The 144,179-nt window shown below is 38.7% G+C and overlaps 1 protein-coding gene and 1 pseudogene across 1 annotated transcript; one reads left to right on the plus strand and one right to left on the minus strand.

Moving 5' to 3' along the window:
- Positions 1–8,656: 8,656 nt before the first annotated feature.
- On the plus strand, positions 8,657–61,742 carry LOC149237563 (asterix-like protein). The gene is made up of 3 exons (XM_089372699.1): positions 8,657–8,945; positions 9,985–10,085; positions 61,310–61,742. Exons 1-3 carry the CDS (start codon positions 8,808–8,810, stop codon positions 61,374–61,376), a joined length of 306 nt encoding a protein of 101 aa, XP_089228825.1. The 5' UTR covers positions 8,657–8,807; the 3' UTR covers positions 61,377–61,742.
- Positions 12,334–19,729, minus strand: LOC149237564 (casein kinase 1-like protein HD16; annotated as a pseudogene).
- Positions 61,743–144,179: the final 82,437 nt, after the last annotated feature.

The raw sequence follows: 144,179 nt of genomic DNA on the forward strand, positions 1-144,179 counted from the left end.
TACCTAACCTGAATCAGTATGATGCATATGTCATCAAAGTCTCTAACTGTTATTGCCTCTGTCACTTTGATCTATGACTGCATCAATCCCACTAATTCCTCCCGCTATTATGTACTTTGGGCTCCCATAGCAAGGTATGATCCATGAGATAAAACCTCTCAATGGACCCTACCCAATTTCAGCCTTCTTGGGACTATCACTTCACATCGCTCCACCTCACACCTGGAGGTATGGCTGCATGTGATCCCTTTGTCCATTTCTCCAATTGTGGCTCCTCCATAATTGTTTGAGACTTCTTCTGGGGCTGCATATTGAGAGGTAAGTTACTCTTCCTCTCAACCACCAAGTCTCTAACATTTGCCTTGCTCCTTAAGGCTTTGCATGCATCATGAACCTCAAGAGCATACAGGTTCTTAACTCGTGAACCAATCTGTTTCACCTGTCTCGTGGTGATGTGTCTAAGGAAAACCTTTCCCTTACTGAAGACAACATCGTAGCCTTTGTCCTGCAACATTACGATCGATACCAAATTCTTCTTCAGTCCAAGCACATACTTCACATCAATCAAGGTGACAAGAGCTCCATGCTCCCTCTGAAAAGCAACTGTTCCCACTCCTGAAACACTATACCTTTCATCGTCACCCATCTCTATGTGCATCTTGAGGTATTTCTCCTCCAAGGTACTAAATAAACTTTTATCGCCGGTCTTGTGGAATGAGGCTCCACTGTCAAGAAACCAACCACAACCCATCATCGATGACACCATGCATGCGATGAGGGTGAACTCCATTTCGAATTGAGAGGCTAATGCCTAAGCTTCCGATCCTTCCGAGGATCCCTTCTTGGACTTCTTCGATGGGCAATTAGTCACATAATGACCCATCTCCTGACAATTAAAGCATCTCACTTGGATTTTTCAACCTTCTTCCCTCCATGAGAAGAATTCGATTTGGAATGAGAATACTTCTCCTTCCCTTTCCTTGCCTTACTTGCTAAGGCCAAATTTTCTTCATCCTCCTTAGATGAAAAACCATCTCGTGTGCTCCTCCTAATCTCTTCCTGCATGAGATCTGACCACAGTCGTTCCCAATCCAACAGCTTCTCCCTTCCATTCACAGAGTCTTGGTAGCTATGCCAGCTCTTTGGAAGGCCAAGGAGAGCGAGGCTTACCATATCATCGTCGGCAATAGTTATTCCCACACTTCCAAGCTCATCTCTACAGGTAGTGAGCTTTTTTAGATATGTGGGAATAGTATCGTCGTTCTCCATCTTGATTCTTCGAAGCTTATCCTTGAGCGCCAATTTCCTCTGGTCGCTATTGTTCTAGTAGAGGTCCTTCAATGTCTTCCACATTAAATATGGAGTATCCTTCCCATGGAGACTCGAGACAATATGGTCTTAAACTCCCTCCAGGATGATCCGTCTCACCCTTGTGACACACTTCTTCCATTCAGCCAATTCTTGTGCATTAGCTGCAGCTGGCTTGGGGATTTATTGATCAATGAAATCCTTCAAACCATTGTCTTCTAATACAACTTCCATGTGATCTTTCCATGCTATGTAATTCGAGCTACCATCCAGAGCATACTCGAGTCTCAAGCCATTGAATGCCATTGGTGAACTTTGAAGTATGATAAGAATTCGATTTTGAACCTACAACCAAGAACTTCAAACTTCGAATTTCCCTTCTCAGTATACTTCTCACAGCTTCGATCACCTTTGCTCTCATACCATGTAGAAATTCTGACTGTAGATTAACCTGATAATGCAATATAACTAAAGCAAAATACTTTAATCTACTTCTACAATCAATTTTGCGGAAGCTTAACATATTTGAGCAAGATCAAACTAAACACATAAACTAGAAGAAGAATCAGTGCACATGAAACACAGAAGAATACTTAGGGCAAAGCCATAGCTAAAAACCCCACTATCTGTATTATCATACAAGGTGGAAATATCTCAGAATTACACAAAGCTTTAGCTCTCACAGCTAGCTAGCTCTCAGTACAATTCTCCTGGATGCTCATAGGCAAACAAAGCTTCTCATAAACCTTCTCCTCTGCCATCCAAGCCTCCTATTTCCTTGCGCTGTTTCTCCTGGGTGATCATACTGTTACCGAGTGTAACACTGATCACTCACACTGATCTCACACCTTGTAAAACTGCGCAATCCTCAAGGAACCCTATTCCTTCTGCATGGATGAGTTTCCTTTATAGGAAAACTCATGCAACTGATAGTACAATGTCCCTGTCTTTAATCTCAACTGGTCTTTCTCTTAATAGACATGCATGAGTTATCGATGAGAGAATCTTCAGTTATCTGGAGTACACTAGTTTGATGCATGCATGCATTAACTGACTGAACTCACAATTAGTTCCTCAAACTGTTTGGAACTAATTTAATTGGACTTAACTCAGTTAACTGAGCTAACTAATTACAACTCAAATACAACTCGTCCTTATCTCCTTAATTAAGGGATAATCTTCTTAACTTAAGGGATAACTGTTGCTTGACTTCACAAAGACTTATAGCTTGAATTTCTCCAACTAATTAACTCAAGAAGAATTAATTATTTTCCAAGCAGCTGGTGAGAAGAATTTTAATTCAAGGACAAATTAAAATTAGAATATTCTGAATGTTATTTTTAGCATTTCTTGTTGCTATTCTCAACATTGATGGCATATATACCTTGTTATTCCATGAGATACTGAACACCAGGTAAGTTTCTCTTACAAATTTTGGTATCCTCATAGTAATTTTATCACAGTTGTAGATACCAATCACCCGACTGGTGAGACATATATTAATTAACAAATAATGTTGTGCAATAACAAGTTTATAACTCTCTGACAAATTGCTCTGAGGGTTTTGACAAGATGTTGAATCTTCACGACATTAATTCCTCCCTATAAGATTTCAGTTTTTTACCACCAAGTTAGTTAATAGTTGTATCTTTTTGTCCTATTTTGCTAAATGTGAGCAATAGTTTGTCTAGCTCTGTAATTACTTAAACTAATATTTGCTTCATATATTTTGTTCCCAGTTGACTTTCGTCCATATTTATAGTGCTTAGCTTGGGGATAATTTCTATTGATTACCTACGAGCTGCAACACTGGGGTAAGATTTATCGTTCTAATACTTCAATATTTGACGTTTCGACGTTTCCTTGACCTCCACTAACGCCTATCCGTCCATGTTAGGAGCTATGGAAAAGTTTTTTCAATACCCATATTTAGGTTAGAATATTTTCGTTGTTTATTTAACACCCACCCCACCTTTTTTTTTTATTGCTATCAATCTTGGCCACTGAGGGTAACTCTTTTTCTAGTAATTGCTATTGGCACTTAACCGTACAAGAGCAAGTTTTACTATCTGTGGAAGATTTCCAGGTTTTACTAAGTTCCCATTTGTTTTCGTGCGACAAGTGGCTTATGACCATGAGGGTTCTTATGAAAAATCGATATCCAGTAGCTAACACAATTGTATTATGGTTATGATCGTCGACTAGATACTTAATGAATTCATTCTTCTGTTAATTACAGTGATTCAACTTTTCTTAGAAGATTGTTCGGACCAAGGTTTCATGGTGTACTTGTATTAAGGTTTGTACTGATAATTTAACTAATAGCACCAATTTTATAGATCATTTATTGACTGGAATTTACTGACATGTTGTCGTACTTCTACTATTGTACCCTTTCCTTTATATAGGAGCAAGTTGAGACAAATATTTTGTTTAATATCACTCATTCACACTCATTACTGTGTATATTATTTGGTTGCCTTTTCAGTACTAAATTTTGTGCTCCATAATAGGTTCTATTTAATTTACTTATATGCACGCCCTTTAACAATTTTGGTCCTTTCTTCAAGTCTTGATTAATATTGATGTTTTAGTTCCCCTTGTTATAGTGAAGTAACTAGAGCACCTACATAATTTCATTTATGTAAATATGTATATATTATCAATTCCTTGCTTATTTGCAATTACAATTATGTAAACTTAAATTTATCAATTTTTTTTTTCCAAATCTAGAAGTTTTTATGGGATCCTACCTAGAACCCTGTCATTTACTTTTCCAAATATTACTTGTAGGGCTCCCGAGCCCTGCAATGTTTCATGCAACATAAAACAATTATAATGGTAACCTAGCGAAGCATTTAATTGTGAGGCATGCGGTCAACATTTGTAATGAATGCAACAAAAAATTAGCATAATTCCTCTTGTGTCACCTTCTTATGCCATGCTCCACCATTTATTATATGGCTCTCAATTAAACATTGCATCTCCTAATGGATAATCTCCTAAGCAATGGTTCCTTCCATGTAAGAAACTAATACTTTTTCGAAAACCTAGTTGCCTTGGTTCAACGCCTTCCCTATGTTCAATGTGCTCATTCTCTCTCGACTTCTCCATGTTCATCTCCTTTGATAAGTGGTTTAATCTTCATTAGAAATATTGCGAAATCCAAGGAGTTGGTAGTTAAAATGATTTCCTTTATTAATGACATTAACTTGTGATGTTTTCATTATTAGTATTAGATCTCTTAATTATCTTTTCTTATCCTCAAGATTAATCCCAAGCAACAAATAGGACACAAGATATAGGCACGTTGCCAAGGAAAAACCCCCCTCAAGGGGAAACCCAATCACAAATTCTTCTTTCATTAGATTCAAGATAAGACAACCAAGACCCTTACAATCTAGACTAGAGACTCCTTCCATCAAGTCATCCTTGTCACTGTAAATCCATTGAGAGATCATCATTGTAATACCTAGACCCCCTCACTGTAGTTACAACGAACTCTTCTCACTAAGGTTACACAGAGACAGAGTTTGCGCTGGGACTGTGTTATGTAGCAACACCGAAACTGTGATAACACCGAGTGATAGCTCCTTACTGTTATAACAACTTCACTGTAATATACAAAAGGTATTCACTATAATGTCGAGCTTGTCTTTCATAATTCAATCAAGACATGTCCATCACTTATCCAAGTTCCTTCTAGCAATGATCTCAAAATCATACTCTTTGAGATAGTACCGAACTCACTCACTGTTGAAACATCCTTTCTGAGCTCCTGTAGAGACACTGAGACCTCCTATATGTAGTCCAAAATCCCGTGGTTGCACCAAGAACCTTCTTGTGACATCATCGAAGTATAGCCTCTATAATTCCCGAAAATATATCTTTGAAATCTTAATCCGATTTGTTATGTGGTCACTGAAAAGGATCCTATGAATTCCAAGTTCTGTTCCATGAGAAATGCGAGATTCTAGGCTTGTATTTATAGTCATTTGTCCATAAGAAATGAGCCGACATTACTCCATGAACAATTGCGTCAATATTTATGTTGAGGCCAACTTGAATTCAGTTAGATGTAACCGACTTGATGATGGTTTGAAGCAAATAGAAGGAGACTTAATGGAGGATGCTTTGACCAATAAACAAATTGTCTTTGACCCATATAAATAATCCTAAAGCCTACAATGGAGGCTTGACCTATACATTTGACCCAAGCATGGAACCCATGCTTTAATAAATAAAATAAAATAAAATTATGTTCGCTTTCTTTTGACAAATATATTACATTTTGACTTCAAGTACAATAATGAAGACCGAACCTAGTTACATTTTCCAACAAGAAACCTCGTTCTCTTGGTTTAATGCCTTCCTCAGTTCAATGTGCTTGTTTTCTCTCAACTTCTGCATGTTCACCTCCTTTGGTAGGTGGTTTATTCTTCGTTAATTTTCCAATGATCAATCAAGAAATTCAGGAGATGAGGATGGTCCTTTGATGGCATAAGGCAATGATTGATGACATACAAGATTTGACTAAACGAACTCAAGTTTGGGGTGTCAATTTAATAGCTTAGGTGGAAGCAATCATTGGGATATTTAGTCTATGGAGGTAAATTTGGAAGAGGATAGAAGATGAATTTGTGGTGCTTCAAGGAAAATTTGAACTTATGATTCCCAAGGAGGAAACACATATAAAATTTATTGCACATATTACATTCAATGAGAAAATACATGTAAAAAGTATTATTTTCTCTATATTTGATTTAGTTAATATTCATATGATTCATAAGTGTAGGAGGCTTGGATCTTCTCCTGTCAATCATAATGAGTTTAGTGTGCAAAACGAGACTAGGTATACAACCTAATATGGTAGAGATATTATCATGTACGTGGGTAAACTTACATCATCATGTGTCGGCTTCAAAAAAATATAATACTTATAACAAATAATAATATTATTATAAGTTTTCACTAAGCTTAGAGGAACATTGGAGTTTATCAATGCTTGGAGCCTAGTACATGCTTCTAATAATAAGGTTGAAGCTCATGCTCTCCTACATGGAATAAATATAGCTAGCACATTAAATATTAAAAAATCAATTATTGTGGGAGACTTGAACAACATAATCAGACACTTGCACGTAGGCACTTCTCCTCTTGATTCAAAACTAGGCTCAATCTTTGATAGAATTTGAAGTGTCATGTGTTTTATCCCCACACTCAAATTCTACCATGTATTAAGGGGCAACAATATTTAGGCGGATTTATTTTTTTCAATAAGGTAGCTCAAGGAAAAGAGGGTGAAATTATTATCAATATAAAGACATATTATCAAATGTTACCATAATGTTTCATGCTAACTCAGTGAAGCATTTAATTGTGAAGCATGTGGTCAATGTTTATGATGAATGGAGAAGTAGATTGACATAACTCCTCTTGTGTCACCTTCTTATGGCATGCTCCACCATTTATTAGATGGTGCTCAATTAAACCTCGTATACTCCTAATGGATAATCTCCCACACAATGGGTCAGAAACTCATAATTTTTGAAGTGGGTTGTGATCGTGGATGTTTATGACGCAATTGGGATATTGGGATGGTGTTTGTGATGGGGATTTGATATGGGAAGGAAGCCTTCTTGGTCATGTGGAAGGAGTGCGAGAAACCTCGTTCCCTTGGTTCAATGCATTCTCTCTGTTCAATGTGCATGTTCTCTCTCAACTTCTCTGTGTTCACCTCCTTTTGCTGGTGGTATACTCTTTGTTAATTTTCCGACGATCAATCAGGAAATTCAGGAGATGAGGATGGTCCTTTGATGGCATTAGGAGATGATTGATGTCATACATGATTTCACTCTACAAACTCAAGTTAAGGGTGTTAATTTAACAACTTAGATGGAAGCAATCATGGGGATCTTTATTCTATGGAGGTAAATTTTGAAGAGGATAGAAGATGAATTTGAGGTGCTTTAAGGCAAATTTAATAGCCAAAAATGTTATCATGAGATTCATAATTCTATTTCAAGGTCAAATTAAAAAATGGGAAAAAAAGAACATAAACTCTTTCAACTCCCAAACTTAAACGTGCAGGGGCTAGAGACTGACTAGGCAACATTTGAGACAATTGGTAATTAAATTGACCTAAGTTGATTGAAATGTATTTGAAAATTTGTACAATCCTTATATATTGCACGATCTACATTGTGTGATACTTTTTGGATTACCATTATTCTATTTATTTGTACTAGATATCTATCATGCATGTCTTCATGTTTTAATAAACTAGCATTTTTTTTGCAACACTTCTTCTTTGTTGTAACTTTGTTGCATGCATTTGCTGTAATTTTATATTAATATAATATCTACTAGTTATTATTAAAAAAATATTATTATATGTTAACCCCTGCCTCTCCCTCCAACACATATATATAACTATTGTTTTAAAGTTATATAAACAAAAGATACCAAATTCAAATTTAAAAAAAGGGCTTTTTTTTCATGACATTTTTTTGGTCATTTTTGCTAAAATTTGGTAGAGGTTTTTAAAAATCTCAAGTATAAGATATTTAATTTGCAAAGTTCAAGTGCTTTTAGTTTTTCAAGGTGCAAAATCCATTTATGCATTCAAAAACACATTTTAAACAACAAGAAATCACAATCTTACATTGTATTGTTGGATTGGTCTATTAGTTAGATTACACCAATAAATTATGAAAATATAAAATTTAAAATGAGTTGACACATGCTATTCATTATGTCAAGTTTGTATATTTTGGAATTTAAAGGCATCTTCTAGATTGAATGATAGGGAGCATTCAATCATCCATTGGAGCATAGTTTGTTCTCCCATCCACTTGTATTCAATTCCAAGGGACATGTTTGGTATTGTGATAAGGCTTGAATAAGAAACCCTTGGGATAAATTCCACTCTTCTAGTGAGGGTCACAATGTCTTAACTCTTGTTAAATCATAAAGTATTAGTGGGGGTCGAGACGTCTGTAAGGGTTGAGACATCTCAACTCTTACTAAATCATAAATTATTGATACATGTAATTTGTGGATTGTTGTATATACTCTTTTATATGATAGTGACAAAGAGACTTTTTTATTATAATGACAAAGAGAAGAGAAACAATCATAAATTATTACTAAATTATTAATAAAGGTATGTAAAGGTTAAGACATCTCAACTTTTGCTAAATCATAAATTAACAATATATGTGATTTATTTGTTGTTAAAAATACTCTCCCCCATTATAATAACAAGGACAAAGAAAAAGTTTAATTGTGTACCTTGCAAATTACTTTCTATTAAAGGAAAAAAACCAACGAATCATATAGAAGTAAAATTCTCGCTATAAACATTGCGAGCGTGTAGCATTTTCGTTTTTTCGAGAAACAGCAGTCGACCCCCAAATTCTGTGCTTCCCCGCGAACGGAGCAATCTGTAAGCGTGTTATCCAGAGAAAACAGATCACAGTCGATTGAATCGAAGAACGATGTCGACTACTCATTCAGATCCGAGACAGCCTTCAATGGCCAAGCCCTACACGCCGCCTGCCATTTCACAGGATCTACCGGCTGATTACTCCAGTTTCCTCGCCATCATGTGCGGAGTTGCAGGGGTGATGCTTCGGGTGAGTCCAATTCTCTGTCTATACATTTTTCCATTTTTGGGCATATGTATATATATGGGATTGCAGAAAATAAAACAAGGTACGGCTAGGATAGTAGCACTATTACACGGAGTGGGTATGTGGTCAATATGGATGCATGGAAGAACCCTTACAGGCGAGAGGCATAGCGACAAGGAGATTTACTAACATAAATCTAGCAGAAGATGGGGTTGAATAATTATGAAGACTTTAGGATAGAGTAGAGAATGCTGAATGGTGGGAAGAACACCCACTACAAAAGGGGCTAGGCAATTTGCATATACTCATTCAGTACACCTTTCATCTGAAAGGAATTGTAAAGGGGGAGGGTAATGGACACCGGGGTGGTTGCTGACATGATGGGGACACAACAAAGCTGTTTATAAAAAGCAGGTCTATTTCAGAACAACAGGTTCATTAAAGTACACTGTTTTTGGTGGTATATACAAAATAGGAATTCTTGAAGTAGATCAACGCGCCTTAAAAAGCCATAGGGTTTATGCCAGTTGATGATAGTCTTGCCTCCATTTAAATATAGGCAGCTAGAATGCTTAACGAAGACCTATACAGAGCACTTTTATACGTAAAAGAACAGATTGGAGCTATTATTCCAGTTCTGCCTTCCAAACCTTTAGAAAAATTTCAGGTGGCCTTTTATAAAGTACTTACTGACATTTGTGCATCTGAGCTTTTGAATTGGATGCTTAGCTTTCTTGTTAAAGCAGGGAATACTATACTCATTGCTGGGTTTTGAATGTGTATAAGTTCACTTGAAAATAACTGCTTCTTTGAGAAAATTTATTCTACCTGTCAAAAGTATTAAACGTGAAAGTTTGATGCAAAAGGATTATTTTATAATTGTTTTACCTTATAATTCCACTATGAAATTTTGTTCTTTTCCTTTAGAAAAGATGGCGTTATTCATCCTAAGTTATATTTTACTGGGGTTTGTTGGATTACATTTCATAGGGGGAGGTATTATATGCTAATGAGAAGATGATGTTTTTCTGATCTTGTGCAGTACAAGCTTGGATCGTGGTTGGCAATAATTTTCTGTGCACAGTCACTAGCAAATATGAGAAATATGGAAAATGATCTAAAGCAAATTATGATGGCTATGACGTAAGTCGTGGTTGATTTCATTTATTAAGCAGTATTAGTTTGCCATCTTATACTGCTTTCTATGTTTAATTTATTAATATATAATTTTCATATATTTTTACAAGCAGTTTTTACAGTTCTGATTATGCAGTAACACGGGGTTTCAGATTTCTAATGAATTCTATATTTAATTGTTTCCAATCAAGATTTGGATGGAAAAGTTAAAACATCAGTATAATAAATGTCTAGTTGAATTTTACCAGATCACCTTGAGCTGTTTTTTGCAGTATTAGTCCATATGCTTGGTTGATATTAAATACTGGGTTAATCATGACCTTGAGCATGTTGTCTATTGAAAAGGCTGGCCACCGATTACTAGTCTAGTGACGTTTTCCAATTCTATTGGATTGGTCCATGTCAAACAAATTTTACCTCTTCTTTTGTGGCTTATGTACTCTACAAGCTTTAACTTTATGTAACATTGCATCTTAGTGGTACTTGAATCTTTTTATGGTCTAAAAGAAACTAGTTTCTACTGTTAGTGATGATTAAGAGTCAAGGATAGAATGAGAAAAGCTTTCTCAAATTCAGGAATTCGGTTATGTGAAAGACAATGTCTGGGAGTGTGCAACATTTCGTTTCTGTCACCGATGCTCGGACCTAAAAATAAAGTTGAGAAAGGCCAAGAATGCTATCGGGCATGGCACCCAACCCCTTTGAAGTGAAGAATAGGGTTTATTATTTGATGATCCACCTGAAAGATATTGTTGTTAATCCGAGTTCCATGGGGATGCATCTCTTACATATGGCCCTAGGGGTGAGGGATGCATCCTTTGTGAACCCTATGTGAAGGTGATGGGGGTACGGTTTAGCTATGTTCCTTGCTATACCTGATTTGTAGCTGATAGCCTGATTCTGTAGGGATATCCCCCATGGCAGGGGTATATTGGGGACCTGCCCTTGCAAATGGGGATGATGGGCATCCCTCTTAGTGCCGAACAATAAATGGGCCATATAAAACTTCATAGCTTTTTTCCAAGCATTATATTGTCACCAGCTTCCTTAAAATGTTCCCACCCACTTATGTAATCCTCACAAATTATTTTGGAATTGAGAAAAACAAGGGCAGCAGCAACTGAGTGTGTGAGGAGCAGCACCAGTTTTGAGCTCGGAGGAGGATTGTTCAGCTTGAAATTGAAACAGCAGAATTTAGGATTGGAGCTAGATGGGAGTTTAGGCTGTTCTTGACCATTTCCCTTGAAAATTTTGCGCTTTCTCATCAAGTTTCTGTTTCTTACTTTTATGTTCTCTTCTAGGTTTCATCTTTTTATCCAAGCCCTTTATTCAAGTTAAAACCAAAGGCAAAATGGGCTACTGTTAAATAACCCGTAGCAAGAACTTAAAGAAGAGGAGACAACCTTATTGACCTTTGGTAAACAGCGTGCACCTTACTAAATTCTATAGAGAATAAGAAATTGACTGCTTTTCTGACTTTGGCCCAAAGCCAAGCCACTTCAACATATGTATGTAAGTGTGTTCACATGGTCAGCTGTTTGGGACCATGATAGGTGGGTTTCGTTTTCTTGCAGGGATCTTTCTAGAATTTTTTGCTTCATAATTTTTTTTTTCACAATAATGGTTATTTATATTAGAAAATGTTTCCAAGCTGGGCGGCTGTGTAATATATAGGGAAGGCTGAGGCCAAATGTCCATAAACAGGCCATTCTATACAAAAAGTCACGAAGTCTATCTTCTCTATTCCAGCTTCTTAGGGCTTTGCAACTATGTTGCCTTACATATTGTAGTGTCCTAGTGTATTTTTTCTGCCGTTGGAGTTTCAAACATGGAAAAAATATTGCACTAATATCACAGTAGTCCTTTTAACTTTCCACAAAGATCATTAAAATGCAGCAGCAGTGAGTACCATCAACATAATGCATCAGTTGTAGCCATGCTATAGATAAACTAAACAGAATTAAAACTTCAGTAACTTATACTGGTTCCACAATAGTTTACTAGCGCTGTTACACCTGGACAGTATTGGTCCCTTTAGTACTGATAATGTAGCCACAAGTTAATCCTGACCAATTCAGCAGTTGCTACTATTACCCTACAGTATCCTAAATGATCAACTTCAATTAATGACTGATCCCATACATTTTTTATCAATTCACAGAATAATTGGCTACAAATTCTGTTATACTGATGTTGCCCTAACTGGGCTGGGTATCTAGCTTCCCTGACAGACTTCCTTTCCAGACCCGCTTGCTTATTGTTCACTGCTCTGATCAGACTCCTCTGCTCTGATTGACTTGCTGTTCCAAATCTGAAACTGAGGTATGATGCTGGGTAAAGAAGAGTCACTGCCAGAATCGGGACCTGAAGCTCTTGGACCTGCGGCCGTTCTGCGGCCTGCGGTCCCACAGTGCTGTCTCACTGTTTTTTTCACTGCTCTGCTGTCCTTTTGCCCTTCAACAGGCCACAGATTGAATCCTTGTTTGCTGGCTGCACAGACAACAAAAAGTGAAAGTTCTGCTCCTGGAATAGGGGCCTTGCTGCACTCAATTTCCCCTCAGTATTTCCCAAAATATTACTAAAAACTGGCTGCACAGGAGACTCTGTGATTGGAGCCCTAGGAAGACTTCCGCTGCTCTAAAATAGACCACATTGTAGAATTTCTTTGCTAATCAGACAGATCTGAGCTGCTTAGGGCTTCTCTCCCTTAATCAAATGTGAGGGGTTCATGTGCAACACCCAATTTGGGCTTTTAAGATTTTGCCCCAGAAAACACAAAATTTACCCAATGTTGCCCCAAACATTGGATAATTGGGTTTTCCACTTTATCAAAAACTATAGCTTACGGGGTTGGATAGGCTACTTCGTCCTCCTGTGGCATTTAATCAATTGGGGACATTACAATCGCCCCTTCCCGACATTGCTTGTCCTCAAGCAATGACAAGTTTGGGTGCTGCAAAATCTGCCCTCCTATCTTCAAGGATGAGGCCCTCTCTTGGTTGGACATCCTTGTCTTGTGAGTTGTCTGGAGAATATTATGACCGGGCGTTACCTGCAAACCAGTATACCAGCAGATTCCTTGAGCAGGGAAAATCCCAAGAATTTGCAATTCCACTCTTCTTTCTCCTTGCTAATATCTTCCCTTTCTCTCAGATCCCGCAGCCCTTCATCCTTATCTGCTTTCTCCCAACATGAATGCCTTCATTTGGATAGAGAAAATCAAGTTCAACAACCTGATCTGAGAAAACTGCATTCCGAGACATGGCCACACCCCATTGACTCTCAGTAGTTGTCATCGATTTGACATAAAATCCTTCCTTCCACTTTTTACTGATTCATTTGAAAGGAAAAAAATAGCCGACTTTATAAGGTTGCTGAGTATAAGACGTTCCCTTGGACATAACAACCAAAGAATGTTGAAATTGTTGTTTGGGAGGTACTCCCATAACCCTTGGGGTACTAGGTTGTGTGGAGAAAACGCATGAAAATGAGGTTTTATGGGTGATGTACCCAAGCGGTAGGCTTTAGATCCAATGTTTTAAAACTTGGAGTTAGACTCAGAACTGATCGATGGTCAACTCTGACTCGGACTCCGACTCGGTATCGACTTAGACTAGTTGATTCCAATGACTCAGTCTTTGTAAAAAGTACATTAAATATTTGATTTTTAATGAAAATCATATTTTTGACAATTTTCATTCATGTTTCCAAACTCAAAGCATTAGAATAATAGAGAGAAGACAACACCTAATCAAAGTATACTCATGAATATATCTATTATATCAAAATGGCACCCAGTGCATTGTCCAATATATGTAATATATAGAGATCAGAACAAAAACATATAATCAATGCTGCTCCAAAAACCAACTCCTCAATGTTGCTCCAAAGATCACCCAAGAACCTCCTCAATGCTACTCTAAGAACCAACTCCTCAATGTTGCTCCAAAGATCACCCAAGAACCTCCTCAATGCTACTCTAAGAACCAACTCCTCAATGTTGCTCCAAAAACCAACTCCAACTGCTCACAAACTCCTCACAAATGCTCACACAAATGCAATGAGATAGTTGTGAGGAAATATGAGGGGGTTGGGTCACCTTTATAGGCGTGGGAGAGGGGTAGAGGGGCTAGGAAATAGTTTAAACAAAAAAATGATTTCAAGTCTGCCCAGCCCGACCCAGCCTGCCTTTTTTTCCCGTCATTAAGACCGGTCAGTGTAAGTCGGTGAGGCTGGTCTGTTACCAAACCAGCCGAGTCGTTGACCAACTCGGCTGGTTCGGTAACGGACCGGCCGCTGAACTAGATAATTGACCTAGTCAATCCGGGCAGGGTTATGGCTCGGTCAACCAGGGCGAGTCCGAGTCAGACCTACATAATTTTAAAAATATGTTTAGACCCAATGTTGTGGGTTAAAGACCCAAAGGAAAATTATTGTTTATTTTAATTATTGAAAGAGCACACCTTGAATGGAGTTAAGGGCTCCTAAGTTGATAATTGGAGAGGTATAAATAAAGGAGGCCTAGTAAGGTCTGAACACACACATAGCAATTGATCTCAAGAAGCATACTGAGCGTAGAAAGAAGTGAACCTCAGAAGGAGCTGCAGGGAAGAAAAGAAGCAATTTTATGGTCTGTCTTGTGCTTGTAGGTAGGCTGAGTTTGCCAAGAAGAAGGACAAAATTCTGTTGTGGTTCTGTGCCCTAGCTAGGGCTCTGTTCAGGCCGAGTGTAGGAGGAACAAGCCACCGAACGTCTATCTGGCATTCGAGTTCTGTCCTGTGTTAAAGGAGGGTCGAGATCCTGAAAGAGCCATAATAAGCCTTGGTTTTGTCTGCTGTGGAGGATCAAAGTTCCTCAGGAAATTGTGGATGGCTTCTGTGGTCCAGGCCTGCCCTGAAAGAGGCCGAACTAGCCTCAGACTTGGGACAGAGACAACGGACATCTACAGGCAAAAAGATAAGGTCAGGTGGACAGTGGTTGGGCTGTTATGTTATTGGAGATCAGTTGCTGAGGTGGACTGTTGAAGTCTGTTCAACTAAGGATTGTTTGGACAGCTGTTTGAGGGTTAAATATACAGTGAATTGTAGGGGTAATTCACTGTGAGTAGCGGACCTCTTTTGTAGCTAAAACATGCATGTATTTGAAGGAGCAAGTACACTGTGACCAACTGGTGGACAGAGGTTAATTTTAGTTAACAATGGTATGTTCTAGGCCTAGCACAATTTCTTCAATGTTCCTTTACCAGCCCAATGACAATTTCCAATTTAGATTTCCAATAGCAATCACATTAACCATTAATCACATTGACAGTAAAAGTAGATAGAACATGAAACAAAATGCAGAAGACAAGCCAAGACAAGAGGACACCAGATTTGGCGGATGCCAAGGAAAAACCCCAATGTGGGGAAAACCCTTTGATCAATTCTTCTTATTATTATATCAAAATGTTCAGCACAGAGAGAGAGTACTTGCCAAATTGTCAAAACAGCCCTGTCAAAATCTGCAGTCAAATCAGCGCTAACCAGAAAGTCAAAGATGGTCAATGCAGCTGTCAAACTTGCCTCCTTGAGCTCGGTCAATCACAGTCAATCTTGGCCTTCCTTGTTGGTCAAAATCAACCCAAAACAGTCCAGTCAAATTTGGTCAAATGAGAGAGAAAAACCGCTGTAATTTTCTGTGGTCAAAATTGCAGTCGACTCTGAGAGTCTGAAGTCAGCGCTGGTCAAACTGCCCAAATTCTTTTGATTTCTGTGGCCAGGAATGCGGCCTAAAAAGACAGAAACAATCCTCCAAAAATTTCAGTCAAAGCTGGTCAAAGAACCCCTGGTCAACGTTGGTCAAACTTGGTCTGCTTCCTGAAATTTTCGGTCCTGCAACTCAGCCCTGGTGCCACGTGTGAGAGAGAGAATGCCCAATGTTGTACGAACCAATGAGAGAAGGAGAGAGAAAAATGTGAGTGATGATGATGCCAAATGAGGTGAAAGGTCACTTGTATTTATACAAGTCCTTGTGGGTGAAGAGTCATGTCCAATGGGCTTTATGAACCTACATGATGATGTGGCCGACCTGAACAATTTGCACATGTGTGGGCATAAATTCAAAATCACACTTCTGCTTGTCCAAATGAGATGATCTTTATATCAATTTTGGTCCTCTCGAAAAGAGGAATTTGATGCAATCATCTTCATCAAATGAGTTGTCCCAAGGTGGAATCTGGCCCTAGTTGCCAATTTTAACAACAAAAGAGTACAAGAAGGTATTTCTTTCATTCTTTGTAGTCAAAGGAGGCAAAGGACTTGCCAGGTGTCAAGACAAAGTGGACTGAAAGGACTGTGGTCAAGGTTATCTTCAGCAAGTAAGTCAAGTTTTGTTCTTATTTTTGGGCAGATTTACAATCAAAAGTAGTTGACTTCGAGCCCTAGTTTCCTTGTATCAGGGCTGTGTAAGGGCCATGATCTCTGGTACGAGAGCCCTATGTTTGTTTTATTGAAGGAATAATAAAAACAAGTTTTGGGTCAAATATTTGTCTTGTGTAATTTGTTGATTCACTGCTGTTACATTTCCGTTGTGCAAAGAGCTTTAAGTTGTGTGTATTTCTGTGTGTTTATGATCATGATTAGACATAGACCTGATCTGAAGTACTAGGAAAACCCAACAAGGAACTGCCATTCATAGCGCCAACAATGGCACTGATATAGTATTTCTTTTCCCACTGTTCCATAATCCAATCCTTTTGCAGGAAGATAGCAGAAAGGTCATATACTTAAGAGGTGAACTCTGAGCCTGTATCCATAATGATAGCCCAACGATTTGTGCAAGAAGCCACACAACTAATATACAACCCATCTCCATTCCCTTTCTCAACATGTTGATGAAGCCGCACATCAGGAATATTATAATGGTATCTGTGTTTTATAGGTCCTTGAGCATTGTAAACAGTTATCCATTGAGTTGCTGGAGTTCCAAGTCAAACCTTTCTTATTGGGATGCTCACCATCATTGACATCAACTGGCATCCTTGCTCGTTTTTTACTAGCCTGCTGAGCTCCACCTGTATTTATTGGCCTTATTGAAACATTTGCTCCAAGAATGCCTCAAAAAAGGGAAATAAGCTTCAAATAATTTGGTTTTTCATTGAATTTCATATTTGTGATTGCTTCAAGAAATTGCCGGAAAGGAACTGGACAGAAACAACACAACATTTTGATAGAAGTCGCCATCTTCTTTTTACAAGCAAGAAAACCCTTGTTGTTACCCTGGTAACTTTGCCAAGGCACCCGCCCCTAAGAAGGAATATTAATGTGTATGCTAGAGACTCTACAACACATCGTTTATTTCCCATTCTCCCCAAATGTGCATGTACACTGACATACCTAACAGTACCTCTGAAGACATCAGTTCATTGATTATAGTCAAGATGCTGACCTGCTGATGAATCTTCCACCTAGAGGCCTAACCAAGATCTACCAGAGAGAGCTTTTTCACATCAGAAGTTCCAGGCTGGCAAAGTAATTTTTTTTCAGGCTTTACGTTTCCATGAACAAATCCTTTTAAATGCAGTTTCTCAGGAATTGATATTGCCTGCACAATAGTGCATGCAACCATCTCTGTAGACATTGCTTGGCCAGACAAGTTCCATTGTGATTTTCTCACTAGGAAGAATAATGGTGAATATCAAAACATATGCTAGGCTATGGCAATAACATTTCAACCAAGCATGTCTTCAAGTAATTTAGTGCACAATGACAACTCCTTCAATTCAAATGTTTCCAAAAGTATTCAAAATACTTCTTTGACACCTTTTTACGAACAGTTTAATGACAAACCCAAAAATTTCACTTCAATAGGAAATATGGAGATTTCATCAAACAATTCATATGCAATCTGGAATAAGAACAACTTCTGAGGAAAATGTTGCTCTATATTGAGAGCACATTTGTCAAATTTACAAGGCAATTGAAGAGATTACACCTGGACAAACATCTGCCAACCAAACTTGTCTTGGAGAATCCTTTTCAAATCAATTCGGCTTTCCCAAATAGGCTGCTACAGGCACATTGCAAAATTCGTCTCCTTATAATGAGCTGCTACAGGCATGCAGTTTGAATTATTAGATGTGGAACAGTGATTCCTTGTCTCAGTATTTTTATCTCCTCTGACTGGTGCTAATATCTCCAAGCAAACTACTCGGCCTCTCCTAAAATAACTGGACTGTTCAATGAATCTGTCCCCTTTTCCTTGATAGGCAGAGATAGAACGATGAGGGACAGTCTGATTTACCTCCTGAAATTATAGTTCTATGGCAACAATAGTTCTGTCCATAGATGCATTAATTTCTAAGGCTGATTTGTCAGTCTTACACAAGTGCTTAGCCCTCCTATGATGAGCAACAATTCAGCTCTTGAAACCACTGCTGGTGCACACAACAATACGGCCTTGAGACCCCTGCTCATGCACAAAAATAATTCGGCTCCTCTCCTTATATGTAACTCGGCTTCTTATTGCTGGAGTTCTGAAAACTCATGGAGCTTGGCACTGAGACCCTTGGCACAACTGAAGGGATAACATGGTCTCAAAGTCTGCTAATCGATCTCTCCAAATGGTTTCTAAATTCGGCCCTTAAGACCATGAGGGATATGAGTATTCAATCGCTCCTCCTTTGGCACTAATGAAAAACACTCGGCCTCCTAAGTTACATGTAACTCGACCAACTCCTGCAAACAATTACGGCCTAGGAGATTGAGGCTTTGTCCCTGAATTTAATGGATAAACCACTTCAGATTCTGCTTCACAATTTTGTACTCATCCTCCTTGGAATGTAGAATTGAACTTGGTCCTGGAAGTGGAAGGAATAAACCCTACAATACTGAATTCACAATGCTAATAATCTCCTGCAATAAAATCTAGTTCACAATATGGGAGCTGCCTGCAATAATGCTAATTAGATCTGAAGATTCTTGACATTAAGCACAATGGAATATCTGAAATAATCTTCCCCAAATAGCTAACTAGGGTGGCACTCGAAGTCCACCGAAATTAGCTTGAGTTTCGCTTGAAACTCTTGAACTCGCTTGAGCTCCTTTCAATTGTCAATGAGATGGATAGATTAGAATGATTTGCAATTGAGTTCCTCCTTTTATAATTCTTCATGGAGCCTCCCTGTAGCTTCTAGATTCTCCTTTTTCCGTTATTATTTTATTGGTGGGGCCATTTTTCACTTTTTGCCGCTATTTAAATAAAATAATAATTTGCTGCCATTCCAATAAAATAATAATTTGCCTCACTTTTCCAATACAATATTATTTTGCCACCATTCCATTAAAATAATGAGTTGCCTTCCTCCAATAAAATATTACTTTGCCTCCATTCCATTAAAATAATAATTTCTCCCTCTTTCACAAAATAATATTTTCCCCTTTTTAATATTATCCAAAAGTTGGCAAAACTCCTAAGTGATTTTTGCATGCATAAAATTGGGAACATTACATCCATACATCCCAAAGGTTGGGCCCCAACATACTCCTTACAGGAATATAGTAATCTCCCTGACGCCTGCTGTCTCTCTCATTATTGTGTCTACTGTTCCACAAGTACTCTCGATAGGGGTAAAATTCCTTCTTTGACTGGAGCTTGTTTCCTACCTTTTCCATCCTTTTTGAAGGTCTCTATTGTGATATCTCTTCCTCACCATTTCCATGACCTTTGGAGTAGTCCTTGCTATTACCTTGGTCCTTAGAACAACCCCTACCATTTCCAGATTTTGTTTTAATGTTTCCACTCGTTGATACCTTGAAAGGATGAGAATAGCCTGTTGCTATTGCAAGTGACTTATTTTGTGAACTTAACTTTTGCCTTTTCACATAATGGTCTGAGCCATGGTCGTCAATGTTATCCTCATTAGCTTCCACTTATGAATTTGGTTTGCTTTGGCCATCCGATCTTGAATTGATTTGTACTTCGTTCATGCCATGTTGCTCAACATTTGTGCACTTTACATCTGGAGTGGGCTCTCTCTTAGTGTCAACCATTGTGCATCCTATTTCTAGTATCTCTGTTCTTTCCACCCCTTACCCTATTATTTCTCTTTGATAGCTGTCAACTCTACCACCTTTGGCATTTTGATTTGCAACACTCCCATTGCTACATGTATTTTCCTATTTTAGGAATTTTCCCTGTCTTGTCAGGAGCAATATGCCCTAATTTTTTATTTTTTATTTTCATTGGTAATGCCATGCTCTTGCTGCATAACTTTAGATACTGTTGGTTCTTTAGGATTTTCCTCCTCCTAGAGGTGTTGCAGCACTTTTATTTAACTCTTCCTCTTATTTTAGTAGCTTCTTTATACATTGTGCCACAATTTCGATTATCCTTGCACAATTGGTCTCATAATCCATGTCTCCTTTAGTATCTCGTACTTCACATGCTGGATGATTAAATCCGTGGTTAAGTAAATGAATGTTATCTCTCACCTTAAGAGTTTTATATGGGGCATTTATTGATCTTGTTGGTGATGATGTCATAAATGCTTGTGACCTTGGGGTTAACAGAGACATTGTCCTTACTTGAGTAGGGTTTTCTTTAATGGGAAAAATAGGTGTTTTATTTTGAACAAGAGGACCAATATGTTTTCCATTCACCACTCCAATTTCAATTTCTGTTGAGACAACATTGTTTACATTAGCAACTAAGTTCTTATCATCGTCACTGCTAATTTCCATATTGTCCATCTTTGCTGGAAATAGGGTCTGAGTTACCTTAGCGGTCTGTTTCTTTACCTTCGATTCAACAACAATACTATCTGGTCTATCTTTCCTGCAACTAGCCCATAATTCATTACAGTTCCTTATGATTGCTTTCCGCTGTGAGCCCTTATCTTCCAATTTAGGTGCTTGATCAATTTTGGGAGTCATGGGTGTTTGGTCCTCGTAATCTTTCTCTTTTGCTTGATTTTTGTGACCACTCTTCTGGTTCTTGTATAGCCATGACCAATCATTTGGGTGTGCCTTCGCCCATGCTTCAAATTGTCCTAGTTCTTTTGATATTCTTCATATTTCTGCCAAGACTTTGCATACACTTGTTGAAATTTGTCAGCTCAGGGAGAAATTCCCTTCATTGGGAAGCCTTCCTCATCTGGAGAAGACCCTACTAGCCCTTGGAAGAATTTAATTTGGTTAAGGCAAAATATTGTTTTTAATATGAAACCCACATGTGCACAAAAGTACAAGTCGCACTGGGCAAGGAAATTCGACCCCCCTAAGACACATAAATACACATCATGTCACATCACTTGGAGGTCATCATCACACATCACATATTCTCTCTCTTGATTTGATTGGTTTGTACAGGTTTGAAATAGGAGGTCCAAGCTCACACGTGCGAAGGGAAGGAGGAGATTTCTAGTTTGTGCATTGACTTTTTGTTGGGACAACTTTGACCAGCCTTTGACTTGGTTTGAATTAGATCATTTTGACTTGGAAATTCAGAATTTATCTCTGTTTTGGAAGGCTGAATTGATTGGGCAAGAGACTGAATTTTTTTGGGCAAGTTGACCTGCTTTGACCACAGACTTTTATTGAGTTTGATCACAAATCTGTGGAGGTTTGACCGTAGGCTTTATCTTTCCTTTGACCGAGTTTTTGGAGGCTGCTTTGTCAGGGTTTGAATAAGGAAAGAAGGCCGAGTTTTTTGACTGTTGGACCAAGCGGCCTTTTGAAGGTTGATTTGACTGTTGATCATGACTGGTTAGGGCATCCTGTGCTGTTGTTGATTTTGAGAGAATTTGTAGATTTTACTTGTTGACCAGAGTTGACTATTTGGCTCATTTTGGATTGGATATTGGATAGTTGACTTGGTTAGTCAAGGGCTTGACCCTTTGACTCATTGTGGATGTCCTTGAACAGTGTATCTCTCTGCTGAACATTTGATGACAATCTAATAGAAGAAGAATTTGGAAAGGGTTTTCCCCTAAGCTTTGACCAAATACTGTGTCTCTATTGTTCTTGGCTGTCTTCTATTGTGCATCTTGGTTTAGTGTTTTATGTACATTTGCTTATTGTTGCTGGAAGATTGAATTTATTGAATAAAGTGATTGCTAACTAAAGAAGAATTGTAATAAGTGATTGTGTTAAGCATAGAATGCTGGAAAATTAACACTCTTTCCCAAAAATTGGTTCCAGTTGCTCCATTTTAAACAACCCTCCAGGCTTGTAGGAGAGCTAGCTCTGATACTACTTTAGTGTCCTAGGGTATTTTTTCTGCCCTTAGGGTTTCAAACAGGGAAAAAATATTGCAATAATATCACAGTAGTCCTTATAACTTTCCACAAAGATCATTAAAATGAAGCAACGATGAGTATCATCAACATAATGTCTCAATTATAACCATGCTATAGATAACAAAATTAAAACTTCACTAACCTATATTGTTTCCACAACAATTACTAGGGTTGTTACACCTTGATAGTATTGATCCCTTTGGTACTGATAATGTAGCCACAAGTTATCCTAACCAATTCAACAGTTGCTATTATTACCCAACAATATCATAAATCATCAGCTTCAATTAATGACTGATCCCATACAACTTCTGTCAACTCACATAATAATTGGCTAAGAATTCTGTTATACTGGTGTTGACCTAACTAGGCTGGGTGTCTTGCTTCCCTGCCAGATTTCCTATCCAGATTCACTTGCTTATTGTTCACTGCTCTGATCAGACTCCTCTGCCCTGACTGGCTTGCTGTTCCAAATCCGAAACTGAGGTATGATGATGACCTTGTTTAAGAGTCGTTGCTAGAATCAAGACCTGAAGCTCTTGGCCCTGTGGCCTGCGGTTGCCTGGGACTTGCGATCCCATAGTGCTGCCTCGTTGTTTTTTTCACCGCTCTGCTGTCCTTCTGCCCTTCAATAGGCTGCAAATTGAATCCTTGTTCATTGGCTATGTTGATTTTTCAAGTGCAATAGATACTAGCACAATATTTCTGAAAACTGATAATTACTTCTGATGATGTTAATCTTCTTTTAATTTTTCCAATATATCATTAAGCAATTATACTTCAGAAATTCAACCATACAAGAATAGAACAATAGAGATCACAAAGCACAAAGAGAGTAGAAGATTTACCTTGGAAAACCCACTAAAGGGAAGAACCCAACGACCTTCAATAGAGATTTTTTGTTCAACAAGAGACACACCTAAACCTTTTAAGCATCAACTCGGTCAAACTGACCTTCAACTAATCTATGGTTAAACCTGATAAAACCCTCCAAGTCAAGCCTTCCAATCTGATCCAGTGCTTCACTCTACTGATAAACCCCATAATTTTGGTCCTCTTGCAATTGCCAAAATCCCAGAATGTTGGCCCCTTGCAATTGCCTAAAAATTTCGGCCCTGCAATAGAAACTGCTCAGAAAAGTGTGAACTGAAGAGAGAGAGAGAGAGAGAGAGAGAGAGAAATTTCGTCCTCCTTTTCGTCTTCCTTGTCCTTCTTGTCCTTCGCTAGGATGCCTAGAAATTGTTTTGTTTGAGAGACTGCGAATTGATGCCTCAAGGAGGAGGTCGAGCTGCCTTTATATTATGAACTAGGTGGGTCGAATGGGTGTGACTTTGTCTGGGCTGACTTGACAAACTAGGAGCCAAAAATTTCAAATTTAAAAATTCAAATTTTCTTGTTTTAAAATTACAAATGGGACTTGACACAAATAAATTTTTCTTTTGACTCTAGCAATTCAAATAAGCTTTACAATAATCAATGTAAATACATCAAGGGCCAAATATACATTATGAAGACTGACCATAGTTACAAAAATTCAACAGGTTGTACAGACAACAAAAAGGGGAAGTTTTACTCCCGGAATAAGGGCCTTGCTGTACTCAATTTCCCCTTAGTATTTCCCAAAATATTACCAAAATTCCACTTCACAGGAGACTCTATGCTTGGAGCCCTAGGAAGACTTTCGCTGCCCTAAAACAGATCACAATGTAGAATTTCTTTGCTAATCAAACAAATCCAAGCTACTTAGGAGAGAATGTTGTGCTAGAATAGTAAAAAGAGGTGTCTAGGTAGGGTGAGATTAGCTCCACCAAAACTAGACGAAGTATTATCTAGGTTGGGATCACCTCCTTCAAAACTAATCAAGAAGAGGGGGTCTTAAAACCCTCAAAGCATCAGGGTCAAGAAAATTAGAGATATTCCAATCCAAATTGATGATGATCAAATGATGCCAACTCTCCTTTATTTATAGATTTCCCCATGGGTCTTCTCTCCCTGAACCTAATGTGAGGGGTTCATGTGCAACCCCGCATTTGGGATTTTTGCCCCAACTACTTGAAAATTTACCTAATGTTGCCCCAAAATTGGATAATTGAGTTTTCCCCTTTATCAAAGACTATAGCCTACGGAGTTGGATAGGCTACTTTGTCCTCCCGTGGGAAACTAATCAATTGAGGACATTACACATATTAGTCAAGAAGAAAAACTATATAGGAAAACATCAATTAAAGCAAGAAAAAAGGTTACTGGTTTCCATACCCATGGTAGGTGTCAGGGTGCACAATGTTTTGAGACATGAATCCAACATATAATCACTGTTCCCTCTTAGGGTTAGTTGCGTTGAAAGCATTTGTGCCATAATCCATTTCCAAGTTTGGAAGTGTTGTGTCATGATTTCCCTCCGAGGGCATTGCTAGGACAAAGGGAGGGTTCTTTTGATGAGCAAGAATCCTCAACAAGAGGGGAGGGACCACTTTTTGGGGGAAGGCTAAGGTGGGTCACAATCCTTACAGCTAGTGATTGTAGGGTGTGGTCTTATGCTTTGAGTTCAAATTGTTTCCCTTTGTGTATCACCATGAAAGCAAACACTGTTTTCCCCATTATGCAAAGTTCCAAGATGTACTGGGCTGTGTCAATTGCACAGACATCCTTGGTAGAGTTTCCTTTCTGTATTTGTTGAGTGAACTCGTCCCTTCAACTATTCCATCAAATAGTCCAGTTCATATCACTACATTGGTTTTCAATGGGTTCTTTCTCACAATGTTTCACCCCTTCCTTCAAGTAAGTGAGATCACACAAGTTACAACACACAACAACCTTGCCTACAATGTCAATGGGCCATTGAAACTCTTTTGATTATCAACAACTAGTGTGTTGATTTCAACTCCTTGATCAAGGAAGTTTGAGGAGGAAACTTGGCATGATGATGATGAGATGTAGTGTGTTAAATTTCCATAAAACTCTGCAACTACTTAGATGAATAACTTAAAACCAAAAACTAGTTTAATTTCACCAAGATATAGAGTCTCTTAGCAATTCGTAAGCAGCGGAATAAAAACACAGAGATAAGGACATATCACACAAATTGACACTTATTTTTTTTCAGGAAACCCAACAGGGAAAACCTGCTTCCTTGATGTGGTATTTTATTGGTTGTCTTGGAGCAATTGAATCTATTACAAAGCAATTTGGCTCTCTTGAGAAAGCGTTCTGCTTCTCTCACAAATCTCAGTTGATCACTACTTGATCTTGACCTCTAGCTCGCAACCAATCCTTTGCTGCCTCCTTGATTTGCTCTACGAACCCTGCTCTCTTGCTTCAATCCTGCGCCTCCTTCCTTGTGCACTTGGCAACCCTAAATCCTTGCACACGTCTCCTATTTACTTCCTCACTTCAGGTCCTATTTTCTAATGCACTTGTGCCCTATTTCTTAGTGCACTTTCTACCTCCTATTCTTTAGGACCCAGTTCATATTCTCTGCGCACAACCAACCTTCTAGATTCTAGCGCACTTGTGCTTCCTATATCTTAGGACAATCTCTGTGCTCTCCACAATCAAGGCCCCTCTCACAAACTCGTGAGTTGTCTTGTCACACAAACCTTTATGCACAAAACTTATCAATTTTCCTATGCCTTTGTCCTCCTCTTTATAGACCTAATTCTAACATGGGAGAGACCCAATTCAAATTTAGAACTGATTGCTAAGTTAACTGAGTGACAGTGTTTCTATCTCCAATAACACTGGAGTTCTTAACTCGTCCTTCAATTAAGATTGAAGACTAACTCGCTCTAACTAAACTTATAATTGCCACCTCGTTCTGTAGCCAAATTGATGAAGACTTCACTTAACTAAAGCTCCAACTCTACACATGCTAGTTTGATGATTATTCTAGTAAACTGGAAATAGCTCATCCTAACTGAAGTCTAACTCATGAGCTCACACTCATATAGTGGGAGGATAATTTGAGTTCTTCATTAGCTAAGGCACAAGCCAGAAGACCTTGCTCGCTACATTTTCAATACCCGCTCTTAGCGAGGAAGGTACTTCTGGATGAACCTCGTCCACCTGGATCTGTCTTCAACACCATCGCGTTATCCGCTGTTGTAGTTGCATCAGGCCTGGAACATAGAAGACATCTCTAAGATGGAAAGAGATACTCGACTCGCTCTCAAAATTGACAGTACCAACTCCCCTAGTTTAGTTCTTGCCATCATCTCCTAGCTCAATCTGAAACTGCATATCCTTCTCCTTTAGGTGGCTAAAATACTCCTTGTTCTCGGTCATGTGGAAGGATGCTCCTAAATCAATATGCAACTAGGGCTAAACTCCATGTGGATCACCTTATTTATGGCTTTTGATATTTTTCCTAGATTCCTCTCATCGAGAGTTGTAGGATTGATCTAAAGATCATCCGGTTCCGATAAGTATTTATGGAGATATGAATTTATTTTGATTATGGACAAACTGTTAAGGTCGACCAACAAACTTATGTAGGCTCAAAAGCCCAACAATCATGTCTATTCAACCTCAACGTTTGCATATAAATACAAGGTGCATTCTCCTCATTTGGACAATTCAATTCACTCATCTTCTCTCTCTCTCTCCTATGCATAAAAGGAGCCTCTCTCTCTCTCACATGTGTGGCTGAAAGGAAGACGTCCTAAGGCAAGGAAGACGCAGAAAGAAGGATGCTAGGGCAGCAGGTCATCTCTTTGACCAACGTTGACCAAGCGTTGACCTTCCAGAAGTGCGGATTGGTGTGGTTGCCTCTCTTAGGCAGGCCACAATTTTAGGCACGAAAATCGAGTTGATTTGACCTCTGGTTTGACTGGTGTTGATTGCCCTAGTTTAGGGCTGCAAGTTGATTTCAGAAATCTGCAAATTGATTGAACTTTTGGGGTTGTTCAAGGGCTATTTCTTCAGGCTGTTCGAGGACAAGTTGACCGGAAATTGACCAAGTATTTTAGAGGTCAATTTCAGTTAGTTTGACCAAGTTTGACTTTGCTGATCTAGGGTTTGCTGCTGTTGATATAAAATTACGGAATTAAGATTTTGTACTATTTCTCTTTGCTGAACTATTGAAGATAAAAGAAGATTTGATCAAAGGGTTTCCTCGCATTGGGGTTTGTCCCTGGCTATCCGCCACATCTTGTGTCTCTTGTCTTGGCTTGTTTTTTGTTGATAATTTAATGTTCTATCTGCACTTTACTTAATGTATATGTGATTGCTAATCTGTGGCTAGTAAGAAAAAAAATAAGTAAATTGCTCTAAGCATAGAACATACCATAATTTAACACATACGTTGTTGTCTGTTGAGCTTGCCATGCAAGCTATCAAAGAGAAATCTTTCTTGAATTGAGCAAAAAACATATCTACCTCAGCTAGTGAAGCTATGCGATCCTTACTAGACACCTTCTGATTAGGACACTTAGTGGCATAGTGTCTGAACTAGCACTTGATCTTCTTTAAATCCTTCTACTTCTTCTCACCCTTCTGACTGGACTCGACCTCTCCTTGGCCCTTCTTGCCCTTGGCTTTGCTACCTTTGCCTGCCAGGCTAAGTCACTGGATTCGTCCTAAACCCCCTACGAATCCCGAATCTAGCGAATCCAACACGATTCGGTCTGGATTCGTGTCCAAATCATATGACACATCGTGTCCTTTTCCGACACGTCGAATCCGAGGTCGTGTCACGATTTTCAAAAGCGTGTTGCGATTTTGGGAAACGTGTCCTGTTCATGGTAATGTTAAATTCTTAAAGTAAAAGTGACATTCTCCTTAATATTAATTTTCATCCTTTTACTTCAATTTTTAACATTACCGTGAAATGACTCAGGATGTTTGAGAGTGGTTCTGGCCTCATTGGATTTCATATGGAGAAAGTAGAATTTTAAATTTCATTCAAAATCCAGCAGACTTATCAGTTTTTCAGGATTTTAGGATTGGGGGATTGCAATGTTTCCATTGAATTTTGTCATGTATTGGGGTATGGAACTCGTATTTAATCAAGAGCACCAATCCCTCTATGTACCTTGATGTTAGTGACATTGGTTGTCGAACTCCTGTATCATGACCCTCCTAAAAATGTATGCATCACTCAAACAAAATCTTGACTTGACATGTTATGCTTGTTCTATCGTATGTTAATGCTTAAAGGGTGATATTAATGATAAAGATCCCTATACAGATACAGAGGTAGTGACAAAGATACCTCTAGATATTAATGCTTAGAGGGTGATATTAATGACAAAGATCCTGATTTTCCAAGAAGACTAAAAAATTAGACATTTCTTGTGGTGGCAAGAGGGCCAAGCATAAGAAATAGATAATAGATTGACATGTATTTGAATTTTGTATGTACTATGCATGCTAATAGCTATAGATGAAGATCTATGTTTGAAATCAATAAATTTGTATCATTAGTTAAAATTTGTGTAAGAAATATGATAATATCTAATTTTTATATATATATATATATTTAATAAAATAATATATAACGTGTCCTAACGTGTCCTGTTCGAGGGGGTCAGCGTGTCCGAATCCGACACCACGAATCTCGAATCCTACGTGTCCCGAATCCTCGTGTCGGTGACTTAGCTGCCATGGCAAAGTTCGCCTCGTTCTCTTTCGACGCTGATCTCCCAAATCTTGTCCCTCTCCGAATCTCTTCTTGAACGCAATCACTCCATAGTCTTTCCCAACTGGGAATATTCTCTCTACCACTTACTGCATCCTGGAAATTCTCCCAAGACTTATGAAGTCCCAAAAGTGCAAGACTCACAAGGTCACTGTTTGCTACAGTCACACCCACACCACCTAGCTCATCCCAAACCTGAGTGAACTTTGAAAGATACGTGATGATGGGTTCTCCTTTGCACATTTGGATACTCCTTAGCTTCTCCTTGAGAGCAAGCTTCTTGACATCATTGAAACCCTAATACAAATCTATGATGGCTTTAAACATCTCATACACTGTCTTCTTCTCATGGAGATGAGGGATAATATGATCTCTGATCCCCTCAGGAATGATCCTCCTCACCTTGGTGTCATTCTTGTTATGTGGATCAACTATTGGGCATCTTGAGGTGGAGTTATTACTTGCTTCACATACTCGAGCACTCCATTGTCTTCCAACACTATTGAGATCTGCTCCTTCCATGAGCAGAAGTTCGAGGTTCCCTCTAAACTGTGATTCGATCTTAGTCCTTGGAACGCCATACTGCTATCCAAAGAACTGCTATGCTCTTCAAACTCTAGCGCAAGTGTTCTGCTTGATCTACATTGTTCACTAATTGGTCAATCTGGTGCTAGTCTTTATATTGATCTTTGCTCTGATACCATGTTAAATTTCCATGAAACTCTGCAACTACTTAGATGAATAACTAAAAACTGAAAACTAGTTTACTTTCACCAAGATACAGAGTCTCTTAACAATTCATAAGCAGTGGAATAAAACACAAAGATAAAAACACATCACACAAATTGACACACTTATTTTTCTCAGGAAACCCAATAGGGAAAACCTGCTTCCTTGATGTGGTATTTTATTGATTGTCTTGGAGCAATTGAATCTATTACAAAGCAATCTGTCTCTCTTGAGAAAGCGTTTTGCTTCTGTCACAAATCTCAGCTGATATGGTTGATCTCGGTTGGCCTTCATCACTGCTTGATCTCAACCCTCTAGCTTGCAACCAATCCTTCGCCGCCTCCTTGACTTGCTCTGCAAACCTTGCTCTCTTGCTTCAATCCCGCTCCTACTTCCTTGCTCACTTGGAAACCCTAAATCCTTGCGCACTTCAGGTCCTATTTTCTAATGCACTTGTGCCCTATTTCTTAGCCCACTTTTTGCATCTTATTCTTTAGGACCCAACTCCTATTCTCTGCGCACAACCGACCTCCTAGATTCTATTGCACTTGTGCTTCTTATTTCTTAGGGCACAATCTCTGTGCTCTCCACAATGAAGGATCTTCTCACAAACTCGTGCATTGTCTTGTCACACAAACCTTTGTGCACAAAACTTATCAATTTTCCTGTGCTTTCGTCCTCCTCTTTATAGACCCAATTCGAACATGTAAGGAGACCTAACTCAAATTTAGAACTCGAGTTCTCATTGACAAGTTAATTGGGAGTGACACTCTCTCTCTCTCTCGAATCAACACTGGAGTTCTTAACTCGTCCTTCCTTCAATCAAGACTGAAGGCTAACTCGCTCTAATTGAACCTGCAACTGCTACCTCGTTCTTTAGTTAAACTGATGAAGACTTCACTTCATTGAAGCTCCAAATCTATGCATGCTAACTTGATGATTACTCTATTAAATTGGAAATAACTTATCGTAATTGAAGTCTAACTCATGAGCTCGCACTCATGATGGGAGAAGGACAATTCGAGGTCTTCACTAGCTAAGGCACAAACCAGAAGACCTTGCTTGCTACATTTTGAACAAAGTGTGGCTGTGCCTAAATCAACCAAGTTGGATTGCTAGAGATCACAAGCGAGATTATCAGAGACTAATTCCAAAGCATACATTAGACACCATTCACAATAAATCGCTAGCCCCAGGTAGTATGTATTATGTCGCAACTATGTATATTATGGATAGATCTCCTCTTATAGGCTATTGAAGGGCAAAATGTTGGAGGAGGCATTCACTGGTGTTAAACTAGATGTGTCACATTTTTGTGTATTTGGTTGTCCAATTTATAGTGCCTAAGGAGAAGATAATGAAGCTTGGAACCCTTGAGTATTAAGGGTATTTTTGTTGGATACAATGAGACTTAGTAGGATTTATGTTCCAGCATAGCATAAGATTGTGGTGAGAAAAGATGAAGTTTGATGAGCATGCGAGATCTTCTAGTTCATAGGACTTTCCTTCAGAGATTGAAAGAAGTGAGGAAGTCATTGTTCTAGAGATTAATTTAGAGTTTGCAGTGGAGTCAAGTTTAGTTGTGGATGTGGTGAGCCTTCCAATTGTTTTGAGGAGGTGAGGTGTGATGCCTTCATGGAGGATAACATTTGAGTTGATTCCAAGGCTTCAATAGGTTCATAGTTGCTAATGGCAGGATTGGTTAAGTTGCAAAGGGGGGAGACAAGTGTTTTTGAAAACACTTAACTTGTGAGGTGGATTGCTACATGGTGTATGCATGACCCAACACGATTTGGATGTCCCTTGTTTGTTCCCTAATGGACAAACATGATGAGGCTGACTTGTTTATTGCTAGACCTTGTATGGATGCTTATGTGCCATTCTTCCTTGTAGCGTTGGAGACCTAAATAGTTTAGTGAGTTCTTCATGTGGTGTGCACATGGAGGTTGGTTGGTTGCTTAGGAAGATGATCTGCCTTAGAAGAGTAGTGTTGGGCATTTTGGAGGAGGGTGTTGAGCATTGACCCCTACATGGAATGAGTACCTTGGTTGCTTGCATGGAGGCTTGTACTTTACTTGAGGATGCTTCATTTGAGTGAGTGGTCATGTGAATGTGGTAAACCTAGAGGAGCACATGGCTTTGGTGGAACATTGGAGGTCTGAAGATTTGTGGAGGAGGATTATTGGACACATCTCATGGAGTGCTCATTCCTTTGAGACTTGCTTTTGTATGTCTTCACCTTGGAGCTTGACATGTGTCACTTGGAAGGAGAGTGCTCGACTTGTGAGTTTACTTATGTAGAGTTAGGTTGCTTGTAGAGGTTTAGCCCCATTTTATATTGTATGCCTCCCTTACCTCTCATATAAATAAAGGAAGGAGAGAGCTCATTTGTTGATTCATTTCATTCATCATCTCGTGTTAGAGATGATAAGTGAAGTGCAATAACTTCTATCTCTATTTGTGCTCTATTTGATTATATCTGTTTTCAATTCTTGGAGAAGTTCAAGGGTTTTCTATGAAGGATTTCACCTTAAAGGTGACAAGGAAGTTAGGGTTTATGATAAACCCTAGAGGATAAAGAAGCATTGTTCTTGTAGCTCTTGTGAGAGAAGAAGACTAGGGTGTGGGAAACTCTATAGCTACTTGTTATGCTTGATTGATAAAGAGAAGACAAGGAGATTTCTTGGACACTTGTGGGAGATAAGTGTTGATGTGGAGGACGACTTGCCAGCATTGATGTTTGCTTGTTGTGGATTTTTCGTTGTGGCTAGGGTTTTCATGGTTTTTTCTGGCTAGGGCTTGGAGAGTTAGAGATTGGTAACCAACTTTCATAACACCATAGATACTTCATTTCTTCTATGGATATAAGGAATTTCTATCTGTCCAAAATTGTGTGGTTTCAGATTTGATTTTCAGTTTACATCATCTTCTTCATTGGGTAATTTCCAGTACTTGTTGTTCATGTTGATTGGAATTAACATAGAGCTGAAATTGTTTATTGTTTTGACATATGACTTGAAGATAAGAGAACCTTTTCTGTTGTGAAATCTATTGCAAGAAAGAAATTTTTAGGTATGGTATATGCTTGGAAAAGTGTGCCTTAAGGGATGTAACTTGTTGGCTTTTGTTTAGTATTTTTTCTCTTGAGCTGTCTAGTGTGTTGGTTTGCATAGAAGTAAAATATTATTTGCTGTTTTCTGCTGCTGTAATAAATAAGCCCCAAGTATGAAAGTTCACAAGAATTAGAGACCCCTGAAACCTTCAGTGTGAGGTGAATTTCTGAATCTGCTTAACTGTTCTAGACCAGAACTTCAACACTTTAGATTGGAGGTTCTTATACAGATGATTGTGGGGCTACATTCTGTTTGTAAGAAACTTCCAAAAACAATTGATTCAACTTGTGCTCATGTAGGAAACTTTAGATTGTTTTTCACAAGAGGGAAAGTCTCTAAACCCTAGTGCATGCTGTTGCACCTCTCTTGGAATATGTATGGTCGAAGTCACCAAACCAGATATGAGCTTTCCCAATCTTGCTTTTGATGTGACAAGTCTCTTTTCCACACCTAGTTTCAACTCTTGTGCCCAATGAATGCTAATACAATCTCAAGATATTTGAATTAAGTGTTACTTTTTCTTTCTAGAGTAGCCTGAAGATAATAGGATTCCGTTAGCTGAGCCATACTTTTTCTTTGACTTGGTTGTTGATTTTTCATGATTTCCTATACTGATAATTGCTTCCAATGATTACTTCATTAATTTGTCTTGTATCACATTCATCATTAAGTAATTACACAGAAAATCTCAATAATAAAACAATAAAGATAGTAGGATCATGAAGAGACAGCCAAACACAAGAAACACAATTTATCCTGTGAAAACCCCAAATCAGGGGAAAAGCCCAGCAACCTTTTCTTAAAGAAATTTGTCCAATTCAACAAGGAATACAATCTGAATTTTCCAGTCAAATCAAGTCAAACTGTCCAGTAACCAAACCCACGTCAAACTGCACTCAATTAGCCTCAGAAATTGGGTCTGCCTCACAGAATTTGTCCTTCAAGTCTCCCACAGATTCATCCTTTCATTAGCCTCAGATTCATCCTTTCATTAGCCTCAAAGATTACTTCTTGTGATCCAAATTGGATGCCCAAATGGAGAGGATGAATGCCAATATATAGATGTTGAATGAGCTGAATTGGTGTGTCCCTTCACTGGGGCTGACTTGAAGCCGACCTTACATTTGGAGGCAAAAATTCAAAAAAAATCTTTTTTTTTTGAAGCCAACTTGGAATCCATACACACACATATATCTATATATATATATATATATATCATTTTTTATATATTTGGAGGGCTAAAACTTGATTATGAAGACCAACCATAGCTACAAAATTCAACACTCCCTCTTAGCTAGGGAGGTATTCATAATTGACTTCTTCAGATGTTCTCTTGTTGAATTAAAATTTCTCTATCCCAAGAAAAGGTTGAACGAGCTCAACTATGTTGATGTATCCATCGGCTTTATGTTTAATATCAATATCAAGTGGAAAGTATCCCTGCATCATCATCAAATAAAAGAACTAATCACCCACTAGTCCTAGGGTCACGAATCTACCAAGTCATCACTTGGAGTCTTGTTAGGAACCCACCTGACCCATGCTGGAACCCCGAGCCACAAATCTACATAGTCATCACTTGGAGTCTTGTCAGGAACCTGACTTGACCCATGGTGAAACCTTGGGCCACCAATCTACCAAGTCGTCACTTGGAGCATTGTCAAAAACCCCACCTGACCCATGGTGAAAGCCAGGCCCATTTACCATTCCCACATGTCGTCACATTTCATTGAATGGTAAACATACTTTCCCTGATGCTATAAGGCACTCGCTCAACCCACTAGCCAAACCCCATGGCAATATGGTTAGACCCCACTCACTGGGGGAGCACGCTGAGGCCTCGATGCTCTAACTGGCCAATCTCCCCAACCATAAACCATGGTTTCTCGGTCAAACCCCATGACCTAAGGGAGATTCTTTGCCCTTTGATGTGACAACATCAACACTCCCTTCAACCAAGGTTAACATTCTCAATCACTCCTTTTATCATGGAAGCAAATCTTCCTTCCACTACTGCTAGAACCTTGGAAGCCTTCACGATGTACCTGCAATCCTCACTAAGAGATCATGGAAGAACGATTACAACCCAACAAAAGAAACAAAGACAAGAGACATAGTAACAAAACAATAACAATCAAGGAAGAGATATCAAGTACTTATCTTTTGAGGATTGAGGGGAATTTGTCAACTCCCTCTTGATCCTTGCTATCTTGCAGAAATCATCCATACACAAACTCATCATTTTTGTCTTCATCATCAATTACTTTCCTTCCTTGTCCGAGCTAGGGTTTTTTCATTTAGTGAAACATCAATCTAGGTCGAGCTGTAGGACTTTCTTATCCAAGAAATCCTCATTTAATCAAGAAGCACATCAACTTTTACTTGTATTCAACATTGTGGATCTTGATTTAGGGATTCATCCCACAAACCCTATAAATTTCAACATTTTACCAGTCTGTCTTTTTAATTACTATCAATCACGCTGCTTTAGTACTAAATCAATGATTTTACTATTAGGCCATACTCTTGCTATAAATGGTTCTCTTTCTAGCCATCATGGAAACACTTGCTCTCTTAGCTTTAGGCAACTAACATTCTTGCTATATGCAATGGCATCAATATGAGTTAAACTCAACCTAGGCAAGTTAGTAGATAACTTAATAAACTGATACTCTTAGTAGCTTTAACAATGAATCTTTCTAAGCAACAAGCATAATCTACATCACAAATCAACTCAGGTTTTGTTTCACAAATTCTAGTTTATGCCATAGCTTCAAAAATCCAGGATTATGCTTCAGGTCTTCTAGGGTTCACAAACCCTAATCCAAAAAAAGAACTTATGTGCAAATTTTTCCCACCATAATCAATATAGGTGGGACAATTCTTTCACTCCAAAGACCTAGCTATAAGCCAATGAGTTCCTTCTAGTAAGCGACACCCTTTAACTCAATATAATCATAATCACATCGGTGCAATGCAAGACACCAGGAGCCCTTACTCAGTCATACAAGATATACATGGAATTAGAGGCTTAAATCTCAGCAACTTCAAAACAACACTTCTGCTTTTGAACACATATCTTGTAGTGTAGTGTAGCCAAAGGAAATATCCCTACACAGGTCCGTACAAAATTTCAATCCAATATATCTTCAATATGCCAAACGTTCTCCGTATAGGTGTATGGATCACACACTTGATTCATCCCCCTCTGTAGGTCTTATTATGCCTTTGAGCCATAATCCAAAAACTATTACTTCATGCCACTAAACAATGGGTGTACAAGTGACCACACAACATCTTCCTAAAGCGCACGAGTTCCATTTTTAATAATATGATTAGCAACAACGATTGATTTAGCAACGAATATCATTTCGAGTTCCAGATGTGCGTTGTCTCAAAAGCATTTATCCATCGTCTTTCAATAGTATACGAGCTCCTCTTGTGCAAACAAACTTAGTAGGCCTCATGCACAAAAGACAACTTTGTTGGCTTTTCCACAGACAGGTATTTCTTCTGCCCATTTTGTGAGGCTCCGTGACCCTGCTAAGGTTTCTTGGCCCCTTGTAACATGCCCTGAGGCCTTCTTAGTCCACTGTAATAGACCTTGAGGCCTTCTCGACCCTTTGTAACTTGGACTAGCCTCAGTTATTTGTGGCCCAACCTTAGACTCCTATGATGCTAGAATGGAACTCTCAACCTCTTCTTCCTCCTACAACTATGGTAGATTTGTAACTAGGGCTGATTTGTAACTAGCTCTTCTCCATTTTGGGCCAGACTTTTTGTTTTTAACAGAGTTCAGATGAGAATGAGGACTTCTGTCCCGAATTCTTCCTCAACCATTAGACAAACCATCTTTTAATAGAATTCTGTCTAGGGCTCCTTCAAGGCTGTTCTTTCACCATAGCTCTGATTCCATGTTGGTTTTTCATGATTTCCTATACTGATAATTACTTCCAATGGTTACTTCATTAATTTTTCCTTTATCACATTCACCATTAAGTAACTACACATAGAAAATCTTAATAATAAAACAATAAAGACAGTAGGATCATGAAGAAACAACCGAACACAAGAAACACAATTTACCCTGGGAAAACCCAAACCAATGGAAAAACCCAACAATATTTTCTTAGAGAAATTTGTCCAATTCAACAAGGAAAACTATTTGAATTTTCCAGTAAAATCAAGTCAAACTGACCAGTAACCAAACCCAGGTCAAACCTAGTCAAACTGCCCTGAATTAGCCTTAGAAATTCAGTTTCTTTGCATTTCGGTATGCCTCAAAGAATTTGTCCTTGAAGTCCCTCACATATTTGTCTTTTAATTATCCTCAAATTCGTTCTTCATTAACCTCAAAAGGTTACTTCTTGTGATCCGAATTGGATGCCCAAGTGTAGAGGACGAATGCTAATATACAGATGTTGAATGAGCCGAATTGGTGTGTCCCTTCACTAGGGCTAACTTGAAGCCGACCTTACTTTTGGAGTTAAAGATTCAAAATTTAAATTTCAAAATTTTTCTTCTTTTGAATCCGACTTGGAATCCACACACACATGTATATATTCATTATTTCTTATATATTTGGAGGGCTAAAACTTGATTATGAAGACCGACCATAGCTACAAAATTCAACATAGGTTAATACCCTCTTTTATAACAATGATAGTAGTGGCAATGATGTGCACACAATTATCACCAATTCTCGACAACAACCTTCTACACCAGAGGAAAGAAGCCTCCTTGGTACTAGGTAACGCTCATCGGGGTTAAGGAATGTCCTAGCTTCCTCTTGAAGAGGAACATGCCCCAAACCTTATTAGATGCATTCTTGTGGAATATTGGGAGATACTAATAAAAATCAAAATTTGTTTTACTCATAGCCAAAGTTTTAACCATTTTCATAAATCTTTCATTCTTTTAGTATGTTGAAGTATACGAAATTGCCACATATGCAAATATTTATTTACCTTTTGGAAGAATCTATAAAATGAGTTATTACAATCGCTATTTTTTGGATTTCATGTTTTAGTTGTCTCAGGAGTGTGAATTTCATTATTGTGTCTTGTGTGGATTTACATTATAAGGCAATCCTTTTTTTGTTAAAAGATAAAAACCTAAGTTTCATGATATAGGGAAATGGGTATGCGTTTCCAAAATTGGCACGTGTTTCCAAAATGGAAACGCATTGGAAACGTGACCCCCCAAAAATTCGGAAACAGGGAAACGTGATATTGAAAATTGGAAAGAAATTAATATGAATAAATGAGCAAGAACATTTAAATGACACATAAAGGACAAGCAATGTTCCACTATTGCTTATATTGGGATCCTCATCATTAGTATCACCTTTTGCCTCTACCACAATCCTTTAGGGACATCAGTCAGCGACTCAGCACCACCTACTTTTGATGAAACTACCTAATACAAGCTTTACATTATGGTTTGAAAAGCTTAGCAAGCCTAATCAATGCTTTTGGTTTCAGTGAAGGGTACATTTTTGCTAAGGACACGACAAAGGAGTCAACCTAGAAATATCACTTACATCGAGGTACATAAAGAGCTCCATGCTCTTGATTAACTGCAATTTCATACCCTCATACATGATATAATCTAATGAAAATGTTACAATCCTACTAATCTTGAAATCCTAAAAACTGTTAAGTCTGTTGAATTTTGAATGGGATATGAAATTCTACTTTCTTTATATGAAGTCTGATGAGGTTGGAACCACTCTCAAACATCATGAAACAAATAATGGTAATGTTAAAAATTTAAGTAAAATGATGAAAAAGAAAGATAAAGGGTGATGGCATTATGACACAGGTTGGCGATATGACATAGGTGTTGTCCTTGATGGCAACTCACTCAGATGACAGATCACAGTTCAGGATTATAGAATGAAAGAAAAGAGGCATATGTTGGTTCCCCTTGACCAAACCGCGTATACACGCGGGTTTGAAGACCAAAAGTCGTGTATGCGTATACACGCACTTTCACGCAAGGAAAAGCGTGTACATGTTGGAAAACTTGGTTTTGGTCCTTGGTATTCTGACCCATGGTATTGGTCCAAGGTATCTTGTCCGAAGTATTGACCCTAGGTATTTGGTCCAAGGTATTGATTCTAAAGTGGTTTTGGACCATGGTATTGAGTAAGGCCAACGACTATAAAAGGAGGAGGAGATCATTAGGCAAAGGCACTCAAGTATTGAATATCTAATGAAGAGCAAGATCTAGAATACTGGTCATTGGGTTATGTTGCATAGCTGGATTTGAATCAAGGAGGAACCTGAGCGCTTGAAGAAGGATAAGTTTTATTGATGGGTCAAGATCACTAGGCTTGAAGAGAAGTATCTTTGTGTGGTTTTGATCTTTTATAATTGGCACATGTCGTAATTTGTAAATTTGATGTTCTGGGTATAACTGATGTCTGAATAGTTGTAAAGCTTAAATCATCTTTTACAGATCTGTATGCAGGTTCAATATATCAAAGGTGCGTATACACGCTGGTTCACCAATTCAAAATAGCATATATGCAGATCTGCCTTCAGATAACAGCGTATGAACGCAGGATCGACACATTGAAGTTGCGTACGTCTCATAAAATATGTTTTAGCTACTTCTGCTTACTGTTGCAGTGTTCTGGGTTTTGCATTGGGTTCTGATTACTGCTACTGTGTTCTGGTTACAACTTTCAGAAAAGTGATTGTTTGATTCAGTTTTGGTTGGTGCAAAGGAGATTGATTGATGCAGATATATTTGATGTTTGATTGATGTTTTTGATGTATCCAGTTTGAAAATTTATGAAATGTGGTACCTGGAAGAAAAGAGAAGGTTGTAGCCTTCTGTAGGTTAGCACCTACGTACTAGTAAACACATAAGCTAGTACAAGAGCTAAGGGGGTTGTAGCTCCCTTCCAGGAAAAGCTGGAGAATGAGAGAAGGTTGTAGCCTTCTGCAGGTAGAAGCCTGCATATTGGTATAAGGTTGCACCAGTACAAAATTTGTAAAAGAAGTTTCTTATTAAAGAAAGATAGAGATGATTGTAGCAGGTGGTTTTCACCCACATTGGGTTTCCACCTTATATCTTGTGTTCATGTGTGTGATTGTCTGTTCGGTTTATTGCATCTAATTACTGGTTATATGGTTCTGATACACAAATTAAAGATCAACTAACTAAATTATAAGTTTGCAAGGTATACGCTGGTTGCTCTAAACATAGTTGCGTATACACGCAGGTTTCATTAACAGAAGTAGCGTATATAAATCTGTTTATGGAAATGAAATATTGTTAAATTGCTAATACTGATTCACCCCCCCTCTCAGTATTATTTCCAACAAAGGGAAACACATTTAAGTCGTGTTTCAATGTTTCGATACGTTAACATGACTAGTAGGTAGGGGGGTTCAAGTTTCCTGCAACATAGATAGAAACTAAGAAATGTTATATTTAAAAAAGTTGTAGTAGAGCTAAATAACAGGAGTACAAAATACTGGTGTCTTGTCCTGAGATTTTATACAAAAGAGGCAAGTCTCATAAGCCACAAAACAGAGTTTGCAAAAGTCCCTAGTTAAAGCATCCCAATGTTCCTTGTAGGTATATTGCTTTTCAAAAAATTACCTGGTATTCTAATTGTGTTACAAGACAAAGATTAATGAAGCATATGGTGGCTGTTAGCCTTTTCCTGCCCCATATTGGAAGGAAGGGCGTTTTGGTGTCCAATGTCCATTTCTTTTAACATATGGTGTACTATGCCCCACTCCTCAAAATATGCAGACGAAATTTGTTGACATCCTATGATTGGAAGCTGCAGAGTGAGAATCCTTGCTTAGATTGATGATCATATTTCTTAACATATTGCATTTTGCCTCCAAGACATCTATTTTCTGCGTTTGTTAAACCAGAGCATTCATAATTGTTGCATTTTGTGAAGTGCATTAATGCTCATTTTCGTGAACCTTGGAAGTTTCCAAGAAAAGAGAAGTTTTGTTGCATTGTATGAGCTTTTCATGCCCTTAAAGAACCCTTCAGAACTCCCAAGCTACTTTATATAATTCATTAAGGCAGCATGTAGAACAAAGATGGCTAAGGTTGATAAAGTTTTGAGACTCAAACTAATGTGGAATTGTACATGGAGAGCCCTAAATCTAATACATAGAAATGCCCCCCTACTCCATAAACCAAATAACAATAATGCCAAGGCACTAATAAACCATAGTTTAATGAAGCCAAAATTGAGAAGACCATTATATCTAGAGCTCAACAAGGCCCAAAAACCATACCCCTAAAGGGTAATGGCTAGAGTGATGAGAGGCAATCACAAGTTGTAAGTGAAACCCATAGAATTGGATGTTGAAAATGTGGCGAGCAAGGTCTTCTGGCTTGTGCCTATTGAAATTTTGATGTTCTATGCTGTTACAATCACTTAAATCCATAACTTCTTTATTCTACAAATAAGTTAAGTAATTGTAGATAGAACATAAACCATATAAGCCATATGCACAATGGAAGACAAGTTACAACCAAGAATTCAATGAGACATGGAAAAGTTAGGCCAATGACTAGGGCAAAACCCACAAGGGGAAAACCTAACTAGATACTTCTTCTATTAGAAATCAATGGTTCAACAGAGATACAAAGTATAATGAGAGAATGAAGAAGTTCACCCACAATAGCTGATTCAAACACTGAATCACTTTGGCTCTCCAAGATCTTCTTTTGCTCTTCAAGACTCTCTCTCTCTCACAATCTTCTTTTAGACTCTCCAACTCCCTCTTTCTCAAGTTTGAATTCTACTTCACAAGCACAAGTAAGTGCATCAAGTGAGGATGAGAGGCACAAATATATAAGAAGAGCAAGGAGGTTAAATTCATGAGCGAGTAACTCCTATGCTTTGAGGAGGAGTTACATATGCCAAAATAGGAGTGTAACTTATGCCATAAAGGAGTGTAACTTATGCCATAAAGGAGAGGAGTGTAACTTATGCGTTTAGGAGAGAAGTGTAACTTATGCATTAAAGAGGTGTAAGAGGATTCTTTTTATGACGAGTCATTAAAGTGTGTAAGAGAGTGTAAGAGGTGCGTAAGAGCATTAAAGAGAGAGAGGAATGAATCCATTAAGAGAGAGAGAGAGAGTAACATATGCATTAATTGAGGGGAGTTCCATATGACATGATTGAGTCTCATGATCAGGAGACTTGAATTTATTTTTAATAATAATATAATAATATCATAAAGAGGATAAATCATAATAGTAATAATAATAATAATACAATAACAATATTGATGATTAAGTTAAAAATTAAACAATTGAGATTGATTAAGGACAAGTTAAGTGAATTTCCATCATGTATATATGATTACTAATTGATGGAAGATGATTTACTATTTTTTGAAAGTCATGGTTGCAAAGATAGACATGACTTTAGAAAGGTCAAAAATGAAATTCGATTCAAGGAAACTCATCCCATAGCTTTCAATTTTAAATGGTGCCTTAGCCAGTGAAGACCTCGAATTGTCCTTCTCCCAATATGAGTGCGAGCTCATGAGTTAGACTTCAATGGGGATGAGTTATTTCCAGTTTACTGGAATAATCAAGTTAGCATGCGTAGAGTTGGAACTTCAGTTAAGTGGAAGTCTTCATAAGTGTAGTTTGGCTACAGAACGAAGTCACAGTTCGCAGTTTAGTTAGAGCGAGTTAGTCTTTAGTTTTGATTGAAGGAAGAGCAAGTTAGATCTCTAGTGTTGATTGGAGAGAGCACGAGTTAACAACTCTAGTGATGATTGGAAGGAGAGCAAGTAACACTCTCAGTTAACTCGCTATCAGAGCTCAAGTTCTAAATTAAGCTGGGCCTCCTTGCATGGATTGAAGTTCACCTATAAAGAGAGGACGAAGGCACAAGTAATTTACAATTGTTTTGTGCACGAAGGATTGTGACAAGGCAGAGCTCACGAGTTAGTGTGAGAGAGCCTTGATTATGGAACGCAGAAATTGTGTCCTAAAGAATAGGAGCACAAATGCGCTAGAATTTAGGAGAATTGGTTGTGCGCAGGTTGTGTGGAGCTAGGGTTGTAAAAATTAGGAGCTCAAGTGCGCTAAGAAATAGGGCCAGAAGTATGCTAGGAAATAGGAGATCAGTGCAAGGAATAAGGAGGCCAAGTGCACAAGGAAGGAGGAGAAGAATGGAAGCAAGACTGTAGGGTTTGTAGAGCAAGTCAAGGAGGCAGCGAAGGATCAATTGTGTGCAGGAGCCGAGATCAAGTGGTGACCAAGGCAGGCTAAGGTTAATTGCATTAGTTGAGATTTGTGTGAGAAGCAGATAGCTTTCTTAGAGAGACAAATTGCTTTGTAATAGATTCAATTGCTCCAAGGACAATCAATAAAATAGCCACATCAAGCAAGTAGGCTTTCCCTATTGGGTTTCCTAAGAAAAATGTGTCAATTGTGTGATGTGTTTTTATTCCGCTGCTTATAAGTTGTTAAGAGGCTCCGTTTCTTGGTGAAGTTAACTAGTTTCAGTTTTCAATTATTTATCTAAGCAGTTGCAAAGTGTTTATGGAAATTTAGCACTAGAGACATTTATGCCAAATAAGAGACAATGCAAAAATGCTACAAAACATGGGCATAATCGATACAGAACAACCACATGCTAAGCTTGACCAGAATTCAAGACCCATAACAGCCAAGTGCACCCTAAAACTACTGCCTTCAAATAGAAATTCTAAAAGACCAACCATAGACTGAAAATGATTCCTACTAGGCAAATTTTAGGCTGACTGGCCTTGTTGCAAATGGTGCTACTCGCTTCTTCCATACACCGGTGCATTATCTCGCCTTGTGAATGAAAAACCTCGCAATGGGATTCATGAATCAACTCAATTTAATGTGAGCATGAAGGAGGTGGGCCAGTTCTTTCAAATTTGTTCACTTTGCTTGATATATGATGATGAGGGCATTGTGGCAAGTGGTGATTTAAGGTGATGTAACATGTTTTCATATAAATAACCTTAGGGAATTAATGAATTGCATGATAAAGCCACCCCCATTTTTTCGTAGTGTCCCTTGATTAAAGGTGGTAGCCTTGTTGGGCAGGGAATCAACTTAATTGTTGTGTTCCCTTAGAACCTAGAAAAATGAAAGTTTGTGTAGACTGCAGACCTCCATACGGATTTGATGTTGATGATAGTAGTATTGGAGAGGTACTTTCTGCACAGGTCTAAGTGTTTAGACATATGGAAGTGGTCCAAAGGACCTTTAACCTTAGCTAAAGTAATTTCCTTTTATAAGAAAAAATGAGTTAATCTAATGAAATGCAACAACTATTTGCACTTGGGAATCAGATGAATCTCAAGCATTGATCTCAAGTGAAGTTGAGATCAAATATCAACTATCAATCACTTTGGAGATTAGGGTTGTGGATTCGGTCAATAAATCAAATTTATAAATGGAAAGCTTAGGCCAAGGAAAAGACACATCAAGTGAGCACAAGACACAGTGAGATAGTGAGATCTCAATGATTGGGTGGAGAAGGACATTCCTCCAAGTGTGCAGATCCCAGAGGAAGAAAGTAAGAAGCAGCAAGAGATTGAGATTCATGAGCCAGTAAGATCAAAGGACTAATCTTGAGCGATTTTGCAGCAGAAGGGGACCCAATAGTTTGAACATTTGAGCTGCAGAGGTTGCACAATGTGTGCAGGAGGATGTACAGTGAGGGTATAGGTAGGAAAGAGCTTGGGTAGGGCAGAAAAATGCATGGGCAGGTCTGCAGAATCAAGAATATGGTTGTATGAACCGGATGTGCATGGACAGGTGTTTTTACGAGCAGCCTACGGTCCGTATGTGCGAGGGCAGAGGGAGAAAATCATATAGAACTGTCACTTGTGTGGGTAGGATTGAGAAGGATACGAGCAGCAAGCTGTACAACTGCAAAATTGGCTAAGGAAAGAGTTTCTAAGCTGGAAAGGTGTCCTGGTTTGTCTGTGTAATTTTTCCTCAGTAGGCATGTATTTTCCCAGTTGGGATTCGGGAAGGCTCTTGTATGCTGAAGAATTTAATTAATGAAACAACAAATTTGAAGGGCAAAATTTATGGGTGTGCACATGTATGAGATTGGCTGTTTTGCTTTTGCTGTTTGTATTTTATTTACCTATTAAAAATTCTATCTGTGCTTTTATTCAGTAGATTTGCAGTAAATTAATTTACAGCAAGAGAATTTACTAGGTAATAAATTGCCAGTAGCTGGGGTTAGTAAAATTTAACATTTGAGCTATAATTGAAGTAAGTTTATTATCTAACGGGGTTGAGTTATTATCTAATTGAAGCTTATTATCAATTTGATAATTGTACCCAAGTTTCCTATGATAATCAAAGATTTTGTTCGGATTTTCTTTTCTAAAAGAAGACCTTGGTAAAGAGCATAAAACTCAAGTTGGTTATTTGCGGACTTTCTCAGGCCCCAAGCAAAAGTTATTTCAAATTTTCCCTCAGGATCTGCCACCCTTGGGTTTCCATTGGACAGTCCATTAAAGAAATAGAATGAAGGACTTTTGGTTGAGTTGCTAGCTCTAAATTTCCTGGCATCCATATGAAGTTGCTATGGTAAGAAATTTGGCTCACAAGTGCTTAGGCTAGTACTTGGGTTGTAATTGAGAATTGTTGGAACCAATCTTCTTCATTTGTATCCAATGTCTGTTGAGCAAAAATTTCCCTTCTTGAATTGATGTGTTTGACAAGGAGACCCTTTCCCTTTGTTGCTACATTTTTTGGGGAATCTAGCTCCTATTTAAATATAGCCCTATTGTAAGCCAGCTAGATTTTCCAACAAAGAAATTTGAGAAGAGTAATTCATAGTTGTTTCAGGGAAGATTTATTTTCGAGAGTCCCCTTGTAGTTTTTACTCCATAAAATGAGCATCTCCTTTAAAAGCTAGGCTTGTGCAAATGATGGCTGATTCTTGCAAAAGTGCTTTGCCATACCTGTTTAGAGAAAATCTAATAAAAAAAGAGATGATGGATCATATCTTCATTAGAAAGGCATAAGGCACATCGAGAAAGGCCCTGATTCCCCTTTTTTGAAGGTTTTTTGCCAGAGAAGCTTCCCGTGGACCATTATCCAACAAAATATGTTTATTTTAGTAAGCTTATTAGTGTGCCCAACTTGATTCCCCATTGTTGAGCATTGAGGAAGAGGAAGAGAGTGGAGTTGATGGAGATAATCGTCCTTAACAAAATATTCTAAGGTTCCCCATCCCCCATGATCAAGAGCGAAGAGATCCCAAGGAGCACAGCCTTTTAAAGAAGTGAAGAGATTGGGGACAAGGGGATGAAAATGAGGAGGAGATGAATCCATTGACCATCCTATCCAGCAATCAAAGCTTTCTGATCATAAAGAGATATCAAATAGAGTATTGAAGTTTTGGTTGTCCATCCAATTTTTTGAAGGAAGCAGATTGTGGTTTTGTTCCAGAGGGTTATTTCCCATTTTTATATCTTTCTGGATATGTATTATCTTACAATTACCTGGGATCCAAGTTATCTGGGTTGAATTGTGGGAGCTGCTCCTTTAAGATGCATTCCAGTTAGATTGTTATCATCCTCTAGATGGGTTTGCTGCTTTGAGCTAAATTCATAAGAGGGGTGTTTAATCCCCATACCACCTATATTTTTTGGGGCTCTTATCACATTTCAATTCATCAGATGGAATTTTTCAGTGTTTGATTTCACTCCTTCAGAACCTTGTAGCTTTTGGAAGATCATGCTTTTTGATATTTGATGTTCACTAGATTTTATCTTTATCCTCTTTATTTCCTTCAAAGATTCCAAGTGAGATTTAAGGTGCTCTTTTTAATCGCCAGAGAAATATAGGAGTGCTTTGTCCACTCTATAAGGCCTAGCTTGACTACTTTCAACTTTTGCTCCTAGATGTTGACTGGAGATCCTATAACCCATTTGTGCCACTGTGTTGAGATTATGTCCATGACCTTGGGATGTTGAAACCATAAAGGTCTGAACTTAAATGGTAGAGGTCCAATGTTTGGGGATTCTTGTATTTGAAATTCAATTGGCTTGTGGTTTGAAGTGGCGAAGGGAATGATTTAAGAGGAGATAATATTGTCCCGCAGACGAAATTCACAATGCAAAAGAAATTGATCAAGTCTTGCTACAAGGTGACTAAGTCTAAGCCTCTCTTTGGAGTAGGTTAATTTTTCTTTGATTGGTTTTATGTCCACAATATCCCATTCAATAATGAGATCTTCTATTTTTTCTCAGAATGGTTTCCTAACTATACTCCCTTATATTTTTCTTTGTTATTCAGGATTACATTGAAGTTCCTTGTAAAGATTCTATTGTGAGAATACCCAGAGTCTCTTAGAGCTATTAGGGAGGACCAACAATTTTCTTATTTCTTTGTAGATGATCGAGATATAGACATTGCATACATTAAATCTCTCTCCTAATTGTTGATGAATGAAACTTGACAATATTCAATGTGCTATTCATACTTTTAAAAATATGGTGGTTAGAATCATTAATCAGTGAAAATAGCAAGTCAAATAGGCTTTGGTAATGAATTGGTAGAAAAACCTGGTTTGAGGTCGGTTTCTATTATCTATCCTTTTTATCCTTTCACTTAAATTTTTAACATTACCATTAGTTGTTTCAAAATATTTGAGAGTGGTTCCAACCTTGTCAGACTTTATATCAAGAGAGTAGAATTTCATATCCCACTCAAAATTTAGTAGCCTTAACAATTTTCAGGATTTCAGGATTGGTAGGTTTGCAACATTTCATTGAATTCTATCATGTATGAGGGTATGGGATTGGCATTTAATCAAGAGCATGAAGCCCTTTATGTACTTTGATGTTGGTGGTATTGATTGTTGACCTCCTGATGTTGGTGGTATCCTTTGTCAAACTTCTCTGCCATGGCCTAACAAAAATGTACCATTATCTCAAACCAAAATAATTGGTTAGGCATGTTAAACTTTTTATACCATATTACAAGGTTGAAGAGATGAACCCTTCACTCAAACCAAAATCATTGGTTAGGCATGTTAAACTTTTTCAATTTCTACCATGTTATAAGGTTGAGGAGTTTGATTCTGAAGACTTTGAGACATGATGTTTATGTAGCTCTTGTTGATGATTGTTATGAATAATATTATATAAAAGTAATAAATATAGATAATAAATAATAATCACAATAATATGTAATTAAAATAATAATTAGTTAAACAATGAGGTATGTCTCTATAGACATCACTGTTCGTGAAAGGGTACTTACCAGGCTATATATACAGGACCCTCACTGTCAATTGTATCATTTTTATTCATACATTTTAATATATAATATTTGTATCCTCAATGGAGATTTACATATTCCAAGTCTTCTTGAGTATTTAACTTGAAGAACGAATTTTGTTCGCTTCATTTGTTATCAGATCCACGTTGACAGATCCCGGCCTTTGGTCATCAACCCTGCATCAAGTTCATTGCCGTTGGAATTCAGGCTTTTAACCAGTGTTCCACGGGGACGCGTCTCCCAGGGTGGGGTGCGCGCACCCCTTGCACCCCACGCACCCGTGACGGGGAGACTCTCGGGGGTGCGTTTCCCCACGTCCCCCTTTTGGGGAGACTCGGGGAGACGCAAGGGGGTGCGTTTCCCCAATGTGGGAGACTCGACTCCTCAAAAGGGGTACTTCTGGGCGTCCCCCCCAAAAATGGGGTTCTTCTGGGCGTCCCCCCAAAAATGGGGTTCTTCTGGGCGTCCCCCCTTCATTTTTGTCTAATTACCCTTTATAAACCAAAAAAAAAATTTTAAAAAATTGAAAATTAATTTATTAAAAAAACATAAAAAATAAAAATAAACTAAATTAACAATTACAAATAAAAAATTACATGAACAAGTTAGGGTTAACTCCACTTTTCATGTTTTCATTCTGTCGCCATTCATTATGCTCTTACCTCAACGCATTTTTTTCTTCCATCTGCTCTCACTGCGCCCACGAGAGCTTCAGCGCATCTCACTCTTCTCCATGCAGCGGCTTGCTGTTAGCACTTAGCAGTGGTTGCAAACTTGCAGTGGCATCCTCCCTCTTGCTCCACGCAGGCGGCAGCATATCAACGATTCAGCGTAATCTTGAATATATTGAAGCTAGTCCTCTTCATTTGACTACCGAATAAGTTAGCAGTCGTTGCAAACTTGCAGTGGCATCCTCCCTCTTGCTCCACGCAGGCGGCAGCATATCAACGATTCAGCGTAATCTTGAATATATTGAAGCTGGGCCTCTTCATTTGACTACCGAATTCAAACAAGAAAAACTCGTTTCTGAGGTGATTTTGTGAAGTAATTTCGTGGATTTTTTGCTATCTCTGAGGTGGTTTCGTTGGGCTTCTCTAGTCACAAGTCTTGCGCTTTTCTGGTCATAATCTCTGGTTTGTTTTTTGGAATGATGTAAATTATAGAATGATGATTGATGAATGATGAATGATATGGATCAATGTACATTGTATTTGAATATTTGAATTTCATATTGAATTTTATTATTGAATCTTATGGTATTGAATCTTGATGAATTAGCATTATTGAACAATGAATATGAACATGAAAATTTCAAAATTATATACATATATATAAATTTATAATATATATAATTAAAAATTATATTATATATACCTCGACGTCTCCCCGTCTCCCCTAAATTTCCCTAAAATTTCAGGGTTCTCCCACACGTCCCCTTTGTGCGTCTCCCCGCACCCGCGTCTCCCCGTCCCGGAGACTTGGTGGAACATTGCTTTTAACCATAGAAGTATTTGGAGGTTCTCCATTCTATGGTTTGGCCTTTGGCCATTAATTTATAAAAGAAGAAAGAAAGAAAATTATATATATAAATAAATAAAAAATAAAAAAGGGTTATATATATACATATATATAAAGGAAAAGAAAATAGATTATATTTTTAAAAAATATATATAATAAAAAGATTTTAGAAAAAAAGAAATAATAAATAAAAACAAACTGTCGAGCATCGCACAACAATCCAGATCGACCATTTTTTCTTGCAGCCGAAAGATATATGACATTTTAGTATAAGTGACAACGTCGTCATACGAAGCCACCACCCGCCACTAGTTCAACCATTACCTGGCCAACCATCCGCACAACAGACCACCAACTAACCAACATAGCCCAGCAACGAGTGTTCTCACGTCGCCGTGGAAGTCAAAACTTATCCAACCATTGGCATTCATAGCTGCAAGTTGCTACCTTGCACGAATGCTGTAAAGATGCACGATCGACGTGTCGAACAACGACCTTGTTTTTCCCTGAGCTGTCGTTGTTTCTTATCGTTTTATCTCAATTTCCCGACTAAAGAATTTGTGCCCAGTTCATAGATACTAAGTCGTATCGAAGTGTGATGCTTGTGCAAGGTCACGACTTTTGCTCAAAGGGCGCGTTTGTTCGAAAAAACAATACAATCGTTGACCTGTATAACCTGCAATTAATTCAATGCTTTGTCTGGTTCGAACTATCCTAATTAAAATATAAAGAGCTGCATCAATTCCACGGATTGGAGAATTGAAACAGTCTTCACTCTCGCTGTCATTCCACATTGTCTCGAGGGTTTCGTTGTGTGGTTAGCAAAATCCAAGAAACATTGTAATAGCCACAGCTCCACAACGCATTCGTACAATTCGTGACAACTTTCGTGCAGTGATTCGACATATTAGTACGATCCGTATAGTGCCTCTCCATCAGTTCGAGTTAGAGCCATAAACATTTTTATAAAAAGGTGGTTTAGAAACGGTGACTTAATAAAAAAATATTATTTAAAGTAGTTAAAAATTCTAAAAAAAAAGAAAAAATCAAGACATTTTAATATTGAAGTCAAAAGGTGAAGAGGTAACTTTAAAAAGTATTATTAAAAGTTAAAAAAATAAAAAAATCAAGTTATAAAATTATTAAAAAGATATATAGAGTAAGCAAAGATTAAGTTATATATAATGGAGAAGTGGTTCTTCCATAGGAAAAATAAATGAATGTAGCTGACAAAAAATTATCGACAAGCAAAAATGGAGTGTAGTTCGGTAATAAAGGAATATTTTTGGAAACTTTGCGTAATTATGCTTTAGTGCTATTTAGAATTAAAGGGTCTAGTGCGGGAAAAGATGTCACAATTGCTATCTCACCTGCCGAATATAGAAATTATATAATGCCTAAAATCGCAAACCAATTAGTGATTCCGGAGTCAAATATAATCGAAAAATTAGACTCTTTTGACAACAAAAATTATGACATAACCAATTTATAGTGAAACATTGAGGATTATGCATTTATATCACAATTCTCAGTTCAAACCCTATGGAACATTCAAGGTGACATTATTTTGGGCTCACCTTGGATGGAAACTCTAGGATCCTTCGTCTTAAACACGAAAAAGAAGTTTTTAACATTTTCCTATAGGAAGAAGAAAATAACACTACAGGATGTTACACTGAAGCCAAATTCAGTGACTGTTAATTTTAGGTATGTTCTATGCTTAGAGCAATTTATTTCAATTTTCGTAGTTAGCTCGATACCTTTTCCAGATTAGCAATCACATTAGCATTAAAGTAAACTGCAGATAGAACATAAACATAAATTGCTGAAGACAAGCCAAGACAAGAGGACACAAGATGTGGTGCTAGCTAGGGACAAACCTCAATGTGGGGAAACCCTTGATCAATTCTTCTTATATGATCTTCAATAGTTCAACAGAGAGAGAGGGAGATAGTACATTTACAACAGAACTCAACACTTTGACTTACCTAATTAAGAGCATAGAACATCGATCAGTTGAAGACATGCTGCTTCAACTGATTCTCCAAGGTGACTCATTCACCTATCATTTTGCTGCATCCCATCATCGTGCTGCACCTCACCGTGATGCACCATGCTGCACCCATCATCACAATGCTGGACCTCATGCCCATGCTGTAACACATCATACATCGGTACCTTATGCTGCACTGCTGTCCCATGTGCCATTGTTGCGTCGTGCTAGCCACTGCTTTCTTATGTGGCATACTGCTGTCTCACTATTAGTGACATAGCCATTCCATGTTTGCTTGCTGTCCCATCACAACTTGCCATTTTGTACATGTTTGCTGCTTGCGACGTTGTCCATGCTTACTGTTGTCATGTAATAGCTGCTTTCCCACTTTGTTGTTGTCATGTAATAGATGTTGTCCCAATTGTGCCACTGCTGCACAATTGTCATTGCTGTCCTATGTCATTGCGCTGTCCCATCAAAGTTACCGTCCCAACATGTTGCTGTCCCACTTGTGCCACTGCTACACAATTGTCATTGCTGTCCTATGTCATTGGGTTGTCCCATCAAAGTTGTTGTCCCAACATGCTGTGGTCCCATTGTCCTATTTGATTGCAACTCCTATGTGGCAGTATCCAACACCTCTGTACTGCTGTTCATGGACAGAATTTGGTCACTGGTTAGGGCACCCTCCTATAACCTACAACAGTCCAACGATTAGCCCATAACTCACCTTGAATTATGCGGCCTCCCTCTCTTTACAAGGTAGGTGACCTTGCTGGTTGAGGAGACACCTACATCTCCATGTAGAGGGCTGTTATGACCATTAAAACAATACTTACAGGCCTACGGCTTTCACACGAACCTTGTTGCCTCTTCAAGTAGTCACAAGGGTGACCTTAACGTCCCTTCTCTTTCGCTGAAGCAGGGCTTGTATTGCTACCTTCTAGCCCAGCTACTAGGCCCTCCTAACAACAACTTAGTCCTCCAAAAGACCCATGACTTTGCTGCGTCTAGGACCTATTAGGGCAGTGTATATTCTTTTCTTGATTGCGGCTAGGTTACCCTTGAGATAGCGTAGGTTAGGGCTGCCTTCCATCTGCGTATAGGGCTGCCTTCTAGGACTCCATTAGGGTTGCTTTCCATCTGCGTATAGGGTTGCCTTCTAGGACTTCGTTAGGGCTGCCTTAGGATAGTGTTAAGGCTGCCTTCTAGGACTCCATTAGGGCTGCCTTAGGATAGTGTTAGGGCTGCCTTCCATCTGCGTCTAGGGTAGCCTCTTTTCCTCCAACGTTTAGGGCTTCCGATCCTAGATTTCTCTTCCTTTAAAACCCAAGACAAGTGGAGAGAAATCAAGATAGAAGTGTGTGTGAGAAATGACTCTCAAGTCATCTCCTTTTATACTAAAACGTTGAGCACATGTGGGGTTTATTTGGTTGCTGGCCGACCTTGACGAATCGTTTTATAACACAAATAAATTCATAACTCCATGAATACTTATCAGAATCGGATGATCTTTAGATCAATCCTACACCTCTTGATGAGAGGGATTCAAGAAAAATATCAACTGCCATAAATAAGATGACCTACATGGAGTTTGGCCCTAGTTTCCAATTTTAACACTCCCTCTCAACTAGGGAGAACTCCATCCGCTAATCCATCTGTCCGACTGTACTATCTCTGCCATCAGTGCCCTGCATTGCTCTGCTCTGCTCCGCAAAACCATGAAGAAGAAGAATTGATCGAGAATGTCTCATGCCATTCTCTACTGACCCGAAGTCAGTTCCATATGAAGAGAGTGTGTCATATCACTCTTACTGACTCGAATTCAATTTTATTAATCCTAGATCAATATCACAAGAGAGTGTCTCAAACTACTCATACTGATCCTAGATTAGTTTCATTGATCCCAAGCAGTTCCCCAAGCCCCCCGGAGCTCCCAAAGCTCTATGCATGCATCATGCAGGACCCTCATAAGAAGGTCTCTCAACGACTCCAAGTCATTCGGGAAAGTCACAAATTTGACCTTTACTCGGGGCTTAGACAGAATGTCCGCGATCTGTACATCAGTCTCAATGCGATGGAGCCTCCTTGCTCATCGATGTACCATATCCTAGATAGGGTAGTATCTGATGTCTATATGCTGGAGCAATTATAGAATACGAGATTCCTTAACAATCGAATCCCCCCCTGGTTAACACAAAGTATTACGGTGGTATCCATCATGTGTACAAACAACTCGCTGAAGAGTTTCCACAACCAGGCAACTTCACATGAGATCATACTCGTAGCTATGTATTCCACTGTGCTTATAGCAATCGATTTATGCTTCCTGCTTATCCAGGATATTGAAGCAGAATCCAAAGAGAACCAACACTCAGAAGTGCTCTTGCGATCCTCCACACTGCCTGCCCAGTGAGCATTCGAATAATCATGCAGCTTCACATTTTCGACAGTGTACCTCAATCCATGAGAGATTGTGCCCTGGAGATATCTCAAATGATTCTTGGCACCAAACTAGTGAGGCTCAACCATATATGAGCTCATCATGCTAACTGCAAAACACATATCTGGACGAGAGTTCACTAAGAACATCAATGCTAGTGAGTTTATGAAATTCAGAAGCATTTTCCAAATTTGGTCCAGCATCACTACCATATAACTTCTGAAAGTTAAGATCCTCGAGGTAGCCAGGGGCTTGCAGTTTACCATTCCACATTCGGAATCCAACTCCCTCTTACTTCTGCAAATGAGAGGGGTCTACACCTCTCAGAAATAGGTCGTCCTCAGATGGTGCCCGTATGAGAGGTCTATCATCCACAACCTTCAAGCATTGGTTTGGATCGACTTCACTCCTAGTGAATCTCAACTTCTTCATATAACTATCAATCCTCTCATACTATGCCCGGGGTGTTTTGCTTCAAGCCATAAAGGGATTTCTTTCACCTGTATACGTGAGATTCCCGATCATGAATGTCAAACCCCTCGGGTTGTTCCAAATCTGTGGACCTGCTACATGAGGGGAATGGTCCCCTTGTAAGATTTTCCTTCAGTACATCTCGGACATGTACCTTCATACTCTTCTTGGATTCAGGCATCCCTGTCATCATCTGACTCACATCGGGTAGGGTCCCATAATAAGTAGACCTCCGGTGCTATAGATGAAATGTGACAACTGACATGGTCCCCAATGGACTTCCTGCAACTTGATACGACCCTAAACTCAAAAACATCTTTGAAAATTCCATTTTCAAATACGTACCTTTCCATCGATGAATGCCACCCTAAAACCTTTGACTTCCATTGCCGAAATGGTCACTAGGTTCTTCTTGCGATCAGGTATACAAAAGAGATTCTTGTAAATGAATCGAGTTACCCCCATTCAATTGAGGGGTAACATTCCCTACACTCTTTTTAGGATAGGTGGCATCGGCTCCAAGTATAATCCCATGATTGTTTCCATCTCTACTAAATTAGAGAGAGCACCCTCGTATCCGATGAAGTGCCTTGAAGCACTACAATCAATAAGCCGGATTCCCAAAGAATCTGAAGGAGAGGGCCAATATAAGATAACACTTCTTTATCTTATTAGAAACAACACTTGATTCTTCATACTTGGGGTTCCTTGCTTTCTTCGAAGAGTCGACTATTTTCTTGATGACCTGCATTACCTGTCATTCCTTCAATCATTGAAGATGTCCCTGGAATGATTGTTATCATCATCAAGTGATGTGTCCCTGCCATTCAGACACTCCTTCGCATAATGGCCGAACTTATTACAAACAAGGCATCTGCCTTTACTTCTACCCTTAGATCCGGACTTCCCATTGAAGTGATCTGAAGGCCATTAGAAGCTTTTGCTGTGCCATTCTGATAATATTCTTTGCTTTGACTTCACCCTTGGTGAATTTGAAGAGGGATGAGGAATCCATTGATCCTTTTGTCCTTTCCCAACTGTCTTCGGCGATTGCTCTTTCACTCTTGCTTGGGCTTTGTCTTCACCTCAGCTCTGATATCATGTTAATATTAGGTATGTTCTATGCTTAGAGCAATTTATTTCAATTTTCACAGTTAGCTCAATATCTTTTCCAGATTAGCAATCACATCAGCATTAAAGTAAACTGCAGATAGAACATAAACATAGATCGCTGAAGACAAGCCAAGACAAGAGGACACAAGATGTGGTGCTAGCCAGGGACAAACCCCAATGTGGGGAAACCCTTGGTCAATTCTTCTTATATGTTCTTCAATAGTTCAATAGAGAGAGAGAGAGAGATAGTACATTTACAACAGAAGTCAACACTTTGACTTATCTAATTAAGAGCATAGATCATCTCTAAGAAGATGATACATGAGATCAGTTGAAGACATGCTGCTTCAACTGATTCCCCAAGGTGACTCCTTCACCTATCATTGTGCTGCGTCCCGTCACCATGTTGCACCTCACCATGCTGCACCATGCTATACCCATTATCACAATGCTGGATCTCATGACCATGTTGTACACATCATACAGCTGCACCTTATGCTGCACTGCTGTCCCATGTGCCATTGTTGCGCCATGCTTTCTTATGTGGCATATTGCTGTCCCACTGTTAGTGACATAGCCATTCCATGTTTGCTTGCTGTCCCATCACAACTTGCCATGACATGCTTGCCATGTTGTACATGCTTGCTGCTGTCCCACTTTGTTGCTCTCATGTAATAGTTGCTGTCCCACTTGTGCCACTGTTGCACAATTGCCAGCTGTCCTATGTCATTGGGCTGTCCCATCAAAGTTACCATCCCAACATGCTGCTGTCCCACTTGTGCCACTGCTGCACAGTTGTCATTGCTGTCCTATGTCATTGGGCTGTCCCATCAAAGTTGCCGTCCCAACATGCTGCTGTCCCATTGTCCTATTTGATTGCAGTGCCTATGTGGCAATATCCAACACCTCTGTACTGTTGTTCATGGACAGAATTCGGTCACTGGTTAGGGCACCCTCTTGTAACCTACAACAGTCCAACGATCAACCCATAACTCACCTTGAATTATGCGGCCTCCCTTTTGTTACAATGTAGGTGACCTCGTTGGTTGAAGAGACACCTACAGCTCCATGTAGAGGGCTGTTTTGACCATCAAAACAATACATACAGGCCTGCAGCTTTCACAAGGACCTTGCTGCCTCTTCAAGTAGTCATAAGGGTGACCTTCACGTCCCTTCTCCTTCGCTGAAGTAGGCCTTGTATTGCTACTTTCTAGCCCAGCTCCTAGGCCCTCCTAACAACAGCTCAGTCCTCCAAAAGACCCATGACTTTGCTGCGGCTAGGACCTATTAGGACAGCGTATATCCTTTTCTTGATTGTGGCTAGGTTACCCTTGAGATAACGTTGGTTAGGGCTGCCTTAGGATAATGTTAGGGCTGCTTTCCATCTGTGTCTAGGGCTGCCTTCTAGGATTGCATTAGGGCTGCCTTAGGATAGCGTTAGGGCTGCCTTCTATCTGCGTCTAAGGCTGCCTTCCATCTGCGTCTAGGGAAGCCTCTTTTCCTCCAACGTCTAGGGCTTCCACTCCTAGATTTCTCTTCCACTAAAACCCAAGACAAGTGGAGAGAAATCAAGATAGAAGTGTGTGTGAGAAATGACTCTCAAGTCATCTCTTTTTATACTAAAACATTGAGCACATGTGGGGTTTAGTTGGTTGTTGGCCGACTTTAACAAATTGTCTTATAACAAAAATAAATTCATAACTCTATGAATATTTATCAAAATTGGATGATCTTTAGATCAATCCTACACCTCTCGATGAGAGGGATCCAAGAAAAATATCAGCTACGATAAATAAGATGACCAACATGGAGTTTGGCCCTAGTTGCCAATTTTAACAGTGACACCAGAAGACATACAAGATATTTCAAAAATAATTTTCCAAGAAGGTAAAAAAGTACTACAAAATATGCAAAGAGAAATTGACAAGATCACCATTGACAAAAATGAAGAAGTTTCTCAACTTAAAGACCATAGTGAAACATTACTAACGCAAATTAAGAAGCTTAAGAAGGATAATAAGTCATTAGGAAACAAGGTACAACAACTTATCGAGAAGAAAGCATCAAATGTAGAAATTCAAGTTGACGAAAAAACAACAAATACTTCCATTCAGTATCACGACTCAAGAAGAGGACAAACTAGTTGAAGTAAAATGTATTCAGAAGTTGCAGTTCTAGCAACGAAAGATTCAAGTGAATATCTAGAAATTAACCATTCAACTTCCATAACTAAGGGAAATCAGGTACTTCAAATAAATCAAGAAAACGACACAAACAAGATAAGGGAAAATCAAATAACTAGAATTCATTATCGACATCCGAATCACGTGAGTAGACAACTCAATCAAGCTATGTATTTAGAACAAAAACAACAAACTTATGTTCCAAAAAATATTGAAGTGCGCACAACTCAGTCTAGTGATAACAGTTCATCACAAGTTTCCAGTAATCGAAAGATTCCACAAAAGATTAATTTAGGATGGTCAGATCCTTCGTCTGTGCAACAATTTTATATATCACTCCGAAGATCATATCAACTTGTATTGATGAAGATGACTATCTTGAGACAAGAAGAAGTTCGTAGCAGAAAAAGAGATCAAGCCTTTTCATCAACAAGCTTTGAGGACAAAGCTTTTTGAAGAGGAAGGCAATGTTATTTTTTTTTCTAAGTTAGGCTAATTCTATTACTGAAAAAATATTGTACACTGAGGCCGTAGCCTTTGCATATCCATGCATGAGAGTTGGCAAAAACAACAGAGAAAAAGAGTCCAGACTGCCCAAAAAAGGGAAACTAGTCCAAATCAAAAACCGAGTGCATAGTTAACTTGTTGCCCATGCAGGGGAAACCAACAATTGCGCAAAATTGTTTAGCAGTTTTTCAAAATTAAACAAAACCCTCCAGGGAATCTGAAACTATCAGATTGTTCTAAACCCCATTAACAAATCTTAAAAGCATAATTCTAGTAAAAAAACCTGAGAGGAAGCAAACACGTGGCAAACATGTAGCCGGCCATGTGGCGTACGCGAGGCAGAGTGGCTGAGAGGAAGCAAACACGTGGCAAACATGTGGGCGGCCATGTGGCGTACGCGTGGCAAACAGAGTGGCTGACTAGGAGCGAGGTGGAGGCGATGGGTGTTCCTCCACAATGAAGCATCTGTATTCTTCCATTTCGACATCTGCCTGGTGGAAAGCCTCCGTGTCATCAGGTTGCTGTCTCGGTTGTTCTTCCTCAATGAAACATCTGTAAGGATCCACCTCTTCATCAGCCTTCTGGTTCTGGTTCGTCTCCTTCCCTGGTTGTCCCGTGCCCTTCTCAATTTGCCACACCATTGCTCCTTGGGTGCTCCTCTGAGCCATGTCCAGAGCTACTTTGTTGTGGCTACCGCCAACAGTGGCTGGCTCCTTAATTGTACTGGTTTGGCCACCACCTGCAACTGTCTGTCCCTCAATTGCAGAGTCCATCTCATGAAAGCTAATGGAGATAGTGGCAATAATGAGGGGCCTGTTCATGGAAGAACAGAAGGTGAATTGGGTTGTCTGGAGATGCGTTTGAGGATTTGAGGGAGGAGCTCTGGGGGGCGAAGCAGGATTGGATGGACTACCACTGAAAGGCGAGGTAGGGGGCGTCGTATGGTGTTGTGAGGTTGAGAGCGGCCTCTGCCTCTGCCACTGCGGGTGTTTGGGTAACCCCCTGTAAATTGCTGGGCCAGAGAGGAGGTGGACTCAGAAACCGGGGAAGGTGGGGGACGAGCCAAGCTGCCTCTGCTTCCACCCCGACGACTGCGCATACGATGATGACGAGTTCTCGTCATGTTGTCTCCAGAAATTTGTGAGTTTCTTCCTGAATTGGGCTCAGTGTAATGCAGAGGCTCAGTGAGATTATCGGGCGGCTCTGAGAAGGGACCGACTGCAGAGGCCGAGTGGAAGATGTAATGGCAGTCCAGACTCTGGGAGAAGTGAATTCCTGGGCCGAATTCAATACAACAGAGGAGATGGTAGCGCCTCCCGGTGGAAGTGCGATGGCTGGGAGCAGCAGCAGCTTGAGGACAACAGCATTGCAGTGACAGAGGAGGATGAACAGGCGCAGTGGTAAGAGCATCGTCGGTATTCATTTTCGCGTGGAGCCAAGGTTGGTGGTTGCAGTCATGTGGGAGACGGCGTCCCCTTAATTGCCATTTATGACTGTGATTAATTGCATGTTTAGACCTGTGTGCCAGATTACAGAGGGCCATGTGGTTTAGCCACATGCCATTCTGTTCGGCCGCCATCACATTATTCCTACTGAGCACCCGCATCCGGGGAGGAAGGCAATGTTATGAATATAATTATGTAAAAGTAATAAATATAGATAATAAATAATAAATAATAATCACAATAATATGTAATTAAAATAATAATTAGTTAAACAAAGAGGCAAGTCTCTATAAACATGACTATTCGTGAAAGGGTACTTACCTGACTATATATAACAGGACCCTCACTTTCAATTGTATCATTCTTATTCATACATTTTAATATATAATATTTGTATCTTCAATGGAGATTTACATATTCCAAGTCTTCTAGAGTATTTAACTTGAGGAACGAATTTTCCGGAGTCTTTACAGGCTGTCTTAGTGGTAAATGCTTTGACTTAAGTCTTATAAGTTCACAGTGGTAGATATTGCTCTAATACTATGTTGAACTTTGTACATTCAAATGCTTTGACTTCAATCTTTACAAGTTCTTAGTGGTAAATGCTTTGACTTCAATCTTTTCAAGTTCTTAGTGGTAAATGCTTTGATTTCAGTCTTATAGGCCCACAGTGATCGATATTGCTCTGATACCATGTTAAACTTTGGACATTCACACGAGAGATGAGATGATATGATATGAATATACCATTAACAGAATCATTTGATACAACGGGAGTACTTTCTTTTTGTCATTCATTTAATAGTTGTGCTACACACATGACCGAACTACCTCATAGTGTTGACACCTAATAAGCCTTTTATTAACTCGTTGCTAACATAAGGATTCTTTATTAAAGTTATTTATATACTTTGATTTCATTACATTAAACTTTGTAGTAGAGCGTTAATATTGAATAACCCTTCTTTTCACGTTCACCTTTCCTTTTTCTGTTGTTTTTAATGGTACTTCCAGCTTGTTGACATTGCCTTTTGCTTACACCTGCTTGCAAAGCATTGGCAGTAGGTAAAATCTAGGCTGGTTAGCTAAGGCTGGGTATGCAGTACACTAGAATTTTCATCTTCGTATATTTCTTTATTTTTTGCATTCTACATGCATCTTTAAAAACATTGTATTGTAGAGCCACTATATTCGACCTCAGCAAACCTTATTATCATCCAATAAAAGAAAAGTGCATTTATTTGGTGGTTAGGAATTGTTTTGTTGGCAACTTGGCATTGTTCACCTTTTGCTTTAAAATTATATTCTTTAATTATGAATTAGAAAACTATTTATGTTTTGGATTCCACATAGATCAGGAAAGCTTTCTGAATTGTAAGTATATGATGTTCTTTCAACTGGTCCTGTTTCAAGAGCTAAATGATGACTGCAAACCCTCTTCTCTGTTACTATTTTCTTCACTCTTGTTTCTTCATTTTATGTTACTTATGGAATATGTAATTTGTTTCAGGTTTGCTGTTATGGGATTAGTTACCAATTATTTTGGACATGCTCGGCAGGCACCAGTTCAAAGCTGACCTGGATTAATAGAGGGATATGTTAATTTGTGTGAAACATCCAAAAATTAGTTTTGGGATATTCCTCAGTTTTGTTGTATTGTTCATTGGCAAATATTGCGGTAGGCCGTTAGATGTTAAGATTCCCAATGGTCTAATCGTTATAGACTGTAACACTTTCATTTTCAAATAATTTTCTGTTGTCTTAAAACTCTTTCATTCGCTTCAAAATATAGGTTTCTTATTTCATTCAATCTGGATTAGTAGTGGGTATTATATTTTAAACATTTAGAGACAACTATGTATTGATCTCTCTCACACATTTATGCTCATCAGATCACCGTCTTATTTATACATGAAGGGTTGATACTTTGTTCATTGTTTTAACCAGAGAATACGCTGCCTTTCAATTTAGTTCTTGTGAAAATTAAGCAAATCATTTATCATGCGTAGGAGTTTCATATGATTCTTTAATTTCAACCTTAAACATTTGTTCTCATCTACTTCTTCCAGTGCGCAAGAGAATTATTATCAAATATAATTGTTTGCTCTTCATTAAAGTGGAAAGGGATTCTAATCTTAATTATGTTTTCAAATGCATTTCTCACTTTACAGCATTAGTTAGTGGGGCTGATAGTGGAGAATCATCACTCAACAATTTAGGAAAAATCAAAGTTTTGCGATACAATGATAGAAATGAATCATTCGGAAAGCTTGATATGCCAAATTATCATTTGAAGCTCAACGAGGATGGCAAAGGACCAGGACTTTTATTTGACCATTTATGCTTATCGAGGAATGATTAATGTTTGGGGTGGTAGGCATGAGGGGCTTATCATAGACCCTAGAGAAACAATAGAAAAAATAGGAACACCCTTTGTAAGGGATTTGGTATTTTTCCCAACAATTGAGCAAAAGCCTCCGTGCTATTGCAAGGATTGAGAATAGTAGAGAAATCAGGCATGCTATCTCTGATTGTGGTTGGTAATTAAAAAAAATCATAAGTTATATGATCTTGAACTCCAATCTCGGGGACAATTCTTTAGCATCTGTTGTAGCTCAACAAGCAGCCAAATACTTCCTTAAAATTTCTTTTTATTATGTACCATGAGAGAATAATAGTGAAGCTGAATGGTATGCTAACATGGCCTCTTTGTTAGAAATAGTGTTTCTCAATGTTAATGGAAATATTAACCCCCAACCAGTCCCGTAAGCATGAATATCAAGACTCCTAGCAGTGATTTAATCCTTCTCATGGCTCACAGCATCGTAATGGGTTCTCACATTTCAATTATGGGTTTGCGATTTCTCTGATCATAGCAAGAGTTAAACAATTCTAATAGAATATGGGTTCTCACATTTCAATTACGGGTTTGCGATTTCTCTGATCATAGCAAGAGTTAAACAATTCTAATGGAACTAATTCTATGAGACGGTTGGAAGAAAATGTAATGTTTTATGATAAGTGTTATTATCTATTTGATTGTGGGTTTATCCATTTACCTGTTTTTGACTTTGGGTGGTTTTGAAGGGTGCATTCACTCTTTGAGATTCTAGGTTATTCTTAGCATGGACTCAGGATGTCGACCAACATTCTTGTCTTGGACCTGTACTTTGCAGTTGGAATTTAGTGCCCTATTGCTTTGGAGTCGTGGGATACATGGGCTACCCTCAGCATAGAACGTGTGATGATGAATATGGGCATTGGGAGGTTGTAAGGATCCGGATGTAGTTGTGGACTTTGACATTGACACAACATTAATGGATTATAGAGAGCTCAAATGTACCATACACAATCCCCAAGGTGACTTTATGGAGGTGGGGCATCAATTTTTTTTCTCTATTCCTACAACCATCTCAGAGTTCTTTTCTAAAGTTGCCATCGTCTTCTGTTTGTCTAGAGCTTCCCAACAATATAAATTTTACCTAATTTTGAGCTTTAGGCATGAAGATATGGCCCTTGGAGGATTTGCTAATATGAATCATGTCAGTGTCTATACAATAAACATGTGGTTGGCATACGAGAAACTCCACCCTTGTGTCTCGATTGTGCAATGCCACATCTCTAGTTGGACATGTCGACTTGCCTAACTCGTAAGTGGTCATGCTTGTCAACCAACCACCAGGCAAATACACCACTGGGTTAACCCCTTGTTTCTCTCCTCTTTTCAAGTTGGTCTAGTTGTTGGATCCATCAATTACTAGAACTCCACATTCACGTCTTCTGATAGATTTGTGAATTAGTCACTGAGGCATTGGGATGCATAACACATCCTTATTGCGACTTAGTTCGGCCTAATTAATGGGCCATCAACTAATGAAACTCCACCAATTTTCATCAACTATCGGTTTTGTTAATTGGGCACTGAGCTATCAGGGATTCTCAAACTCATCCTCCTGTTGACTTGGTTTGGTCAGGGGTCATTGGCTAATGAAACTCCGCCCATTTTCATCAGCGATTGGTTCTATTAATCAGGTACTAGGAGCCTTGCATAATCGACTCATTGTGAGAACTCTTCATTGGAACATCAAGATCTAGAAAAATATAAAACACCAACTTTCCAAAGTATTGGATCTCGGATTTCTTGTCTCTGTCACCTTTGCCACAAGGCTCCATATCAGCTGTCATGACATCTTCTTGGCTCTTTTGAGCCACATTGGCACACTATGTTGGCATGCCACATTAGCGTGCCACATCATCAACAACCATCCTTGATACCATGTCAACAATGGCACATCGGCCACCACATGGACTATATTGATCCTCCATGTGGTCCATCTAGTTGGCATCCGAATCATGGTTTTTTCATTAATATGCATTTCAAGAAGTTTTGGATTTCTAGTATTCCACCTTGATGGATTCTGGTTGCTTGTCCGGGCACTTAGCAAATTCCACTAGTGCCTTAGCGATTTATTCAGATATTTAGATTTTCCATTCTTCTGGATTCATCTAGAATTCTAGCTTTTGAATCCATCTAAAAATGGAAAAACCTAAAAGACCATTTTTTTCTAAACGCTGGACTTGCAAGGTACATGCCCTCATGACCACGCAGGGACCACCTTGGTCAACATCTTAGCGTCCTTGTACAATTGTGCTATGTTGGCATGCCATGTTAGCATGCCTAGTTCACTGCCTCGTAGAATTTTGGATCTTGATTTTGTTAAGTGATGGGAAAACTTGAAGGATACAACATTTATCAGATTGCATATCATTCAGATATCCAGGGTCATAGAGTTGATGAGAAAGTTCCCTGTGACGGATGGGAAAATGCAATTGATGGATTTCGACCCTTTAGGACCCATTTTGGTTCTATTATTTGATGGAAAATATTGACAAAGGGGCAATTGCTAGAATTCAGGGGCATACATCCAGATTTTGTTAGATGACACAATAGGTTCCGTTAATGCAAATCTAGAGAGAATTCTAAAGTCATTTTTGAAAAAGTTGGATTTGTGGATTCTTTATAATTCCGACTCCAGGTTCCCACTGTTACAGTTCCACCCCCATTTGAGTCTTCGACATCTAGGTTTTTGTAAAGTCCCTTTATAAAAATTTCTCAAATACCTGCTAATCCAGATAATAGGGCGTCCAACCATTACTAGGCCTTTATCCCTTATAAGCCCCCTTTTGGTTGGGTGTACGTTCTTGACCAGGTTGGAGTTGAAGCTTCCATCCTTGAATTTCTGTAACTCAATCCTCAAATTTTTGAGAATTTATAGGCTTCATCGAGTTTTCCCTAGCTTGCCCTTATTGACTTATTTTGACTCTAATTGGGCTTATAATTGCTCCAAAATTCCTTAGAAGACCCTGAGTCCTTAGCTTAAAAGATGCCCACTATTCATGTAGACAAGCCATTAATACAACAATCTTTCAGGGAACAAAGGAGGCCATAAGCCACTTATTCATTTTCCCCTTCTAAGTGATATTTCTCACTTATTTTGACTCTGACCGGGCTTATAATTGCTCCAAAATTCCTCAGACGAGCCTAAGTCCTCCTTAGCCTAAAAGATGCCCACTAGTCATGTAGACAAACCATTAATCCAACTATCTTCCAGGGAACAAAAGAGGCCATAAGTTTAGGCTCTTGCTTGGCTTTTGGGTTCACTTCATCAGTGGAGCTCTTCACTCATAATCCACATATCAAAGGCATCCTTTGCTTCCCTGGAAGTGAGCCAACTTTGAGGCAAAGTACTTATGCACCAATTGATATGCTCAAAAAGCCTTATAGGCTTGCTTAACCACATAGATTGCATAACAACATATGGCATAAAATATATATACAAATTCTAGCATAATCAACTCATAGTAGATAGTTATACAAGAGAACATAAGATATAGACACATTTGCACTACACACAAAATTTGAATACTTATCTCTTGTAATGAATCACCAATTAGTTGCAGAATCCCAATGTTCCTCCTAGCCATAGGCTATGTTGCTTATAATATCTCAACAAATCACCCTCAAGTTGGGTCATAACTTGAAAAGGGTAAAGGCTCACTTAAAGTCTACTACAACATGAAATTGGTACTATACAAGTATAGGGTCGAGAGTTAACTTCAACAATCGTCCGAACCACAATTTGGCATTTGCCACCTTAGACAACCCAGGATAGTGGACCCTTTCATTGCCTTTGTAGTCCATGAGGTTGTGCCACTACTCTTGAGTTTTAAGTGTGGAATGGTCGGGAAGTCATATAAAACTATAGCTCAAGAAGTTCCAATTATCATGAGAAGTTTTCCAAACACTTTGGGCTAGGTGCCAACTTTAGCAGCCTTCCTAAACCCATTCAACACCCACCAGCCTATAATAGTGCACCCTTTAATTGCCTCTTCAGTCCATCAGAATGTGCCACTACTCTTGAGGTTCAAGTGCAAAATGATTAGGAAGTCACAAAGTAATTGTGGCTTTGGAAGTTCTAGTTGCCATTCAAAATCTTTCAAGCACCCTTTAGGCCTCACTCAAAGCAGAACAACCCAACCAATTCCCCCTCCAAGCTCCAGTCTCACTTGAGACGAAGAAGGAAAATTGGTCATTCAATTCCACCACGGAATCGACAATCAATTTACTACGTTACAACATTTAATGGTTGTCTAAACTCGCAACTCCACAAATCTTGACACACCCAACCATGAACTCGGATTTGAACTAGGGACATGATAATAAGATGGTTGCGAGTAGGGAGGTCAAATAGCATGGAGAGAGTTCCCCCCAGTAAAAGGCAACGAGACTCTCCAGGGAACAATGGTGCCCCCATGGTATGAGTTCCCTCCCCCCAAAGTGGGAAGCTTGACTTATATGTGCATGCACATTTTTGTCAAGTGAAACACCAAGGACTCACTCACCATACTTTGGACTTAGGATATCATATGACTTATGAATTTCCTTCATAAAGTGACTTCATGAAGGTTTTGTCATTTACTAAGCTTGAGGACCATGTCATTGTCCTAACCTCTCACCTTTCCCTGTTGTGGAGTTCTATTCCTCCATTCTCTTTTTGTTGAGTGGTTTACAACCGTGATGCAGTGTATTTCCATGTATGTGATTACATATTAAACATAGGCTCGTCGGCATTAGAACAAATATCCATAGGCATATAGGCCCCAAAACAAATAAATAATTAAATGTATGTGGGCATGCATCCCCAACACAACTTGACTCACTAGCCTAACAATAAGATATTTGAATACATAGAAGGGGTCATCTTGGGGTTCTTACATTCAAGGCATCATAAGAGTTCTCAGAAGTCATGAGCAACAAATCCAATGCCATGGGTCATCTATATTCTTTTGTCACGTCTAAAGTTCGTGAGAATGATCGTTAAGTCAATTCTCAAATTGTATTGATTATGAATACCCTTGTGGAAATAAGCAAACGATTGATGTTCTTGAAGGAGAATGAAATTTACTTAGGAATACGCTGGCAAGCATGACCAAGGGAGATTAATCAAGGGCATCTAATCAAACACTATTAGTTAATTCGAATTGTGGGGAACCAAAGGAAGATGAAATTGTGCACCAACTTGCTAATGATATGGACTTAGTAAAGTCCAACCATCAACCAAGAAGAAGTTACCATTTGTAATGCTCTCTTCTAAGCACAATGTTTTTCAAGTTTTCTTAGAATAGTAGGTCTATATCATCAAATATATAGCATCAAAAATTTTGGGAGATTTTGTGTAAGCATATAGCTAATCTATGTTATGGGCATGTAGTTTGTAACATTGCTTGGTTGAAAAACTTGAACCAAACCTTCGATATAATCTTCTTGTAGGGTTTTTGGAGATTTATATTAATATAACTCTCCTAGTCATGGTTAAAAAAGAAATGATTAATGCAAAGGAACTTGTGTTTTCATACTTTCTTCTCTAGACCTTTCTATTGTGGGTTGATTGTCCATAACAATTTTCCATTTTTCATGTTATTGGTTCCCATCATTCCTCTCTCTATCTCATCCTCTTTTTGATTATCCTTCTCATGATTTGTTATGGCCCTATCCAAACTTTAAGACATGTAGTGAAAGCCATTGTCTCCCATCTTTCCTACTCCTACCTCATGTACTCTTATTGGAAATAGTCCCATGATGATATGATAGATATTTGTGGACATAGTTGGAGAACATTAGTGATCAACGTGACAAGGGCAACGAAGTGTAGTGGCACAAGTCAAAACATAAGTGAAAAATATGCATGGGAGGTGAAAATAAGGTTCTTTCTTGTGTTTCTCCTAACAACAAAAAAGAAAGCTAAGAAACATGTTGATTATAGTAGCAACCAAAGTGGTTAGCAATAAGGGATTATATATTACACAACCAAAATTGATGCAGATATGATCCTTAATACTCATAGGAGATTAGGAATGTAGTGATTGATATCGAAGTGCATGGTGGTTTTCCCAATGAGAAGGGAAAGTAGGACCCTATTAGGGAATAAAACATTTCATTTTCATTTTCATTGGCCTTGTGCTGTGTTCATAAGCTTTTTGCTTAAACTAAAAAATAATTACTTCCACCCAAAGGACAACATTTATTGTTGTAAAGTGGATCATTTTGTAAAAGGGTGCATGGATAAATCCACACGAATAACAATTGTGAAAGATAGATGGTTTATGCGGCATTACCACGCAAAAAGGCTTTGCCAAATTAGACACCAGCTTTTGGGTGGCACTAACCCAGTTGATAGCATACTCCCTTGCTATAGTATTAGTATGCTAGTGATTTTAGTGTCATCTATTAGGCATTCCCTTTGGTTTCATCTTGTTATCTATGGGATGGTCATAATTGCAAGCTATTACTATAATGGTATATCTTTGATGGGATTTTGTTCCACATTAATACTTTGTCTCAAAAAATAAAAAATGTAGACAACAACCTATTGCACTAAGCACCTTACAATGTGGAACTCTTTTGGATTGTGTCATGCCCTTACAGAATAATGAGAAAAAAGGCAAACACTCTCCAATACATATCTCAACAATGAATAACATACCCATTATTCCTTGACTTATTTTTTCTTTTACCACCAAATTTTCCTACCAAAAATTAGGAAGTAATGATGTTTATGGTAGATGTTTTCCACTAAATATTGTTATTTTAGCACTTCTTCGTGTATGTTGTAGCTTAGAGGGTGTATATAGTCGGGGCTTCTTGGTACATGACCACAAATTGATACTAACTATCACCTAGATAGAAAGGATGGTGGTTTCTAACCTAATGTAGAGCCACCCAAGGATAATGGCCTAGTTAGATATTGTTTACCATTGAGTGGTTGTCGATGACTTACAAGTTATTATTAAGAAAAATCAAAAGAAGAACACAAGAAGAAAATATTCCTTTGCTAATTTCTACTAGTTACTTGTTTCCTTTTGCATAGATGGACAAAAGGAAACCTTTACCATTTTGCATTTGAATTCAGTGGAATCATAATGCCTAATACTAAACTTTGAGAAAAAGTGTTAAGGTTGGTTTGATGATGGACCTTAATGTTAGAAAATCAGAAAGACAGAAAGATTTTCTTAAGTCGACAATTACTTGTGATATTCTTATATTCTTATTAGCTTTCTTTTATATTCTTCTTTATCTTCTTCTCATCAAGCAATCATCAAATAAAAAACATGAAGATCAATGACGCCAGAAGTAGGCACTCAGCGAGGGCTAAGACCTCTATGCAGGGTGTTAGCGCTTGAATTTGGCCTCAGGCTGAAAAAGACAAAATCCAAGGCAACATCAAACCACTTAGCCTCGTAGCTAGCCCTACGGGGCAGGAGAGGGCTCTCTCCAGGTCTATCTCGGCGAAAGGTTTTCAAAGGGCTGAGATGACCTAATAAAGAACACTGATTTTAGGCTAGTAAACTGATTGAGAAGGTTTGATTTCAGATTTTTAGGGTTTTGGTGGAAAACAGGGGGAGAGCAATTTTGGGTGCGGGGATGAAACACAACTTTTGCAGAGGTATTTTTGGGGCAAGGTAGGAGATTGTCTTGATGCCTTTGATTTAAGTGAATGGATAGGAATGACCGGTGAGGAGCTAAAGAGAGCAAGAAACTTTCGAGAGTTCTCTTTAGACAGAGGAAAACATAGATATTAAGCAAACTTAAAGGCAGAGCATACAAATTATGAATTCTACCTTAACACTTCATTTACTTAATGTGCAGAAAAAAAAAAGTGGGAAAATGATATACATAACACACTTACAAGTACATGAGAGAAGCACACCATCAACACAAATAACCACAGGAATCCCAAAAAGTGTTGCAAAACCCTGGTCTTTCCTTTGCCAAAATTGCAGAGATACAAAGTGTAATACAATAGAAGCTTATCCCTCAAGAGTCCAACCATGAAAATGACTAAGAAAATACATAATATAGGCAAGCTAACACCTTTCCTTGCCTCTAGGGGTCGAGCTCATCATCCTAGGAGCTGTTTCAACCAATTCTAAACTGAGCACTACAATCTAGGCAATCAAAACAACTTGCCTCTATAAGCTAGGAAACCAATTCATTCATTAAATTTTTGACTTTTTATGAATGAATCTTCTAGAAGAGATAAATAAGTGCCATGACATCATAAAATTACATCAATTACATCAAGGAGGATGAAAAATCACTCCAAAAAGTCAAAACTAGTCAAATCTGCGTTTTGCTGAGCTGTAGGTGAAAATCTGGCAAACTTCCCTGATGCGTAGCGCCCCAATCCTGAACACGTAGCGCGCCTTTGAGCCAACTTTTGAGGCACTTCCCGGCATCCAAATGAGGCAAAAGTAGGCTTGTTGGAAAGGTCTGGATGTCTACTTTCCAACCCAAGTGGAATTTCTCAATTTGGTGTCCATTTGCCCCTCCAAAATTGCAATCTCCCAAGACTACTCCCTATGTGTCCAAAAAGTGGCAGAAAGTCATTTTTTGCATGCTTTTTGACCTTCCGAGGGTTCAAAACTTGATGAAATGTCTTGGTAATTGCTGAGCAAGTGTAATTTGTCATGACAAATCCAAAAATGCTGAGTTTTTGAGGAATGGACTTGCCCATCTTCAGGGTAGCGCGCGGCGCGCTAAGCGTTGAGAGCAAAAACCCGTGTGTGGCACAAAAAAGTCAAAATTGACCAAAATTGCTCAAAATTTTCTGAAATTTGAGCTGGAAGTGCATCATTGAGCACCATGCTCCTCCAAGGAAGCCTAAGCCAAAATATGAAGGGGATCGGGCCTTTTCCTCCGTTTTAGTGCCTTGGCCAACCGTCCTTTGAGCATCTTCATTCTTGCCTTACACACATGCATTCGAGCCCAATAGTGATTCTTCATGTGTCGGAGCATGTCCTTTTCCGTGTTTGCCTTGGCCAGCGACTTCTCCAAATGAGCATTGACCCGGATGAGCATAGCCTCTTGCTCAATGGGTGTCAAATCACCGGATTTCTTGCGAGCCAAGTTGCAGTCTTCATGGATCCTCCGCAACTCATCAAGAGAGTGTTCATCCTCTAATTGCTTGTTGCGCTGCTCTAAATAAGTAATTGTCCAGTTTGCCATCTCCAATTTTTGCTGCAACAAGTCATTTTCAGCCCTTAGTTGCTAGATGATCTCCTTTGACTCTAGGCTAGGAGAAATAATATCAAGGTCAACAACATCTATGCCTGGAACACCTGATGGCCCCTCATCAATCTTGGGCTGCTTTCCTCTCTCTGGTACCTGTGCTGCTGTCGAAAGCGAGGCCCCTTCCACCTGATTTGGAGATAACACTCGCTGTGCTGATGAAGAAGATGAGACCCCTTCCACCTGATGTAGAGATAATACTCGCCGTGCAGATGCAAATAAGACCCTGTGGCCTCTTTGACATGTAACATAAGGAGGAGTGCTGACATGCTCGGGCTCTGGAATATCAAACTGATGTGAAGGCCCTCCCTCATCACGGACAACCTCAAGAGGTGGCTGTGGCACTGTGAACAAGTCACGAGAAATGCAATCCTCCCATGGAATACCCTGTTGTGCCAACTGATGCATGACCACAATCTTGATCAGTGCATAATGATAAATGCTCTTGTGTTGCTGTGCTTAGCTCTTTCTTTGCACCAAGGGCACCATCCTCTCTATATTTCGGCACATGAAAAATGGAATGCTCATCATTCGTACCCGTGTGAAATGCATCAACAAACGGATATGGTACGAATACAAACGTGAAAATCTGCCCTCACAAGTGAAATAGCGAATGATGATCTTCATCATAGGGGTATACTCGTCTCTTAAGAATCTGAAGGGAAAAACACCAGTTAGGTACCTCATATATGCAGGTTTGATATATGGATCATAATGAAATCTGTCCAACGGCTGGCGCTTGCTCCATTCTTCTCCAATATTGGGTATCCCTGTTGCTTGAGCAACAATCTCAGGTGACAATGTGAAGTCCACTCCTGCAAGATTCACATGCCCATTGTGCAAATGTAGGACAAACAAGCGGGCCAATTCCTTGTGGTGTTGAATTTGGGAGATTCTTTCACAATATTCATAGCATGATAGATATCGGAAACATGACACTGCAAGTGGACAAGCTTGTAGATAAGCCAAAGAGGTGGGTTCCTCCCTGACATGCTGACCACCCTTACCACCCTTACCACCCCTGTGATGCCTCCTTGGCACCTCTACCTCTGGTGTTGATTCACGGTCATCACTTTGCTCATAATCTGTTTCGGTTTCTGACATGGTTTTGGAGGCAAGTGACTGAAAAATAATGCTGACTGTGCACCCAATGAACTGCTGTTTTGACTTGTTTGAATGCTGTTACCAAGGGGACAAACACACATGGGAAATGTTAGGGAAAAGGGAAAATTGAGGGGATTAGGGAAAACAAATGTGGAAGGAAATGTTAGGAAAGGAACATGGAACATATACAATCATAATTTGTAGGATTGTAATGGGAAGTAGGGTTTAGGAAATTTACATAGGATTTTAGGAATTAATAGGGTTTAGGGATTTTAATGATTTTTAGTAGGGAAATTATATGATTTGCATGGGAAATGTCAAGGAAAATGGTGAGGAAAATATGGGGAAAGGTGACCTTGGGCAGCAAATTTCAATGAAACCCTAACACATTTGCATTTTTAATATTTGATACAGCAAGGTAGGGTTTTACTCCATATTAGCATGGCATTTTTGCATTTTCATTGCTCATTCATCTTAGCCAAACCAAAAATCACCATGATTAGAGGCCTACCTGAAAAGATTTGGAGAGAAAAGCAGTTTTGGTGGCTTGCTGGCGATTTCCTGAGCAAGAAACCCAACGCGTAGCGCGCCCAGCCTGATGCATAGCGCGCTGCTGCAACTGCTCAATTCGCCCAATGAACTTTGAACCCGTCTTGACAAGTATTCTCTTGGAGTGTTGAGAGGCAAATGAATTACCAATGAGGGATGGCATGCTTTTATAAGCTTCCCTTTAATTTTTTACTTGCCCAAAACCCACTTTGTAATGTTTTGAATGTTGACACTTTTTGCTTTAATTGGCTCTGACCTTTAATTTCATTTCTTTGAAAAATTGGTTGAAATGATGATTTCTTCTGAAAATTTTTGCAGGGATAGCTTCTGGGATGCTTTGGCAAAGGAGACCAAGGCTGCACTTCGGCATTTGAAGAATTTGAAATTTTGAGAAATTTTACAAAAATGAGATAATGACCTTGTTTTCAAAAACAGAGTTTTTGAGAACAAGGCAAAAATTTAGCTGTACAATGATAAGAAATGTTTAATGAAGGACATCCCTCTGGCCTACTGGTCCTTGATGACCTCTCAAGACAAAATTAGACTCAACCCTAGACCTAAGACCTTAAAACTTAAAGAAAAATGAATGACCCTTTGAGGACTTTATTTATTTGAACAAACCTGAACCAACAGTGCCAAACAAGAGGGGAATAACGACATAAACTCCTTCCACCGAGATTATGGCATGCCTAACGGAATGCAACATGATCACACTGATGAGACACCTAACTATGAAATGCAAAGAGCTTTGATCTCTGGTGGAGGGCTACTAGACCGACTCTAACACAGGGGAAAACTTAGTCAAACTCTTCCACTAATAGATTCAAATCAAATTGAGACAGACCAAACCTTTTGACTAGACCAAAAGACCTTCTTGACTCCACCAAGTCAGCCTTCCAAGATGAATATGCAAACTTCAATAGTCTCTTTTCGTCAACTAGCTTCAATCCAACTGCTACACAAAATTTTGGTGCTCCCGTTCCCATAATTTCAACCTTACTGCAGATGTGAAATTTTCAGCCCTTCTAAGGCTACCCATAACTCGCACGTGTGGCAAAAAAGAGAGATTTTTGGCTTCTTTTGGCTTGAAAAGTGTCTCCTCATTCGCTGGGATTTCCTCCTTAGATATTTCACTCCTTTTTCTCCTCTTGCAACTCCAGATTGAACTTGCTTGTCTTGTGCTCCAAATGAGGTCGAGTTGCTGCCTATATATAGTGGTTTGAGGCTCTTGTTGAAGCTAACTTGTCTCTTTTAAGGCCAACTTGGTGGAGGAGGCACAAATAACACTTTTGACACAAATACATTTCTTTCTTGACATAGAAAGCCCAAGAAGGGTCTAATAAATGATGACAAGGACTAGGACTCATGAGATAAATCCTAGAAGCCTAGAATGGAGGATTTGACCTAAAAATAAAATAATAAAGCATGAAACCCATGCTTAATAAATAATTTTCTTTTATAATAAAATTTCTCTTTCTTTTTTGACGAATAAATCCCATCATGACTCAAATACAATTATGAAGACTGACACTAGTTACATTCTTCAAGACTCCCTCTTAACTAGGGAGATATTCATAATTTCATATAGGTACATGGATGAAATCGAAATGATATGTTTCTATTAAGAGTTATAGCACATGTAGTGCTACAGATTGGATACTTGACCAAGGGATCCAATTGGGTGGGACTAAAGTGTGTTCCAAGCTTCAACCTCTATAGGTACCATAAAGCTTCGACTCTAATGCCAACCCATGGATCTAGGTGCATATCCAAGTTCGGAGCTCCAAGACCAATGTCACCCTCCCTACTTCGGGATCAAGACATCAACATATAGGTCGACCATATGTCCTCCCAAGCATCTTGTCGCCCCAAGATGCTTCATCTACCCCTATAAACTAAATCATATATATCCATTAGTCCAGGCATGCTTCCAAGATGTTCAACTTTCTTATGGTGAGATCCTGCACAATCACAACCCAAATTAGTAATAAACTTTCCATATATATATAAAACAAACCTTCGAGGTGCTTAATCATATTTACCAAACACATTTTGTCGGAAGCTTCCTTCTTCAATAGCAACACCAAATTCAATCTCAACACTTTCTTCCAAAACATTCAATTCTCTTTTACAACTTTACAAATATAACTCACGATTAATCATCTGTAGTGCTTTTAGTCATTTCCCGATTCTTTCTTCAAGGCCTTTCACTATAAATATCACACTATGCCCTCCCTCTCAATTGGGGAGATATACATTTCTCTTTATCCATGCTTCTTTATAACAAAAACTACTTTCTTTCAACCACACAAGCTCTTTTCTTTTTATTGTCATATCATCAGATAAACTTCAAACTTTCAAGGATTTATTCTTTCAGGAACATCATCATTCTTACAACTCCCTCTTTCCATCATGCTCATCATTATTATCAAGTCCTCTTCAATTATTATGCACTCGCAAATCTTCAACAAATACAACCAAATACAAATATATAGAAGCATGAAGTCAACTATATCAAAATAGGGTTATGATGTAATTACAATGGGAGCATCACAATAATCAAGCTTTCAACATCAAATACCTAAACCTAGTTAGTTCATAGTCAACAAGGTTTTATATTCCATGCTTCAACTTGCTAGGGATTTTGTCGCAAGCCCTGAATTCCATCACTGAGACTTAAAGTATTAGATAACTAAATCAAGTTAACAATCCAATCATAACACTTTACATCTTCAATATTATGCCCTAGAATATCCGTAGAATGTGTAATATGTAATCACATACATCTTCAATATTATGCCCTAGAATATCTTCATTATCCATAGAATTCTTGGATCTTGCATATGACACTTTATCATAACATAACCTCTATGAAAAGGAGTCCATATGATCTATGAATGTTTTCCTATATATGGGTAAATCATCAAATAAAACCAAAACAAACTTGCATAGCAATGATATTGTAATGGTTGAATGACTTCCCCCCAAAAGTGGAGGTGTCCCTAATGAGTCTTGAATGAACTATTATGTTGGTTCAAAAGCCATATAGGGATTTGGTAATAGCCTAAACAAAGATGAATCTTAAAAAATAATTTGGCATCGTGTAGCTTGTTTATTAAATCATTTATGCGAGACATAGAGAACTTGTATTGTAACTAGGGAAATGTAATGTAATGTGCTAGAGTGGATAAAATGGTGTACCTAGGAAGATACCTAAGAGGGTAATACATGTAGTGTGTTAGGTCCTTATAATACAAGTGTAGCTCCTTATTGTTATTATTGTTTCCGTGTAGTACCCATATTGTTATTATTGTACCCTATAGAAGCCCACTATTGTTATTGTTGTGCCGTTTCATTATTATTGTTATATAGGCTCTGATTATATTGTGACCCCGTAGACTCCTTTATATAGAAAGGAAGTTTTGTCATTTGAATAATCCAAGAATTGTTTTTCATTTATGTGATGTAAATGAGGTTGCTCCTTCGAAGAGGCTATTTTTCAAGTCGTTGATCTTTTTTTGTGAACTGGTTGCATAACATTTGGTATCATAGTTTTGGATTCTAGGGTTTCGCTTCTTCAAACATGTCATCTTGGCATTTTCGCTATCATTTTTTTCTACGAGGTTTTAAAAACTGAGTTTTTTACCACATGGAGTCGAAATTGTGGTGAACTTCGTGTAAAAGTTTCAGATCTTGGTTCGCTATATTTCCAGAGATATGATTCGGGGAAGTTAGGGTTTTTGCAGGGTCCAAAATTCAGTCTCAAACATGTGACCTAGGGAAAATCGTCATGAGTTTCGTTTCAAACATAATATTTGGTTGAAAGTGCATAGATTGTAGTTTTTTTGTGTAGAAATTTCAGGGCCAAAGGTCGAAACAATGACACGTGGCACTCCGTAGAAGTTTGCTCTACCAAACGAGTCTATAATCAGGTCATCGTGGGAGATTGGGCATAAATCTTTCTTTAAAACTCTAATCTCGGTTTGACTTGTGGGGATGGAAAGAATGCTTATAGGGATACCACAGGATAAAATTTCAGATCTTAGAGATCTGAAATTACAGAGATACAATAGATTCAATATCGAGCTCCTACAAAGCAAGAAAAAAGTGTGTATTTTTTAAAATTTTGCATAAGTTTTGTTTGAAAAATCAATTTGAAGTGATTCAAGGGGCATAATGAAGCATAAATATCATTGTTTGATTCCAAAATGACTCGAAGCAAGAAAATGGAAACACCTAGTAAGCAACCAGAAAGCTCTACTATGATGCATGAAGAAGAGGAAGAAATGCAACATGATATATCAAAATTACGAAACCAAGTGCAACAAATTTCGCTCTCGCAAAAAGTAACCAAAAATGAAATAGAAGCTAAGATGGATGGTTTGAATAATGGTTTAAAATCATACATGAAATGTTTGAAGGATGACATGGAAGCTAAGATGGATGGTATAGAAGAAAAAATGAAAAGCAACATGGAAGGTTTGAAAGATGACATGGAAGCTAAGATGGATGGTATAGAAGCAAAAATGAAAGGCAACATGGAAGATTTGAAGAATGGTTTAAAAGTAGACATGGAAGGTTTGAAGGAAGGTTTGACAAAGTTGCTACAAGAAATGCTTCCTAATGGCGAAAAGGTATTACATGAAACTCATGATGAGAACAAAAGAAATGTTAATCATGATTTCATAGAATCTAACGTTGGATTGAAGACCCACCATATTCCAAAGATCGATATGAGGAAGTTTGATGGAAAGGATCTGGTAACATGGATACTACAGATGGAGCAATATTTTGATCTCCATAATGTGCAACACACACAAAAGGTATGCATTGCAACTTTATATTTAGAACCCAATCAGTTTGTATGGTATAGATGGATTTGTTCTCATAAACCACTTGTCACTTGGTCAATTTTTATAGAAGAAATGATAACACATTATGAGGATACAAAGAGCAACACCATTTTTAGCCATTTGATAAATCTCAAACAAAAGGGTTCAATGGCAGAGCACATTGTGGACTTCCAAAAATTGAATATAAGGGTAAATGGTATTCCATAGGAGCATATGATTGATGTTTTCATAGGGACTTTAAATGATAACATCCAACATGAAGTTCACCTTTGGGAACTTGATTCATTGGAGAAGGAATTCAGGTTGGCAAGAAAAAATGAAAGCAAAATTATGGCAACAAGGAGGCATACCACTCACAACTATAAAGATGGAAGTGTTGCTGCTCCTAGCCTTCCACAACCTACAAGGTTGACACTACAAAAATTGGAAGAAAAAATAGAAAAAGGGCTTTGTTATAGTTATGATAGCAAATACACTAAAGGTCATAAGTTTGATGAGAAGAGATTATTTTATATAGATTGTGAAGAGGAGGAAGAAAGGGAACAAGAAACTTCAAAAGAAGAGGATATACACCAGGAACCAACCCTAAAGAAAGAAGAAATGAATCTGACCATATCTTGTAATGCATTGGCATGAATTACCACTCCTCAAACTCTCAAGATAGAAGGACATATCAAGAAGAAAAATGTAATAGCGCTGATTGATTCAGGTAGTACCCATATTTTTATTCATTGTAAGATAGCCGAGGAATTGAATTGATTCCTATATCTAACACTAGAGTGTCAAGTGATGGTTGCAAATGGAGGAACTATAAATTGCTCTAGGAAATTCCATAATATCAAGCTAACCATGGGGGAATATGTATTGAATAGTCCAATGCCTTCCATTCCAATGGGTGGTGTTGATGTTGTACTAGGAGTCCGATGGTTACAATCTTTGGGTATGATAGCTTTTAATTTTCAAGAATTTTTCTTGATTTTTTTTTGGGAAGGAATGGAATTTGAATTAACAGGCATCGAAGGGAAACCAAGAAAGATAATCAACTCTAATGGAATGACAAAGCTTCTAAAGAAAAAACAAGGAGGCGTAATTGCACAATTATGCTCACTAGAGGTTCAAACATCAAAATCATCTATTTCTCCAGATCTCCAAAAATTCTTGGACAACCATTCCAAGGTATTTGAGACTCCTAAAGGCCTCCCACCTATTCGTGATCATGATCATGCTATTCATACAAATCTCCTTATGCTCAAAAGAGTGAAATTGAATGTATGGTTGCAGAAATTCTAGAGGCTGGTAGAATTCAACTTAGTCAAAGTTCCTTCTCTGCTACAGTGGTATCGGTTCACAAGAAGGATGGATCATGGCACATGTGTTTGGATTATAAGGAGATCAAAAAGCTCACTATTAAAGATACATTTCCCATTCCTGTCGTTGATGAATTATTGGATGAATTAAATGGAGAAATTTACTTCACCAAGTTGGATCTTCGTTCAATATATCATCAAATTAGAATGAAGACTGAAGACATTCTGAAAACATCATTTATAACTCATGAGGATCATTATGAATTTTTGGTCATGCCTTTTGGCCTTACCAATGCACCTTCTACATTTCACGGTTTAATGAACTCCATTTTCAAACCCACCCTTAGAAAATTTGTGTTAGTATTTTTTGATGATATACTAATCTACATCGAGTCTTGGAAGGATCATGTTCAACATGTTAACAAGGTGCTCAAACTATTAGAGGAGAAACAATTATATGCAAAAACCTCCAAATGTTTCTTTGGAGTACATGAGATGGAATATCTGGGTCATATTGTATTTCATGAGGGTGTTAAGGTAGATTCTAACAAAACTAAAGCCATTAAGGAATGAAAAATCCCCACAACCATAAAGAATATGCGAGGATTTCTTGGGCTGATAGGGTATTATCACAAGTTTGTTAAGAATCATGGGATAATAACAACACCTCTAACAACATCACTGAAGAAAGATGCATTTTCTTTGACCCCAGAAGCAACTATAACCTTTGAACATCTTAAAGAGTTAATGTGCCAAGCATCGGTCTTAGCTACGCCAAACTTCACAAAAACCTTTATTGTGGAATGTGATGCCTCAGGAAATGGAATTGGTGCTGTTTTAATGCAAGGAGGAAGATCGATTGCTTTTCAAAGCCATCCAATCAAAGGAAATTATTTACACAAACCTATTCATGAGAATGAAATGTTGGAAATAATACACACACTAAATAAATGATGACCTTACCTAATGAGAATACACTTCAAGGTAAAAACATATCATGATAGTCTTAAATACTTTTTGGAACAAATATTATCTTCAGAAGAGCGGCAAAAATGGGTCACAAATATGTTGGGTTAGGACTTTGAAATCATCTACAAAAAAGGGAAGCAAAATGTTGTTGTAGATGCACTCTCAAGAAAGGTTGAGGATGTGGAAGCATTGCTTTGTTCCATTTCTATTATCCACCCAGATTGGATAACCGAAGCAAGGGATGAATGGAAGGGTGACAAAGAAGTGTGGACACTCATTCAAAATTTGGAGCAAGATCCCAATACATCTGATACATTTAGTTGGAAAAATGATTCATTATGGTACAAATATCCCTTATATCTTTGTAGGAATTCCCAAATCAAACAAAAGATTCTTTTGGAATTGCACACCTCTCCCTTTGGAGGGAACTGAGGATTTTTAAAAACTTACCATAGGGTCAAGAAGGAATTGTTTTGGGATGGCCTTAAATCTGATATTCAAAAGTTTGTGGCGGAATGTTTGGTTTTCCAACAAAATAAAGTTGAGACAATTAAGACTCCGGGTTTGTTACAACCTTTATCCATTCCAAGTCAACGTTGGGAGGAAGTTTCAATGGATTTTATCATAGGTTTACCCAAGTCCGAAGGAAAAAGTGTCATCATGGTGGTAGTTGATAGAATTAGCAAGTATGCACACTTTTGTGCATTATCTCATCCATTTAAATCCAATACAGTTACTACTACATTTATGGAAACAATTCAAAATCTACATGAAAACGCAAAGATTATTGTAAGCGACAGAGATCCCATTTTCACTGGAAATTTTTGGACGGAATTATTTTCTTGTCTAGGTACTCAATTAGCTCATAGCTCATTTTATCATCCTCAATTTAATGGGCAAACTAAGATAGTGAACAAATGTTTGGAAGGATATCTTTGTTGCTTTGTATCGGATAAACAAACATAATGGGTCAAGTGGTTACCTCTAGCTGAATGGTGGTATAACATTTCCTTCCATATTGTAGGAAAAATTACCCCATTTATGGCACTTTATGGATATCATCCACCGTCCATCACATCATATTTGAGAGAAAATTCTAAGGTTCAAGTAGTGGAAGATCACATTGAGCATCAACAACAAGTTCTCCAAATCTTAAAGGATAACCTCACTTTGGTGCAAAATCGAATGAAACAACAGGCATATCAACATCGCAGCGAAATAAGTTTTGATGTAGGCAACTGGATATTTTTACAGATACAACCATACAAACAAATGTCCCTCAAGCAAGCTAAGAAGGATAATAAATTATCACCAAAGTACTATGGTCCTTACGAGGTGTTGCAAAAGATTGGTACTATGGCATACAAATTGGAGCTTCCTACATCTTCACGTGTGCACCCGGTTTTCCATGTTTCATGCTTAAAGAAGGTTATAGGTGACAAGCTTCTAGTTCAAACAATATTGCCTAAACTTGACGAGGAAGGAAAAATCATATTGGAACCTGAAGCAGTCACGAAAACAAGGACTGGACAATTACGAAATCGATCAATTTTAAAGTATGTCATCAAGTGGAAGAACTTACACGTTGAAGATTCCACATGGGAGGATGATAATTTTATACAAAAGCATCCAGAACTACTCAAGCGTTGAGGACAACACTTTTTTGAAGGAGAGGGGCATTTTAGGTCCCTATAATACTAGTGTAGCCCCTTATTGTTATTGTTGTGCCAATGTAGTCTCCATATTGTTATTATTGTACTCCATAGAGGTCCACTATTGTTATTGTTGCGCCCTTACATTATTATTGTTATGTAGGCTCTGATTATATTGTGACCCCGTAGACTCCTATATATAGAAATGAGGTTTTTTCCATTTGAATCATACAAGAATTGTTCATTTATGTGATGTAAATGAGGTTTCCCCTCGAAGAGGATGTTTTTCAAGTCTTTGATCTATCTTTTTTTTTTTTTGGTGAGCTGGTTGCATAATAGTGTTGCCATAATCACATATTTTTTCCTCTCGATAGTTGGTGGTTAATAAATAAAACCATTAGGCTCTTGGAGAATAATATAATAATGAAGGGTGGTTGGCATAGACCCATATGAATACTCATGAGAAATATAAATATGCGAATATGATTGTATTGAGATATGTTGGATGTATCATTTTGTAGCAAGCATGACTTGTGGATTAATTTCTTCCATAAGGAGTATTTAACGATGTTACTCTACTTTAAGGGCTCTCTCTATATTTTTGTATTGCTAAAGTTTAAGACTTTATTTTTGAAGTTAAAGGTTTATCTATCAGGGTTTACTACAAGTGGTATTAGTGCTCTTTCTTGGGAAAAAAGTGGAAAAATGGTTTCTTGTCATATTTTGAGGCTGAAATGAATAATTAGGGAGGATAATGTATGGTACTTGGGAGGTAATGAATATAATGTAGAAATAATCATGGAATATGCTCACTTCATAGTTTTGATGAGTAATAAATAGTCCCACTAGGTTGTTAAAAAGAAATAATATATTAATAAGGGTTTGTTGGCATAGACTCCTAGAAATGATCATAAGAAAGTATAAATACATGAGTGCCATTGTATTGAGACATGTTGGATAGATTGATTTCTAGCAAGCCTGGTTTGTGCACTGGTTCCTTTCATAAGGGAATTTTGATGGTGTTACCCTGCCTTAAGAATTATTCTCTATATTATTGTGTTTTTATGGTGCAAATATTGATATTTTATGAAGATAATGGCTTAATTTTAAAGTTAAGACATATATTCTCTTATATACTTATCAATGTTTACTTAAGTGGTATTGAAGCTCTTTTTTTGGCGCGCGCGCACACACACACACACACACACACACACACACACACACACATATATGAAAAAAGATGATAGCAACATCCATATCGTCTTATGAAACTTTTTGTATATAATAAAAAGAAACTAGTTGTAGGTATGAGTTCCTCGTGAATAAACACATGACTTAAAAAAAATGTCCAAATCAGAGCTCACTAAGTGGAGTTATCACTAATTTAAAATCATATGTTTTAGTGTTCTTCGATGACGACCTTGAGGTTTGTAGATTATATATCTTTTTCCATTGAATACCCATATTTTAATCAAACCAGTGCTAATAGATGTATGGTGTTTAGGGAATTTCATTGTTGTGGTTATAATAATCAATCAAGGAACTGTAGTAGAAGTTATGATAACTTTACATTAGTCACTTCAAACCCTAGTTGCATAAAGGAGTTCTTTTGAAAAGTAAGTGATTTTCTTCAAAACCCTATTTTGTTCTAGTATTGAAGAATATATTAAACCGACGAAGTCAAAATTTATAAGGTGTTGAAAAGAGAATATGTAATTCATAAAAGAGATGAAGCACTTATATAGTGCGATTCATTTAACTAGTGGGAAATATTTAAAATTATAGATGAAGTATATGAAATAATATATTTAGATATATGGTCTCATGGCATTAGAAGGGATAAAAAGAGCACTAAAGGTTTATTTTCATGTTACGACTTCCTATTACAAGTTCATGGATGTATTCAATATGAAAATGTTGTTATTTTTATAAAACTCAGTGGCAAGAATAATTTTGTCAATGTTGGCTTGGCTAAAAGAGTAAGTTTTTACAAATAATATCCAAAACACATAGGCTGATGGTGAGAATGTTTAAATTTTTAAACATTTGAAGATTACGATGGATATAAATGTGTTGTATTCAGATTTTTTATGTTATAGATATGGATGGCATGTATATCGTTTTGGGATATCCTTGGATGGACTTCCTTGGCACAATTGATATTAATGTACAAAAGAAGTTTTTGAATCTTTATTACAAGAAAAAGAAAATTTACATTACATGATATTTATCTTACTAAATAAGAAGGGCACAAGAGGTCACTTGGAGAAGTCCTTGCAAGGGAATTTATTGTGGTACCTAATGACACATTAGATGAAGAGTTAAATGTTGAATAAGAAGAAGAGCCTATTGAAGCATTGCTTGAACACAAGCCTTATGAAGGGCATAAAATGGAAGAAGCTAAGGTGCTAAACGACCCAAAATAACCACATGTTGAAAAGTCAAATAAAGAAACAATAGTTGAAGTTGTTGTATATTACCACCTAGAGCACTTGTAGAAACAAATAATCGTCAAGACAAGGGCATGCACATAATCAAACTTACCATGGATCAACATGGAAACAAAATGGAACCTATTATAGAGGCACACAAATGACTAAAACAATACATGGAGATATCAGAGCAAAAAATGAAGATAAGGAACCCAAGGATCAATTATAATTAGGATCGAGGTGGAAAGGTCATAGTTGGATCCCATGCCCACATTTCAATAGGATGGATAGATACTCATGCATGCCACCAATGAACTACATTACTTAATAGATAATATTCTATGGCGCATTCTCATGTTTGAGGAGGAAACATACGAAGGGGGATGGAATGTAAAGTACCAAGGGGGATAATATGGGGTACTTGGAGAGGGACCCAAGGGGATCAAGGGAAGGGGAACACGTGGAAGTGGCATATGGGACAAGGAGGAGAGGAGGTGGAAATGTGACAACAAAGGGAAATGAGATGAAGAGGTAACGAGTAAGGGGAGATAATGGGTCTAGGGGATGAGAAGGGTGGTGGTGGTGGTAGGGTGTGTGTTAAGAAAGACGGGATATATTAATTCTATTGTTAATGTTGTTTTATAGTTTTGATGTGTAATTATAGTTTTTTTATTTTTTATTTTGATATTATCTTTGTGTCTACTCTTATTAATAAATGAATAAAATATATGCATATGGGAAGATATGGAGATATCAAAGTCCTTTTACTACAACAAATGAAAAACCCTAAAATGTAAGAACCTTAAGCCTATAATAAAGCTATGCATAAGTGGGAACACTCAACTTGATGAAGTTAAATTGACTCTTATTGGAAGCAAAACCTTTTTCTTTGTTGCTCCATTTTAGGTCTTCTTTAGTTCATTGGAAAGAGAATTTGTAACTAAGTTCAAATTCTCTTCTCTAGGTATCATAATTTTTCCAAACATAGGAATGTTTCGAAAAATGAATTAAAATTTTATGACCAAAAAATTTGCCAGTGTCATTTCTCCTAAGGTGGTTCTAGAAGATAACTTGGATCAATATAAAAATTACTCTCTCTCTCTCTCTATATATATATATATATATATAACAAGGAAGAAAATCAACCTCCCTCTCGGCCTAAGGGCTAGAGTGGGGTTGTTGGTACTATGCCAACCCACTGGTATACTCACTTAAGAGTTCACAAGGCTTCAAGCTAATATAACAATATCCATAGGAATGCAAGCCATTACATCAATATTTATCCAAGTCATTACATCTCATCATGTCACTAACAGGAATTTGAACTCAAGTGGGGAATATAACAACCATTCCACCCAACCATCTGACATAACCTCAACTGACACACACACACACACACATTGGTTATTTTAACATATAAGGTATGTGATAAAACCTATTAATAATGAAATATTTAAAAAATGATTAATTTGAAACTAGAAAGATTGTTTTGAACAACTCATCCATAAAATCATCATTTTTGTTTCATTTTAGAAGAGAATCTTAAATGAATATTATGGAATCTAAATTTCCAATCTAAAAATATTTCTATTGGAAGTTGATTCACCATCCATCCAAATATTCCAAGAAGAGGAGGGCACCTTGAAAGGTTTTCCTCAAAGAAAAGAATTATTATCTTCTTGATTAAGAAGAGGATCAACAAAGATGTCCAAGCACCTATTGGATCAACAACAATGTTTTGACCTTCTTTTTGTGCCATTGGAGGGTCATGTGGACAAATTTGGTTTTCTCTTGACCTTGTTTTGGGGGATATATTATCTTCTTGACTTCCATCTCCTATGGTATTCTTGTGGTGACAAGAAAAAATGACTTTGTCATCTAGTTTTCCAATTGAAATGGGGCATTAATTATATGTTCGTAAACATGTCATTTTCTAGTCAAATTATATATATCTACCACACATTTATAGTTCTAAACTTATGTATTGATAACTTCTTACCATGAATTAGGTTGAAAGAGTTTAGTGAACAATTGAAACAAGCATTGGACTTCTCCAAATTTGATGTTAAAATAATGGATGTGTCTATACTATGGAGTAATTTAAACTTTGATTCATCTTTTCCATATTTAAGGGCGACTTGTGAAATTCAACTACATAACCAAGTCAACCATGGCTACAAAACAAAGGCTAAATAATAGTTTGCTTTGGTTGTAGATATATTGTAGTTGTAGCTATCAAAACCATCCAAGATTAAGATTCTAAAGAAAAGAATATAGATTAGAGAAGCAAAACTAGATTTATTAATAGGAAAAAGTGCCCAATCTCTTAACTTTATCACACAAGAAATTGATGGATGTAATACAAAACACAATGAGCTTTCATTTATAGATTATGGAAGCATCAACAAAATCTATGCATGTCATGAATCTCTCCATAAAGCAAGGTAAAGAAAGGCATGTAAAATTTAAATAAGCTTAATTTGATACATGTGCATTAAAAGCACTAATGTGATCAACAAATGTGTTGAAGTAAATATCATCATGCATCATATGCACAACACCCCCCATAATGTGGCAATGTGGTAATAAAAACATGAAGAGATGAGCCCCAATAAATATAAATTGATATTAGGCACTCTTATATAAATGCCCCCCCTCAAAGAACTGGGGATGGGGAAGTGTGAATCCCCCATGAGAGAATATAGAAAGATAGATGAAGTAGCCTACTTATAAGAGGTTGCTTGCACCTTAATAGAGCTTGTAAATGAAGAAATTTTCTCTTTGTGACTGGTTTGGTGAATATGTTTACAATTTTCACTATAGTTGGATGATATATTAGATCAATGAACTAACCATGGATAACGTCTCAAATGAAGTGTATATGGATCTCAATGTGTTTGGTCTACTATTAATGAACCAAATCCTATGAAATGTGAATGATACTTTGATTGTAAACAAAAATGACATATTGTTAATTTTATTGGATGACAAAATTAGTGAGAATGTACTATAGCCATATGGCTTAATGGTTGCATTGATGTCTTTGTGATAAATAACCTCTATGGCATATAAAGCAATATTATATTTCTTCTAGCTTGAAAAAAAAATTAGACCGGGACAAAGAGTGAAGAGGTATCCTAAACAAGATTTGAGATTTGTAGTATCATCTGCCTAATCATAATATGTATATCCCATGAAATCAAGGTCCGCACCTACTACATAATAAATCCAAAACTTGATTTTTATTTGGATGTAATGAAGAATCTACTTGAATACCTCCTAGTGCATCTAATGCAGTTCCTACATAAATTAGACAACAATATCCATGAGACATGAAATGTTGAGCGTGGTGTGAATAAGAAGCAAAAGGTTCCCAACCATTGATGTAAGAGAAATTAGTCTCAAGTTTGACACTATATAAGAAATGAATTGCAATAGGCTTGTAATTATCCATATGAAATTGCAAAAGAAAATCAAGTTATATTATGCTATGGTGATTCCAAAATCATATTAGGTTATCTCAATCCCAAGAGAATAATGTTGTAACCCTAACTTTTCAATTAAGAACTTGTGAGGCAAATTAATTTTCATACTAGCGAAGGATGTTGAGAAACTACATGTAATCAAAATATCATCTAGATAAAAGGCCATGAACAAGAGAGAATCATATTGTCATAGAATTAAGACATTTGGATCAATATGGCATCAATAAAATCTAAGGGAAAGAAGGAAGGAATCCATATTATCACACCAAGTCCAAGGGGCTTTCTTGAGGTCATAAATGGATTTCCAAAGTCAACACACCATTGAAGAATCCTGTGAAAATCCACATGGATGCTCCATGTATATATCCTCTTCAAGATTCACATGAAGAAAGACACTCTTCTTGTCCATTGGATGAACTTTTTAGAAATGAGATGCAATAATAGATAAGACAATTAAGATTGATTCCATCTTAGAAAATAGTGCAAATGCCTCATTATAGCCAATGTCAAAAACTTGTGAGAATCACTTCAAGAAACAGTGAACTGGAGCTTGAATGTGGCATCTCATCAATGAACTATACTCCTACATAGTTGTGTTCCACTAAAAAATTCCATACGCTTTATGAGATCACTGTGGATATGTACTAGTGGCAATGAATGCATGAGAATCTCCATGAAATTATGAATGTGTCCTCTTGGTTTCTAATGAATCCCAAACCAATACACTTGCTATCTATGGAATATAGTGTGCCCATCATGGTCATATGGTTGAAATGTATGCAAAAAAATCTTTAACCTCATGATTAGAAGCAACATCGGTTGCATTATATTTCAATCATGTAGAATCCTCATATACGGCAATTGATTTAGGAGGTTTTGTTGCATCATTGGTGCAAGTCATAACATCCAATTTGATGATGGGTCTTGCTTTAGAAGTGCATTCATGACAATAATTATAAGTCCCCTTATCAAAATGAAAACTTATTGCAATGATCAGTTGAATGGTGGTGGGATGTAAAAGACAATATCCCTTAACACTATTTGGATATCTTATAAAAATGCAAGGTTGACTTTGTGGATCCGTTTCTTTGATTTTTTTTTTGTAGGAATGCAGGCTCATGCTTGAAAATAAAACACTCTAAAGTGTTTCATTTTGGATTTCCAATCTAATTTATTAAATACTTTATGAGGAACTTTATTTTGGATAGAACATACATAGGTAACAACTTTAGGTGAAAATTATAGAGTAAGAAATTTGGATTGTATCATGCAATTGGATATTTACTTTAGAGATTGTTCTTTAATTCAATCACACCATTTTGTTGAGTGTATGGGACAAAACATTATATATAGATCTATTCTAAAGTGTAGAAATACTCAAAACAATTTTTCACATACCTCACCATTGTCCGTGTTTAGAGTTTTTATGGAATTTCTTGATTGTTTCTAAAGAAGGGATTTGAAGTCTTGAAAGTACTCAAAGTCTTCTAATTTATATTAAGGAAATACACCCAAGTATATATTGAATAATCATTATTGAAATTCAAGCATATTTTTCCTTAGTCATAGAAGGCCAAGAGAATGGACCCATAAGAAGTAGTGTAGCCTTCCAAGCATTTCCTTTGTCAAATTTATCCTTTGGATGCTTTCCATGTATGTAGCACTAATAAATACCATTTGAAAAGTTAAAATCAAGTAGCCCCGTAACCATGCTCTACTTATGGAGCTATTCAATAGTGATATGGCCAAATTTCTCATGCTACAAGATGTTCAACTCATTAGAGTGAGTGAGGAGAATAATAGAAGGAGACTTGGAAACAAATTTTGAGAAAATATACACCCTGGATAGATGATTATATTTCCCCAATACAACAAAAGCACCATTACTCATATAATGAATGACTACAAAATCATGAGTCAACTCAACTGGCCTACTTGAACTAAAATGATTAATATGGTATAATGATAGGAGATTGGTTGACATTGAAGGTACATAGAGAAAATTGTGAAATTTCACTTCATCCATGTCAGTTGATCCTCTCCCAAAAGCCTCAATATGGGCGTGATCCTCCATTACTCATATAATGAATGACTACAAAATCATGAGTCAACTCAACTAGCCTACTTGAACTAAAATGATTAATATGGTATAATGATAGGAGATTGGTTGACATTGAAGGTACATAGAGAAAATTGTGAAATTTCGCTTCATCCATGTTAGTTGATCCTCTCCCAAAAGCCTCAATATGGGCATGATCCTCCATCAAAATAGTTGGGTTAGTGTATGGCTCCAAAGATGAGAAACAACATCCTCATTTGAAGGCATGTGGCGTGATGCACTTAAGTTTAGTACCCATGAAGAAGGTGGAGCTAAAAGTCATAACTAAAGAAATTTCAATAAAAAAAATAATTTATGCATGAGATAGTTAAAAAAATTCTTTAAGCTTAGTAGAATGAATAATTATTTTGATTCAACATAATCATTATTTTCCATTTTTACCTCATACAGATAAAGAGTATGATCATGCTTTTACTCTTACATAAATAAGGCAATATAAAAACATTTTAAAAAATTAATAAAACTTAATTATTTGAATTGCAAAGCTTACAAGTCTATGTTCAATCTCTCTAATCTTAACTTGGTCGCTTATCTTACCATCCGCATGACTTTTATTTCCCTTACTGTTCTCACTTCCTTACCACCCCACATTTGTTGCATTTACACATTTATACCTACAAATAAAGTTACATGAAGAAATAAATCCCAATAAAGAAAACCATGTTTGCATGAGACATTTAAAAAATCATAAAGCTTAGTGGAATGAAGAATTACTTTTAATACTTTAAGTATTCAACAATGAAGCACAAAGACTCTAAATACTTTTCTTTTCTAGAACATTTTGATCACACTGACACTTGCATTTAGTCAACCTTTCTCCTAATCCATCGTCCACTGATTCATTAGTCATATTAGGCATACTATGTTAGATATAATGGAGAATATCCTAGATTAGTGAATTGGTTCATGGTACCTCAGGATAGGAATTGGTTTCTATTTCTTAGGGTATGGTTCTAACTTCCCTAAGACCATGTGTGCTATTTAATGTGTGATGTACATGGACAATGTAGAGCGTTGTGCAGATCCAAACTCTCTTGGTTCAGACTCTTTGTCATATAGCTGACCAATGGCTGTTTTTAACTAATTCAAACATTGCTTTTTAATATGGTATCAAAGTGACAAGGCTAAGAAACTTGTTCGCTGAGTGAAGGATTTTCTTGTCGCGCTTGAGGCGAAATCGTCGCGTGGTTTGGGGGAAAAATCGCACCGATCCCACTGTGAGACTTCCCACATTTTATTTTGGACGACCATCGCAAACCCATGTTGGATAATCGCACTGACCATCGCGAATCCGTGTTGGCAATTCGCGCCAACCCTATTTTTTTGAAAATAATAGGTGGCTGCGTGTTGTTTGAAAAACCTACATGCTTTGACAAACGGATGAGAGCCTCTTGGTATCGCTGCGGATTTTCGTGTGAAGGCCGCGAGCAAAAGTGTTGAGATTTGCACGGAGGTCGCGTCATGGAGGCCTACCATGGAGGACCGCCGTGGAGGAACATCTGTGGAGACCTGCCGTGGAGGATTGCCGTGGAAGAACATCCATGAAGGATTGGCATGGTGAGGGTGCGCAATGTGGTGAAGACTGCATGGAGGAGGCCGTGTGGTTGAAGCTAACAGACCTACCCGAAGTCTGCGTGTAAGAGGCCAAGAAAACAATCCATTTGACCGCCAAAGGATTGGCATGGATTTCTGTGGGATCAGCCTGTGCAGGAGGCCGAGAAGCAATCCACGTGCAGGATATCAACTCTTGCTTGGTATTGAGAGTGGGAACCAACTAACTCATGTGTTTGTAAGAAGTAGAAATCGGTAATGCTTGAGGCTAAGTTGTTGATTGTTGCGTCAAGAGATTGGACTGGCCGCGAACCTGATTGGTATATCAAACTATCTTTGACATAGATCTGGGGTAGATCTAACATATATATATTTTTTACCTATCAACTTTTTTTTTAATCGCCAAGATGAATAATCAAATGATCGAAGCATACTTGAATGAGAATAACAAGCTTGATGTCTCCAATTATGTGAATTGGAAATTCAAGATGCAGACTCTGCTAGAAGTGCAAAGTGCTTGGACAATTGAAAATGGGGATGAGCAAAAGCCAGCAGCTGGATCAACATCGATCCTAGATTGCGAGAAGCAAGAAGGTAAAGCAAGGACGCTGCTGAAGATGTTAGTGAAATACTTCATCATACCACATATCAGAGAATGTAAATCATCAAGCGAAATTTGGGGAATTTTGAAGGATTTATATGAGATCAGGAATACAAATCGTCTTTTGTTCTTGAAGAGAAAGATCTTATCCTTGAAGATCGAGGAGAATGAAACAGTTACTGCCTTCATAGCGAGGATCAAAGATCTAAAGGACAAATTGGCAGACATTGGTGAAACAGTTGCAAATACAGATCTAGTAACCATTACCATGAATGGTGTGACCGATAACTACCAAATGTTTATCACTAGGATAAATGTGAGGGAGAAGATCCCAAAGTTTGAAGAACTGATAGGAATATTATTGCAAGAATAAGAAAGAAGATACTCTAAAGCCCTAGAGTGCCGATCTTGCGTTGATGGCAAAAAAGAACTTCTTCAAAGGAAAAGGAAATCCGCAACAACAAAACGGAGGAAACTCACAGAAAAGACCAAATTAGACTCAAGGTATGCATTCGAATAGAAACAACTCTGAAATTAAATGCTTTTATTGCGGAAAACTTGGTCATATAGCTAAGGAGTGTAGGAAGAAGAAATTTCATGAACAACAATAGAAGTAGAAACGACATGCAGGTCATCTCACAAATGATAATCATGAGTAGAACTTCAGATTGTCATGGCATACTTTGATGAGAATGTTGATGTTGACATCTGGTATGCAGATTCAGGAGCATCAACACATATGATGGGGAACAAGCACTGGTTCAGAGATTTTAAAGAAATCAATGACGGAGCACAAATATACCTAGGTGATGATACAAGTCATTAGATCAAAGGGTGTGGGAAAATTTCTGTCATTTTACCTAATGGTACTATAAGACAAATTCATAATGTCATGTATGTGCCTAATGTAACAAAGAACTTGATTTATGTATCCATGATTACAGATCAAGATCTTAAAGTTGAATTTTTTAAATCTAACTGTTATATTAAAGCTCTGTTAGATGGCATGAAGACTATTGCTACTGGAATTCGAACAAGAGGTCTGTACAAATTGGATGTAAGATCAACACCAATTCAAGCTTTGACAACAACGAGTTCGACTACAGAAGAGCCGTGGCATCAGAGATTTGGTCATATCAACTACAATGATTTTCTGTTACTTTAGAAAAATGAAATGGTAAGAGATCTTCCTATGTTAAAACAAGCACATAATGATTGTGATGCTTGTACATTAGGAAAGATGCATAGAGAGGAATTCTCTGTTTGAGTAGAGAAGAAACATAGAGACATACTTGAATTAGTGCACACAGATCTTTGTGGACCCATGAAAACAAAGTCATTAGGAGGTGCACTGTATTTTTTACTGTTTATTGATGACTGCACAAAGTTTTCTTGGGTATATTTTTTGAGTAAGAAAAGTCACACATTTGAATACTTTAAGCAGTTTAGAAACATGATTGAAAAGCAAACAGGGAAGCATATAAAAATTCTCCGCTCCGATCAAGGGGGAGAATACAGGAAGGATGAACTTATCAAGTATTGTAAAGACCATGGGATATTACAACAATTCACAGTACCCCATACTCCTCAGCAGAATGGAGTAACGGAAAGAAAGAACAGAACATTGGTGGAATGTGCTAGGAGCATGTTGAAAGGTAAGGATCTTTCAAATGGTTTTTGGGCTGAAGCATTGAATACTGCAGTTTATTTGAAAAATAGGAGTCCTACAAAGAGTCTTGAGTTTAAAACTCCTTATGAAGCATTATATGGATTTAAACCTGCAGTAAAACATTTAAGAGTGTTTGGGTCTAAAGCATTTGCCCATATTCCAAAGGAAGACAGAAGAAAACTAGATTCGAAATCCATCAGATTTTACCTTTATAGGGTATTGTTCACAATATAAAGCTTATAGATTTTTTTAATCCCTCTACTCACAAGATTTTCGTTAGTAGAGATGTCATATTCCATGAGTAGGATCATGAAGAATCTGATAAGCGCAATGAGGAATGGGATATTCCGTTCTTGGTGGAAGAAGGAAGTGATGAATCAGGTGACAGAAATGAGCAGAAACAGATGCAGATGCAGTAGCAACAACATGAAGAAGAGAATTCAAATGCAGCAGTCAAGCCGAGTCCAACAAAGGAAACTCAGAATGGGTTAGAAGCTACACCAATGCTTAGAAGATCAGGTAGGCAGACTCAATTGCCTGCTAGATACAGGGAAAATGATTTTATAACTAGTATGATGAATGTTGTTGAACCTTCTAGTTATAAGGAAGCAAATGAATGTAGTGAATGGAAAATAGCTATGGAACAAGAATATGAATCTATAATCAGGAACAACACTTGGGAGCTGGTTGAACTTCCTAAAGGGAAACAAACCATAGGTTGTAAATGGTTGTATAAACCAAAGATTAATGCAGATGGAACCATAGATAAATTAAAAGCTAGATTGGTAGCAAAGGGGTATTCACAAAAAGAAGGCATTGACTATGAAGAAACCTTTGCCCCTGTAGCTAAACTAAATACCTTCAAAAAATTAATTGCTTTAGCTACTAAGAAACATTGGATGATTCACCAACTAGATGTAAAGTCTGCATTTTTAAATGGAGAATTGAAAGAGGAGGTTTATTTAGAGAAACCCGAGGGGTTTGTCCAGAAAGGGAAAGAATATTTAGTCTGTAGATTAAATACATCTCTTTATGGAATAAAGAAAGCACCCAGGTCTTGGTATGAAAAGATTGATTCATTTTTTCCGCAACTTGGCTACAACAGAAGTAAACAAGACCCTAATCTCTATACCATGAAAGATGAATAGGGGCACATAGTGTTGATTTCTTTGCATGTAGATAATTTAATTATTAAAATTGATGCTATTGCTCTAATCAATTAAATCAAGCAACAAATGTCACAGGTGTTCGAAATGAAAGACCTTGGTGAATTAAGATACTGTTTGGGTCTTGAGATCTAGAGAGATTTAGGACAAACTTTTCTGTCCCGGGGTAAGTATGTCAAAGGTCTACTGGAAAGATTCAGGATGGATCAGTGTAAGGCTGCAATAGTACCACTACAACAGAGCATCAAACTTCAGAGTAAGGACGGCTCTAAATAGGCAGATGTGACACTTTACAAACAGCTAGTTGGGAGCTTAATCTACCTAACCACTACTAGACCAGATTTGGCTTAAGCAGTTAGTATGCTAAGTCAATTCATGTCCAAGCCACTTAAGAGTAATTGGAATGCAGCGAAATGTGTTTTGAGGTATCTGCAAGGTACTGTAGACTATGTTATTATTTATACTGATTCCTCTGATGTTATATTGACATGATTTACAGATTCAGACTGGGTTGGAAATGTAGAGGACCGCAGATCCATAACAGGCTGTGCATTCAACATTGGATCCGGGGTGATTACATGGAGCAGCAAGAAGCAGAATACAGTTTCCTTGACTTCAGCGGAAGAAGAGTATCAAACTATGTGTGCAACAACATGTGAGACATTTTGGTTGCAGAGACTTCTCTAGGATGTCAGGGAAGAACAGAAAGATGCATCAACAATCAGATGCGACAATCAGAGTTCAATCAAACTTTCTAATAATATAGTGTTTCACAAGAACACGAAACACATTGATACACAATTCCACTTTGTCAAGGAGAAAGTACAATCAAAAGAAATCCATCTTGTATATTGTAATACATGTGATAATGTTGCAGAATTTTTCACTAAGCCTCTTGGAAAAATTAAGTTTGAAATGTTTAGGGAGATGTTAGGCATATTTGTGAACCCCTTCTCCATTAAGGGGGAGTGTTAGAGATAATGGAGAATATCCTAGAATAGTGAATTGGTTCACGATACCTCAGGATAGGAATTAGTTTCTATTTCTTAGGGTTCTGACTTCCCTAATACCGTGTGTGCTATTTAATGTGTGATGTATATGGACAATGTAGAGCATTCTGCAGAGCCAGACTCTCCTGGTTCAGACTCTCTGTCGTAGAGGTTACCAGTGGCTGTTTTTTATTAATTCAAACGTCGCTTTTTAACACACTAATATATGATCGACACCATCCTACCATACATATCTCACTAATTTGGTCAAACTAGAACTTGTTAATGATATAAATGAGAAATAAAAACATTTTAAATCATAATAACACCCACTTGAACATATATCCTTGGATTATGCCGCCTATTATTAGATGATAAATACAATTTTGGTTGGGGATATACATAGTTTTAATCTTTCAATTATATGAGAAAATGAAAATAAGATCAATTTTCTAGGCACTAAATTATTGCATTGTGAAATTTGCGAAGGAAGATCTAAGGGATGTGATGAAAAGGGATGTCTATTTAGTGAGATTGGTCAAGTGGTTAAACAAAATCCCACTTTTTGTAGAGGTAGTGTTGGGTTGTGTTATATTCTTTCCACAAGTAGCCCACATAGTTAACCGGGGGGTTAGAGGGGAGGCGGAGCCCCCCCTTCGTTCGTCAATTGCGTAGCGAAGGGGTCACAGGGGGTTTGAGTGGTGTAGATAACCCCACTCTATGGGGTTCGGGGCAGCGCCATGGAAAATTTTGGTTTTGGAACCTATGTTAGGTTGGGCGGACCCACCAATGGTTTTGTGCATGATTTTCGCACATGTTTCTGGATGCGATGGTTTTCGGTCCATGGTATTGGATGCTTCGGCATGTATAAATATGTATTATAACATTGAAAGGAACATAATGAAAAATCATGCTGGTAGTCCTAGTTTTGGGATCCAAGGGAAAATCTTTGTGTATATGTATTTTATGTGTTATGCTCTCGCATTGTTTATTTTATGTGTTTTAGAATTCGTATGTAGGTAATTTCTGTACGGGGTTAAAACCTACATTTGGTATCAGAGCTGTTTTGGCTTCAAGGGGATGCCTTTGTTGCTGAGGGGTTTCGCTCGGGCCTGTGGTAGACCCTATTTAGTGGGAGATCTGCGAGATCGATTCTGGTGGTGAAAGAAGATGGCGAGCAGTGGAAAGATAGAGATCGAGAAATTTAATGGTCAAAGTTTTGAGTTGTGGAAACTCAAGATGGAGGATCTGTTGGTGGATAAAGATCAGTGGATCGCGGTAGATCCAAGTACTAAACCAACAGGAGTGTCTAATGAAGAATGGAAGAAGCTGGATCGGAAGGCAAAGAGCACAATACGATTGTGTGTCTCAGATTCAGTATTGTTGAATGTATCAGGGGAAGCTACAACGAAGGCTTTGTGGGACAAGTTAGGGACTTTGTACCAATCTAAGTCTCTGGTGAATAAATTGTTCCTGTAGAAAGAGCTGTATAACCTAAGGATGAAATATGGAGACTTGGTGACATAGCATTTGAATGCATTTAATACTGTGGTAAGTCAGTTAGCATCTGTTGATGTTAAAATTTCAGATGAAGATAAGTGCATCAGTTTGTTGTGTTCTCTACCAGATTCGTGGGATAATCTGGTTATTGCAATAGGTAGCAATGCAACTGCCTTGCAGTTTAATGAAATAGTCTCATCCTTGCTGATGGAGGAGATGAGACAGAAAAATATGGAGAGCCAGAATGGTGATGCCTTGTCTGTACGAAGACGGTCCCAGAATAGAGACAAAAATAAGTCATTGAGTGGGAGATCTAAATCTAGAGGGAGATCTAAATCTCCAGGAAAACCTGTAAAGGTGGTGTGCTGGAAATGCGGAAAGGAAGGGCACTACAAAAGGGATTGTAAATCTAAAGCTTCTGATAAAGGAAAGGGATCTGATGATGCTCCTTCTGTAGAGGCGAAAACCACCTCAGATGAACGTGGGGATGTGTACTTGGCTTCTTCAAGTACACATGTAGATCATGAGGCATGGTTGATTGACTCAGGTGCATCCTTTCACTTCACTCCCCATAGAGAGTGGTTCTGTGAGTATGAGAAATACGATGGTGGTGATGTCTTCTTAGGGGATGATAGGAAGGCTAGAATCATTGGTCGCGGAAAAGTAAAGTTGAAATTGCAAGGTGGAAGGGTTAGAACACTTCTGGGTGTTCTGCATATTCCTGCATTGGCCAGAAATCTGATTTTTGTAAGCAAGTTGGATGATGCGGGTGTAAAAACAATGTTCGAGAAGGATACTTGCAAGATGGTTCGGGGAGCAATGGTATTGATGCAGGGAGTTAGGATTGGAAATCTGTACAAGTTGTAAGGTAGCACGATTGTTGATGGGTGCAATAGTTCTGTGGTTCCTGAAAGTGGAACAAAAAATCTAGTGGTCTCTGGAGAGAAGACCATGCTGTGGCATCAAAGGCTTGGACATATTGGAGAGAAGGGCATTTGAATACTTCATGGTAAAGGTATGGTAGAAGGTATGAGTAATAGCTCTCTGGATTTTGATTTCTGTGAAAATTGTGTATATGGGAAGCAGAATCGGGTGAGTTTCCCCTCTAGTGGTAAGAGGGCGAAACATATATTAGAGCTTGTGCATAGTGATGTGTTTGGACCTGTGAAGGTTCCATCACTGGGTAAGTCTATGTACTATGTATCATTTATAAATGACTTCTCAAGGAATACATGGATATATTTCCTTAAGAAGAAATCTAAAGTCTTTGATAGGTTTAAATAATTCAAGGCTCTGGTGGAAAACCAGACAGAGAAGAAGATAAAGGTGATGAGGACAAATAACGGTGAAGAGTTTCGCAGTAAGGAATTTGAAGAATTTTGTAAGAAGTGTGGTATAGCACGACAGAAGAATACTCCATATACACCTCAAAAAAATGGAGTTGCAGAAAGAATGAACAAGACATTGATGGAAAGGGCAAGAAGCATGCTCAGTGGTGCCAGGTTAGGACAGGAATTCTGGGCAGAGGCGGTGGAGACAGCATGTTACCTGGTCAACAAATCACCTTCATCAGCGTTGGAGGATAAAACTCCACAAGAGGTATGGACTGGTAAGAAACCCTCTCTTTCACATCTGAGGGTATTTGGATGTCATGCGTATGTACATGTTCCAAAGGAGAAATGAACCAAGTTGGATAGTAAATCTGAAAAGTGCATCTTTATTGGATATAAGGATGGTTTAAAGGGTTATAAGCTTTGGAAAACCAGTAACAAGGAAGGTTGTGTACAGCTGAGATGTGGTGTTCAGAGAGGTGAAAGATGTTATTAAACATGAAGTCCAACCAAAGGAACCTGAGAAGATAGAGTTTGAGCTAAAGGAGGAAGAATTAGACTCTACAATAGAGGAGGAATCAGAAGATGAAGAGCCACAAACTCTGGGTGTGAGAAGATTAGTTCAAGAAAGAAGGCAACCAGAAAGGTATAGTCCATCTACTTTTTGTTCAAATTTTTCTTTATCTATTACTGATGATGATCCCAAAACTGTGAAGGAAGCAATAGATTCAAAGGATGGAAAACTCTGGAAAGAGGCCATGGTTGATGAAATGGCATCTTTGCACAAAAATGAGGCTTGGGATCTGGTGGAGTTGCCGGCTGGAAGGAAACCCATTGGCAGCAAATGGGTGTTCAAGAAGAAGACAAATGCAGAAGGAAAGGTGGAGAAATACAAAGCTTGGTTGGTAGCAAAAGGTTATTCCCAGGTGCCGGGAATTGATTTTGGTGATATTTTTTCTCCTGTTGCGAAGGTAACTTCTATTAAATTACTTTTATCTGTTTCTGCTGCTTTTGAATTTGAGGTAGAACAGATGGATGTGAAGATAACATTTCTTCACGGGGATCTGGAAGAGGAAATCTATAGAAGCAACCTGAAGGCTTTGCGGTGAAGGGTAAGAAAGAACTGGTATGTAAGTTAAAGAAGTCTCTGTATGGGTTAAAATAGTGACCAAGGATGTGGTATCATAAATTTGATACATTTATACGGGAACTTGGCTTCACTAGAAGCAATGCAGATCACTGTGTGTATTTTAAATTAATTGGTGACCGTGTTATTTATTTGGTCTTGTATGTGGATGATATGTTGCTGGTTGGAAATGACAAAGAAATTATCCAGGATTTGAAGACCCAATTGTCCTCCAAATTCGACATGAAAGATATTGGTGCTGCAAACTATATTTTGGGCATAGATATTAAAAGAGATTGGGAAAAGAGGAAGCTCTAGTTAAACCAGAGGAAGTATGTCGAGATAATATTGTAAAGTTTTAATATGCAGGATAGTAAACTAGTGAAAGTTCCTATTTCTGTAGGTGTAAAGTTATCTGTCGAACAGTGTCCCAAGACACAAGAAGAGGAAGAGGACATGTCCCGTGTTCCATATGAAAGTGCATTCAGTAGCCTGATGTATGCAATGGTTTGTACTAGACCAGACATTGCACATGCAGTGGGAGTATTGAGCAGGTTTACGTAAAAACCAGGAAAGGAGCATTAGACAATAGTGAAGCGGGTTTTCAGTTATTTGCTTGGCACTAGTGATTATGGTTTGTGCTACTAAGGAAGATTAGGATTGGACAGAGTGTTGGATATTCTTGGCTTTGTTGATGCAAACTGGGCTGGAGCTCTGGATCAGAGAATATCTACAAGTGGGTATGTGTTTAACCTATTTGGAGGTGCAGTCAATTGGATGAGTAAGAAACAATCTGGAGTGGCACTATCAACTACAGAGGCAGAATACATGGTAGCCACTCATGCAAGCAAGGAAGCAGTTTGGTCGCAGATATTGTGTTCAAGGATGGGGTTAGTACAAGGAGCTATAAGGATAGACTGTGACAGCCAAAGTGCAATTTTCTTGGCAAAGAACCCTGCATATCATTTAAAGACAAAGCACATTGATGTTCAGTATCACTTTGTGAGGGATATGATAGAAGACAAAAAGGTGTTGTTGGTAAAGGTGGACACTATGAAGAATACTGCAGATGCATTAACAAAATATGTGAGCTTTGAGAAGTTCTCTTGGTTTAGAGAAGCAATGGGCATTGCAGGGCTGGACAAATGACTAAACTCTCTTGTGGCCCCGTATGGAAAGAAAACAACAAGTGGGAGAATGTTGGGTTGTGTTAACTGGAGGGTTAGAGGGGGGGTGGAGCTCCCCCTTCGTTGCGCCGATTGTGTAGCGGGGGGGTCACAGGGGGTTTGAGTGGTGTAGGTAACCCCACTCTATGGGGTCCAGGGCAGTGCCCCGGAAAATTTTGGTTTTGGAACCTATGTTAGGTTGGGCGGACCCACCTATGGTTTTGTGCATGATTTTCGCACATATTTTTGGACGCAATGGTTTTCGGTCCATGGTATTGGACGCAATGGTTTTCGGTCCATGGTATTGGATGCTTCGACATGTATAAATATGTATTATAACATTGAAAGGAACATAATGAAAAATCAAGCTGCTAGTCCCAGTTTTGGGATCCAGGGGAAAATCTTTGTGTATATGTATTTTATGTGTTATGCTCTCGCATTGTTTATTTTATGTGTTTTAGAATTCGTATGCAGGTAATTTCTGTACGGTGTTAAAACCTATAGGTAGCTGCATCAACACAACACAATAGATATGGTTATAAATAACATAACAAAGTACAAATTGCATAACAATAAAGTAAAAATTGCATAATTTAAAGTGGATGATTCAACATTTAGATAAATTAAAACAACTAAAAAACAAAAATGAGAAGGAAACTCTTTTATTTGATTATTAATGAAGCAAGGATTTCTTGGCATTCAAAGGAGACACAAAAGGGATTTGTGTTGAGCTTGGTGAGCCTTCTTCAGTCCCCTCTAGGAGGGTCCTTGTTGTTTCCTTTGTTGGTTCTCTCTCTCCAAGTCAAGAAGTCCACAATATTCTTCAATGGTGAGAAGCTTGCTAAGTGGTAGTATTAATTCATGCAACTGATTGAGAGTTAAGATAAATATTTAGCAAAAAATTGGGTAGTATAACACTACTCTTCTTCTCATTCCAAATATTGATCCATGTCCTTGTATTTATAAAGTTTCTTGTAGTTTGATAATACTAGCTCAAATGTGAATGGACCTCAATTCCATTGAGAATTCTTTTTTATGAAGGGGCCTTTGGGGTACCAAGTGATCCTACAATAATGTTCTTGAGCCCTCAATTGACCTAGTTCAAGCTTCTCTTTCAATTTTGATCAAGTATGTGTTTAATGTGTTGAATGCTAATGATATTTCGCTTCCTATAGATAAGAAATACTATCAAAGGAACTATTGCATGGATCATGCAATATCCACACTTTGAGTTTGTGTGGGTGTATCAAAACTCACTCTTCTATAGTTTTTTCACTACTTTGGATTTGATAATTTAATTTCTATGGGTAGATTTTGTCATGCTATGGTAATAAAATTCTCAGAAATCACTTGCATTGCATTGTGAGTGATTTTAGGTGATAACAATTCTTGTGATGAATGTTTTAATTAAAATACAATCCAAAGGATTCTTGCTTTGTGATGTAGGGGCATCTGCAATTCTCATTGACCGAGATGTCAAAATCATTTTCCAAAGGAGTTGGTTCCTCAAAGTGTGATTAGGATTTATTTAAGATTTCCACGTATTTGATTAAAATTAGACAATTTGTTGCAGTAGTTGTAGTTTGTTTAATTTTCCCCAAATTGGTCCTCAGATCCTATATTCAACCATGTAAACCAAACTAATGTAATTTTAAATATTTTTTTGATTAATGAGAAAGTCAACTAGTGTGCGCGAGTGTAATTTTTCCAGTGAGAGCCCTGAATATCATAACCAGTCTTTCTGTGATACTATTCTTTGCCCAGTTGTGTAAAATCCTGTGTTTTAATTATTGAAGCCCGAGATCTTTTAAATATCCAGCTTTGGAGTGATTGTAGGGGGCGGAGAAGGGAGAGGAGTTTCCTTATAAGTGTTGTAGAGCTAAGAGGAGAGGCCCAAAGAGCATACAGAGTTGGGAGGAGTCGGAGAGCCGAACCCAAGAATAACACTAAAAAGGCCAAGACTTAGTCATTTTTCTGCTTTTGGAAGAGTTTTTCAATTATTGGAGGTTAGGACTGCTTGTTGACAGAATCCCATAATGAATTCTTTTCCTGGAAAGCCCAAATTCCATAACTTTATTTTTAATAGCTTTGGATACCAAGGATCGTCAAGTGACGGTGATAAAAATTTCTTTCCGTTTCCTAGATTTCTCAAGTGTTGGAAGAGGTGCCTAGAGGTGGTTTAGCCTAGAGGCCTAAAAAACTAGAATCTCAGAACCCCGTAAGTTATCTTAATTAAGCACTGAGGACTAGGGACCATCAAGTGTCAGTGACAGAAATACTTTCCGTTCCTTGGATTCGTTAAGTGATGGGGTTGTGGGGCCTATAAGGAAGCAAGCATATGGAGAGGTTTTCCTTATTTAAAAGTTACATGGGCCGACCGGGAAGGCTGGAAGCCCTTAACTATTTCTAACTGAATTTTAAAAAGAGCCGGGTCATGGGATTTGTACGAAACTGTAAAGTAGGCTGCGAGACGTTCTGCACATTTTTCTTTGTAATTCTTCCACTATATTTGCGCTTCCCATTGTGGATTTTGTTGGTTTTGGAGCCTGATTATCTTCTTGATTGTTTAGAGGTTTTTTGTTTCAACTGCGTTGGATCCTTGTTCCTAATAGGGTGGAAATACCATTCATTTAATCACCGTTACCAGGGTATAAGGGGGTGGTGATGACTTTTATGAGCCCCTGTTATAGACTTTTTTGTGCCTCACAGCATGGAGCATGAAATGTCAATAATCTGAGGGATCCAAAGTCCCCAAACATGTTGTTCTTACCCTTAGAGGAACAAGGTCAGCAAACCACAGCTCTGCAAATCAGTCTTCCACTGAAAAAACACTCAAAACAGGCCAATTTTGGATCAAAGCAGCTGCTCCAAAGGGTACCTGCGTTGCATAGCAGGTGCAACAAAGGCTACTTGCGTTGCAAAGTAGGTAGGACAAAGGCTACCTGCGTTGGGCGTAACTGGACATGTGGAGGAATCTTTTTCTCAAAGTGCCAGTGCCCAGGAAGCTTCCAGAAAGGCATGTGATCAAAAGATTCGCCTAATAATGAGTTAAGAGCTTCTAGAACTCCAAGTGGAAGGTAGAAACTCCAAGTGAAAGACTGAAGAACAACTGGAGTTGAAGAGCACAACAAGTCACACATCAACATGACTTGCCTTCACTCCAAAACTCTATATAAGGATCTCATCCCATGGGATCTGAAGGGCGGAATTCAGTGCAAAGAATCGCTGTTGGTTTGCAGTTGAGAGTATTGGGTGATTGCTTGAGGGAGGTGAAGAAGAGATTTCTCTTCGTCGGGAAGGTGATGCTGGATTGGACCTCGCATGGTTGTATCACCGCCTGAACCTTACTTCCATATATTAATAAAGCATTTGAGGTTCTTCTATTCGCATGTGTTTCAATGATGAATTGTCTTACTTGCGTCTTTGATTTATGCTAATCCTTGAATCATTTATGCATGCATGTCTCTTGTAGTTTCCTTTTCTTGTCTTATTTGCAGGATCTCGTGTAGCTGGGCCCGTGAAAAGACTTGGAGCTGGGAGCAAGCGGCAAACAAAGGAGATAGGATCGACCATTTGCGCAAGACATCAGTAAGTGGATCTATCCTTTTTATCTCTTGCATGTCATAAAGAAGAAACTTTAGATAGCTTTGCTTTCAGCTGTTGCTAAGGAACTGTCACCCTTAGAGTGGGTTAGGGTCATTCCGAGTTGGATACTTTCCCCCCCAATAGACTGGCGACTCCGCTGGGGATCGTGTCTTGTTGGTAGCTTGTGTTTCTTGCTATTCATTTCTTAAACAAAAGAGTACCGAATCGAACTGCATGCGAGTCCTTCGCATGCACAGTAGAGGGCAGCTACTCTAGCCCAGTGCTGGGCATGTTCATGATTTGAAGAGATGATCCACAAGGACTCTTTTTGCTCTTTGTGATAGTGTTCATCTTCCTTAATCATCCTCTAGAGTATACTTGACTGATAGCTTCTGATTTGGCCAAAAACCGTTGATTTTTGAGCAAATTGTGACTCGGAATCTGGGAAGGACGAGAGTTGTCTCGTTCAGTGCAGCTACAACAAAAGCTACCTGCACTGCAACGCAGGTCCCGAAGGGGCTACCTGCGCTGCATCCCTGTTTGACAGTGCAGTACCTGCGCTGATCCAGTTTTGCCTTGTGCAACTGGGGTTCCCCACTGTCTGTTGCCCAGTTTTCAATATTGTTTTTGCAGCCTGCTGTCAACCTGTATACCCAGCTGAGACCACTTTTCTTTGCCCTCATTCCGCCTCAGTTGTATGTTGAAACCGTGATTGTTCTTATTGTATTTCTTGCTTTCATTCACAGTTTCCCGTAGCGAAAGTGAGCTAGTCTTGCTGTGACCTCTTAGATCTAGACCTTTGAGAAAGTGTCGTTGTGATCCTAAGAGCTAGTTTATTGCTGTTCATAGCTACTTGAGCATTTACTTTCGTTATCTGGTTCGAATTTCAATATTTCTTGGGTAGAAACGAGTAAATCTTAAGGTGTTCTTTTGATTGTTGGACAATACTCGTGTGCTTTCGCTTGAAATTGAATTCGAAATCGTACAACAGCTTTCTTTTTGTCATACACAACATTAAGAAAGAAGAAAAGAAATACTTGCATCGTGCATGTGCATTTTGGCAGTTTGCATGTCGATTTAGGAAAAGTGCATCCGTGTGTGCTCTATGATATGTTTGAAAAGATGATGTCTTTCTTTTCCTTCAGTAGTTAAGGTTTTCATAAGTTGAAAGAATTGAAAAAGCTTGCTTATCATTCTTAGACTGCATTTAGGAGTTGTATCATACATCACGTGGTGATCCATAAAGGCAAACTGCTAAGCAAGATCAACCTAAAAAGAACTGAATTTATCTAACAATGCTTTCAAACATAACGAAACACAGTAGAGGTCTAGGTAGAGACGTGAACCGACGTCTTTAAACATAGTGACTGTCGATCTCTACGAAGGTGGGTGATTCCTCCTGAGGGACGATAGCACTAATACGGACTTGTGCCCCCGCGTACCGTCGCGTATATTGGGGGACCCCTATAGGAACAAAGCCTTTATCCATAGGAAGCCGTGTCGGCCGCCCTACTGATCGCGATGCAGTGAACACAGCATTCACGAAGATCGACCAATCGTACCGTAAAACGTATTCTGTGGTTTCGCGAAAGGTTTGGCACACCCTTACCTAGAACTCCAGAGTAGTTTCTTTTGGCCTTTTTCAAACTCTATAACTGAAAAAGTCCATCCGAGCATTTTTCACTTCGGGCTCGTTAATACATCGAAGGAGACTAGAGTCATCTTTAGCTTTTTCTCGACTCTTAAAAAGTGAAAAAGCAAGTTGTGTCTTAAAAAGCGTTGTCATATAAAATTCATTTTAAACGGAACATAATCACCCCTGATTCCTACGTTGATCTTAAAAGTTGAGAACATGGAACACACCAACAAAGGGATTCCACCTGATGGGAACCCTAGCCCTTTCTCCTCTTGGGGAGAAGTTGGTGCGCCCCACATGGCCACATTGTTGCTTCCAGGACTGACGATTGGCCTGCCAGTTTGGCTATTCTCAGCCGCTGTAGTTCAGACCACCACGGTTCCTGAACAGTCGAGTCGACAGTTAGACCCGTCTAGAGCTACCCTCCAGCCTTCCACTTCTTATACGCCTTCCTCCGATCCTTCTTCTTCGAAAGGTCAAGCCGCCGAAAGCGCGGCGCCCATAGAAAAGAAAAAGGAAAAGAAGAAGAAAGAAAAGAAGCAGAAGGAGCCAAAGGCACCTGGGGGCAAGCAGAAGGTATCTAACGAAAACCCACACACAGCACGGACCGGGCCCAAATCGCCATGTGTCATATGTAGAGGGAACCACTTCCACAGTGATTGTCCCAGTATTCCCCGGATACTAAGGGACTGGTCCCCTCGTTTGCACGATTCGGAAGCGTCAACCTCTGACAACCAGGTTGAATGCTTACCGTCGACCAACGAAAGTGAAGGTCGCAGACGACGAAGAAGGATAAGGTTCCCCTGCGAACTGTGTGAAGGCTATCACACCCTTCATCGTTGTCCCTTTTTAGACGAGGCAAAGAGAGTTTTGGAAGATCAACCGGTGGCACCGGTGCTACTTCCTCCTGGATCGCGCCAAGTCCTTCGTTGGCCGAAAATACAGCTGCCCCGCTCATAGGGCCAGCTGAAGTGTCAGTCGCTGAAAGTGAACCTACTGAATCCGGACCGGACGAAAGTCCAAAGGTCGAAACGGCAGTTGACCCGGTTCTCCCTTCAGAAGTTTCACCTTCACACACCACAGTCACTGAGAATTCATCTTCAGCTGACACCCCTACGGAAGAGAGTAAGGATGACACCGTCCATATTCTTTTCGTCAACACGGATTCTGATGAGCATCTGGGCAATGCGCCCACTCCTTTATCGCAGGAAGGAGCATCGTCAGGATCGTATCTGGCCGTATATTCGGTCCCACCACCAAGCAACCTGGTTGTGTCCTTTGATTGGAACCAACTAGGCAGACCCCGGTTACCAGCCAGTATACCATTTAGAATTATTGTCCAAATATACAAAATGGTCATGGCTGGAACTATCATTGATGAAGGGGCGTCTGTGAGTATCCTGTCCTCTATTGCTTGGAAAGCACTGGGTTGCCCAGCGCTTTTTCCTGAGAGAAGGAATCTCTCGGGTTTTGACAAAGGAACCAGTCGACCATTAGGGATTCTACCTAATGTGCCTATTACACTGAAAGAGAAGGCTGTCAAGATAGATTTGATGGTCGTCCAAGGACCCTTGGATTATAACCTACTCCTTGGACGAGACTACATATATTGCATGGAAGCAATAGTCTCCTCACTCTTTCGAATAATGTGTTTTCCATACGAAGGAAGGATGGTCAAGCTCGTAGACCAACTTTCACTTCCGGGATCACGCATCGCGAATAGCCACATACCTATCCTCAATGGTCTTTTCGATCAAGAAGGGTCTCTACCTCCGGTTCTTCTTCCTGATGAAGGCGAGTGATTCGGGAAAGGAAGGCCGGAACCCAGGGGGCATGCATCCTGGTCTGCTCTGGAGGCAGAAAAAACCTTGGGTGTAAAGTAGAATTTCCGCGGGAGAATATGACTAGTCCGTACCCCGTCCCCTCCTTCATCTTTGTGAATCTTCCTCTGAGCCATCCTCTTCGAAAGGAAGAAGAAGGACAGGAAGGCAAAGAGAGACTGGGAATCTCAGAAGGGGCAGTTAGGATAGGGTTGTTCTGGAATAAGATTCTTTTGTCAAAGTTATGTGTTTGATACAAATGGTCACTCACCGTTATCTATTTTGGTAGAGAGCGCCGAAGAAATGTTTTATACGTAATCTTTGGGTAACCTGAAAGAGGTAAGCCTCACCCGTTAAAAACAAATGTTTTGACGGAAAAGTAGGGGCGACCTTGAAATTAGACTTTACACCTGGGGGCATGCAAACCTCTTGGAAGGCAAGCACGGGCGGCTTTTTAGTTTTAGGTAGGACTAACCCGCTAACCCGTAGATAAGTCAAGACCCAGCTTGCATAAAGAGAGGATATGGAGCATAGCTTCGTGAGATAAAGCTCCTTAAAAAATAGAGATCTCACACGAGACCTTTCTACATTATGACTGGTAAAAACGAGCAGTTTTGGCAAAGTTCATGCTCGTTAAAAAATAAACGCAAGAACCGAGCAGTTTTAGCACATAGTTCATGCTCGTTAAAAAATAAACATAAGATTGAGCAGTGTTTTGGCGCATTCAAGCTCGTTAAAAAATGAACCCATCTCGGTAAATAACCATTAAGTATGTAACCTGATCAACCATAAAAGCCTTGGTCGTGTTTTTGCACCTGCCACCTCCACTTTCATTTGGCCGATCGTTCACCTCCATATGATTGTTTACCCATTTTGAGGAACAGCTGCGAAGAGTGATTTCACCTAGCCATCCTTGTGACACTGCCGTGATTGGAAAATTCCAACCTGTACCTGGAATCAGCTGCTATCCCTGTTCATCACTCGTTCCTCAAAAGACGAGTCTTCTTTAAGCTCTTTTCAACTGACTCGTAAAATATGAAAAGATTGCCGAGTTTTGGCCTTCCAGCTCGTTAAAAAGACCGGAAGAGCTATCCCTCCTCTAGATTTTAATCTTTTTGGACCTGAGGGATTATTGCACAAAAAGATCGAGCGCTTGTCTAGTTCGGCTCGATAAAACTATCGAACATTCATCCCTTCTGTATTGTTTTATACTTTTTCGGACTTAAGGGATTAGATGACGAAAAAGGACCTCTGGAGTCCACTTTATGTACCCTTTTCAGACTCTCTAAAAATGAAAAGGACCGAGCTGTCTTTGTCGCTGGGCTCGTTAAAAGGGGTGAAAAGCGACAAACTTGTCTGTAGACGAGAACGAGTTTCCCTATAGCTAGGCTCATTAAAACATAGCGATGGGCTTGCCCGAAGGGCAGGTTATAGATCAAGCATATGTTATCCTCCTCAAGCTTGACAAAAATAAAGAGGTACTGGTCATAAATGACTGGGGAAAAATTGGGAAGAACCTCAAAGCTTAAAGGTAGCAAGTCGCTCTTGAACATGACACTTTTGCCTCCGTAAATATCGGGTTGGGTTATTATCATTCACCGGTCCCTTCACCATGGTCTCGCCATACCATCCATACATGGGGTAATGCTACCGATCCATCACATCAGTGTCGTTATATGTTCAAGAGATGTCATTCAGAAAGTGTCAACCGGGTCCCATCCACTAGCATACATCATCTTTCATCCTTCCATGACCGCCACCCTGAATCATATTTCATAGATCGTTTTCACCATCATCACTAGCTCCGTTCCGTGTCACTGATGTGGGATTCATTAAGGCCCTCCTTTGACGGATCGCTTCTTGTTGACATCAGCTCACTATCCAAGAAGTTGATCTAGGAACACCCCCTCAGTGCTTTGAAGCTTGCATGCCTCAATGGCAAGTTTCTCACTTCCAGCGATAGGTATACATTAATGACCTTCGACCGGGGGACTTTGCGTGGTGTTCGACGTCAGATCCTATATTCACGCCACGTGAATTGTGCTGCAGTACCTTGAGGGTCATCATCATTATTGGTGATTCCTCTCGCGCTTGTTAACAGTTTAGATTATTGACTGGTAATCAAGCGATGTCTTTCCATGTTCGACTTCAAGAAATTCTCACATGGATCGACTTGTACTTAGTGTGAAGATCGGAAGTTTGAAGACCCCGGATCTAGTTTCATCCATCCGGGCTGCGATATATATTCAGGAGATAAAAAACATAGACATGTGCAGCAGATGATCATCCTACTAAAAGGATGATAATTAAAAAAGTAGAGAATTATCAGTCTACTATCAGACGATCGTCTGTTTATGTACAACAAATGTATTTATAAAGCTGAGCATGGGAAATGCCCGCCTCAGCTAGATCATGAAAAGAAAGTATGAAAAATGATGTATTGTATTGTATTTTGTTACAGGTCACCTCCCGACGATTGAATGAACTTCGGATCCTCCTAATAAAGCATTTCACCCGATAAACGACCTCATACTTTAGGGGGCAACTGTTATAGACATTTTTGTGCCTCACAGCATGGAGCATGAAATGTCAATAATCTGAGGGATCCAAAGTCCCCAAACATGTTTTTCTTACCCTTAGAGGAACAAGGTCAGCAAACCACAGCTCTGCAAATCAGTCTTCCACTGAAAAAACACTCAAAACAGGCCAATTTTGGATCAAAGCAGCTGCTCCAAAGGGTACCTACGTTGCATAGCAGGTGCAACAAAGGCTACCTGCGTTGCAAAGCAGGTAGGACAAAGGCTACCTGCGTTGGGCGTAACTGGACATGTGGAGGAATCTTTTTCTCAAAGTGCCAGTGCCCAGGAAGCTTCCAGAAAGGCATGTGATCAAAAGATTCGCCTAATAATGAGTTAAGAGCTTCTAGAACTCCAAGTGGAAGGTAGAAACTCCAAGTGAAAGACTGAAGAACAACTGGAGTTGAAGAGCACAACAAGTCACACATCAACATGACTTGCCTTCACTCCAAAACTCTATATAAGGATCTCATCCCATGGGATCTGAAGGGCGGAATTCAGTGCAAAGAATCGCTGTTGGTTTGCAGTTGAGAGTATTGGGTGATTGCTTGAGGGAGGTGAAGAAGAGATTTCTCTCCGTCGGGAAGGTGATGCTGGATTGGACCTCGCATGGTTGTATCACCGCCTGAACCTTACTTCCATATATTAATAAAACATTTGAGGTTCTTCTATTCGCATGTGTTTCAATGATGAATTGTCTTACTTGTGTCTTTGATTTATGCTAATCCTTGAATCATTTATGCATGCATGTCTCTTGTAGTTTCCTTTTCTTGTCTTATTTGCAGGATCTCGTGTAGCTGGGCCCGTGAAAAGACTTGGAGCTGGGAGCAAGCGGCAAACAAAGGAGATAGGATCGACCATTTGCGCAAGACATCGGTAAGTGGATCTATCCTTTTTATCTCTTGCATGTCATAAAGAAGAAACTTTAGATAGCTTTGCTTTCAGCTGTTGCTAAGGAACTGTCACCCTTAGAGTGGGTTAGGGTCATTCCGAGTTGGATACTTTCCCCCACAACAGCCCCCACTGGTGGGGGTTCGGGGGTAGTGCCCCTGAAGCTAAAAATATATGAAAATTTTCCTTGAAAAATATTGCAATTTAATAGTAAATCTGAGCGTTTCATTAGGTAGATGATCTGACGGTAGAATTTATGTTAATTTAAAGTTTTTTTCCCCTAGAAGACAACCCTCGGTTTATATAAAGGAATTGTATTGCAACTTTGTATGATTATTCTGAGCGAGAGAGAGAGATGAGGTTGTGTGAGAGCGAAGAGGAAATTAAAAAGGATCTTGTATAGGTTGTCTCTCTTCATTTTGTTGGATAATATAAAAGGAAGGACTAGATGTTTCTCCTTGGATGTAGCCCAAATTGGACGAACCATGTATATATGTGTCTCTCTTGTTTTATGCGTTTCTTTATTTGTGTTTCCGCAATATTTTGTGTATTTCATTCCTTCGTTAATTAATTTTCTAACATATGGTATTAGAGCCAAAGGTTTATTTGGTTGATAAAATCGCAGGAGAGAAGGGTTGCTGGTTCGATTGGGAGAAATGATAGAAGATGGTAGGTTTAGGGTCAAGAAATTTAACGGCCAAAACTACCAGCTGTGGAAGATGCATATGGAAGATTATTTGTATCAAAAGTATATGTACCTACCATTGAGTGGAAAATCAAAGAAGTTGATGAGTATGACTGACGCAAATGGGAGATTCTTGACAGAAAGGCACTAGGAGCAATACGACTGTGTTAGGCAACACCGGTGGTATTCAACATTTCATAGGAAATGACAAAAAAAGGTTTAATGAGGACATTGGCCAAACTATATGAAAAACCCTTGGCCTAAAATATGGTATTTTTGATGAAGTTTCTATTTAATATGAAGATTTCAGAAGGTGGAGCTATTGCTAATGATTTAAATGAATTTAACCAGGTTACCAATCAGTTAAGTTCTATAGGGGTAAATTTTGATGATGAAGTTAGGGCTCTGTTATTTCTGTTCTCATTGCCAGAAAGTTGGAATGGCATGGTTATGGCTATTAGTAACTCTGTTTCTAGATCCGGTACTTTAAATTTTGATTATTTTGTTGGTGCCATCCTTAGCAGGGAAATGTGATGGAAAAGATTCGTTGAGACATCAAGTAATGCTTTGAATGTAGAGACTAGGGGAAGAAAAATGGAAAGAGGAAGGAGACTAGGAGATCACAGTAAGTTAAGAAAATGTAGATCCAAATCTAGATTAGGGATAATGTGCTAGAAATCTGGGAAGACAGAACACCTAACGAAAGACTACAAATCTCGGAAGGGAAAATAAGGATATGGACAAAAAGAGAATAATCATTAAGTGAATGTGACAGGTGATGTGTTGCAAGATGCTTTGATTATTTCATTAGATAATATTATTGATGCTTGGGTGGTAGATTCAGGGGCCTCATTCCATGCCACACTTGATAGGTGTTGAAAATGGAACAAAAAAATCCTAATTTAATTTTATCCTTGAATTAAATTAGGAATAAAATTGTAATTCCACATCACAAGACAACTTGTATGAGTTAACTAAGTTAATTTGACTTAGTTGGCTAAGTTAATTCGAGTTGAGAGTCTAGTAGAGTGTCTCATACTTTATAGGAGCCATGGTTGATTTTATTTTGATTTGTAATTAATTAATTCATTTTAAATGAGTTAAAATCCATTAAACTAGTTCCAACTGATGGAGGAACTAGTAGGAGGTCAGACAGTGGGGTGCCACTTCATGTGTTCAACTAGTTAACTAATGATTCACTCATAAATAACTCATGCATGTCAGATCTGAGAGTTACCTAGTTGATATTGGAGTTCAGGGATAGTGTACTATCAGTTGTATAATCATCTAAATTGTACAGGTGGTGCATGCATTCAGAGAAAGGTCTATGATGGATTGTGCAATTCCAATTGAGGAATTTCCCTAATTAAGAGGGTCTAATTCCCAAGGAAACACTGCAAGGAAATAAGGACTTGGGCAAGCAAAACATTGGTTATGTATTGGCCTAGGCTTGTTTAGGAAGCTGTGAGACAGATAAAGATAGTGTAGAGGTTGCTTGGGCTTGAGAAAACATTGTAATCTTCTCATATTTTCTGACTAATGAAATATACAGATAGTATGGGTTTTTAGCTATGGTTTTCCCTAGGAAATCATTATGTAATGTGTTGATTGATTTCTTTCTCTTGTATGCTTTTTGATTTAACGATCGTTTAATTGTTTCCGCTAATGATTAGAGTAGATTCAAGTCTATTGTTTTAGTAAATTACAATTAACAGTTTGAATCTACAAGGAATTTCTACATAGTATCATAGCAGAAATCACTCTAGAAGAGGAGAATACAAGTTTTTATTTTGCAGGTGAAATCAAATTTGCAGTATCATTCTTTAGAGCCAACAATATGTTGTTCTACAAATTAAGACTCAAATATTCCCTTGAGAGTAGTTCGAACTATATTTCTTGGAAGGACATGATGGAGGTAGTGTTGGAAGACAACAGGTTGAAGGAATTCATAGAAAAAAAATTCCTAATCTTCCAGAAAATGATGCTCAAGATCTCGCAGAGTGGAGGAAATGTGTTGAAAAGGTGAGAAGGATCATAGTAGGATTTCAAGAGAAGGAGACTCCATATGCTATGTGAAAGGCCTTGATAGACCTGTTTCAGAACAACAATGACCACTGGAAGCTAGCATTGAAGGACAAGCTTCAAAAAATTAAGATGGAGAAGGGCGAAACAATACCACAGTACTTGAGCAAGTTCACTCAATGTCGAGATGAGCTTGGGAGTGTTGGTATTATAGATGCTAAAGATGAAGTGGCCAGCCTAGCACTTCTAGGCCTTCCCAAGAGCTGACACAACTACCAAGATTCAGTAAATGGGAGGGAGAAGCTACCAGAGTGGGAGTGTTTGTGGTCCAACTTGGTGCAAGAAGAGATAAGGCAGAGCACTAGAGATTGAACCTCATCCAAACATGATGATGAGGAGAATTGTGCCTTAGCTATAAAGGAGAAAAGGGAAAGGAAAGAAATTTCAATCCAAAGGAGATTCCAGCCAGGGCAGAAACAAGAAGGACTTGTTGAAGATTGAATGTTTTCACTGTTATGAGATGTGACACTATGCAATGAAGTTTCTGCACAAGAAGGCTAGAAAGAAGCCCTCAAGAGGAGTGACAGGTGAAGCTCTTGCTTCACAATTCGAGTTGGATTTCACTCTCATTTCTTGCATGGTGACATCAATGATGGATAGTGTGTGGTATATGGATAGTGGAGCCTCATTCCATATGAATGAAAACAAATAATTCTTCAGTGACTTGGAGGAGAAGGACCTCCAAATGCACATCGAAATGGGAGATGATGGAAGGCATAGTGTGACAAACATCGATACTATTACTTTTTATAGGGAGTCTGGTTCTCCTCTCACATTACAATATGTCATGTAAGTTTTGGGTCTGAAGAATAATTTGGTTTCAGTTGCTATGTTGGGGGACCATGGCTACGATGTGATATTTAGTAAAGGAAAGGATTTCCTTCGTTAGATAGCCTTAGGACAAGTGAAGTAGATCAAGGTTCGGGTGAAGAACCTCTACAAATTGGATGTAGAAGATTGTGTTGCTTTGAGCACAAAAGAAGAGAAGGTGCAAAGCTAAGAGAATGGTGAATTGTGGCATAGAATATTGGGTCACTTGCACCACAAAGCTTTGAATATCATGAAAAAAAATTCTGCAGGCTTTCCCAAGGGAACACTAGACTAGAGAGATACATGCAAAGGGTGTACATTATGTAAGTACGACAAATCCACCTTTCATGATAAGGATAGTCAAGTGTAAGCAATACTTGAAAGAGTTCACTCATATGTGTGTGGACCGTTCTCGACAGCATCCACGAGCAAGCACAGGTATTATGTAATATTTGTAGATGATTTCTCATGTAAGTGTTGGATTTTATTCATGCAGAAGAAAGATCAAATGTTCTCTAAATTTTGTGAATTTAAAGCACTTGTTGAGAAAGAAACTGGCAGGAAAGTGAAGGTTCTTAGGAGTGATAATGGTGGAGAATATGTGTTGAATGAATTCAAGAACTTATGTGTATCAGAAGGAATTTGATGGGAATTAATAACACCCCATAAAGCACAAAAAAATGGGGTGGATGAAAGGAAGAAAATTATTGTGGGAGATACATGGGTAATGTTACATGATCAGGGCCTGCCGTTGGAATTATGGGTTAAAGCATGAAACACAACTATATATCTGCAGAATAGGAGTCCTCATCGGATTCTTGGGATGAGTACATTAGAAGAATATTTTTCAGGTAAGACACCAGATGTGGCACACTTCAATATCTTTGGTTCATCAGTTTACTGTCATGTTACCAAGGATGCAAGGAAAAATCTAGAGCCAACAACTGAGTTGGGCATATTTTTAGGGTACATTGATACACCTCACAAATATCGAGTGTACTTGCCATCTCAAAGGATGACAATGGTTTATAGAGATGTGAAGTTCGATGAAAAGAAGGTCATGAGATGTAGCTTCAATTACATGTAGATGAGGAGCTTCTAGCTCCAAAGGAAGAACTTCAAGATGATGTGGAGCAACCACATGAAGAGGCACAAAGAGTTGAAGCACCCACTCATGCAGAGACTTCCAGAGATGGAAGGAAGTGCAATAGAGAAGTTGAGATATTGATGCATGATGCTAGAGAGAATGTGGGAGCACCCGCATCACAACACAGGAAAAGGAGGTCATCTGATCGGTACACTAGATACATGGTTCCGATGAGTGAGAGTGTAGAGATTGAGCCATCCTCATTTGAGGAAGCCGTGCATCAACCAATATGGGTTGATGCCATGGTAGAGGAGTATGACTCCATTATCAGAAAAAATGTTTGGGAAGTGGTCCTAAGACCAATAGACAAGTCAGTGGTGAGTTCTAGATGGTGAGAAACACAAGGCCAAATTTGTGGCCAGAGGGTTCTCTCAGGTGGAGGAATTGATTATGAGGAGACCTTTGCTCTAGTAGCAAGGTACTCTTCAATCAAATCTATTCTAGCCCTTTCAACATAGATGGGATGGAAGATACGTCAAATGGATTTGGAGACAACATTCCTCAATGGAGTGATTGAGGAAGAGGCGTACATTGAGGAGACAAAAGTATTTGAGACCTTCAACAAAGAGTCACATGTTTGCAGAATCAAGCGAGCATTGTATGGATTGAAACAAGTACCTCATGCTTAGTACACCAGGATTGATAACTATTTCACCAGGCTGGGCTTCACAAAATGTGAAGCAGATGCGAAACTTTACCATATTGTGGTTGATGTTAAATTGTTGATTATAGTATTATATGTCGACAATTTAATTCTAAGAGGTGATGAGAAGATGGTAAAATATTGCAAAGAGGATCTTGCAAGAGAATTCAAGATGAAGGACCTGGGGCTCATACATTATTTCCTTGGTATGGAAGTATGGCAAGGAGATGAGGAAATGTTTGTCTCTCAGGGAAAGTATGCCAACGAGATACTAAAGAAGTTCCACATGGAGAGAAACATAACCATGGAGACTCCTCTAACATGGAATTGGAGGAAGAAAGATGCTACTTCAGGTGAATTAGTGGAGGCTACTGTTTACAAGTAGCTTATGGGTTCACTTATGTATTTAGTGAACACACGAACAGACATATGTTTTGAAGTTAACCAACTTAGTCAAGAAATGGTTAAGCCAACCAAACTTTATTGGAAGATAGCTAAACATGTGTTGAGATACCTCATAGGCACCACTTAGTTTGGTCTTTGGTACATACAAACAGAGGGAGTGAAGCTTCAAGGCTTCATATATGCAAATTGGGCAGGGAGTCCATCTGAAAGGAAGAGAATATTAGGGGGAATCTTCAGTATTGGGTCAACAACAATTTCTTGGTACAACATGAAGTAGAGATCAATTGCACACAGTTCGGTAGAAGCAGAGTACATAACTGCTAGTCAAGAAACTTGTGAGGCTATCTGGATGAGGAAGATCCTTGTTGGGTTATTTTGTCAACAAATGAATCCTATAGTGATTTAGTGTGATAATAATATTTGTATCAAACTCTTTGAGAATCCAGTTTTTCATGATTACTCCAAGCATATCAACATCCGGTATCACCATCTACGAGATTGTGTGAAGAGGAGAATCATGTTGCTAGAGTACATTCCTATAGAGGAACATGATGTAGACATATTGACTAAGGCACTGTCAAGAGACAAATTTGAGTTCCATAGAGACAGGATTGGGGTATCTGATAATCCTTTTCTTGTTGAGAGGGAGTGTCGAAAATTCAACAAGAAAATCCTAATTTAATTATGTCCTTGAATTAAATTAGGAATAAAATTGTAATTTCACATCACAAGACAACTTGTACAAGTTAAATAAGTTAATTTGACTTAGTTTGCTCAGTTAATTCGATTTGAGGGTCTAACTTGAGTCATGTAGAGTGTCTCCTACTTTATAGGAGCCCTAGTTGAGTTTATTTTGAGTTGTAATTAATTAATTTAGTTTAACTTAATTAAAGTCAGTTAAACTAGTTCCAATTGATGGGGTAATTAGTAAGAGGTTAGGCAGTGGGGTGCTGCTTCATGTGTTCAACTAGTTAACTGATGATTCACTCATAAATAACTCATGCATGTCAGATCTGAGAGTTACTCAGTTGATAGTGGAGTTCACAGACATTGTAATATAAGTTGTATAATCATCCGAATTGTATAGGTGGTGCATGTAGTTAGAGGAAGGCCTATGATGGATTGTGCAATTCCAATTGAGGAATTTCCCTAATTAATAGGGGCTAATTCCCAAGGAAACACCACAAGGAAATAGGGACTTGGGCAAGCATAAAATTGGTTAAGTATTGGGCTAGGCTCGTCTAGAAAGGTATGAGACATATAGAGATAGTGCAGAGGTTGCTCGGGCTTGAGAAAAGAATTGTAATCTTCTCATATTTTTTGACTAATGCAATATGCATATAGTAGGGGTTTTTAGCTATGGCTTTCCCCAGGAAATCACTGTGTAATGTGTTGATTGATTTCTTTCTCTTGTATGCTTCATGATTTTTTGATCGTTTAATTGTTTCTGCTGATGAGTAGAGTAGATTCAAGTCTATTGTTTTAGTAAATTAGAATTTGTAGTTTGAATCTACAATGAATTTCCACAATAGGAAACGTTTTCATGACTACGTTCAAGGAGACTTTGGACAGGTTCATCTGGTTGATGATAAACCCTGTAAAATCGTTGAAATGGGTAAGGTTTTTTATAAAGAAATATAATGGAAACCAATGACTATTGAAAGAGGTAAGGCGTGTTCCATCTTTGAAGAAAAATACAATTTCAATAGGGGAGTTGGGAGGTGAAGGCCGTGTAACTTATTTTATAGACAAAACCTGGAAAGTCACTCAAGGAGCCCTGGTAATAGAAAATAGAGAAAAGGATGGTACATTGTATTTATGAAATAGTATTTCTAATCTTGTTAATGATTTAACCTGCATAGGAGAAAATAAAAAACTCTGGCACCATAGGCTCGGGCACATGAGTGAGAAGGGGATGCAAATTCTTCACTCAAGAAATTTGTTTCTAGGTTTGAAACATGTTGATTTGGATTTATGTGAAAATTTTGTTTATGGAAAACAAAATAGAGTCATATTTATCAGAGTTGGGAAGGAAAAAAAGAGCGGAAAATTATAGCTTGTGCATACAGATGTATGGGGACTTGCTCAGATATCATCTATCGGTGGCTCTCGCTATTATGTTACTTTTATTGATGATACAACTAGGAAAGCCTAGAATTATTGTATTCAAAATAAATATGATGTATTTGATACTTTTAAGAAATGGAAAGATTTGGTTGAGAATGAGATAGGAAAGAAGTTTAAGTGTCTGAGATAAAAAAATAGAGATGAATACTGCAACAAAGAGTTGTATAACTACTATTCAGAGCATGGAATTCACAAAGAGTGACAGTTCCAGGAACACCACAAGAAAATGTTGTTTCAAAAAGGATGAACATGACAATCATGGAGCGTGAAAGGTGCATGAGATTGCATACATGATTGCCCTTACATTTTGAGCAGATGTAGATACTACTGTTTATCTAATAAATAGAGGGCCTTCAAGTTCCTTGGATGGTGGTATTCCAGAGGAGGCATGGATAGCTAAAAAAGGTAAACTACTCATTTTTAAAGACTTTCGGTTGTGAAGCCTTATTCCACATTAATAAAGAAAATAGAACAAAGCTTGAGGAAAAATCAAAGAAATGTACCTTTATTGGATATGGTGTTAATGATTTTGGTTATCACTTATATGATTATAAAAATCACAAGATCATTAGGAGCAGAGATGTTATATTCAATGAAAAAGTCTTGTACAAGGATCAAATGCAGGTAAAGAAACATGAAAAGGAAAACAAAGAATACATAGTGCTTGATGAGATCACATAAAAAGTAAAGGTGCATGAAAATCATAATTATCAGTAGCCACAACAACAACAACAACAACCAAAACAACAAAAAATACCTCAAACACCTGAAAATGGCGTTATAATATCTACGAGGATAAGTAGCTGCCCTAAACGATACTCTCCTTTATTATATTATGTATTATTAACTGATTCTGGTGAACTAGAAAGATATGAAGAAGCAATGTAGGTAGAAGCTAGGAAGAAGTGGGAGAAGGCCATGGTGTTAGGATATTCTGACACAAAGGAAATAGTTAAGTATAACTTGGTCTATTGTAGAGTTAGGTAAAGTGTGTTTCTTCACTATGTACATTTGTAACTTACAATCCGATGGTCACGATATGTTCTAGACATGAAGTGATTCGACGGTTCATTCTCTCCTCGGTATTACTGACACTTGATTCGTGGCTTAACACCCGATTGGTCCATGATCTCTATTTAAAGAGCATGGAGGGTCATTTTTAGGGTAACCGTTAATGAGAGAATCTTATGTAAATTTTCATTCTTTTATTAATAAATTGCCTGAAGTGGCCGCGTTGGCTCAAGCCGTGAAATGTTTCCCTCTTTGAGGGTTTTAACCACATCAAGAATATTGGTGTATTGATCTATGATCTGTTTATGAGTAGTTTCCTTTGGTGTTATGTTTGAGGAACTTACCCTGTAAATTGCTACATGGTATCAGATCTATTTGAAGGCCGCGTCCGTTGGTGATCCAAATCGGAAGCTGGTACAACTGCATCTGTCTGTTGTTTTCGAGATCCACTGTTTCTGACTGCTTTCGGGCCGAGAGGAATGCTCTATTTTGTTAGGAGCATCTGTTCCAGTGAGGAACCCATTTTGTTTCACACGAAAAGGTTTCTGGTAGCCTTAGCTACGTCATTTTTAAGATTTAGAGGTATACAATTTTTTTTTGCAGTTTTAGTTATTCATCTCTCTGTTTATTTTGGTTTATTTAGCTCTTAGTTTTTTATTATGGGATCTATATCTTTCATTTCTGCTTATGCTCTTTGTCCCGTGACTTTATGCGATCTGGGAAAATTAGAAACAAAAAGGAAATATTTTTCTCATGCGTATGCTCTTTTCTGCTGTGCCTTAGTATGATCTCGGAAAATCAGAAACATTGAGGAAAATATTTAGTTTCCGGCGAAAGCTAACTTCAAGCCATAAGTTTTTTTTTCCATGTCCATGTTGGGTTGTGTGGTTTTTTGTTTTGTAGGCAAAAATAACTTTTTCAAGTCACTCCAAAGTTTCAGTGACTAAAAAAAAAAAAACCCTTTCTATTTTTCAAAAATTACTAACATTTTAAACTAGCTCACTTGGTCCAAAGTTACTTTATGAGAATAGAGGTTTTGGGTTCAAGTATTTCTTTTTGTTGAGCTACTTTTTCAAGAAGCACATGTAACTTATGTTTTAAAGTTACTTTATGTAAAAGTGTTCTCACCCATTATAAAAAGTGAGTCACTTATAATTCTAAAGTTATTTATCTTTTATTTAAGTTACAATTTAGTGGGTAGGTCATAAAGTACCATTGTAAAAGTGACTTTCACTTATTTATAAAAGTGAGTCACATAAAATCTTTTTTTAAAGTGAGCTAATTAGATTAAGTTTGGAAAGTTGGGGGGGGGATTTTTTTAAAATACAACATTATCATTCATTTCTGCACATTTACGCACGTCATCGGCATCTTCAACAACTTTTCTTCAAAAAGCCATAACTTCTTCATTTGGAAGTTGTTCTCAGAGCCGTTTTTTTTTAATCATCCTAATTTTTTGAGATATTTCCATTGGAACACTTAGTTTCAAGATCTATAGCTTCAGTTTTTGTTAAAATGGAAAGTCCATGCTAAGTTATTCTTGACAACACCAACTACTTCCAATGGTGGTCCTACATTGTGGATTTACTTAGAAGTAAATATCTTTGCAGAATAGCCTCAGGCCAAGAAACTAAACTTAAAGATGAAGATAAGGAAGCCAAATGGAAAAAATATACAAGATCAAGCACGTGGATTGATAGGGATGTCTATTTCTCCAGACCTTAGATTCCATATTGCAAAACTTGATACCCCTAATGAAGCAATGAAACAACTCACTAAAGTTTTTGGAATTAAAAATGAAATTAGAGCCCATCAACTTGAAAATGAGTTGCTTATGTTGGACCCCAATAATTTTTCTTCCATTGAAGATTTTTTGTCCAAGTTCAAGACCCTTAGACTTCTCTTAGAAGGTGCTGAGGTTAAGAAAGAAGATGGTAGCCTTATCTATTCCATTCTTTCTAAGTTGGGACCAACCTACTCTATGTTTGCTTCCACCTTCTATTCTACTAGAGAAGCATTCATTTCTCAAGGACAAGACTACAAGTCCCCCTCTTTTGATGCCTTTTGTGATTCTTTAATAAGGGAACAAGAAAAACTCTTACATCTTGGTCTTCTTAATCTTGGAAAATCTTATAAGAAAGCCTTAGCCGCCCAGCAACAACCAAATTCAAAGAATCCTAAGAAGCAATATCCTAAAAAGAATGGTCCTAAACCAAACAAGGGTCCTAAGCAATTTTAGTCTCAAAATGAAAAATCATTTCAACAAAATGATAAGGCAAATAAAAACAAAGGGAATAACACTGATAGACATTTCAACTTTTGTAATCGAGATGGCCATTCAGAATCCAAATGATTTAAGAATATGGAAGCCTTGGAAGCAAAAATGAAGAAGCATAACATCCATTTGGAGCACTCTTTAACTTCAACTTCATCTTCAGGAATAACACTTTCTGCATGTGGTTGTCAAGTATATTGGTATAGTTATGCACTAAATGTATCTTCTTCTTCTCATTCTCATGAGTGGCTCATTGATTCTGGAGCTTCTTATCACATGGCCAAAAACAAAGGCATGTTTTCTTCTTTAAATGACTGTAACACCAAAAATATATATGTTGGTGATGATAGATCTCTTAGTGTTGTAGGGACTGGAACTGTTCGTCTAGACAATGGTCAATTTAATGATGTATTATGTGTTCCAACCTTATCCTGCAAGCTTCTATCTGTATATCAGATAACTCATTCAGATGAAGGTAAAATCATTGAATTTTCACCTCACGGTGTTGTAATTAAGGACCTAAGAGATCCCAGACAGATTTTAGCTACTGACATTGCTGATGATTCTACAAGGTTGTATAAGTTTAACGACTTTGGGTCATCAACTCTTCCCTCATTATTTGTTGCTCATAATGATGAAGTGAGCAAACTTTGGCATGAGCGATTTTGTCACTTAAACTATCGCTCCCTTCAAAATCTATGTAAGGAAAATATCGTGACAGGTTTCCCTATGGTATTTTGTAGAGATGGTGTTTGTTTCGGATGTACACTTGAAAAACATCATCAGGATAGTTTTGAAAAACGTACCTCTTGGCACGCCTCAGCCCCTTTGTAGCTTGTGCATATGTTATAGACATTTTTGTGCCTAACAGCATGGAGCATGAAATGTCAATAATCTGAGGGATCCAAAGTCCCTAAACATGTTGTTCTTACCCTTAGAGGAACAAGGTCTGCAAACCACAGCACTGAAAATCAGTTCTCCACTCAAAAATACTCAAAAACAGGCCATTTCTGGATCATGTCAGCTGCTCCACTGAGCATCTGCGCTGAATGTCAACTGCTCCTCCTTGTACCTGTGCTGAAGGTCAAAATCAATGAAGGCTACCTGCGCTGGGCGAGATTGGCCAAGTGGCACAGTTATTCTGCAAGGTGTCAACTGCCCAGGAAGCTTCCAAACTGACACTTGGTTCAAGGAATTCGCCCTATGATGAGTAAGAGGGTCTTGATCTCCAAGTGGAAGCAAGATTCTCCAAGTGGACTCAAGAACTGAAGATTAACTAAAGTGGGAGAGGACACAAGTCAGCTTTAGGCCAGTCTCAAGATGACTCAGCCTTTCTCCAAAAACCTATATATAGAGCTCTCTCATGAGGTCTAAGGAGGCTGGAATTTTGCGCAAGTAAGGAAGTGCTGTTGGTTTGTGATTAGAGCTATTGGGTGTTTGCTTGAAGGAGGTGAAGAGGAGATTTCATTCAGCTGGGAGGTGTTGCTGGATTGGGCCCATTGTGGTTGTAACTCTCTCAGAACTTTACTTCTATTATCAATAAAGTATTCAAGATTCTTCTATGTGCATGTATCTTTATGATGAATAGATGTTTGTACATTTGATTTATGCTAATCCTATAATCGATTATGGATGTATGCTTCTTGTAGTTTCCTTTTCTTGTACTTTTACAGGATCTGTGTGTAGCTGAGCCGATGAAAGGGCAAGGAGCTAGGAGCAAGCAACAAGGAGTGAAGACTGGATCGACCATAAGCGCAAGATAACGGTTAGTAGATCATCCTTTTCTTCCCTCTCTCATCTTATAAAGAAGAAACTTGAATAGCTTTGCATTCAGTTGTTGCTGGAGTACTATCACCTTCAGAGTAGGGATAGAGGCATTCTGCATTAGATACTTTTCCCCCCAACAAAATGGAGACTCCGCTGGGGAGAGGATCTTGGTAGTTTGTTGTGTTTCTTGCTATTCATTTCATAAACAAGGAGAGTACCAAATCGAACTGTGTTTGAATCTATCAAACACAAAGTAGAGGGCAGCTACTCTGGCTCAGTTTCTGAGCAAGTTTATGAGTTGAAGAGCTGATCCACAAGAACTCTAATAAGCTCTTAGTGATAGCTTTTCATCCTCCTTTACATCCCTTAGTGTGTCCTTGACTGATAGCTTCTGATTTGAGCAAAAACTGTGAATCTTTGAGCAATCTGTGACCCGGAAACCAAGACGGACGAAAGTCTCGTTCTTCATTACAGGCTGTACACTAGCAGTCTGCATTTCAGTGCAGTTCCCGAAGGGGCTACCTGCGCTGAAGGTCAAACAGGCAGTGTTACACCTGCGCTGGACCAGTCTTGGCTTGAGTTCCTTTGGTTTCTTGCTGTGTCTTGATCTATTTTCACTGTTGTTTTTGTTGTATGCTGCCAGTTAGTAGGCCTATCTGAACCATCTTCCTTTGTCATTATTCCGCCTCAGTTGTATAAAGAAACTGTAGTTGTTCTTTTGTATTTCTTATGTCATTTACAGTTTCCCATAACAAAAGTGAACCAGTCTTGCATTGACCTCTTAGATCTAGACCTGTGATTAAGTGTCGTTTCTGATCTTAAGAGTTAGCTTATTTGCTGTTCATAGCTGATTGAGTTTGTCGCTTTCGTTATATGGTTTGAATTTAAATATTTCTAAGTGTCGAAACAAGTGAATCGTAAAGTGTCTTTCGATTTTGGATGAACTTGTTTGCTTTCGCTTGAAATTGAATTCGAAATTATACAACAACTTTCTTTCTGTATTTCATCAAACATTAAGGAAGAGAAAAGAAATACTTGCATTTTTGCATTAAGTTTGTATGTTGATTTAGGAAAAAGTGCATTAGCGAGTGCTCTTTGATCTGTGTGAAAAGGATACTATCTCTCTTTTCCCTCAGTAGTTAAGATTTTCATAAGTCGAAAAGATTTGAAAAGCTTGCTTCTCATCTTAGACTGCATTAGGAATTTGTATCAATACATCTCGTGGTGAACCTTGAAAGGCAAACTTTAAGAAGATCAACTTAAAATATATTGAATGAACCTAACAAAGCTTTGAAACATAACGCAAACATCTAGAGGTCTAAGCTAGAGACGTGTTCCGGCGTCGTTAAACATAGTGACTGTCGATCTCGACGAAGGTGGGTGATTCCTCCTGAGAGTCGGTGGCACTAATACGGATTGTGCTCCCACGTACTGTCGTGTATATATTGGGAGACCCCTATAGGATCAAAGCCTTTATCCAATAGGAAACCGTGTCGGCCGCCCTACTGATCGCAATGCAGTGAACACAACATTCACGAAGATCGACCACCCGTACCGTAAAACATATTCTGTGGTTTTGCGAAAGGTTTGGCACACCCTCTGCCTAGATCTCCAGAGCAGTTTCTTTTGGCCTTTTTCAAACTCTATAACTGAAAAAGTCCAACCGAGCATTTGTCACTTCGGGCTCGTTAATACATCGAAGGAGACTAGAGTCATCTTTAGCTTTTTCTTGACTCTTAAAAAGTGAAAAAGCAAGTTGTGTGTAAAAGCGTCTAATAAAATTCATTCAATTTGGAAACACAAATTTCCCCTTTTAATATTTTGGTTGATCGAGTAATCCGCAATCGTGGAAGAAAGTCAATTGAAAATCCGTCGTTCGCGGAGGCTTGCGAGTCAACCGTCTTTGTCCCCAGAATCGAAAACAGTACGGGCAAAGCAAACTCGTTTAACCGGGTCAAAATCTCCTTTGAAAGTTAGAACAAGTGTTCCTACTACATCTGAGGTTCCGGTTCCTCCTAACATTTCTGGAAACCCTGCCTCTATAGAAGAAGTTCAACAGCCACAGAAGGACAGTAATACTGATCCTAGTCTGGGGGCAAATACTTGCGTAACTGAACTAGTTCCATCTATAACCGGTCCAGAAAGTTTTGTTCCCCAAACAACTGTCGCTGTCGAAACAACCACTTCTTCGGCACCAGAAATATTTTACGGACCTGACGGTCTTCCTCTTCCACCGGGTTTGATTGCGATAGAGGAAATTGCAGAGGATCCGCAAGCAAGTACTCCAACTCATTTTGGAGTCGGGGTCACTCTATTTCCTTCATCAGAAGTTAATCCACCACAAGTGGAAGTTCCTGTAGAATCGCTAGGCAATCTATTGGATAGACTTAAAATGTCTGAACAACCGTCATCATCTAGGACTGTGTCAAATGACACAGCGACAGCAGAACCCCCTGCCGTCACTCCGACGATGTTTTCCGGCATACCAGCTGTCCCAACTAGTTCTCAACAGCTAGAAGGAGTCCACCAAGGGACTATGTCGACAGTATGGTCTGTTCTAGTTTGTTCATCCGAAGTAATACCCGGTAATTCTTATGTTGAAACTTGACAGATTGATCCTCATGGAGGTCAATTTGGGCCATCTAGTCCTCAAGGATTAACAATCCCTCTGAGTTCCGGATTGCTACCATATGGGGGGCAGTATGCCTTTTCATTACCTCCTCCGGGAGGATATCCATATGGCAGTTCTCAACAGTATTCAGGTTATAGTGGAATTGCGTCAAGTAGTTGGGTACCTATGCTACCTCAACAACCAAGGATTGTATATTCTATGCAACAGTGTGTACCTGTGACGAACATCCCAACCACCCCGGCTATTGTAACCGTGTCGCAAGTTCAAGCAATACCTGTTACATGTCAACCTCAGGTTGTAATGCAACAGTCGCTTGACCATGGGTCACAACCACAATCGCCGACTGGTGGGACGACACAAGTACAAGCGGGTACCATTACCCCACACCTTGGTCCAATGGTTAGCATGGCGCAACAAAACATGGCATCACAACCATGGCTTGTACAATACCAACAACCGCAGTTCCAGCAAGTATACCAAGGGTCTGAGCAGCAGATTTTTGCGAATAGTGGACAACCGTATATCCAAAACGGTCAAAACCAACCACTTTATAGTGGTCAAGTCCACCAGCCGTATCAATCATACCAACATCAATTACATTATGCTGGTATGCAAAGACCCACTGCTCAGGCGATTCCATCATACCCTGGTTACGCTTCGCCTAACCTGAATCAACAGTTACCATTCGTGGCAACTTTAGAGTTACCTGACTTACACCGTTTAACCAATGATCCGGTTGCTTATGCCCCTTGGTGGCCAGCGATTCCTCATAAACTTCCATCTGACATTCCTAAATTAAATGGAAATCCAGGTGAAGACCCGTCGAATCACGTGATGACTTTCCATCTGTGGTGTTCGTCGAACACCCTTAACGACGATTCGATAAGACTTCGCCTTTTCCAGAGGATATTGACAGGTCCAGTGGCTAAATGGTATATTGAATTGCCAAGAGCCTCTTTCGACAACTTTAGTTCCCTAGCCACGACTTTCTTAACCCATTTTCAATTACCGATAAGGTATGAAACAGGAACAGAAATATTAACCAACTTCAAACAGACGACTGCTACCCATATATCTGATCATATACATGAGTGGCGTCGTCGTCGTAGGATGGTAAAAACATATGTTCCCGATCAGCTATTAGCTGAATGGTTTATAAAGTCATTACTTCCGGCTATTACGGAAGATGTGGCCAAGGGGGGAGTCGTAACAGAGGAGCAAGTAATTGCTCGTGCACAATATTTGGACTTAGTATATACTCAGTCCGGCACACTCTATTACAAAATACCTGACGCCCCTAGATCGGAATTTTCAATTCCTCCCCCTCCTAAATCAAATAGTGACTCTCATGCCGGTGATGGCGTGATTGGCACCGCAAACACGAAATCGATAAAGGCTTCCACAAACAAAGCCCGTAAGAATTCGGATCAAAATGCAAAAGCAGAAATTCTTGCTTCGGAAGTAAATGCCGTATCGGAAGATAAGGGCAAAGAAACCAATCAACCAGGAAGCAAGAAGAAAAAGCAAAACAAAGGGAAGAAGAAGAAACAAGGGGAGTCATCCCCTGCAAAAAATTCTTCAAACCCTCCTGGCAAAGGGAAACCAAATTATCCATGTTTGATATGTGATGATGAGGATCATTACACAAAGAATTGCCCATTCAAAGCTGAGTTGAAAAGGTTCTTTAAAAGTTCCCAAACATCAGCTGTGTTAACTGATCCATTTCCCAACCCAGGTCAAAATCTGGTTGATAGTGGAAATGCTTCCCCGTCGCAAGTCCTTATGTTGTCGGTTTCAAAACAGCAGAATGATGCTTTGATTTCGACAAGGAACAAAGATTATGGAAATCCTCAGGTGTCGAATGAAAAAGGTAAAGATCAACCAAGTAGTTCGACAACAACTTCGACAGAAGTTACACCCACCATCCCTGAGTTAACAATAAAACCGCCAAAGGGTGTAGTACATAAGTCAACATTTAATCCTCGCGCCAGAGCGGCGCAACATTATAATATAGTGGAAGATTTGGCCCAATCGCCATCCGCTATGTCGACACTTGAAGTGCTGCAAAATTGTCCAACCCAAAGGTAGGCATTGTTATCAGCAATTGGTGGGGTTGATCCTAAAGATTCCAATCTTGTATCCTTTGATCACAAGGGATATGATCCTCAGTTACCGGCTCAATTAGCTTTCCTTATTCAAGTGAAAGCCCTCAACAAAACTGTTCATAGAACGATAATTGATGAGGGGGCATCGACATGTATTATGTCGATGAGCTGCTGGAAGACATTAGGATCTCCAACCTTGTCGCGATCTTCGACGACATTAAAAGCTTTCGACGGAAGGACTTATACCCCTTACGGTATCCTTAATAACTTGAAAGTTGAACTAGGAGGAAAGACAGTAGAAATTGATGTAGAAGTCATTGATGGAAATCTTGACTATAACATCCTACTGGGTAGACCATGGATTTATGCCATGGCTGCTGTCGTGTCGACTTATTTTAGGAAGATCGCATTCCCGTTTGAAGGAGGGATTACGATCGTCGACCAACAAAATTTCCTCCCAAATGGTTCACAAGTTACAGGAAGCATTCCCATGATCCATGAGAGTAACCATTCAATTCAAGATATCGGAGTAGGATTATTGAAAGATCCCACATTGATGGGAACTTTCGCGCTACCACCTCCTTTTTATACAGGAAGTGTACCATTTGTAGCGACCTACAACATGATATCTTCCACAAAGGTCAACATGGATCATTCAATGGTTTTTCCTCCAAGCCCTTTAGAAATATTGTAGCAATCAATGTTTCAGGCATGGGAGGCGAGCCCCAATCAACGCTCGTCAAGCGTTTGGGTAGATAGGTCTAGAGAGTATGGAACCCCATTAGATCCTTGGTCGAAAGTACATGGGACTGACGAAGGAATCTTACAATCAACGATGATTGAGGGGACACCATGGAATGATCACCACCATCGTTCCCTTCTTCCGGAATATGAAGAAGATACTCGAAGTGACCTTTATCACCCTTCAGTATTTGAATTCCTAACTAATACTGTAAATACGGTGGATTCCGAGCGAAACCTATCCAATATTGAAGAGACCACAGCCATAAATATCTCGACCAAAGAAGATGTTGTAGAGAATATTCATGTCGGCAAAGGTTGTTCCCCTTCAGAACTGGAAATATATAACGCTCTTTTTCGCGAATTTAGAGATGTCTTTGCTTGGTCATATGATGAAATGCCAGGCATTGACTCGAGTATAGTTGAACATGAAATTAAAATGTATCCTGATGTCAAACCAGTAAGACAACGGCTTTGGCAGGTGCACCCGAAGAAAGCCGCTGCCATTAAGGCGGAAGTTGAAAAACTCCTCCATGCTGGATTCATCTACCCGGTTCCTCTAACCGATTGGGTATCGAATATTGTCCCTGTTATGAAGAAACAAGGGACGATTAGAGTGTGTGTCGATTATAGGGATGTAAACCATGCTTGTCCAAAGGACAACTACCCTACACCCTTCATCGACCAGATAATTGATGAATGCGCCGGATGTGAAATCTTTTCATTTATGGATGGATTCTCCGGGTATAATCAAATAAATATCCGCCCACAGGACCAGTCAAAGACTGCATTTATTTGTCCGTGGGGCACATTCGCTTATCGAAAATTACCCTTTGGTTTAAAGAACGCAGGGGCGACGTTTCAGAGGGCGATGAATTATGCCTTCCATGACATCAAGAACATTGTTCAACCTTATCTCGACGATCTTCCAGCTCATTCGCGAAAGCGGACTGATCATCCGCAACATTTAAGAGCGATATTTCTACGTTGCCGATACTACAAGATAAGACTCAATCCGCACAAATGTGTGTTTTGTGTCAGTTCTGGTCATTTACTTGGCTTTGTAGTCTCTAAAGATGGGATTCGTCTCGACCCCTGTAAGGTTCAGGCAATCATTAATTTGCCTCCACCTTCAAATTTGCTTCAGATTCAGAAACTCCAAGGGAAAGCGAACTTTCTGAGGAGGTTCATTCCAAATTACGCAGAACTTGCTAAAGGTTATACTCGTCTTTTGAAAAAGGATGTACCTTTCGTCTGGGACCAGGTAGCGCAAGCTTCCTTTGATGCTCTGAAAGAATGTCTAGTAAAAGCATCATTAATGTACGCCCCAGACTATCAAAGAGATTTTAACCTGTATCTGGCTGCAGCGGATACGACCATTGCGATGGTTTTAGTACAAGAAGTCGATGGAATTGAACATCCTATTTATTATTTAAGTAAAAACTTAAACGATACAGAAAGTAAATACTCTTATGTTGAAAAACTAGCGCTTGCAGCTGTTCAAGCGATTCAAAGGTTTCGACATTATGTCCTCTTTCGGAAAACTACCATCCTGTCAGATTGCAACCCCATGACTTATATACTGTCGCGACAGTTGCTTGGGGCAAATATTCAAAATGGATAGCGATCCTTCAAGAGTTTGATCTGGAATTTGTAAAATCCAAATCAAAGAAAGCTCTAGTTTTCGCGGAATTGTTATGCGATCTCCCATCGTCGTCTAACGATGAAACATCGGAAGAGTCAATCATGGACGAAGATTTGTTTCTGATATCTGTAAGCGATGAATGGTATGGAGATATCATAGTTTATCTCCAAACCCAAAAGTTCAGGCCTAACACCTCTCGCTCCGAACAAAAACGTATACGATACCAAGCAAAAGACTACATGATCGTCGGTGATACACTTTACCGTCGTGGTGTCGATACAGTTCTGAGGAGGTGCCTTACCCATGAGGAGGCCGAAAAAGCCCTGAATGATTTTCATTCAGGCACGTGTGGGGGGCATCAGTCCGGATATGAAACAACACAAAGAATCTTACGAGCAGGATACTTCTGGCCAACCATGTTCAAAGATTGCATAACCGCAGTCAGAAGTTGCCATGCTTGTCAAATCTTTGATAGCAAAACCAGATGACCACCCGCACCTTTACAGCCTATAGTTGCTGTGGGGCCCTTCACCAAGTGGGGCATCGATTTCATGCAATGTAACCCCACCTCGACCAGGGGGCATGGGTATATAATAGTCGCTGTTGACTATTTTACCAAATGGGCCGAGGCGATGCCTACATTGGATAACACTGGTGAAACAGCTGCCCTTTTCTTTTTCAATCATGTAGTCGCCAGGTTCGGCGTACCACAGGCTATAGTTACAGATCATGGATTGCATTTTCACAATCACATGATGGTTGAATTAGCTGCCAAGCTAGGGCTATCTCACGACAGCTCTACTCCATATTATCCGCAAGCCAACGGACAAGTTGAGGCAATCAACAAAGTCCTGAAGCGTATGTTGCAAAGGATGATTGGGGTTCATAAAAGAAGATGGCACCTAATCCTGTACTCAGCTTTGTGGGCTTACCGAACCTCGGTAAAGAGCGCAACCGGGTTCACACCTTTTCAATTGGTGTATGGCCTGGAAGCAGTCTTGCCAATCCAGTGCGAAATTTCGTCGCTTAAACTCGCGATCGACCTCCTCCCCAGAACTCCAGAGGAAGAGGCTCGTTTCTTGGAATTAATCCAGTTGGATGAAACTCGTCGTGATGCCACTTTGGCTAACGAGGCCCATAAGAAACGAGTCAAGGCTTAGTTCGACAAAAATGTCAAACCCCGTGTCTTCTCAGAAGGTGATTTTGTCTTGCTTTATGATCAAGAATCCGATAAATTGGGAGCAGGTAAATTCAAGTCCTTATGGATGGGCCCCTATATTGTTAAAAGGGTGTTAGCAAAAGGAGCCTACGAGTTAATGGATTACGATGGAATTCCACTGGCGCAGCCCCGCAACGGGTTGTATCTCAAGCGTTACTATGCTTAAATAGTGACCTGCATGCTTTTGTTGTATTTTGTTTTCGCTAAAGCATCTTGTTCTGGTCGAGTGATCCACCTTTTTATGATGGCAGATGTCAAACCTTATGGAGACATGTGTTGGATATGCCGACGGAGCGAGTCGTAGTTCGCGAAACCTGTCCTCCGCAGCCTGGGCCATTTTTGATCCAAGCGGCGAGTTAGTAAGTTTCAGAGGAGTATGTATTGGGAAATCAACGAACAACATCGCTGAGTATAGCGCGTTGATAGAACTACTCTCTGATGCCATCACACATGGCATACGCCGACTAATTGTCAGGCTAGACTCACAGCTCGTCATACTACAACTCAATGGTATATATTCTGTTCGCAATCCAGGTATTTATCGCATGTTCCTAAGGGTTAAGATCTTGGAAAGGTGATTTGATTCAATTCAATATCAACATATTTCAAGAAATTTAAACACATTAACCGACTCCTTAGCAAACTATGTGTTAGATAGACATTTGCAACATTTATAAAAAGGACACATCATCAAAGATTGTACATATGGATCACGTAAATCAACCAGAATAAAATCCGAAAATCAAAATATATAAGCTGTTTATATAAGTTCATACATAATGTTCTGTAACCAAGACAAAATTGGTCATATGACCTAAAAACTCAAAAAGATGCTAGGGGCACCCTAGCCTAGTGGTGCTCATGATAGTACGTCACGGCCTATGCAATCATGCGCAAGAGACGAGTCCATCGTCTAGGCACACCAATGGTGTGACGCTGCATCTGTAAAGGTAACTCGTCAATCTGTACATCCGGAAGGCCACGAGTAAGGCCCTCAACCTACTCCTGCACAGCTGTAAGGGTCTCAGTGTTGTCAAGATCGCGGATAATAACTCTCCTAGCAGGCTCCCCTGCTGGGGCAGCAACTGGGGATCTCGGACGAACTGCTGGACGAACAGGACCAATGTCTGCATGCACCCAAGAGTACAATTAAAAGTCTTGATAGAATAAAGCACAACAACGTTATGAATAAGAACAATAAACAGTAATGTGGTCAAAGAGTTTACCAATAGCACCCCACTGCTCGCCATCCGGTAAAACCAAATCCGGATCACCTCGGAAATCCATACCCACATATGGATACTCAGAAAACGCCATCTCCTGACGCTCGAACCACCTAAAGAAGGCCTCAGTGAAAGTAATCTGAGGTTGACCTGCATGCCTAGACATGTGGTCAACCCACCTCTGCATGCGTGGCTCGGTCGGAGAAGGCAAGTCAAGTATGATATACTGAGGCTGCATCAGTGGGATTTTCTCCAAGGCAAAGGCAGTCAGAATAGAACCAAATCCAAAGTTCTTCAGCTTCCCGTCCTTTATCTTGGTCAATTGACTTTTCATCTGAACAAGTACTGCATCACACCAGTTGAATACTTTCGGTTGGAGACACTCCAAGGCATGCTGCATATAAGACCTGTTGGCAACATGTAAAGCTGCGCTACCGGCCATCCTACCAATAGTAAACAGAATGGACCTGAGAGCTCGATCAGTGATCTCACAGATAACAATCTTGCCGTCTCTGCTCGGCTGAGAACCTTCCCTGCAATACTGACGGACATAATCTCTGGTGGAATCAGTCCCTCGGGCCGTACCTGATAAGGAAACGGAGGCACCACGTCTTGACAACCCAGTCAAGAAATACATGTCCTCTATGGTCAAGGGGATGGTCTTCCCCCTAATCTGGAACACTTGGTTAACAGGATCCCAAGCATCAAGCATATACTGCAGTAAATAAATCTGTGCTCTCATACTAGAGATCCGGAAAAACTTCAGCAGGCCACAGTTCTGTAGCGCGTTCACCGTGACCGGGTCATGGAGGGCAATCATGTCCTCCTCTTCATGTTCTCGTTCTCGCCATGTAAGAGACATTTTGCTCAAGTCACCCTGCAAAACAAACAAGAGAGAGAATGAGTTCCTGTTTTGATGAAAAACTGGCGAAAAATTCATCAAAAATTACCTTAAAACTCAGTCCTTTTGAGCCCAGCGCAGGCAGGCAGTCTCCCACTTGCGCTAAGGGTCAGGCTGCCTTAAGGCAGCTTGACCCTCAGCGGAGGTTTCGAAAGGGAAACCTGCGCTGATCCTAGGGCGCCCTGGCAAAACCCCAGGGGCTCAGAAAGACTGTAAAACAGGCAGAAAACAGGAAAAGGAAACCATGAAAAGAAAGAGCTAGGGTTTAGCTCCTACCTGGTCCAGACGGCGCCGAAAATCGTCCGCAGAATCTCCCGGAATCAGCTGGTGAAAATCAAGGGGGAAGAGGCACCTCCAGAGCTCCAACAAACCAAATGCAAATGAAATGGTAAATGAGAGGTAAAAACTCCTTTTAATGGCTTTTTACACAGTTTAAAGTAAAATATTAGGGTTATAATCTCATTTTCATGCAAATATTATCCATTTCTAACATTGTTTGTTGCAGCAATTGAAAATACAGTACTACATTTGAAAAGAGAAAAGCTAGTAATGGTAAAAAATAAAAAATTTGACCACAAATCGAGCAGTTTTAGCATAAAGTTCATGCTCGTTAAAAAATAAACGCAAGATCCGAGCAGTTTTAACGCAGTCTTCATGCTCGTTAAAAAATAAATATAAGCAGTGAGCAATGTTTCCCCCAGAGTTTAAGCTCATTTTTAAATAAAAAATGAACCTATTCCGGTAAATAACCATTGTGATCGTAAATTTATTAGCCATAAAAGCCTTGGTCGTGTTTGCACCCGCCACCTCCATTTCATTTGGCCTATCGTTCACCTCCATATGATTGTTTACCCATTTGAGGAACAGCTGCGAAGAGTGATTTCACTTAGCCATCCTTGTGACACTGCCGTGATTGGAAAGTTCCAACCTGTACCTGGAATCTGCTGCTATCCCTGTTTATCACTCGTTCCTCAAAAGACGAGTCTTCTTTGAGCTCTTTTCATCTGACTCGTAAAATATGAAAAGTTTGCCGAGTTTTGGCCTTCCAGCTCGTTAAAAGGACCGGAAGAGCTATCCCTCCTCTAGATTTTAATCTTTTTGGACCTGAGGGATTATTGCACAAAAAGGTCGAGCGCTTGTTTTATTCGGCTCGTTAAAGTTATCGAAAATTCATCCCTTCTGTATTGTTTTATACTTTTTCGGACTTAAGGGATTAGATGACGAAAAAGGAATTTTGGAGTTAACTTTCTGTACCTTTTCAGACTGTCTAAAAATGAAAAGGGCCGAGTTGTCTTTGTCGCTAGACTCGTTAAAATGATTAAATAGCGACAAACTTGTCTTTAGACGAGAACGAGTTTCCCTATCGCTAGGCTCGTTAAAATATAGCGATGGGCTTGCCCGAAGGGCATGTTATAGAACAAGCATATGTTATCCTCCTCAAGCTTGTCAAAAATAAAGAGGTACTGGTCAGAAATGACTGGGGAAAAATTGGGAGAATCTCGAAAAGATTTGATGGTAGCAAGTCGCTCTTGAACATGACACTTTGTCCTCCGTACCACATCGGGTTGGGTTGTTTCATTCACCGGTCTCATCACCATGGTCCTCGCCAAACCATCCGTATTTGGGGTAATGCTACCGATCCATCACATTAGTGTCGTTATATGTTCAGAGAGAGTCAACCATGTCCCATCCACTGCCATACATTATCCTTCATCCACCCATGATCGTCACCCTGAATCATATCTCACAGTTTGTTTTCACCTCCACTAAAGTCATTAGATCCGTTTCGTGTCACTGATGTGGGATTCATTAAGGCCCTCCTTTGACGGATCGCTTCTTGTCGACTTCAGCTCATTATCCAAGAAGTGGATCTAGGAACACCCCCCCAGTACTTTGAAGCTTGCATGCCTCAATGGCAAGTTTCTCACTTCCGGCGACATGTATACATCAATGACCTTCGACCAGAAGATTTTGCGTGGTGTTCGACGCCAAGTCCTTTATTCACACCACGTGAATTGTACTGTAGTACCTTGAGGGTCATTGTCATTATTGGTGATTCCTCTCGCGCTTGTTAACGGTTTACATTATTGACCAGTAATCAAGCGATGTCTTTCCATGTTCGACTTCAGCGTAATTCTCACATGAATCGACTTGTACTTAGAGTGAAGATCGAACGAGATTGAAGACCCCGGATCTAGTTTCATCCATCCGGGCTGCGATATATATTCAGGATATAAAGACATTTGATATGTACATTGTTGCAGCAGATGATCATCCTACTCAAAGGATGATAATTTCAGCAGAGAATTATCAGTCTATCATCAGACGGTCGTCTGTTATATGTACCAAAATGAATTTATAAAGCTGAGCATGGGAATGCCCGCCTCAGCTAGATCATGAAAGCAGAATGAAAAATAATGTATTGTATTGTATTTTATTGCAGGGCACCTCTCAGCCGATTGAATGAACTTCGGATCCTCCTAATAAAGCATTGCACCCGATAAACGACCTCATACTTTAGGGGGCAACTGTTATAGACATTTTTGTGCCTAACAACATGGAGCATGAAATGTCAATAATCTGAGGGATCCAAAGTCCCTAAACATGTTGTTCTTACCCTTAGAGGAACAAGGTCTGCAAACCACAGCACTGAAAATCAGTTCTCCACTCAAAAACACTCAAAAACAGGCCATTTCTGGATCATGTCAGCTGCTCCACTGAGCATCTGCGCTGAATTTCAATTGCTCCTCCTTGTACCTGCGCTGAAGGTCAAAATCAATGAAGGCTACCTGCGCTGGGCGAGATTGGCCAAGTGGCACAGTCATTCTGCAAGGTGTCAACTGCCCAGGAAGCTTCCAAACTGACACTTGGTTCAAGGAATTCGCCCTATGATGAGTAAGAGGGTCTTGATCTCCAAGTGGAAGCAAGATTCTCCAAGTGGACTCAAGAACTGAAGATTAACTAAAGTGGGAGAGGACACAAGTCAGCTTCAGGCCAGTCTCAAGATGACTCATCCTTTCTCCAAAAACCTATATATAGAGCTCTCTCATGAGGTCTAAGGAGGCTGGAATTTTGTGCAAGTAAGGAAGTGCTGTTGGTTTGTGATTAGAGCTATTGGGTGTTTGCTTGAAGGAGGTGAAGAGGAGATTTCATTCAGCTGGGAGGTGTTGCTGGATTGGGCCCATTGTGGTTGTAACTCTCTCAGAACTTTACTTCTATTATCAATAAAGTATTCAAGATTCTTCTATGTGCATGTATCTTTATGATGAATAGATGTTTGTACATTTGATTTATGCTAATCCTATAATCGATTATGGATGTATGCTTCTTGTAGTTTCCTTTTCTTGTGCTTTTACAAGATCTGTGTGTAGCTGAGCCGGTGAAAGGGCAAGGAGCTAGGAGCAAGCAGCAAGGAGTGAAGACTGGATTGACCATAAGCGCAAGATAACGGTTAGTAGATCATCCTTTTCTTCCCTCTCTCATCTTATAAAGAAGAAACTTGAATAGCTTTTCATTCAGTTGTTGCTGGAGTACTATCACCTTCAGAGTAGGGATAGAGGCATTCTGCATTAGATACTTTTCCCCCCAACAACATAGTGATTTATGTGGTCCACTTCCAGTTGTTTCATTCTCTGGTTACAAGTATTTCTTAACTTTCATTGATGATTTCTCCAGATGCACTTGGGTATATTTCTTAAAACTCAAGAGTGAAGTATTTAACATGTTCTTGGCCTTTAAGGCCTTTGTTGAGAAATAATATGGACATCAAATTCTTAAGCTAAGATCTGATAATGATGGAGAATATGTTAACAACAAATTCATCAACTTTTTCACTAAGCATGGAATTTAAATGCAACATACTGTTCCATATACTCCACAAAAAAATGGTGTAGCTAAAAGGAAGAATAACACCTTAAAGGAAAATGGCCAATTGTATGCTTCAATCTAAAGGACTTAGTCTTAATTTTTTGGTAGAAGCAATTAACTGTTCAAATTACATAGTAAATCACACTCCTACTAAGGTTTTGAAGAATATCACTCCAGAAGAAGCATGGAGCTTAATTAAACCAGATGTAAGTCACTTTCGTGTTTTTGGAAGTGAAGCATGGGCCCATATTCTAGATGAGAAACATAAATATTTAGAACCTAAGAGTCAAAAATATATTTTTGTTGGATATTATGAAAATGTCAAAGGATATAGACTTATTCCACTTAAGTCCAAAAATGTTATCATTTGAAGAGATGTGAATTTTGCTAAAAATATATCAACCTACGAGAACCTAGTTTGACGGATGTGCCACCTCTCTCTATCCCTTCTACTTCTAAAAATATTTCTTCTTCAGATGATGACATCGAGGATGACAATCCTCTCGCACCTTCTCAAGATCCTCCTTCATCTCCTCATCTTCCAAAATGGGTCCGTGCTACTCGGGATGTAGCAGGTGCTCTTGCTGGTGATCCTACAGATCAACAACATACACGTTCTCAATTCGATAGAGCCTCTTCCTTAATGGCTCTAGCTTCAACGAATTATGATCCTGACACCTTTGTAGAAGCTTCAGGCCATCCAGATTGGGACGTAGCTATGAATGAAGAATATCATTCATTATTGGAAAATGATGTAGGGGATCCTGTTCCTCTTCCAAAGGGACAAAAACTTGTTAGATGCAAATGGGTTTATAGAACCAAGTTTGGACCAGATGGAAAAGTTGATAAACATAAATCTCGTCTTGTTGCTAAGGTTTTTTCACAAGTTGAAGGCACTGACTATACTAAAACCTTCTCCCATATTACCAAAATGAACTCTATTTGCCTTGTTCTTGCCGCCTCTTTCAAATGGGAAGTCCATCAAATGGATGTTAAATCTACCTTCTTGCATGGGGACTTGCAGGAAGAAATCTATATGGAACAACCTCCTGGCTATATAAAAACAGAATCCAACCTTGTATGTTTGCTTAAGAAATACCTTTATGGTCTCAAGCAAGCCCCTTGGGCTTGGTATGCCAAAATGGATAACTTTCTTCTAGATAATGGCTTTTCTAGGTGTCATTCTGATAATACTATCTACACCAAGAAAATGCGTAAGTATCTTATCATTCTTGTTCTTTATGTTGATGATCTTATCTTTACTGGTAGTGATCCCAACCTTATAAACCATGTGAATTCCAACCTTAAAAAGAAGTTTTAAATGACAAAATTATGACACTTGCATTATTTTCTTGGTCTTCAAGTCTTGCAAACCAAGGAAGGTATTTCCCTTTCCCAGTCCAAGTATGCATGTGATCTTCTACGCCACTTTCACATGGAAGACTGTAAGCCAACCCCTTATCCCTTTCAGTCTGAAGCCAAACTTTCAGTCACTTGTACTTCCCCTGAAGTTAATGCTACCTTATATTGTCAGCTTGTAGGAAAACTTTTGTATTTTACCCATACTTGTCCTGACCTTTCCTTTGTTGTTGGCCTTATTGCTCGGTTTATGCAAAACCCACATGAAAGTCATTGGAAAGGAGCTAAAAGAATACTTCATTATGTTCGAGGTACAATTTAGTTTGGGATTCATTACAGTGTAGAAGCATCTCATCTATTGGTTGGTTTCACTGATTCCGATTGGGTTGGTGACCTTGATGATCAGAAGTCTACTGCAGGTTATGTGTTCACTCTTGGTTCCAGACCTATTACATGGGCTTGCAAGAAACAAAGTGCTATTTCTCTTTCTTTCGTAGAAGCAGAGTATCGTGGTGCTATAGAAGCTAGTAAGAAAGCCTTGTGGCTTCGTCAGATACTGTCAGAGTTTGGCTTTCAGCAGCAACATCCGACTACACTTTGGTGTGATAATCAAAGTTCCATTCAACTATGCAAAGATCCAATCCAACATTAGTGCAACAAACACATTGAAATACACATGCACTTCATCAGAAAGCTCATTCATGACCATGTTCTTGAAATGCATTATTGTTCAACACATGATCAAGTTGCAAACATATTTACTAAGGCTCTCACAGAGGCGAAGTTTACTAAACTTTGATTTATGGTTGGAGTTCAAGAAGTTGTCACTAAGGGCGGATAGGCTCTAATGCCTCCTTCCTTCTCCTATTGTATCATATTTGTACATCCTTCAATCCTATCCCAAGTTGTTCTTAAGGGGGAATGTTAGGATATTCCGACACATAGAAAATAGTTAAGTATAACTTGGTCTAGTGTAGAGTTAGGTAAAGTGTGTTTCTTTACTATGTACATTTGTAACTTACAATCCTATGGTCACAATATGTTCTAGACATGAAGTGATTCGACGGTTCATTCTCTCCTCGGTTTTACCGACACTTGATCCGTGGCTTAACACCCGATTGGTCCATGATCTCTATTTAAAGAGCATGGAGGGTCATTTGTAGGGTAACCATTCATGAGAGAATCTTATGTAAAATTTCATTATTTTATTAATAAATTGCCTGAAGTGGCCGCGTTGGCTAAGGCCGTGGACTGTTTCCCTCTTTGAGGGTTTTAACCACGTTAAGAATATTGGTGTATTGATTTGTGATTTGTTTGTGAGCGGTGTCCTTTGGTGTTCTGTCTGAGGAACTTACCCTATAAATTCCTAAACATTGAAGAAGAGATGGAATCCTTTATGCATAACCATACTTGGGACTTAGTCAAGTTTCCTACAGGTAAAAAAACATTGCATAATAAATGGGTTTATAAGTTGAAGGAAGAAGATGGAGGTAGACATAGTTATAAGGCTAAACTCATGGTGAAGGGGTTTGAACAAAATAAATGTATATACTTTGATGAAATTTTTTCTCCTGTTGTTAAAATGAGTTCAATTAGAACTATTTTAAGTCTAGTGGTAGCAAAATATTTGCATCTTGAGCAGTAAGATGTAAAGGCAATCTTTCTTCATGGGGATTTGGAGAAAGAAATATACATGCATTAGCCACAAGGTTATGAGGTCAAAGGGAAGGAGAAATTAGTGTGCAAATTGAAGAATAGATTGTATGGCTTAAAACAGGATCCAAGGCTTTGGTATCTATGTTTGAACAATGTTATACCAGATGCCATTTTGACCATTGTGTTTATCTTAAAAGGAAAAATGATGAAAACTATATTATATTGTTATTGTATGTAGATGACATGCTTATTGCAGGGTATAACATGCAGGAAATAAATTTTCTCGAAGGAAAATTAGAAAATTCGTTTGCAATGAAGGATTTGGGTGCCGGAAAACAAATCCTTGGTATAAGAATAACTAGAGACAAGAAAAATCACAAATTAACATTGTCTCAGAGTGAGTACATAGAAAAGGTGTTGGAAAGATTTAATATGCAGAATGCAAAACTAGTTAGTACACCTTTGGCTAGACATTTCAAACTAAGTAAGGAGATGCATCCCAAAACCCAGAAAGAAATGGATTATATGTGTAAAGTTCCATATGCATCAACAGTTGGAAGCTTAATGTATGCAACAGTCTGCACAAGGCTTAATATTGCACATGCAATGGGAGTTGTAAGCAGGTATATGAACAATCTAGGAAAAGAGCATTGGATCGCAGTGACGTGGATTCTCAGGTATTTGAGAGGTACCACAAATCAAGCATTATGCTTTGGTGGTTCAAAAATTTCTCTACAAAGATATGTTGATGCAGATATGGAAGGTGATAGAGATAACAAGAGGAGCACCACAGAGTATGTGTTTATTGTAGGTGGAAAAACTATCAGTTGGGTTTCAAAATTGCAAAATATTGTTGCACTTTCAACAATGGAAGCAAAGTATATTGTTGCTACAAAGGATAGTAAAAAAATGATTTGGTTACAAAGGTTTATGGATGAATTGGGTAAGAAGCAGTAAATGGGCAGGTTATATAGTGACATCCAGAGTGAAATTCATCTTGAAAAGAAGTCAACATTTCATTCCAAGACTAAACATATACAACTCAAGTACCATTTCATATGGTCAATGGTAGAAGATGGGAAGTTGAAGCTGGAAAAGGTACACACTGGCCATAATCCCGCAGATATATTAACAAAAGTTGTAACAAGGGAGAAATTGAGATTATGCTCAGTTTCAATTGGTCTTCAAGTATGATGGTGAAGATGATAAACAACCAGGTCTAGGTGGAGTAATTTTCCAACAAGTGTAGCAACAATGGATTTTATATAATCAGTCTCCAAGTGGGAGATTGTTGGGTGTGGAGCTTGATTATCTTCCTGATTGTTCAGAGGTTTTTTGTTTTAGCGTCATTGGATCCCTATTCTTAATGGGGCGGAAACACGACCCGTTTAATTTCCATCAGGTGGTACATGTGGGAGCGACGAAGAGTTTTATGAGCCCCCCCTAGCGGGGGTTCAGGGGCAGCACCCCCAAAGCGAAAAATAGATGAAAATTTTCCTTGTAAAATATTGTAATCTCGTAGTCAATCTGGGTCATTCATTAGGTGAATGATCTGATAGTAGAAGTTATGTTAATTTAGGGTTTTTGGCCCTAGAAGGAAACCATCAGTTTATATGAGGGAAAGCGAAAATGAAATTATAAAGAATTTGCTATAGGTTGGATCTCTTCATTTTGCTGGATAATATAAAAGGAAGGACTGGATGTTTTTCCATGGACGTAGCCCAAATTGGTTGAACCACATACATATGTGTATCTATTATTTTATGTATTTGTGTTTCCACAATATTTTGTGTATTTCATTGCTCCGTTAATTATTTTTCTAATAGATTTTAGTAGGGATTTGATCCTGTGAGGTTGAAAGAAGCACCGAGTTAAAGGAACAAAATACAAAGGGGTCCATTTGAGAAAATATTTGTTGAGATTTTCATCAAGTGGTATCATAAAATACCTTGTGTTTGCTTCAGGAACAAGAGAAGGAATCATGCCACCCAGAGTTGAGATAGGTGTTGGACAAGGCGTAAGGGGACAAGGATAGGGACTAGTTGCTAACAAATAATTTTTAAGAGAGATGCAACAACTGGGGGAGAGAATGGAAGCAATGGAGACTAGTTTACACAGAGAACTAGAATTTGGAGATGAGAGTTCTGAGGAGGAAGAAAATACATAAGAAGAAGTAGTAGAAGAACCAACATAGATTAATGTTTTAAGAGCAATTTTGGGTTCTCATGAAACCAAAACCAAATCTATCTTCCTACACAAATGTATGAATCTGGAGGATTTGATCGACTGGGTCACAGAGATGGAAAAGTTATTTGAATATGAGGAAATGGATGAAGAGAAGAAGGTCAAGTTTGCAGAAACAAGATTTAAGGGA

The sequence above is a fragment of the Pinus tabuliformis genome, chromosome 8, assembly GCF_031772625.1.
Source record: "Pinus tabuliformis cultivar Carrire ecotype Pingquan chromosome 8, CPIR1, whole genome shotgun sequence".
Classification (NCBI taxonomy): Eukaryota; Viridiplantae; Streptophyta; class Pinopsida; order Pinales; family Pinaceae; genus Pinus; species Pinus tabuliformis.

Excerpts from the sequence above, each read along its gene's own strand:
- LOC149237563 (XM_089372699.1), top strand. The coding sequence starts at position 8,808 with ATGTCGACTACTCATTCAGATCCGAGACAGCCTTCAATGGCCAAGCCC. Across the intron at positions 8,946-9,984 it reads TTGCAGGGGTGATGCTTCGG|TACAAGCTTGGATCGTGGTT; the intron begins GTGAGTCCAATT and ends GATCTTGTGCAG. Across the intron at positions 10,086-61,309 it reads CAAATTATGATGGCTATGAC|GTTTGCTGTTATGGGATTAG; the intron begins GTAAGTCGTGGT and ends AATTTGTTTCAG.